At 34.4% G+C, this 120,654-nt stretch overlaps 6 protein-coding genes and 1 long non-coding RNA gene across 11 annotated transcripts in view; 6 read left to right on the forward strand and 1 right to left on the reverse strand.

The window, feature by feature from the left end:
• LOC127849129 (uncharacterized) overlaps positions 1-4,529 on the forward strand; it is a 75,976-nt gene extending 71,447 nt beyond the window's left edge. Inside the window, exons 26-27 of the mRNA XM_052381850.1 lie at positions 1-41; positions 778-4,529. The exon at positions 1-41 is cut by the window's left edge and continues 61 nt beyond it. Coding sequence (XP_052237810.1) covers positions 1-41; positions 778-942 — 206 coding nt within the window. The 3' untranslated portion in view covers positions 943-4,529. The remainder of the gene's footprint in view (positions 42-777) is intronic.
• A 33,548-nt stretch (positions 4,530-38,077) lies between these two features.
• LOC127848571 (nesprin-2-like) lies at positions 38,078-48,520 on the forward strand. Of its 4 annotated transcripts, none has more exons than XM_052381104.1 (8): positions 38,078-38,493; positions 38,750-39,108; positions 39,551-39,695; positions 39,837-39,911; positions 40,289-40,438; positions 41,051-41,155; positions 41,712-41,899; positions 47,962-48,520. In XM_052381104.1, the coding sequence occupies exons 1-8, from the start codon at positions 38,245-38,247 to the stop codon at positions 48,191-48,193; spliced, it is 1,503 nt and encodes a 500-aa protein (XP_052237064.1). In that variant the 5' UTR covers positions 38,078-38,244; the 3' UTR covers positions 48,194-48,520. The 4 variants fall into 4 exon arrangements, with proteins under 4 accessions (XP_052237064.1, XP_052237065.1, XP_052237066.1 ...); XM_052381105.1 differs by having other exon boundaries at positions 38,078-38,445; XM_052381106.1 differs by lacking the exon at positions 47,962-48,520 and adding an exon at positions 43,539-47,908.
• Positions 48,521-54,963: 6,443 nt separating this feature from the next.
• LOC127848241 (adhesion G protein-coupled receptor B1-like) lies at positions 54,964-86,550 on the forward strand. The gene is made up of 7 exons (XM_052380583.1): positions 54,964-54,991; positions 58,094-58,144; positions 83,117-83,287; positions 83,722-83,883; positions 84,293-84,448; positions 85,268-85,575; positions 85,833-86,550. Exons 3-7 carry the CDS (start codon positions 83,269-83,271, stop codon positions 85,875-85,877), a joined length of 690 nt encoding a protein of 229 aa, XP_052236543.1. The 5' UTR covers positions 54,964-54,991; positions 58,094-58,144; positions 83,117-83,268; the 3' UTR covers positions 85,878-86,550.
• Positions 61,138-62,678, forward strand: LOC127848242 (uncharacterized). Its single transcript, XM_052380584.1, has 2 exons — positions 61,138-61,729; positions 61,847-62,678. Exons 1-2 carry the CDS (start codon positions 61,540-61,542, stop codon positions 62,092-62,094), a joined length of 438 nt encoding a protein of 145 aa, XP_052236544.1. The 5' UTR covers positions 61,138-61,539; the 3' UTR covers positions 62,095-62,678.
• LOC127848243 (uncharacterized) lies at positions 65,053-69,354 on the reverse strand. The gene is made up of 3 exons (XR_008034428.1): positions 69,274-69,354; positions 67,162-67,314; positions 65,053-65,925 (listed from the first exon to the last, which is right to left on the reverse strand). It is a non-coding gene; the product is annotated as an uncharacterized LOC127848243 (long non-coding RNA).
• Positions 86,551-89,075: 2,525 nt separating the features above from the next.
• On the forward strand, positions 89,076-101,779 carry LOC127848240 (coadhesin-like). 2 transcript variants are annotated; one of them, XM_052380581.1, is made up of 12 exons: positions 89,076-89,247; positions 90,222-90,310; positions 91,080-91,151; positions 91,316-91,577; positions 92,765-93,031; positions 93,448-93,570; positions 95,389-95,559; positions 97,113-97,283; positions 99,536-99,703; positions 100,042-100,197; positions 101,026-101,334; positions 101,563-101,779. In XM_052380581.1, the coding sequence occupies exons 1-12, from the start codon at positions 89,190-89,192 to the stop codon at positions 101,649-101,651; spliced, it is 1,935 nt and encodes a 644-aa protein (XP_052236541.1). In that variant the 5' UTR covers positions 89,076-89,189; the 3' UTR covers positions 101,652-101,779. The 2 variants fall into 2 exon arrangements, with proteins under 2 accessions (XP_052236541.1, XP_052236542.1); XM_052380582.1 differs by having other exon boundaries at positions 92,897-93,031.
• An 11,492-nt stretch (positions 101,780-113,271) lies between these two features.
• Positions 113,272-117,365, forward strand: LOC127849130 (thrombospondin-2-like). Its single transcript, XM_052381851.1, has 4 exons — positions 113,272-113,458; positions 115,040-115,117; positions 116,760-116,921; positions 117,172-117,365. Exons 1-4 carry the CDS (start codon positions 113,272-113,274, stop codon positions 117,363-117,365), a joined length of 621 nt encoding a protein of 206 aa, XP_052237811.1.
• The last annotated feature ends 3,289 nt before the right edge of the window (positions 117,366-120,654 follow it).

Here is a 120,654-nt window from a genome sequence, read left to right on the forward strand (position 1 = left end):
AAATCAACAGCACTGAAGACTTCAAGCACCTTGCAAGGAAGGTAAGTCTTTAGGGAATATGCTCTCTATGCTTATTTGATTGCTGTGCACCCTCAACCATTTTGCCAATGCAGTTGACCAACCACAAGCTGGTACTATTAAAAATTTCTTAATAAATTGCTCTGCTTTCTCAACCTTTGTGCCGTTACACTCATGATGTGCCTTGACATTTCAAAGTCCTTAATTTATTTTATATGAAGGAAATACAGTTGAAATTCATATTATAAATAAAGCCATGTTAACAAACAAACATCAATTACTCCATAAACTCACCAATTTTCCTGTTGCAGTTAACGGAAGTATCTTCCTAGCAAAAAACCAGTTTAAGCCGATAGAAAGGTCCCTAATTAGCACAGGCTAACATGAGAAGACACTTTTCACACACAAATAGTCCCATTGCAGTTGACCCAACATGTGAGATTACTACTGTCATCAAACAACAGGGCTTTTTTTCCTGTTTTTGTGAAGCGGCCTTGACCCCCCCCCCCCTTTCGTGAAAAAATGAGTCGCAAACTGTTCAAAATTGTGAAAAAATGAGTCGTGAGCTTTCTAAAATTGTGAAAAAAAGAATTGCAAACTTCTTGAAATTGTAAAAATTTGTGTCGTGAACTTCTAGAAATTGTGAAAATTTGAGACGCAAATTTCCAAAATTCTGAAAAACAGCCATTCTCACATAAGGAAAACAAGCCCTGAACAAACATCATTAACTCTATACACTCCCCTATTGTCCCGTTCCAGTTGACCCACCATGTGATGGCCAAGGAGTTGAAGCACTGTCGTCACGTGGAGGACCTCGAAGTGAACGAGAATGTCAAGTCCAAGGCCAAGGACTTCGTTAGGAAGTACATGGCCAAGTTCGGCACTACCTACAAGCGTTCTGGAAACTCACCAACTTATGACTGAGAATGTCCAATCAATATATTTAACTCGTCAAAGTAGCACTGATAATTTTCAATCAGTATCCGCAATGTTCTTGTCTTATAGGGAAGTGGTGGTCAAGATTATTTTGTTCAACAGGATATTGTGACGGGACAGCAATTTGTGAGTTGCAGTTGGCACCAACTTACGATGGAGATTGTTCAATCAATCACCGCAACGTTCTTGTGTTGTGGCAAACCCCTATACAAGTTACTTTCTTCGAAAACGCTTTTGTGGTCCAAAAGCATTTTGTGAGTATATTCAATTCCTGTTGGCAGTATTTTGTGAATAATGGTCTAGACAATATTATAGTGAACATCAGATTGCGCAATACTTTATGAATAACCTGACACTGCCTTGAATCTGTTGCTCTGCATGTGTTATAAGCTGAATTCCAGATTGAAGGGGTTATGTGCTTCTCTAACCCTTTCATACTCAGAAGCAAAGTGAAAATGGCTTTTGCAATCAGCACAAAACCAGAACAGACTGCGAGTAACTCACAGTCTGTTTTGCTTTTATGCTGTTTGCTGCTCATCAGTGTCGTAAGGTGTGAAATGAAGCCTTTAAAACTTGAATGTAAAGAAGATTTTATATTTAATTCTAATTAAAAACGAACTACAAACGCATGAAAGTGCCTTCGTAAGGGGCTAAGGGGTAAAAAAAAAAGAATAAGATGTACATTTTATTGTATGATATCATGTTGTCAACATTCTCGATCAAGCAAGATTGCATAGCAATTAAGTTTATAATTAGCTGCAGTTATTGAAATTGATTGAAATGGTTTGTTTTATATATGGTAGACATTTTGTCGAATACATTTATTCTTGAATGTGTCTTGTTTATAATATATTATAATACTGTTGAAAAGGTTAATGATACCTTTCTTATAAATAAAATAATGATAAAAGCTTATGGAATTGTCATCAATTGATTGTCTTTAATCTTGATAATTTTCACTTTTGTGAATATTGAAAAGTCAGTTAAGCATTCTATACAGTCTGGTCATTTTCTAATATGTGAGTTATTTTTATGCCCCCGTAAGTTATTTTTATGCCCCCAGATCGATAGATCGGGGTTATATTGTTTTTGGCCTGTCTATCTGTCATTCTGTCATTCTGTCCCAAAACTTTAACGTTACAGTAAAGTTGTGCAATAACTTTTGAAATATTGAACATAGCAACTTGATATTTGGCATGCATGTGTATCTCATGGAGCTGCACATTTTGAGTGGTGAAAGGTCAAGGTCATCCTTCAAGGTCAAAGGTCAAAAATTTAAAAATTTAATATAGTAAAGTTTTGCAATAACTTTAAAATTATTGAACAAAGCAACTTGATATTTGGCATGCATGTGTATCTAATGGAGCTGCACATTTTGAGTGGTGAAAGGTCAAGGTCATCCTTTAAGGTCAAAAAATTTAATAATTTAATATAGTAAAGTTGTGCAATAACTTTTGAAATATTAAACATAGAAACTTGATATTTGGCATGCATGTGTATCTCATGGAGCTGCACATTTTGAGTGGTGAAATGTCAAGGTCATCCTTCAAGGTCAAAGATCAAATATTTAAAACTTTCATATAGTAAAGTTTTGCAATAACTTTTGAAATATTGAACATAGAAACTTGATATTTTGTATGCAGGTCTATCTCATGGAGCTGCTCATTTTGAGTGGTGAAAGGTCAAGGTCATACGTCAAGGTCAAAGGTCAAATATTGAAAACTTAAATATAGTAAAGTTTTGCAATAACTTGAAATATTGAACATAGCAACTTGATATTTGGCATGCATGTGTATCTCATGGAGCTGCACATTTTGCTTGGTGAAAGGTCAAGGTCATCCTTCAAGGTCAAAGGTAAAATATTTTAAACTTTAATACAGTTAAGTTTTGCAATTACTTTTGAAATATTGAACATAGCAACTTGATATTTGGCGTGCATGTGTATCTCATGGAGCTGCACATTTTGAATGGTGAAAGGTCAAGGTCATCATTCAAGGTCAAAGGTCATCCTTCAAGGTCAAAGGTCAAAAAAATAATAATTTCAAAGTGGCGTTATCATGAAGCTTCACATTTTGAGTGGTGGAAGTTCAAGGTCAAGTTCATCCTTCAAGGTCAAGGTCATCCTTTAAGGTCAAAGGTAAAAAATAAAATAATTTCAAAGCGGCGTTTTATGAAGCTGCACATCTTAGTGGTGGAAGTTCAAGGTCAAGGTCATCCTTCAAGGTCAAAGGTATAATATAAAATTTAAAGCGGCGCAATAGGGGGCATTGTGTTCCTGACGATCACACATCTCTTGTTTTACCTAAACTCACGCATGCAAACATACACATATGGACCAAACACATTTTTTAAATACATATGGTATAAAAGACCTTACTTTAAAAGTTGGTTCTTTTATACAGATAGAGCTGTGTTGTAAAAGAAAGGTTGTAAAAGAACAGAACAGAATAAACAGTTTCTATGTGCTATATCATGATATTGTTTACTGGTGTCTAAAAAGTTCCATTTTGTCCCGTATTTCTTAGACACTTTGAATATATTTGTGTGTGTGTCAGATTATGTTTATATTAAACCTTTCCCACTCAGAAGCAGCATGAAAATGGCTTTGTGCAAACAGCATAAAACCAGAACAGCCTGCGAGTAACTTGCAGTCTGTTCAGGTTTTATGCTGTTTGTTACTCATCAGTATCTTATGGTTGGAAATGAAGCCTTTCAAACTTGAATACCGGTATAATAAGAAAGAACTTAAATTTAATTTGATTTTCTAAAGGACTTCAAAAGTGTCAAAATTGTGTTTATGAGTGGTAAAGGGTGAACAGGCATTAGTTACAATTTCCAATTGTGTCCCTTAGTGGTGGATTTGTTCATTTCTATATATTTAAGCAAATATGCCACTTAATTCACGTTAATAGCTAAACTCATCAGGTGATTAAATTTATACACAAAATAACCCATAAACTTTAAAATACAGAGGATATTTGTTGATTTCAATGTAAGATCTTGTGAAAACACTAATGAAATCTGATATCAGCGTGGTTTTACTCCTGTAAGTGTCGTTTAATGATTAATATATTGTATTGTTAACAATGCAAGATGTATTTTGTTGTGTGCTGTACTTAATTTTATGTTTGAGTCAGCGTAAATGACTTCTATTAATTCTGTAGTGTAAATGTGAATTTCTTAAAATTGATTTATTTGGTGTACAACTGCTTAATAATTAGTTATGTACTTTTCTTAAGAAAGTATAGTATTTTGCAAATATTTTTTAAATAAATACATTGTATGCTTGAATATATTTTGTATAGTGTTTATTTGACTTACGATTGTTGTTTATTTTTAGCTAGAAAAACCCTTTGAATATTGACCATTTAAATTTGTGGCATCACATTACATCACATTTATTTTAAGCTTGAAAAACCCTTTTGAATATTGACCATTTAAATTTGCGGCATCACATTACATTGGCAATTGTCTTGTACATTATTTCATAAGTTCCATGTTTCTTTTGTTTAACGTTGTCTATGTAATCATGTTAATGATTAGCTCTGTTTTTCAATAAAATCGGAGTGTAAAAATGTATTTTATTATTATTCACACAGCTTTCTCCTGTAATGAAGACTAAGGCCAATAAACAATGATTCAGACTTATAAGTATTAATTAATTGCCATAAATCCGAACAGCCGAGTTGTCAATTGTCATATAAACAACGAATCTTAAGATGTTGCGTGAATGGTTTTGCGTCTATTGCAATGCATCACGAAGAATATAAATATATATTCTAACACAACACATGTCAAATTTCATATAAACAAAGAAGAAAATCGTCTGTGTGTTATTCTGCAATAATAATGGGCGGAGCTTATACACTGAAAGCACGCGCTGTAACTAAACAAAACATGCAGATACATTTTCCACCAGCGTAATAATCCGGTAATGCTGTTATTATGCCCCCCTTCGGAGAAGAGGGGGTATATTGCTTTGCACATGTTGGTCTGTCTGTCGGTCCGTCCACCAGGTGGTTTCCGGATGATAACTCAAGAATGCTTAGGCCTAGGATCATGAAACTTCATAGGTACATTGATCATGACTCGCAGATTGATTTTGAGGTCACTAGGTCAAAGGTCACGGTGACCCGAAATAGTAAAATGGTTTCCGGATGATAACTCAAGAACACTTATGCCTAGGATCATGAAACTTGATAGGTAGATTGATCATGACTTGCAGATGACCCCTATTGATTTTCAGGTCACTATATCAAAGGTCAAGGTCATGGTGACCCAAAATAGTAAAATAGTTTCCAGATGATAACTCAAGAATGCTTATGCCTAGGATCATAAAACTTCATAGGTAGATTGATAATGACTGGCAGATGACCCCTATTGATTTTCAGGTCACTAGGTCAAAGGTCAAGGTCACGGTGACCCGAAATAGTAAAATGGTTTCCGGATGATAACTCAAGAACACTTATGCCTAGGATCATGAAACTTGATAGGTAGATTGATCATGACTTGAAGATGACCCCTATTGATTTTCAGGTCACTATATCAAAGGTCCAGGTCACGGTGACCCGAAATAGTAAAATAGTTTCCAGATGATAACTCAAGAACGCTTATGCCTAGGATCATGAAACTTCATAGGTAGATTGATAATGACTGGCAGATGACCCCTATAGATTTTCAGGTCACTAGGTCAAAGGTCAAGGTCACGGTGACCCGAAATAGTAAAATGGTTTCCGGATGAAAACTCAAGAACGCTTATGCCTAGGATCATGAAACCTCATAGGTGCATTGATCATGACTCGCAGATGACCCCTATTGATTTTCAGGTCACTATATCAAAGGTCAAGGTCACGGTGACCGGAAATAGTTAAATGGTTTCCGGATGATAACTCAAGAATGCTTAGGCCTAGGATCATGAAACTTGATAGTTAGATTGATCATGACTCGCAGTTGACCCCTATTGATTTTCAGGTCACTATATCAAAGGTCAAGGTCACGGTGACCCGAAATAGTAAAATGGTTTCCGGATGATAACTCAAGAACGCTTATGGCTACGATCATGAAACTTGATAGGTACATTGATCATGACTCGCAGATGACCCTTATTGATTTTGAGGTCACTAGGTGAAAGGTCAAGGTCATGGTGATCCGAAATAGTAAAATGGTTTCCGGATGATAACTCAAGAACGCTTATGCCTAGGATCATGAAACTTCATAGGTACATTGACCATGACTCGCAGATGACCCCTATTTATTTTCAGGTCACTAGGTCAAAGGTCAAGGTCACGGTGACCCGAAATAGTAAAATGGTTTCCGGATGATAACTAAAAAACGCTTATGCCTAGGATCATGAAACTTGATAGGTAGATTGATCATGACTCGCAGATGACCCCTATTGTTTTTCAGGTCACTAGGTCAAAGGTCTAGGTCACGGTGACCCAAAATAGTAAAATGGTTTCCGGATGATAACTCAAGAACACTTATGGCTAGGATCATGAAACTTCATAGGTACATTGATCATGACTCGCAGATGACCCCTATTGATTTTGAGGTCACTAGGTCAAAGGTCAAGGTCACGGTGATCCGAAATAGTAAAATGGTTTCCGGATGATAACTCAAGAACACTTATGCCTTGGATCATGAAACTTGATAGGTAGATTGATCATGACTTGCAGATGACCCCTATTGATTTTCAGGTCACTATATCAAAGGTCAAGGTCATGGTGACCCGAAATAGTAAAATAGTTTCCAGATGATAACTCAAGAACGCTTATGCCTAGGATCATAAAACTTCATAGGTAGATTGATAATGACTGGCAGATGACCCCTATTGATTTTCAAGTCACTAGGTCAAAGGTCAAGGTCACGGTGACCCGAAATAGTAAAATGGTTTCCGGATGATAACTCAAGAACACTTATGCCTAGGATCATGAAACTTGATAGGTAGATTGATCATGACTTGCAGATGACCCCTATTGATTTTCAGGTCACTATATCAAAGGTCAAGGTCACGGTGACCCCAAATAGTAAAATAGTTTCCAGATGATAACTCAAGAACGCTTATGCCTAGGATCATGAAACTTCATAGATAGATTGATAATGACTGGCAGATGACCCCTACAGATTTTCAGGTCACGTGGTCAAAGGTCAAGGTCACGGTGACCCGAAATAGTAAAATGGTTTCCGGATGAAAACTCAAGAACGCTTATGCCTAGGATCATGAAACCTCATAGGTACATTGATCATGACTCGCAGATGACCCCTATTGATTTTCAGGTCACTAGGTCAAAGTTCAAGGTCACGGTGACCGGAAATAGTAAAATGGTTTCCGGATGATAACTCAAGAACGCTTATTCCTAGGATCATGAAACTTGATAGTTAGATTGATCATGACTCGCAGTTCACCCCTATTGATTTTCAGGTCACTATATCAAAGGTCAAGGTCACGGTGACCCGAAATAGTAAAATGGTTTCCGGATGATAACTCAAGAACGCTTATGGCTACAATCATGAAACTTGATAGGTACATTGATCATGACTCGCAGATGACCCCTATTGATTTTGAGGTCACTAGGTCAAAGGTCAAGGTCACGGTGACCCGAAATAGTAAAATGGTTTCCGGATAACTAAAAAACGCTTATGCCTAGGATCATAAAAATTGATAGGTAGATTGATCATGACTCGCAGATGACCCCTATTGTTTTTCAGGTCACTAGGTCAAAGGTCTAGGTCACGGTGACCCAAAATAGTAAAATGGTTTCCGGATGATAACTCAAGAACACTTATGGCTAGGATCATGAAACTTCATAGGTACATTGATCATGACTCGCAGATGACCCCTATTGATTTTGAGGTCACTAGGTCAAAGGTCAAGGTCACGGTGATCCGAAATAGTAAAATGGTTTCCGGATGATAACTCAAGAACACTTATGCCTTGGATCATGAAACTTGATAGGTAGATTGATCATGACTTGCAGATGACCCCTATTGATTTTCAGGTCACTATATCAAAGGTCAAGGTCATGGTGACCCGAAATAGTAAAATAGTTTCCAGATGATAACTCAAGAACGCTTATGCCTAGGATCATAAAACTTCATAGGTAGATTTATAATGACTGGCAGATGACCCCTATTGATTTTCAAGTCACTAGGTCAAAGGTCAAGGTCACGGTGACCCGAAATAGTAAAATGGTTTCCGGATGATAACTCAAGAACACTTATGCCTAGGATCATGAAACTTGATAGGTAGATTGATCATGACTTGCAGATGACCCCTATTGATTTTCAGGTCACTATATCAAAGGTCAAGGTCACGGTGACCCCAAATAGTAAAATAGTTTCCAGATGATAACTCAAGAACGCTTATGCCTAGGATCATGAAACTTCATAGATAGATAATGACTGGCAGATGACCCCTACAGATTTTCAGGTCACGTGGTCAAAGGTCAAGGTCACGGTGACCCGAAATAGTAAAATGGTTTCCGGATGAAAACTCAAGAACGCTTATGCCTAGGATCATGAAACCTCATAGGTACATTGATCATGACTCGCAGATGACCCCTATTGATTTTCAGGTCACTAGGTCAAAGTTCAAGGTCACGGTGACCGGAAATAGTAAAATGGTTTCCGGATGATAACTCAAGAACGCTTATTCCTAGGATCATGAAACTTGATAGTTAGATTGATCATGACTCGCAGTTGACCCCTATTGATTTTCAGGTCACTATATCAAAGGTCAAGGTCACGGTGACCCGAAATAGTAAAATGGTTTCCGGATGATAACTCAAGAACGCTTATGGCTACAATCATGAAACTTGATAGGTACATTGATCATGACTCGCAGATGACCCCTATTGATTTTGAGGTCACTAGGTGAAAGGTCAAGGTCATGGTGACCCGAAATAGTAAAATGGTTTCCGGATGATAACTCAAGAACGCTTATTCCTAGGATCATGAAACTTGATAGTTAGATTGATCATGACTCGCAGTTGACCCCTATTGATTTTCAGGTCACTATATCAAAGGTCAAGGTCACGGTGACCCGAAATAGTAAAATGGTTTCCGGATGATAACTCAAGAACGCTTATGGCTACGATCATAAAACTTGATAGGTACATTGATCATGACTCGCAGATGACCCCTATTGATTTTGAGGTCACTAGGTGAAAGGTCAAGGTCATGGTGATCCGAAATAGTAAAATGGTTTCCGGATGATAACTCAAGAACGCTTATGCCTAGGATCATGAAACTTCATAGGTACATTGACCATGACTCGCAGATGACCCCTATTGATTTTCAGGTCACTAGGTCAAAGGTCAAGGTGACGGTGACCCGAAATAGTAAAATGGTTTCCGGATGATAACTGAAAAACGCTTATGCCTAGGATCATGAAACTTGATAGGTAGATTGATCATGACTCGCAGATGACCCCTATTGATTTTCAGGTCACTAGGTCAAAGGTCAAGGTGACGGTGACCCGAAATAGTAAAATGGTGCGGATGATAACTGAAAAACGCTTATGCCTAGGATCATGAAACTTGATAGGTAGATTGATCATGACTCGCAGATGACCCCTATTGATTTTCAGGTCACTATGTTACCCCAGTTCAAACAAATCTTAAGTTTGCTGATGACATAACCAAGCCATATCAATACATCCCAAGAGTGCAGTATAGACATAGAAACCTATCAAGTCAAAGAATGGAAGGTGATAGATAAATGAAGCCAACACAGAATCCAGACAAACAAATTGTAATTAATCCAAAGAATAAAATTAGCAAAATGATCTAAGAATTAACCCAAAGGATAAGAAATGAAGCTAAAGACTATTAAGCTTACAGATTTAAGAAAACAAATGAGGAATCCGGCTATGTACATTAATAAAGTATATAGCATAAACAAGAAATTCAGTAAGACAGTAAAAAAACATATAATAATACATAATCCAGTCAAATAATATGGGAATTCAGACAAAAAGGACGGATTTTAGATTCCATTAAAAGAATAGGGAATCCAATCCATGAATCCACTTAATAAGAAATCAAGTCAAAGATTAATAAAACCAGCTAGGAGTCACAGAATATGAAATACAGAATACAGTCAAAATTGCTAAATTGTATGAGAAATCAAGTCAAAGAATAAAGAATCCAGTCACAGAATAAGAAATACAATCTTGCCAAATAATGAGAAATCAAGTAAAAGAATACTGCAGTACACACAATTAAGTGTCATTCAATAAGAATCCAACCAAAGAAAACAGAAAACAAACTGGCAAAGGATTAATGTAAACTACAACATTTACACTACTGGCATACCATACAAATTAACACAAACATCAATACCTATACTACCATAACCCAACCATTATACAAAGTAATGATAGAGTCAATAATGCAATACTTCAATGGAAATTGTGACAGGGTCATTGTATTATTGTCATAAACCTGCATAGCTGGGTTATACAAACCTCTGCTGGGTCATGATACACCTTTGAAAAAGTGGTTGATGGTTTGTTTGACTATTTCAGTGCTGGAACCAAATTTTGAAGGCCTTTGCAAACAGTTTGGATCCAGATGAGACGCCACAGAACGTGGCGTCTCACCAGGATCCAAACTGTTTGCTATTTTGATAGTATTTTTTGAAAAAAAATCGAAGAAAATGCTAATTTAAGAAATTAAGCAGACAACATTTTAGCAGACGACAAATTTCCCAGCATGCAAAGTGTTGATCTTAAGTGTGTCATTTGCTTGATGGGACACCTTGCTAATACAAGACCTTTCATACATAAATTAATTACGGTTGGAAATAGATTAATTATCTAATTAGCGCTGACATATGATGCTCTCACATGCTAATCCCCAATTAGACAGGGTAGCGCATCAGTTTGGTTAGCTGATGAAGGCTATTTGTTGATGTAATGTTCTCAATCAAATAGTCATTAACCCATTTATGCCAAGTGGACTCTCCCATCCTTCTAGATTGGATCAATTTATTTCCAAAATTAGGGATGTCTAGTATATTTATTTCTATATTTAGAATATTTCTTACAGAAATTCCTTAAAGCAAACAGCGCAGACCCAGATGAGATGCCGCATCATGTGGCGTCTCATCTGGGTCTACGCTGTTTGCAGTCCTTTTTTTCAGGACGCTAGGCAGGTAGAAATGCGTTTTAAATTTGATATATTTTGTATCATGTTTTGATGTATGATATATATTTGACGGTCGGCTACAAATGAATGGATAATAAGATATGATATGTTAAGAATTTCATTTATTTGAGAACGTTGAATAAATTAAAAGTTGCATAAATTTCATATATATAACGGATGGTTGCAACTGAATGTCTGATGATGGAGTTGTATGGATTGGTGAATTTTAGCTTATGCAATTTTATACCACTATGACATTCTTTACGGCCAATATGAATGCTGATTTTGAGGGGAATAATGAAAAGTGAGATGTTTGAGACTGCTGAGATAACTGATCACTATATCAGGGTTACAAATTGAAATGAAGTTCACACTGTATGGTTTCTATGTAGTAAGAGAAGCATTAAAATTTGAGTCGCGTTTTGGGAAAACTGGGCTTTGAGCATGTGCATATAGTCTTGTCCCAGAGCATGTGCGTATAGTCTTGTCCCAGATTATGGTTTGAGGGTCGGGTTGGAGCGTCCTCATGTGAGTATAGTCTTGTCCCAGATTATGGTTTGAGGGTTGGGTTGGAGCGTCCTCATGTGCGTCTAGTCTTGTCCCAGATTATGGTTTGAGGGTTGGGTTGGAGCGTCCTCATGTGCGTATAGTCTTGTCCCAGATTATGGTTTGAGGGTTGGGTTGGAGCGTCCTCATGTGCTTCTAGTCTCAAGTGAGCTAAAAATATATCATGCAACGTTTTATCAGGCAGATATCAATGTGGTGGTATGATAAATTCTAATACACTGTGCTTTATGACTAAAATATCAGTAAATTACACATAGTTTGCATAGCATCTTGTTGAGATTTTTTCAAATCATATTATAAGTTAACAAATTGAATCTCAGCTCAGATATCCTTAGTTTGACCTATTAACAATTTTTCGACTCTTCGATGCCATCTGATCACAAGAAAAATCTGATTATTGAAAATAAAACATGTCCATTTTAGTGAAATAAGGGCTACACAGACCAAAAAATTGTCCTAAATTAAAAAAAAAACATTCTCTTTTTCAACACAGGTTTCAAGGTTATATGAAAACATACTTTTATTCATATTTCCTGGTTTAGCATTTGCAATAAGTACACTGAATACAAACAAAAAAGAAAATTAAGAGTATTATATCAAGATTTCTTTGTCCATTATAGAAAGGCATTACAGAAATAATACCGGTACATGTTTGTTTCTGTCTTTTCTCATCAAGATCGTTTTTTGTATACAGAGGGTAAACAGAATAGAGCTATCACTACAGGTGATACAAATAACATACCCTGCAATACCAAATACACAAATATAGACAAACATGTTTCATTGTGACTATAAACTATGTGAAAAGTGATATTTCATTTGAATGTGATTTTTTAAGATGCTATCCCGCTTTTAATGATATACAAGGCGCCTACCAGGCTACTGAACACCTGAATATATGCTATCCAACTGAACTAAATCCGCCTATCCTAAACGAATTAACATAATTGATGTGGTATGTGATATCAAAATTATTTGACAGAGTTGTTAATGGTATCATATTAACACCAAAAAAATGTTATTTTTTAATTCACCACATGACATGGCAGTAAAGTTTTATTCCACTGAAAAGAGATTATAGCTGATATGGTTACGAAATGTTAAATTTTTATATCATTATAAATGTAAATTTAGTTACCACGGGAATATCATGTTTCTTTGTATGATAAATACCCTGCTTTGGAATTTGTTAATTCCATCTTTCAATTGAATCACATAAAATGAAAATGAAATACATAACAAAATATTAAGAAAAAAGCAAGTGTTATACAGAGGATAAAACCCCTTTCCATAAACCCCTTTAAAAAGCTATGTGCACTAATAAGGTAAAGTAATTATTACTTGGCATACAGGATGCAAACACTGAAAAGGGGTGTAAACAAACCAGAGCTGTCCCAAGCCATCTGTGTGACCTTGACTGTCCCATCAAGCTTTTTATTACTGCCAATTTATTACAATACACTAAATGATCGCTTCATGTAGGCTGTACTCTCTAAAAAAAATATCATAGTTGACAGGAAGGCATGTTTTACACTTTTTACCATTATTCGGGTGTTATCTTGCGGAGATAATGGTAGGGCATGAATAGGTGTTCACTACTGAATCCCTGAAATATGATACACGTGAAGACTATAGTAAACCATTGCACTAGAAAAGGTTACATTCCACTAAGAAACGGTCGAAAAAAAAAGTTGCAAAAACAGTCGATTTTGATTTGTGTCAAGTTCTTTCTTGCTTTGTACATGACATATCTTTTTTATTGCATAAATCGATTTCGCTTAGAATGGCCTTTAAGAAAAGGTATGGTTATGGGGGTCTCTATGTGCAAAATGTTGCATTTATTTTCGCTCAAAGTTGTCGCTTTTACATTGAATTATATAGGGAAACTATTTAGTGTATTATGACCTGCACGCATATATAGGTCCATGTTTATTTCTTCAGTACCGTTTTGGAGGCGCGTGAGAGTATTCAGGGGCGGGTATTCCGGGAGGTATTGATTTCTGGGATTGTCTATTGGTCAAGTCAGCATTCAAGTCACATGGTAGCTGGCCAATCAACATTGAGTTTGCGCACACATAATTATTCATGCGCAAACACTGTATACTTGGAAATACACAGTTGATATTGTCGTCTGCCAACACTACATAGCGGCCGATGGTAAACGTCGTATTTAAAGATAAACAAATAAAAAGGAGGCTTACAATAAAAAAAATATTTCTAAGTTGATCAAATTACATTTCTACCGACTATCGATCTGAATTAACAAAAGGATGATTATTAAATAATTAGATCTATGTCGATGATGTTACACCTTTTTGCCGATTATCGTTTGAAATTAAAAGGTGATAATTAAGTTTTTTTAACCACAAACTATGCTATTGTAAAGTAATATGTCAAGTAAATTGTATTTTAATTACGTATTTGCTAGGTTTCCGGTTTTCATTATTTTCCTGTCAAACGATATGCTCAATTTGTTTCATGTGCGTAACGCGTACAATTTTTCGGACTGTAGTTTTCGGATACATTATTTTTCGTCGATTATAATTTAATTTCGAAGTTCTTTAAAGAAAAAATAGAATGAAGAATACAGATGGGGTGATGCAGACGGTGTGGTTTATCATATTTCGAATTGTATTAAGATAAAATTGCGATTGGAAAGACTATTAAAAAAACAAATAATTATTAAGAAAGCATATGCTAAATGTCATTTTTCAAACATAAATATTTATCTGGTCTGACAGTTTTGTTAAGCTTATGTTATCTACTGCTTCATAAACATATTATCTTTGAAATACTTTAGTCTGTATAATATGATATTTACATCAAAATGGATTGAATATAGAGCTAGTAAAATTTAAGCTATTTATCTGTGGTGTTTATTATTACTTGGTTAATAAGAACAGCTGGAAAAATTAAGATACACAAAAGAAATATAATTATGTGTACTACAGTGGTATACTTCAATAATGTGATACACATATATGTGTGTTGTAACGCCCTACATGCAAACCCTTGTGTCTGAGTCATAAGATTTGGTATGTGGCATCCATCAACAATGTTTATTTATTATAAATGACACTGAACTGCGAAGTATCCGTCTACGGTATGCGACAGGCTCAACAGTGCTTGACAAGCTCCGTGAATGGGCCTTAGCACCCATAGCTGCTGCAATGAAACACTGCTAACATGGGCATTGGTGCAACCAACCAAAACATTTTTAAAAAGTTGTCTGTCTTATCATCGTAATGTATACCAGTTTCACCTATTTATATCACCTGCTGGTACTCAAAAGGTTGTATAACATTAAATGATCAAAAGAAATAATATAAAAAAGTTACGTGGGGACTGTTTTTAGCAAAAAGTTTTTAGTGGTTCGAAAAAGTTTTTTCGAAGGATTCGAGAATTTATTGAAATTTAAATTTTTTTCTGCAGGGTGGGGAGTTTATGTCTGGATTAAAATGGGATTGTAAATAGATACCTTGGATGTTATGTTTGGGCGTGAAGACCATCTAATATTTCTATTGAAGATGTTAAATAAGACTAGATAGTGAATTGTTGAAGAATGTCTTCTTCTTTTTTGCGCCTCAATTTCTTCAAGGTGTGACATTTATCATTGCTTAGTCTCATGTTCATGTGAAATTGGGTAATAAATAAAATATTTTCGTGTCTCAGTACAATTAAAGTGGAAACTATTTGACAAAAAATGTATTTTTCTAATATTTATTTGATTGACGTGCTGTAGTAATTTCCCCAAGTTATGCTTGCTATTTGGTTTGTTGTGTTTATGAAATTTACATGTTTATTTTTTTGCATTTATCCAAGAAACCTTTGATGAGATTATTGAAAATTTGATGATAAAAAATATAGGTCAATATATTTAAAATGCCATAGCAACCATAAACATAATATATGGCTGTATATTTTGCAAATATGTTATGTTTAAATTATTCAGAACTTGATTTAAGATTTGTGGAATGTTTATTAGATATTTTTATATAAGGTATTACTTGGTATTTTTATCACTGTTAGACTCGAGCATGACTATTCATAGACATGATACTAAGCTATTAAATTCGTTTTAATGCCCATTACACATAGTTAACATGTGGAAACACTATGCAATTAAATTGACAGTGTTTTTTTTTTTCATTTTTACTAATGATCCAAACATTGATAATGTTCACTAAAACAAAAAAATCATATTATTTTTACCTTAATTGATGACCCCTTTAAAAGTAGTGGGTAAACTATAAACCAATTTTAGGAAACCTTACAAAATGGTGTTGAGATGTTTTTAATTGGAAAGTATTATGTTATTGTTTGTGACGGCAGTCTGGCGTATTAATCAATAAAACATGCTTGAAATTAAAGTATTGAATTTTAAAGCATTGTTAAACAACACTTAAAATGGTACTTAAATATACAGAGTTAAAAGTTTATCATTGTAGAGTTAGACATTATGATCCATTAATTATAAACTTCACTGAAGAATATATGAGTTGTTTTAGCTGTGAAACTCGGTTAATTATAATAAATGAACAGGTATCATGCACTCAGGTATATAACATACACAGTAGATTTGCTTGTAAACAGGCCAATATTGTATTAAGTTCAGTATTTAAGAACAAATACTTGATTATCACATTGTATTCAAAGTAAGGTTGTCTGATAATAAATGTTAAATGAAATAATGCATTTTTAAATTGATTGAGGTACATTACCCTAGTTGCTCTCTGGGATGGCATGCTCAATGATGCTGAATCTTTAATAAAGTGTTTGCTTGAGTTACAATTTAGTATTGGATTGTAGGTTACAATCTAGTATTGGATTGTAGGCTTATTAGAGCATTGCTCTGGGAAAACAGGGTTAAATGCATATGCTTAAGGTGTCGTCCCAGATCACCTTGTGCACTCCACACAGGCTAATCAGGGACAACACTTTCTGCTTTTATGGTATTTTTCATTTAAAGGAAGTCCCTTCTAAGCAAAAATCCAGATTTGGCAGAAAGTGTCGTCCCTGATTAGCCTATGCAGACTGCACAGGCTAATCTGGGACTGCATTTAACGTACATGCATTTTATTATTAAGCCCTGTTTTCCCAGAGCATGGTTAATTTATTTGTTGAATTTGATTTGTCTCCCTTTAAACCTAACATTGAACATAATAAAGAGTTGAAGTAAGAACACGACTTTTTATGCCCCCAACGGGCAGCATATAGTTTTCGCATTGTCTGTCTGTCTGTTTGTCTGTCTGTCTGCCTGTATGTCTGTCCGGCACACTTTTCTTGTCCGCTCTCTGTTTCAAGTAGTTCTCATCCAATCTTCACTAAACTTGGTCAGAAGTTGTACTAGATAATGTCTAGGCCAAGTTCAAAGCTGGGTCATGGCGGGCCAAAAACTAGGACATGGGGTCACTTAGTGCGTTTCAAACATTCATTATGGTATCCGCTCTCTTATTTAATTAGTTTTCATCCAATCTTCCCCAAACTTGGTCAGAAGTTGTATCTAGGTAATGTCTATGCCAGTTCGAATATGGGCCATGCTGGGCCAAAAACTACGTCACAGGGTCACTTAGTGTGTTTTAAACATTCAGCATGGTGTCTGCTCTCTAATTCAAGTAGTTTTCATTCGATCTTCACCAAACTTGGTCATAAGTTTTATCTAGATGATCTCTAGGCAAAGTTCGACATGGGCCATGCCAGGCCAAAAACTAGTAAATATAAGAAAAAAAAAATTATACAGTTGACAAGAAGATATGGGCATTCCTGTTATTTGCATGCAAAGAATTGGGAGAAAAAAACATCTACAAACTGCAGCAGATAACATATGTAACATTCAACAAAATTTAATTATTGAACATCTGTTATGCAGCAATTAATAGTTTAATAAAATAAAGGCGATGTATATCTCAAAAACATATACACAGTTATGCTTTTATGTAGTGACAAATTTACAGTTGGGGCATCCGTGTCGTGGGGACACATTTCTTGTTGTTTTAATATTTTGTTAAATGGTTTTTGGTTGTATAAAATAAAGATTGTCTCTGATGATGCATTACTTGTTTGATTCATCAATATAAATCATATTATGTTAACAGCTTGGCTTTGTTAATGATTGCGTAGTAAGTAGTTAGGCCATAAAAGCTTTCTTTTAATCATCAATCTCAATAAGTGATCATTTCTTCAAAACATCATGATTGGTGTTGTCTATTGTACAAATTAGTTATTAATCACTCACATTTATACACATGTATGTGGACATTTTATTCATATATAGATACTACTTTCCTGCATCACTTTCATTCAGCTATTAATTATAATTTATTCGAGTGGAATTCATTTTATAAGGGTAACTGTAGAAGGTGCGGAATATTCATGTATTCATGGATAATAAAATTGCATATACCAATAATGAAAATTGAGAATTATGTTTTTCAGTAAATAATTACAACGGTGAGGGGGGAGGGGGGTTGAAGGAGGATGACAACTTTTTTTTGTCATTGATAAATAGAACAATAAATGATAGTTACCATAATTGTGTGATTTTGTAACTTCCAAGAATACTTAAATACAAATTAAATGACCAAGAAGCAATATGATGACATCCTGATCATCAACAACAATGACAATTATAATAATAATAATTGCAAAATCTCATGGTAATAGCTTGCATGTAGAAAACTAAAGAAAAAATGTTTTGTAAGTGATATGTATGTGAGGTCTAACTCTTTCAGTGCTGGAACCGAATTTTGAAGACGCCTTTGCAAACAGTTTTGATCCAGATAAAACGCCACAGAACATGGTGTCTCATCAGGATCCAAACTGTTTGCTATTCTGATAGTATTCTTTGAAAAAAACTAAGAAAATGCTAGTTTTAGAAATTCAGCAGACGGCATTTTAGCAGACGACAAGTTTCCCAGCATGCAAAGGGCTAAAGTAATAGAGGACAGAAACAATTTCATGTTGAATTGCAGCTTTGCAAAAATTGGTCCCTGCAAATGTCACAGATTACTACATGTATTATCTGGGGACTTGCATTTCAATCTGCCCATGAACAATCCTGTGTATGAAGTTTCCCCCAATGGCCCACGGCTTGAATATTAATTATTTGTAAACTGTTGCAACAAGGGTCAATATTTTGAGAAAAATAAACTTACTGGAAATCGTTCAATGTAATCCTGATCCGGCGACATATGTTTCAATTATTGTTGTTAATGCTTTTGACACCAAATGGACTTGATATTGGAAAGGGTTTTACATGAAATAAGTATCATACCTTGCTTGCTAAACAGTTGGTTATGATAATTTTCAAGTGTAAGATTTCTTAATCAATTAGAGAACTCTAAAAAATTTGCGTTGATATTTGGGACAATTAAGTGTCATAAATCTCAGTAAAAAATTTGTCATTAATGATGAAAGTAACACAATGGATGTACATGTATGATGATCCAGTTAATTAAACTCAAATGTCAATACTATAGATCTCAGCAAAAACTGCTTGAAACAAGGGCTGTTTGTAAAACATGCATGCCCCCCATATGGGCTGTCCGTTGTAGTGGCAGCCATTGTGTGAATACGATTTTTGTCACTGTGACCTTGACCTTTGACCTAGTGACCTGAAAATCAATAGGGGTCATCTGCGAGTCACGATCAATGTACCTATGAAGTGTCATGATCCTAGGCAAAGCATTCTTGATTTATCATCTGAAAATCGTTTAACTATTTCGGGTCACCGTGACCTTAACCTTTGACCTTGTGACCTCAAAATCAATAGGGGTCATCTGCGAGTCATGATCAATCTACCTATGAAGTTTCATGATCCTAGGCGTATGCGTTCTTGAGTTATCATCCGAAAACCATTTTACTATTTTGGGTCACCGTGACCTTGACCTTTGACCTAGTGACCTCAAAATCAATAGGGGACATCTGCGAGTCATGATCAATCTACCCATGAAGTTTTATGATCCTAGGCGTATGCTTTCTTGAGTTATCATCCGGAAACCATTTTACTATTTCGGGTCACCGTGACCTTGACCTTTGACCTAGTGACCTCAAAATCGATAGGGGTCATCTGCGAGTCATGATCAATCTACCCATGAAGTTTATGATCCTAGGCGTATGCGTTCTTGAGTTATCATCCGGAAACCATTTTATTATTTCGGGTCACCGTGACCTTGACCTTTGACCTAGTGACCTCAAAATCTATAGGGGTCATCTGCAAGTCATGATCAATCTACCCATGAAGTTTCATGATCCTAGGCGTATGCGTTCTTGAGTTACCATCTGAAAACCATTTTACTATTTCGGGTCACCGTTACCTTGACCTTTGACCTAGTGACCTCAAAATCAATAGGGGTCATCTGCAAGTCATGATCAATGTACTTATGAAGTTTCATGATCCTAGCCCCAAGCGTTCTTGAGTTATCATCCGGAAACCACCTGGTGGACGGACCGACCAACTGACAGACCGACATGTGCAAAGCAATATACCCCCTCTTCTTCGAAGGGGGGCATAAAATGTATGATGGTTTTAATATTCCCCTGTCTTACTTATATAAGTATCACACAAATATACATTAATTCCACAATTCAGGGCATTGTACATGGAAGATTGATGTTAAAAACAAGGGCTGTTTGTAAAACATGCATGCCCCCCATATGGGCTCTCAGTTGTAGTGACAGCCATTTTGTAAATATGTTTTTTGTCACTGTGACCTTGACCTTTGACCTAGTGACCTGAAAATCAATAGGGGTCATCTGCGAAGCATGATCAATGCACCTATGAAGTTTTATTATCCTAGCCATAAGCTTTCTTGAGTTATCATCGGGAAACTATTTTACTATTTTGGGTTACTGTGACCTTGACCTTTGACCTAGTGACCTGAAAATCAATAGGGGTCATCTGCCAGTCATGATCAATGTACCTATCAAGTTTCATGATCCTAGGCATAAGCGTTCTAGAGTTATCATCCGGAAACCATTTTACTATTTCGGGTCACCGTGACCTTGACCTTTGACCTAGTGACCTGAAAATCAATAGTGGTCATCTGCTAGTCATGAACAATCTACCCATCAAATTTCATGATCCTAAGCATAAGCGTTCTTGAGTTATCACCCGGAAACCATTTTACTATTTCGGATCACCGTGACCTTGACCTTTGACCTAGTGACCTGAAAATCAATAGGGGTCATCTGCTAGTCATGATCAATCTACCTATCAAGTTTCATGATCCTAGGCATAAGCGTTCTTGAATTATCATCCGGAAACCATTTTACTATTTCAGGTCACAGTGACCTTGACCTTCGACCTAGTGACCTCAAAATCAATAGGGGTCATCTGCGAGTCATGATCAATGTACCTATGAAGTTTCATGAGCGTTCTTGAGTTATCATCCGGAAACCACCTGGTGGACCGACCGACAGACCGACCGACATGTGCAAAGCAATATACCCCCTCTTCTTCTAAGGGGGGGCATAATAAGCCTAAAGTATTTGGCTACTGTAACGTATTTGACTACAATATATTCACTTTTACAATGAAAAGAGTTTAACTTGATCAACATTTAATGAACAATACTGAAATCTTACGCTGGCGGATGTAACAATATACGCTTAGGTCTATTAAACATTTCCCATCATTTGAATAGGAGAAATTCATTACCCCTAGGGCATTTTGAGTTACGTGCTTTCTTCTAAAATAATGGTAATGAATAATGGAATGTATAACACAAGTTGGCTGTTTTTTTACGCCCATGGTGATGTCAAAATGGTGTGGTTTATCATATTTCGAATTGTATTCACATGAAATTGCAATTGGAAAGACTATAATAACAAATAATGATTAAGAAAGCATATGCTAAATGTCATATTTCAAACATAAATATTTATCTGATCTGACAGTTTTATTAAGCTTATGTTACCTACTGCTTCATAAACAAATTATCTAGAAATACTTTAGTCTGTTTAATATGATATTTACATCAAAATGGATTGAATATAGAACTAGTAAAATTTTAGTTATTTATCTGTGGTGTATATTATTACTTGGTTAATTAGAACTGCTGGAAAAATTAAGATACCAGGGTTTTTTTACTAAGAAAGTGACGCCGATATTCGGCGTCTTCCCCTATCAGAATTTTTCCTCTAAAACTACCATTTCCCCTCCAAAAATATAATTTTTCACCAAAATATAATATTTTACCCACAAAGAAATGTTTTTTTTTCATTTGGAAAGTCGACACTTATCCAATTTGTACCATGTACAACGATCTCGCTCTCTCTCTCTCTCTCCCGACGAACACTCAAATCTGGGAATCCCAGTGATTCTATATATAGCTCTTAAATTACATCATGGAAACTGGGCAACTAATCGTATTAATCATGTGACTATTTTACTGGATTCCGGTCTTGGGCGAGAAGGGTGTTTCATCAATTAATTACCGGAAACCAGTCGAATTTTCATCCGGGTTATATGAAAGCCAAGATATAAACCTTTAAACAGAAAAAAGTCTCACAATTGGCGTTCATACACGAACAAAATAAAACGTTCGGACTCAGAAAATATTAATTGCGTTGACGCATTTTTTAAGAATGAATTATCTAAAAACGTTGAAACCCAGCAGGATTCGGAGGTACATGTAATCAACATCGATTAATACTGTCAGATTATTGTGAAAGTGAAAGTAGACAATCGGCAGCTGCCACACCTTTCCCTTCCAATACTGTAGCAGATCTAGATCGTCAACCCATTCATCATATTGAAATCACAATATTGACATCGTTCCCCGGCCCCAGTTGAAAACATTTCCCATTATTTGATCTACCCCTGCAACTTTATTTAGGACTTTGACTTTAATATCATACTTGTTCATGTGTTTAAGAACAAAAAGGTCAGAGACATGCCTCTTTTACTAAAAAAACCCCTGAAGTCTGTAGGCGAGTTATAGACATTGAAATGAACAGTTTTTATTTTTTCCCCAAATATGTCTCTTTCGCGCTCGATTTTCCCCTTTTACCCAGCGTCCAGCGTCTTCCCCTTTTTCTAAAAAAAAACCCTGGATACACAAAAGAAATTAATTATGTGTACTACAGTGGTATACTTCAATAATGTGATACACATATATGTGTGTTGTAATGCCCTACATGCAAACCCGTGTGTCAGAGTTTCTCCACTTCTCCCTAGAGTCTCCTCACTTCTCCCTAAATCAGTGTCCAGTGAGAAGTCACTTCTCCTAAAAATTTGAGCCCAGCGTGAGCCCTGGACATGCCTTATGCGTGACCATTTTTAAGTTTCGCCAAGCTGTATAATGCTCAAATATGACAACTGACATCTAAGTGTTACCTTAACCTTTAAGGGAACATGAAAGAGGTTTCTACATGTAACTGTTAAACACATTTGGCAAGTTATTTTAGAAGTGCATAATTACTATTGAAGTATCAGTTTGGATTGACCATTGACCTTTTAGTCTGACATTGAGCCGGGAACATGGGTCTTAACACAAACTGGTGAACATTTGTTGTCAGTTATTGCTCCATTAATGACAAAGTAACAGTTTGGACAAATTTTACCTTCGACCTGTAAGTGTGCCCTATGACCTTTAAGTAAGGTAGACAGGTGTTACATGTTAAACACCGCCTCCTAATGATGGTCTTTTGTAATTATTAATTTTAAAATTGCATGCTGAATGATGTGCTGAATGATGTAGTTACTGTCTGTACAAACCCGAACACACACATACATACAGTAACAGACACACAAATGTGCACTCATACACTCAACCATTTTTACAAATAATTATCGTTGTTTCTGAAGATGTCTCAAATAAAAAAGAAAAGAAAGATATGTCAAAGACATTACCCACGTAAACCATCTATTGCTTTGTCAGAGGCTTTGCAAATCTTCCATGGTTTAGTGCATGTGCAAATAATTCAGGAACATTTACATAACTTCGATTGAAAATTGTGTCATTTTACATCTACATTTAGTGGTAATTACATATTTTAAATCAAGCACTTAACAAATTTAGAAATAGTTCACTTCACAGACAATTTGATGAACAGTAAAACTGCCATATTCCACCCTACTGGGGGCATACAAACAAAAATTGCACTGGGGGTTCAAAACCCAGGACAAAAAGAAGCAAATACTAAAACATAACCACTAGACTTGCCTGCCCTGAGGGTTCAATACCCAGGACAACAAGGAGCAAATACTAAAACATACGGAATCCTGATAGTGCCATATGATAATTATAATCTTGCACTTCTTTCATCAAGGGAGAAACTAGAAACACGAAGCGATACTTTGTATTTTTCTTGACAGTCGCGGCGACCCACGATATTTTTCTTAAAAGTCGCGGTGACACACAATATTTTTCTTGACAGTCGCGGCGACGCATGATATATTTAATTCGATATATCGACCTTGTGTAGGTGATGATGATGTGGTCGATCTGGTTCTGGGTCCTGCTGTCTGGTGATGTCCATGTAAGTTTGTGGATTTCCTTGTGCGCGAACAGGGTCCCTCCTATGACCAAGTCGTTCTGTTGGCAGAATTGACTAGTCTCTCCCCGTTGTTGGTGATCACTTCCACTCCATGTCTTCCCATGGTCCTCTTTTTGTCTTTGTTGTCGCAGCAAACCTTAGCATTGAAGTCGCCGAGCAACATCAGCATGTCGTGTTGGGGGATGTCCTTCTTGACAGTCGCGGCGACCCACAATATTTTTCTTAAAAGTCGCGGCGACGCACAATATTTTTCTTGACAGTCGCGGCGACGCATGATATATTTAATTCGATATATCGACCTTGTGTAGGTGATGATGATGTGGTCGATCTGGTTCTGGGTCCTGCTGTCTGGTGATGTCCATGTAAGTTTGTGGATCTCCTTGTGCGCGAACAGGGTCCCTCCTATGACCAAGTCGTTCTGTTGGCAGAATTGACTAATCTCTCCCCGTTGTTGGTGATCACATCCACTCCATGTCTTCCCATGGTCCTCTTTTTGTCTTTGTTGTCGCAGCAAACCTTAGCATTGAAGTCGCCGAGCAACATCAGCATGTCGTGTTGGGGGATGTCCTTTGAAACACTTTGAAGGCGTCGTAGAATGCATCCTTGTCCTCTTCTTCTGGGTCGTCTTCTTCATATATAGAAACTTAATAGCATTGATTTTAAAGGTTTTGTAAGTATGATTTAAATTACAGTAATTAAACAATTGCAATATCAAAGCTACTAATTCACAAAAATCTGACATGCAAATTGCACATAAAGTTATACAAATAAAATGTTGATAAGTTTCCAATTCTTATTGGAATGGGTTAAATAAACCATTGGCTAATTTGCTTAAATATCATATTGAACATTATTCAGCTTAAAGAAAACATAATAAAACAAGAAACCGTCGGAGACCGGTGATCAATGCTCCCCAAAGGTTTTTTTTGTCACAATATTGCACTATATATTCAGATAAAAGGAAACGTCTTGAGGGCACAGTAGTTGGGGGGACAATAATTGCTTTATAGAAAATTTCAAAGGGCGATAACTCTGTGAATATACATCCGACCAGACCCCGCTAATAATACGCACATCTCTTCTTGGTAGTGAAGCTTCCCATAAAGTTTCATTGAATTACGGTCATTAGTTGCTGAGAAATAGCCCGGACAAGAATTGCACTATATGTACAGTTAATGGAAAATTTCAAAGGGCCATAACTCTGTGAAAAATCATCCGACCAGAACCCGCTGATAATATGCACATCTCCTGTTGGTAGTGAAACTTCCCATAAAGTTTCATTGAATTCCGGTCATGAGTTGCTGAGAAATAGCCAGGACAAAAATTGTGCACAGACGGACACACAGACGAACAGAAGAAGCGGCGACAATATGCTCCCCCCAAAATAAATTTTGGGGGAGCATAAAAAATGTTTGTGGATATTTGAGCATGTCTATTTCACACAAAGGAATCTTTTTTAGGTGTAAAATATCTCATTTGTTGAGCTATTCAAAATCCTGTGGGGAATATTGAATAGTTTTAAAACATTATACAAACTGGTTGGACCATAGAACATTATTTTGTTCCCCATAAAGCTGTTTGAAATGTTTCTGAACTAAAGGATTACAGTAGCTTAAAGGGGTATACATGTAATAACGCTGTTTTTAATTTACTATAAACCTTATTTAAGCAATACATATTCTCTCTTTTCAAGCAGAAATTTATAATGAAACATTGTTATATTTATGATTTTTTTTAGACAAGATTGAAAAAATGCCCTTTATCACTCACCTGGGTAATGGAGCATGGCCAAAATTTACCCCGGGGGCATGTTTTCAACAGTTTTTTTTTCTCAAAAAGCCAAAATCTGAGGCCTACACCATTCATCAGAAGTGTAAAGAGTACAATGCATTATGGGACACAACTTTCATTGGACGAGCAAATTTTATTTAGATTAAATGCAATACGATCATGTACAAATAATGTTTTATTGTGTCATACAAATTATGAAAAAAAAGTGCTTCCTGGGGACTTTCTGATAACCGTAACGGGTAAAAATGAAAATGAATATCTGTTAACAGTTACACTGCGTTAGCATGTATATAAATCATCTTCATAATTTCATTTATTTTTCTTACACATACAGCTCTGATAGGGAATACATGTAATAAACACTGACTCTTTAGTTTTTCACAACTTTATTGGCATTACACAACAGATAAACACCAATTAGCTGTCGAAAGTGGTTTAACCTCTACACAGTTAAAAATCTAAAATTGGTGAAACGGACAAATAAAGCAATGAAGCTGTGATCGTCGCTATCTTTGTACCGGATTGCTGAATTTTAAATTTCAGATTGTCAGTTTGCGAAGTCATTTTTTGCCATTTCCCCATCGGTCGAATATTTATTATTTCGGTTATTTACAATGTATCCTAGTTTGCGGAATGCATATTTCCAATTCCCATGTTGCCGACTCCTTTTCATCGTGAAACAAGGTGAATGACGGCCAAACAACGCGGTAAGTAGCGTGTCCATCCCCCGGGAAGTGTCACCCATCGAGAAAAAAGAACACTGCTGAAGGGCTTTTTGTTTAAGTACACTGTGTCTGTACTGTAGTCAGGTAAATATAAAATATGGGCTCTCAGTTGTAGTGACAGCCATTTTGTAAAAATGTTTTTTGTCACTTTGACCTTGACCTTTGACCTAGTGACCTGAAAATCAATAGGGGTCATCTGCGAGTCATGATCAATGTACCTATGAAGTTTCATGATCCTAGCCATAAGCTTTCTTGAGTGATCACTGGGAAACCACTTTACTATTTCGAGTCACTGTGACCTTGACCTTTGACCTAGTGACCTCAAAATCAATAGGGGTCATCTGCCAGTCATGATCAATGTACCTATCAAGTTTCATGATCCTAGGCATAAGCCTTCTTGAGTTATCATCCGGAAACCATTTTACTATTTCGGGTCACCGTGACCTTGACCTTTGACCGAGTGACCTCAAAATCAATAGGGGTCATCTGCGAGTCATGATCAATCTACCTATGAAGTTTCATGATCCTAGGCCTAAGCATTCTTGAGTTATCATCCGGAAACCACCTGGTGGACGGACCGACAGACCGACAGACAGACCGACATGTGCAAAGCAATATACCTCCTCTTCTTCGAAGGGGGGCATAAATATGAAATGACATTGAAATCCTTCTAAGATGCACAAATTACAGAGATGATATTAATTTCATACATAATACTCACACACATACACACACAAGAACTCAGAATTAGAGGTAAGGTGTGACTAAAATATGCCCTCCTCAATAATGGCCAAATGTTCGAACAAGTTCGTTAAATTGCTGATCACCAGTGGATTTTAAATTGAAAGTTTCAGCTATGGTTCTCATATTGCAGCCATAACTAGTCAAAGGCTTCGAGTGATTTGGAAGGTATGATATGAAAGAAATTCAATTTATTGTAGATCTTTTTCAAATTGCCTGACACTACACTCACACAAAGAAATTTGCGGAGCGATTATATCTTATAAATATATTACAATGTTCAGGAATTCAATGGGTAGGGTAATCTGATAATACGAGCTATTGAAGCTTGGGTACTGAATAATTTTTAAATGTCATAATTGGACCAAAGAACATTTTTAAGGCATAGCATGTCCATTATAATTATTTAAGAGTGTTATCAATTCAAGTCATCAAATAAGCAATGTCAAGTTTGTGCCATTAGTATTGTCAGAGAGAAATATGTTAATAGATCTGTTATTCAGCTTTTAAAAATGTATTTCACATTCCAATAAATCTAAGTTAAATTTTATACTCCATGTACATTTCTGTTTTGCAAAATTATTGTAAAGCTATTGGTTGGTCACAAGTGATACATTATCTTGTGCTTCTAAATTTCATAATTTTATAATCATACATGTACTTCACATATTTATACATAAACCATAAACTGCAATAATGGGGTTAGACTTTACCATGGTTTTAGATAGAGTTTACCTGTCCGAATATTGCTGATCTAACAGTAAGTGGTTATTTGTTGGAAGAAAGTGTCAAGACAAGGAAAATAAATGAATGCCAGAATTTGTGTATGGATATCAGTATGTAATATCTGAATACTATAATGATAACTATATAAATCAGTTTTGATAGCCGAGATATTAAGTCTTGTTTGTATATTCTTTTAGCAAAGATCTTTAATAAGTAATAAGTCATATATAATAACTGTATATTCAAAACAAGAGGGCCATGATAGCCCTGTATCGCTCCACTGTTTTTTCTTTGCGAAAAAAAACGTGCAATGCGCATGGGTTGAAATGTACTCAAGCATGTGACTTTCTCTTTCTATCCCTCGTCCCACTGGGGGTTTAAAGTTGGAAGGGTGAGCATTTTTATAAATGGAAAAAGTTACTAGCATGTTAACTAAACAGACTTAAAAGCCCGGGAATTGTTGCACAGGTCCTTTGCTTATAACGTAGGTACATTTATCTCTCCAAAAGATATTGTCGTTCTTTCTATTTCACATATTATTAGACGCCGACGATCAAATCTACGCATTTGATTTGAAACAGATTCTCAAGACCCATAGGAATGAAAATGCCTTAAACCTTTACCAAACGACACATTTTGGACTTTCCCAATTTGAAAGAGGTTGCAGATGTCAATTAAATTAAAATGGAATATGAAGGTAATGATCAGGTAGGGTAGAAATAATTGTGATAAAAGGAGAAATTGCTCATCAACCCACACATCCCTTAGACCAACAGGCCTGAGAATATTATGATACTCTAAAGATTATTTCTTTATATTTATAAATGTTTTTAATTAAGTAATACATTTGATTTCTAAGATCAATTCATAACTTATATTAAGAAAATTATAAAATGGTCAGAAATATATATGGATTGTTGAGCAATTGACAATCATATCCACAATTCATGAGTCACGATTCACAAATGGAACAATGAATCATTAGTTATTAAAAAGCAGCATATACGATAGTTAAGAACATTGCACTTCATTAATTTCAACACCTTCTCTTGGATACAAAGTTTGAGTTTACCTTGCAGTATCATATATTGACTTTTCTTGAAATAATTATGTTCATGGAAGTTGTGTTTTTAAAATCAATAATATATGATTAAACTGGTTTTAACACTACAAAAAAAGACATGAAATTAACATGTCATCCAAAATATTTTCATCCAGATATATGGTCACTTTCAACATATTTAAATAAAACCCGACTTTTTTCAGTTTGTAAGAAAAACATTCATAACACATATGTTCTTACTTCAATGCCTTTGTAAGCAGTCACCATCTGACCTAAAATGGCACTAAATTACAGGGTTTTATCTCATGTTTGTAGGGTTTTGCCTTTTCTTACTTTTTTGTAGTTACATCATACAAAAAAACAAAGGGCAATATCTCTTATTTAAAAAAGTGTAGGGGTATGGTTCTTGTGCATGGAGCTTCTCCTTATTAATATCTATACGCCCATGAAGTTTCATGTTGAAAACTTGTATCATATCTGAGATATAGCCCTGAAAAGTTACATCATACAAAAACAACAAATGGCAATAACTCTCATTTAAGAAAGTAAAGGGTTATGGTTCTTGTGCATGGAGCTTCTCCTTATTAATATCTATACGCCCATGAAGTTTCATGTTGAAATCTTGTATCGTGTCTGAGATATAGCCCTGAAAAGTTACATCATACAAAAACAACAAAGAGCAATAACCCTTATTTAAGAAAGTGTAGGGTTATGGTTCTTCTACATGGCACTTCTCCTCATTGATATCTATAAATTCATTAAGTTTCATGATGCAAATTCTTATAATTATAGTTTCTGAGATATAGACCTGAAAAGTTTGTGATGGACGGACTAACAGATGACAGACTGACAGACTGACGGACAACACCAAAACTATATCCCTCCGCCTTTGGCAGGGGATAAAAATGTGTCAAGTCCTTGTTTACTTGACTTTGTGTTATTCTGTGATACATATATAAATTGCATTAAACGTAACAAGAAAACATTGCTTCTAAACAAACATTAATTTAACTAAACAATTAATACTGTGTGTCAGAACTGTGTTATCTAAAGATAATTGTTATTATTGCTGTTAATTGAGTACTTTATGAAAATAAACACTAAAATAATCAACACTTTGTGAGTTGCTTTTGCGCGTCTTCCGAACTACGAACTGCGTCTCAAACACCAATCATCCACTGTGGCATAATGTATGTTCTATTATTTGTGTGACACACATATTGACATTTTCTAAACTGTATTATATAAAATTTCATTAAATATAAATTATGGTTTTGCTATACATGTATTGCAAAATGTCAAATGTTTGTTGTAGACTTAATTAGACTAATACCAATTGAAGTCTGTGTTGTTTTCACACATTTAAAATTTATCAATTTTACAGATTTTTGAAATAAAGTAGCTATTTAACATAACAAGCGGGCCATGATGGCTCTTAAGAGCTCATATGAGTTCACGGACACAAATTTACCTGATACAAGGCATGAACTTAGTAAAAGAAAAATATGATAGACCTAAAAAAAAAAGACGTGTTCATAAGGCACAGTTGCCTCCACAAAACTACGCTTATGTCAAACACAGCCTGTTAACCCTTAAAGCGCTGGAGCTGAATTTTAAAGGCCTTTGCAAACAGTTTGGATCCAGATGAGACGCCACAGAACGTGGCGTCTCATCTGGATCCAAACTGTTTGCTATTCTGATAGTATTCTTTGAAAAAAAATGAAGAAAATGCTTATTTTAGAAATTCAGCAGACGACATTTTAGCAGAAGACAAATTACCCAGCATGCAAAGGGTTAATAGCCATATTTGACTATTGACCTGTAAGTGCGACTTTGACCTTGGAGTTCAGCCTTCTCATGTTAGCCATTTGTAAGCATTAAATTTTGGAAGTCCCAGGCATAAAATTGCACTTCAATGCTAAGAGTATAATTAAACCATTACAATGTATCACATTATAATAAATATTAATTTTTAATTTAATGTGTTTTGAACAAATGTACGTGGGTCATTCAAAAGTTGTTGTCTGGTAACCTTTTGTTGATTTAGTTATTCCAGGGTATAATCTACATGTGCGTCTCGCGTCTATGACGCACAAATTAATATCGAAATAGACGCATCGTTTTGAAATATGTGCGTCCACTCGGACGCATTGCTGAACTGTTTCCATTACCGCATACGCGAATCACGATAAGCACAAACCATCTTGTGTATGAGTCAAAAGTGTAGCAATGAACGCTGAGTTAAATTAACCGAATGAGGCTTGAAGACTCCAGCAAGTCTTTTGATTGGCTCTAGTCGAGCCGCTGATGTATAATACAAACTAATTAGAATCTACCTTTTAAATAGAATGTGTTATGATATTTTCTCGAATCCCCGGATGAAAACCTGCTTTAACTTTGTGTAACTTAGTCATATATAATACAGAAAAAATGCCTCCGAAACAAGGTGTTGAAGCTTAATCCAAAACAAACAAATCTGGCAATACCTTATATTTCTGAAAGTTTTATTGAAGTATAAAATTGAAAATTGCCTTTTACAAAAAATGTCACGCAAAACCAGTACACTTGGGGCAATTTTAAGGATATTGTTCAATATATTTTGTTAATGAAGCAAGTTATTGAGAAGAATTTTCACATTTAAGTTAATCACATGGAAACACTTCTGTAAGATAGAAAAAGAACTCAAACATGCTTAATGGTATGAAAATAAATGCATGTTTTATTTAGGCTTCATTATTTTTTAAATCACCCATAGGATATGATGCGGCATTTGTCTTTACGGAATATAAAAAATATCAATCATTTGTACCCGGAACTTGGCGCTGTAATAAATTTGCTATTCTGTGTGTTCTTTTACCAAGCTTGATTAGGAATTTTTGAAAACGCGCAATGGAGATTTTCTTTCACCATTAAAAATAATAGTTCACGGATTCAAACCATAATACCTGATTAATATGTTGCTACAGTGGATTCCTGTTTTTAGCATACCATGTCAAAAATTATGCTAATAACAGGAATATGCTATTAACAGGAACACACATTTTAGCATAAATATAGCAACTGGGGGCATACAATAAGTCAAATCTGTTAATAATTGATCGTCAAAGTGAAATGTAAATGCAACATTGTATATGATTGATGTTTAAGATAACTATTTATCAAATGGAATTGTATTCTAAGGTATTTGCATTTGCATTTGAGCATTTTTTAGCAGATTTAAAGCATATTTTCTTGGCATTCTGAGAATGTTCTATATGCTATAAAGACTTTAAGTGAATTCTGAATATTGGGGTTAAAAATTATGCTATTAATAGAAGAAAAATACATTAAAATATAAGAATTAATCTGTGCTTTGACATTCTATATGCTAATAACATAAATATGCTATTATCAGGTATGCTAATAAGTAGAATCCAAAAATTATCCTTCAGTCTGACAGAATTTCCTAGCCTGTCAGACCAAACATCTGACAGATTTTTTTACATTTAGCGGTGTCTGACTTGGCTTCTCACTTTTGAGTTCATGATGCTTAATGTTTTAAATTCAACACTAGTTTCTTCAACCTCACGACACCAGAGCTCCTTTGATGCAAATATACTTAAGTGGTATTAAGGGATATATTTTTTTCCCTGCAAATTGCGTTTAGTTCCTCACATCTGGTTAAAAATAAACCTGTTACCCTCCGATTGACTGTCAATTTATACAGCAAACTCCAATACATATTCCTGTTTGTATTCTTGTATGAAAATGTCCACAACATATGGGCGTAGTTATATGGGGACTGAATATTCAAATACATGTAGGTTAAGAAGTACAGTAAATGACATGACAAAATGCTGTTAGGACATATCATCATCCTTAATTCTAAACCAGCTATACATGACATTATTCTTAAGAGGGGCATTTCAGAATAAAGATAAAAAGATACAAACGATTCGCAATGGAAAAATTATTTCCTGCAAATATTTTTTATCGAAATTATTTCCGTCAAGACATGTTGTACAATAGCATGCCATGGTTAAAATGAGTGTGTAAAACAATGCCTAAACTCTTTCTGCAAAGTTTGGGAAGTCTGCTTTAGGGACATTTAAATGGAAGGACAGATGAAAGGTAACTCATTATAGTGCCACCAATGTTATTATTATGCAATTTTTTCGCAGTTCAGAGCTGAAATAACATCCCAGAACTTAATTATCCACTGCCAAGTTATTCAATAAATAGTAAATTGTAAACATTTCAATTATGAAAAATTAAACAACTTGTAATTCAGACACAACTCACATTTTACCTGTTGTTAGCTTTGAACAAGCTAATTGGCCTCGGTGAAAAATAATTTACATTGAAATTGAGAAAAGTCCTCGAGAACTCAGTGCCCCAGATAATTATTTGGGAAATAGGGTTTTCAACCATTGATTTTGAAAAATAGGGTGATTTCATTCTTCATATAGAGTGAAATGAGTAATAAAAATGCATACCTTAAAATAATTGCTGATTTACTTCCGTTGACGCTGCACACTTGTATTGATTCAATAGAACTGTAAACTATCATCATACATTTTAATAAACTGATGTTTCCTAATATCTTTAATCCTTTAAACTGTCCATGATATAAACTTTAAAAAATGTCGACAATTTCTTACCAATGACATGCCTTTTAATACTTTTGACAGGTTTGTTAAGTCACAGACTTTCCATCATGTTTTTTGGATGTCAACTCAACTGCTGTATACACAGTTTCTAACAAAATCGATAACACGAATGATTCGGCACTTATTGGCTCTTGCTTCCTTGATTCAAAAAAGTTTACGATCTGCTGATATTTTGGCGCAACATTCTCGGACGTCTTTCGACCTCTCTAAGCTATTTTTATTTCGCATTGTAATAGAAACTGAAAGTACAGACGCTTTACAAATACATGCACAATGGGCGACGAATTAGGTCAGATTGAAAACGCATAGCGTTTGAATAACTATGACCGTTTGCTGAGCTTGCTGAATGTAAGCGTCACCGCGTTACGATAATAATTCCAAAGAGAAAATACCTAAAATGAGCAAATCATTTTTAATCGAAGTTTTGTATCGTTAATTTGACGAATTTGCGTATAAGTCAAATTGGTTGCGTTTTCAATACTCATGATATTGTATTTCTTTGCATTTTTAAACATTTTACTAGGGTGAAAGACGCAGATACGCAGCTTATCTGGGGCACTGGGAACTGGTTAACAGACATGATATTTTGGATAATTGTAAAAGTTAGGACATGTATGGGGAGAACGAGAAACGTAAACAATGTTAACCAGAAAGGCACAATCACAGGCAATCGGCATCTGTGACGGAAGCAATTATTAAGAATCATTAAGAAAATAAATCGATAGAAACAGAGAACCTACACTTGCGCACCCATTGAGCAATTCTTATCAGTCATCGTCGTGATTTTCGCAAAAGTTTTAACAGCCGTTAGACATTTATGATCGATTTTCTTATTAAGCGAATGACAACAATTTTTTGATCGACTAGTTTGCAGCCAAAATATAAAGCACTTACCGCGTGTCAATGTTAAACTTTAAACAGGTCGTCACATAAACTTGCAGAAGATGTGAAAAAGGCACCATCATGGCAGCAGCCATTTTTTCCAAACAAACCAGTTTCGCACCAAAAGGCAAATATAACAAGAGTTCTGATTGGCTAATGCCATAATCTAAAAATAAATGCTGGTCGAGCAATTTTTCTGCACGAGCAGAAAAATGCTGGTCGAGCAGTAAATTTGCTGCTCAAGCAGCATTTTGCTGGTCGAGCAGCATTTAAATGCTGCTCGAGCAGCATTTTTTCTGCTCGAGCAGAAGTTAAAGTTTCGACCCCTTTGGTATCCCATAGAGCTTTTACGGCGCTTTTAGTACGATCATGCAGATTTTTCAACAATGCTTCCGCGCTGCCTGTATGATTTGTATTCGGGTTTTATTTTTGTCAGAGGGCAAATGTCACTTCACTAAAAGGCATTATATTTATTTATCTTTTTTTTTCAATTCGGGATGCAGCAGGTTAACCGGTAAACCTGCAGTTTGGTTAACTGGTTACATATTTTAAAAAAATTGTTAACCTTAACCTTTGTTTAAAAAAATTAAATGCACTTTTCATGGAATAAATCACACAACGCAATGAGTTTGTTTTCTGCCATAAGTAATGAATACATAAAATTATACGCAGTATAAAGTGCTGTCTCAGCCCATAGTAATGGAAAAGAGGCGGAGTTATATCCTCCTGAACCTCTTTAGGAGGAGCTTGTTCAGTGAGCAAGGCTTGTAAAGACCACATTAACAATATCTGGGCGGACCCGTTTTGAAGAAAGATTTCAATTGACAGAAGGCTTGCTTGTTACGTTGTTGGCTAAATTTTATGAAGTCCCAGGGACAAATGGAAAAAATGCTGACAAGTTGCTTTTTTAAGGTCGCTGATCAGTGAATAAATATCGCACATCGTGTTTGACATAGGCATACTTCGAACAGAAGTGGTAGCTTGCGAATCATTGAAGGTAAGAAAATTTATTTTCGATTTTATACGTTATGACTTAAAAATTCAATTTCATTTTGGTATTATTACTAGTATTACTTGACCAATACAGATATCGTTTGATACCATACTATGGTGTATAGGATTAAGTTTATCTTAACTGATGTAAAAGGTTTCATAAAGGTTTCTGGTTGAATCATTACCAATAATTGTATTAGAATAGTATGTTCACGGTATACACGAATATTCTCATAACATCAAACTTATTACAGAAAGATAAAAAATTCACATTCTAAAATTAGCGTTGAGATTCTGAGCGCTTTTCTAATGGTAATAAGTCTACTCTTTTGTGTTATGTAAGTACCATGGGCTATAATTTATTATATAATTAATGTTTTTATAGTATATTACGTTAATTTGTGTACTCAGAACAAAGTGGGTAAACATGATTTTAAACAATTATTTTGATGTGTCGTTGTTGGAGCCGTCATTTCTAATGTCGATTACCATTTGTGTGATTTTTAAATCTATATATGAACGCTGCTGCCCGTGTCCATAAGGCACGCATTTATTATACATTAATTAAAAACTGCGTCGAATTGTTGATTTTTGGGCGTTAAAATAACGCTCGAATTATATTTAAAACGAACGGGTTATTGGTGAAGTTTATCTCAAAGCCTTTTTATTATTACGTATTACAGATAAAATTAACGATGTACATCTTCCTAATATATATATATATATATATATATATATATATATATATATATATATATATATATATATATATATATATATATATATATATATATATATGTGTGTAATGATTTATTTATTTGCATACGTTTTAACCAATCAATATCTTGTTCTTTTCCGAAGCAATTTGCGTTATGATTAAATGTGAATGAAACGCAAAAATAAAATTCTTTCTTTTTTTAGTTCTTTTTAGGCTTTTTCTTAAATTTTAAGCGTATTCAAAAACTTAATGTGTAATCAGTTGAACATTTTTGCTGAAATTTGTTAATTAAGACGAAAACAAAATCAAACTTCGATCATTGAGGAATGAGATCCAATCTCCTTTGTTAAAAAGAGTCATCGAATGTTAGCTTTATTTGTTTGCATCTAACTTAACACATATATGCCTAGTTGACTCTCCCATCCTTCTAAATTGGATCAATTTATTTCCAAAATTAGGGATGTCTGGTATATTAATTCTATATTTAGAATATTTCTTACAGAAATTCCTTTAAGCAAACAGCACAGCATCATGCGGCGTCTCATCTGGGTCTACGCTGTTTGCCAAGGCCTTTTTTGTAGACGCTAGGCATAAATGGGTTAATAAACATTGACTGATTCTCAATGACTGGGTTTTGCCGCTTTTATTGTTTATTTAAATTGTAAAATTGATTGCAACGTAATTAAAATAGTCGGTTAAGAACAATCAATACCTTAGATTGTTACAATAGGGACATCATTTTTAACTAAAAATGTAAAGTACATTATAAAATACAGACAAACTTGTGAACGTTTAAAAACCCGAAATACGAAGTAAAATCCGTTTTAAATTGACCGCTTTGATTAAGCAGCTTTCCTTACAACTGTTTAAACTTTTCACATTAAAACATTTAAATGGAACCCATTGTGTACACTTCATTTCATTATTTTCCGATAAAAGTTGTTAGGACTGTCTTTACAAGTTAACCGTTAATGTTTTCAGAATCTTTATATGATAGCGAAGTTCTCTTTCCACAAGGAAAATATATCTTTATTTAAAAGTCATTTATAGCATTTACTTTTGCGAAGCTTACATTTTGAGCTGATGGACGCATCCAACAAAATTCTTTGTGTATTAGATTTTGTTTTCACTTTTTGCGAAATTGGCGAGGGCCTGCTGAATATGGTCGGAATTTTTCTGAAACTTCGATCATTTAGTTAAGCGGTTCTCGTTTTCTTGCTAAATGTGATATATAATTTTAGCTTTCAATTGGAAAATATCAATAGCTTTCTAATAATAAAGATTATATTATACAATTAGATTGTAAAGTTATCAAACATATTCGGCTTTAAAACGATATACGAGAAGTACTATCTCGTTAATTCTTATAAAACTACACACATAAATATAGACGTATATCTCACCTCCTACAAAAATGACCTTATCCGATTGGCTTAGAGCGATCACGTGCCCATGGTGTATTTTCCATACACCCCAAGTAATTTCCATACTTCTATCAACGTAAAAAATGGCGTCTGTTCGATAAACTGCTAGATAAGTATTGTTATAATTCATGCACATGGTTCGTATCTATAGGGACAGAATTTTTAGGTAGCCTTTATTTTTAGATAGTCTTAAATTATGTAAGACATTCGATAGGATTTATACTAAAGTCCGAAGACGTCTCATTTTGCTTACGAATGTGTTTTACAATCTGCCGAAAGCATCCGGATTTTTTAAGGCACTTCAAATGCAGCAGATGTGAAATGATTACCAATCATTCTTAGATTATGTATAGATTTTCATTATGTCTGTACAGGTCAAAATGTCCGTAGACGATATCACGGAACGACCCACAGATTATTTAAAAAATGAGGAACCCGTACTTTCTGCAACGGGAGAAACGGTTGAAAATAGTACCGCAGGGGAACAACTAGGTTTTCCGAATCCGAAGGAAATACTAGATCTTCCGAATCCGAAGGGAATGCTAGGTCTTCCGAATCCGAACGTTAGTGATTTAACATTCAAAATGGATGACAAAGAACGTCGTCAAACGGTAACTTACGTAAGCCCTGCATATGTCGCCCAGCATTATCAGTAGATGCTAAAAAGCTCATGTAACGTTTTGTAAAAATGACAATGCTACAAATGATGACTTTATTCGCAATAATATATTAGCACAATTTCAAGTCGGTACACAATCGTTTATTCTAAGTATTTTATTTTGATTAAAAAAACTTATACTTAATTATAAGCATTACATTGATAAAAAATGCAAAATGAAGAAATGAAATGATTCTTTTCTTGTCTAGTACTCACCAAACAAAATATACATTGAACACTTGGAACACAAAATCGGTGGTAAAAGCGGTGGATCAAATCCTTTTCACTCAGTACAACAGCTTCTGGGTGATTGCAAGAACGCTATACAAGATCTCTTGGGACAACATAATCTTGAAAATGAGCTGATGTCAAAGATATCGCGAGAACTTGTGAACTTCACTGGAAAGGCCATTATCACCATCATCGAACAAAGGATTGACTGGGCAAGTACGAAAGTCGATATTGTGAAAATCGAACAAAGCATCGACGAAAGATACAAGGACAGATTCGAGTTAACACGCATTCAAGTGGACAAACTGATTCGGAATATCGAGGAAAAAAGAAATACGTAAGAAAAAGTTGTCGTTTTTTACAAATGTACTGTCTTTTAGCTTTTCAGAAAAAGCACTGCTTGGTCTATGAAATCCATTAATAGGCGTGTGTCATTTGGTATTATTTTACATCCATATGCGCTTTCATGGTATTTTAATTTTCAAGGGAGTCCCTCCTTACCGAAAATCAAGTATGGGCGGAAAGTGTTGTCCCTGATTAGCCTGTGCGGACTGCACAGGTTAATCTGTGACAACACTTTACGCACATGCATTATGCCCAGTTTTCTCAGAACGCGACTCGTATGCTTTCAATTAGTCTCTACAGCACAAAAAGTCGTAAAACATGACCAATTGCGTCTAAAATGAGCATTATTTGTACGTGAGTTATTCAAGTATTTTCTTATTCTGCTATATACGATACTAGCAAATAACTTTTGTCTTTATGTGCTATACATTTAGAATAAGGGATCTACAAATTATGAACGGGCAACTAAATGACACAATACAAATGAAAATAACAGAATTGCTTCAAAGGAACAGCGAAGTCGATTCTCTGAAAAAGACAATCAATGAATTGCGGCAAATGAATTCCCAGCTTAAAATTGTAAGTGGAAAATATAATTTATATGTTTTCATTTAATTTTAATATTTTCTTATCATATAAAACAGTGTCGTGCATGTTTACATTATGCATGTATAGCCATTTATTGATTCATCATTTAGTCTGAAAGTTTATATTTCAAAGGACCTGCTAAGAAGCATTGATGAACGGGAAAAGGTCATATTTGATGCGGATTCCATAAATTTTGAGTGCAGAAAGGTAATCCTGTCCACAGATGCTTTCTCTTTCGTATTAACGGGAATAAACAAGTAACTGTTTTTTTCGGCCCTTGAATACCTTTAAATATACGTTTACTTAAGATTTTGCGAGTTGCGTATCATTTCTCGCCGCCCTGCATTCCATACATGATAAGGCATGCAATTTGGATTGTTTTATTATTTATAACTATCATACAAGAATAATGGTCTCATTCTTGTATTAATATTTATGCAAATGTACGATCAAATCATGTTCTAAGTTTGTGTGTCGATCAGAATGCCTTAATTTTAAGTTTTAATATGAATCAACATATTTTTATGTTATGGTTTTACACAGACTCCTAACACAAGCAAACCTATAAATATATTACACTTCAGGAAATGCTGGGAAGTTTGTTGATTGAATGCGAGGCGACAGAACATGTGAGGAAACAGCTTCACATCGACGTCGTTCAAAATATCAGACGCGAGTACCTGAATATTAACAAAATTGAACTGGCAGCTGTCAGACGACAGTGTGAGACACGGGTAAAAGTAGCATATGCAATTAAAGTATGTATCCTTATATAAAGTTCAATTGTAGCTCCGCTGCTTATTTAGTTTATATATAGAGACAATGCGGTAAGTAAGGTTATTCATTTGCAAGCAAACAAATTGTACTGCTGAGTAGGTTAGTGTTAAAGGAGTATTTTTCAATTAGTGCAGGTCCCCCGAAAACAAAACGAATGGTTGTTTTCGTTGCTGAATAGAAAAATTCAAAGTCATAAGACGTGGTTAGATGTTACAGATTAAACTATGATCCTTTAAAATTGCATGTAATCTCTGGCTAACATAATAGAACGGGTGATGAACGGCAGTAATCTTGCGTTTGTTGCGCAGTGACATATATTCTAATAAATATATCATTTGATCGACATAATTCAAAATCATGACACAATATATCGAATGTGGTGCACTAATCAACTTCAGTGTTAGGCCTGGTTTCATCTGAAGATAATTAACATTTTGTACCTACGGTTATTGTAAAGATGACGTTTGTGATGTTAAAATATAATAAAATAGACTACCTACATGTATATAACTACATGTATATATTACATATTCATTCATATACGATAAATAATAATATTATTATCGCAGATCGAAGAAGTTCGCATGGAGTACAAGCAGGCATCGCAGGAATTATCAGATGTTAAAATACAACTTTCAGCGACAACACAACGTTTGAGTGAAATGGAGCAAAAGGTATTGAAAAATGTGTGTGTTTCACTAGAAATAATCGACATGTGTTGGTTTCAATTCATGCTCCGTATCATATACATACTCATCTCATGTTGTCAAAGCCATTATCAAATTGATTTTTTTTTAAATAATACCTATACAAGTCTTTCCGAAGTATTTAGTTCATATACCATACACGTATACAAAGCAATGAATTCGGCAAAGTTTGCAATTTCATTCATTTGTTGGCGTTGTTGATTGGTTGCTGTGGTGATCTGGATAATAGCTTGCATCGGCTATGCGAAAGGGAGGCCCCTGATTCCATCCACAATTTGGAAGCGTTCTTAAGACCAAATTTGAAGCACTTGTCCTTTCCAAGAAATGGGTTTGATAGTGGCTAAATAAGCATATGCGTTTTGATGCAAATTAGCTTACATAAACAGATATCAACTTAGTGATTTGATAAGAAAATAGTTATTATGTTATTAAGAACGAGTCCGTTATTCTCATCATCATATACTATTTAATACACGTATTAGTAGTTTGTTTTTGATGCGGTTTATGGTTGTTTTATTATCAGTATTTGTACGCCAAACAACAACTGAAAGAGTCCGAACATCGAGAAAAAATCACAAAATATGAGCAGCGGCAGTTGATGAACTCTGCGATGGACGTTCAACTCCATCTTAAAACGGTAACCAAACACAACAGAAGACTTTTTGACAGCATCCGTTCGGTGGACGGATTGATTGATACTCCGAGATCAGAGTGAGTAACGTTTCTTTCTTATTGTGTTAATTTTCCGAGGATCTGCGGAATAACGCGCAAACATTGACACATGGGTAATTTCTGTGAGTCGAACATACTCGTAACAAAACTTGTGGTGAGACTGTATGACTTCTTTCGCTGCGTATTTCATAAACGGCCCGAAAATCCGATCATGAAAGCCCTATGAATAATAAACTTGAATCAGTATCCGCATATTACACTTATAGCATTGCCTTATCGACCCATGTTATTGGGTTGTCTTTTCCCAATCTACCAATCAAAATCTGTCTTAGAAAACGTGTTTGTTATTTCCTTGCAGATCCGTTTGCAAATGGTGTCAATTTGAACACAGTCATCATTAAGAAAAATACTCTATAACACTATAAAAATATCGAAAAATTACTGTGAAAATTCCTGCACAACACCATGGTCTAAACTATAGCGAAAAATAGCTTCCAAAAGCAATTATTGTACGAAGTTCTCATGAATTCGTCGTTCTTCCGACGCTGCCCGAAGCCAGTCTCGCGCGCTCGTAAATGTTCTGATATCGCGATGGGCCATTAACATGACATATACTGTCGCACAGAAAATAAAAAAAACGAGCATTTTTTTTCTCGTTCAATGGTGTTACCATACCACATCCAGCGTTGAAATGTTGGCTATTGCTAATAGGAACACTGATTTTTGATGGGTTAACTTTATTTTACGAAATATTTTGCGAAAATTTCGTTGATTTTGAGTATTTATGTTACTTTAATAACAAAGAAATACGAAAATTACTTATAGAATTGTCAGTTTTTAAAATTACACACATGTATCCATGTAAGGGTGTCTGAGAATGTTGAACTAACTTTCTCTTTATTCAATGAAAAGCTCGTACTTTATTGCAATGTGTATGATTTTCTGATTTATTTACCAAATTGTTACCAAACGCTTTTTACCAAATGTAAATCGGAGCTACTAGAACCGTGTTTGTAAATGAGAATGCAGTACTGGTTTCCGAATGGTAAATGTAACTGTCCTGGTAAGCCGAAGTCAGAGGTGGCCATTATCCATGTGAACCAAACATGAACTACGGATCTCGTGGGAATTATAATTAGTGGAAAACTGTAACTGACCATATCGTGAAATTAATAGTTTGCCAGCGTAGTTTACAGGGGCGAAAGCAAAATGGCGCAATTACCGAATTCACTTCAATGAAAACTGTTAAATGTGAATACGTAGTATGTAAATATGAGGTAAATTTATCTTGTTGTAAACTACACTTTAGTTATATGTCTTTTATACGAGGTTATTTCCGCCGTTCGAAAGATTTGTCCTCTTCTTGGTCGTTACCTAAATCACACCCCTGGCATAATTTGTGTCAATCGGCTGGAAATATTGTCGTTCATATGCATTTTATTTTAACATTCTGTTTAACTACGAACCTAAATGCAAATCGTTCTTAATTTCCCGATAAACATTGTTAAAACGAGATCGAGCACTCAGTCGATGAACCACCATACTCATATGCATTTGCTCATAATGTGAAACGCTGTAATAGTTGTCAACGGCAATTGAAAAACGCTACAAAAAAACAAAACGCATTTTGATTTTTATATTACTCCTAATATGATATCCTTTGAACATTGTCTTTCAGATGGACATTCAAGTATGAAAACGTGAAGATGCAGTTCACAAGTACAGAAAGAGCGTACAAGACACATGAAACTCATATAAATTAGGGAGAAGAACTCTATAAGACCGTGTCTTTCGTTCCTATCCCATTCGAACATGCACGTATTATAAACACTGTTGTAATTCTTTGTAAACAAATGTGCATTGTTTTAAATAAATATGTTTAAACTAGAAAGAGCGTAACTTACGCCAGAAGAAGGGTTAATTGATGTAACCAAACGCACGAACGAATGAACAAACTGTGTGGGCCTAATTTTCGTATGCAACCTTTTAAAAGCTTGACACGCAAACATAATCCGAGTAATTGTTACAAAAACAGTGGTATCGGTCTTTGGATATTTAGAAAAAAATTTGTTGGATGGCAAAAACAAATCCTTTTTTTAGAATGAACATGTCAGAAATGCAATGTTCTTGTGGACAATATGATTTTTTAATGATCATAATTTATAATTTAATATTAAAATTGCATACCATGCCACATTTTTTGAACGTTTTCCCTATGTTAAAATCCTTAAAAAAATTACATAAAAATAAATACTAAATATTATTTCAATAAAAAAACAACAACAATTAAACACATTTATAGAAGTATTATGCTTTTCATGTAATTCAATTACTATACTTGTACTTATATATGTATATATTTGTATGACTAACTTTACATCTATACTTAATGTACTTTAAGCTCTTTATAGTTCTTTGTATTTTGTTGTTATCTTATTTGGTATTGTGTATATTTACGTTTTGTACGTTCAAAATATACCTTTTGTAATGATGTTGCATTTGCAATAATGTTTCATTCCCCTATTATATAGTACACAAATTAAATTTAAAACATACATAACATGCAACAACTAGATGAATAGTGCATTATCAATATTTCGATTTTTTATCTCAAAAAGGTTGATGTGTTTTAAAAATAGAATACTTATTTATTTTTTTGGAATAAAATACTTTAAGTGATATAACAATCGATTAAATAAAACAGTCTTATCGTTAACGATTTTTCCTAGAAGCAGTTCTTTTTCGGAGCTCATGTAAACATTAGGTACAAACTGCGTAATGTTGCTTGCACCTGTTGCACATGAATATTCACAAATTGACAAAATATTGGAGGTCAGTTTAGTTTGAATGACAATACATAACTCCGTGGATTTATGTCCTTTTTATTTGTGCGATATTATAAGACTTTTGTTTACAAAATACAATTAATATTATTCGTCGTTTTTTTTCCCTAAATTATTATCAACTGTACTGATGTGCGAGCAGAATGCGCAGGAACAAAACACAACTAACAAAATAAAACAGACAACAAAGTATAACAAAGTATAACTTATCTTCATATGCAGGAGCAGCATTAAGTGTAATTTAAATATGTTATCATAAATAAACAAAGATATACATAATTGAGCGATTTTATCATTTATTCTTTGGAACATCACAAAAATGACTAATTTGTTTAGTTGACGTTATTTTTAGTTCATGTGTGCTATGTAATCATGATTTCATTCTGTTGTATGATGTATGTATTGATATGCAGTTGTACTGGTTTCCCGCACTGTTGTATGATGTATGTATTGATATGCAGTTGTACTGGTTTCCCGCACGTTTTTAGACATGGACATGAGCGTGTTAGGTTTTAAAACTATTCTAGATTGTGTTTTGAAATATTGCTTTTATGCCCATTTTAGCGAATTTTTGACATGTTAAATTGTGAAAATGTTTAATTTATACGAATTTTGTAGAGAGCAATACATGACATTAATGAGTTTAAATTAAAGGATGTGTAATTAGCAAATATTGGAATTCTACTATGTTTTGTAAACAACAATTCGTCGAGTGATTACTTTTAAAAGCGCGTTTATGACAGCAGAACGAACAATAGTTGCCTACAAAATCAAACAGTTAAAAGAAGTACTAGTATCTGCTGATTGATAAGAATTATTTGATACTCAATGGTTGATAATAACATCAATAAACACGTAAATTAATACTGCTAGTCTTTTGATCAAATATTATGACGAAATTATACGTTAATGTCAAATAATTACCATATTCGGTACCACCATTGTTTTAAATTTAAAGATGTTATCATTTTAAGCAGTTAAAATACATAAGTGAGAGTTTTTATTATACATAATAAGCCAACATCTACATAACAATGTAACAAAAGTGTTACATTGTCTTGATTAATTTTCGTGTGTGCATATTGTTTTGTGATGGTGATTGGTGTTTTTTGATATTTTAAAATTTACTATTATTATGTATGGATTTATGTGTAGTATGTTCTTAAGTGTGGCAAACTGTTGAAGTTTATGTGTCAAATTGAAAAAAATCCTCAAACTTTGCAACTTTTTTCTAAAGATAGTAGCATTGTGTGACGTTGTAAAACTATTTTATCTTATGATACATAAAACTATAATTGTTTAATTGTGAATTATCACTATTTAATATAAACGTTTAAAATAGAGACGTAGCTATTCAGAAAATGCATGATTACAACCCACATATTGTATGTCAATTGAGGCTAAGAGTCAACGAACGAACATAGCTGATTATTAATGACGCAAATTATTTTGTTATCACAAACTACATTTGGTCTCTTGTAAATTAAATTTATTGAAATGTACGTCATGTTTATTATGATTACTTCATATGTTAGATGATATATGAACTAACACAACCTTCTGCGAATGGTGTCTTTATTATACAAGCAAGTAACAATATAAACACTTATTATGTAGCAATTGTAATATTTTTTTTGTTTTTGCTTATTTAATGTCAGTATGTATCAGTGACATTTTCTTGCGTTTTCTGTTGTTGGTTGCATTCTTCAATATATCTTTAAAAAATTAGAATGAATCTTTAAGTTAAAATCATCCTTAGTGCCTGCCTGGCGCCGTTAGCCTATTCTACGAAAACGTTATAAATGGTCAATTATGTGTAAAGGATGAAGCAAGGAATTTGTATCATTTTATATTAAATAATATTTTCCAACTGTTGTCTTATAAAATATTAGTTTTTAAATTTCAATAGATCTATATCTGTTTACGGTAGAGATTTTACAATTTAGGAAGTTTTTAATTGCAAAGCACCACACTGTATGTTAAGTTAGAACATAATTTCAATCACAGAGCTGCTAATATATATTTATTTTGGGTTAACTGTGAGGCTAAATGCTTACTATTAAGATCAACATTATTGTTAAAACCACATGTTAATGAATATGTGTGAATAAAGATTTCTATTCTAAAAAAAACAGTATTGTTTTAAAATCAAATATGTACTTTGTTTTGACTTACGTCAAATATTGTCTTCAGCACGTCCATTACACTGGATATCACTTCTTACATGACATTTCTATCCAAAACAAAATGCTAGTTACCTTTGAAATGTCCATTGAAAGTTCATAGCGACTAAAGTGAGAACGAAAACGTTATGTTGTGCGTTTAAGTTTAGCCATATATTTCATAATAGTGGATATTGTTATGACTATTATCATAACGACACATTCATCACAACCGCATCAACACGTCTAATTGAACCGCAATCTGGCAAAACGGGACTTAATGCATGTGCGTAAAATGTCGCACCGAATTAGCCTGTGCAGTCTTCACAGGCTTATCAAGAACGATACTTTCCGATATGATGTGTTTTTCGTTGAACGCTCTTCTTTGCGAAAACCCAATCAGACGGAAATCATCGTCGTTTAAAAGCATGTGCGGACTGCACTGGCTAATCTGAGATGTCACTTGTTGTTTTTCCGTTTTACCATAGCGTTCTCAATGGTATTTTCATAAGAACGAAAAAATTGTTAACGTGTGATATGAACACAATTGCTCAGAACTGCAGCACAATTCCCGATTGTGCATGCTTCATGTACATGAAGGGGTTTCCGAAAGGAATACGTGATTTTTTTTATTTATAACATTTAAATTAAAATCTCAAGGACTTTATTGCATCATTCATCAAGAAATGTATTATAGTAAAGCGTCAACAAATTATATGTTGTTGCAGAATGAGATCGAACATAGCCGTTACAAGTTCACCGTGAAAAGTATCAATAATTTGCAGTTGTGTCCGATAGTTTTTTGTTGATCTATTTTGTCTTACATTAAAATGCTTTGAAATTGATTGGAACGATATGAAAAAAATATGTCCATATTCGCCCCATTGATGCAAAAAAGTACCATGTGCCTTCTTATTTTAATGTCACATGGTACCTTTTTGCTCCAAGGGGGAGCGGTACCTTTTTGCACCAAGGGGGCGAGTAATATACCTATCGGTTACACGAAACACAGTTGACGCTGAGCTGAGGCACACATTTTCATTAATACATTAAACGAATGCTCAATATAATTGCCATGTTTTAATATTTTTTTAAGGTTCACAAGACATCATGGTCCAAATAAAGAAAGAAAAGCTGGTTGCTGCCACCGTTTATTCCTGCGAGTTTTACGATGCGCCTTTCCTCTGCAGTTACTTTTGTTACTGTTATTAGCAACAGCGTGTCTAGTGTCAATCAGAAAAGAGGACTATAGTTGTACGCTGGAGAATACCTTCCGGCGATCTCTTCACCAGATGTTACACTATACTGATGGGCCTCCTCCATTATGAATAATTTTGAAACAAGTCTCCTTTCACAAATTTCAAAAATGAATGTTCTTCAAAGCATAGATACTATAAATGTTATATGTGTGTTATGACTATATTCAATGTGTAATGATTGAATACTCATATCGATGGACACATTTTAAGAGGTGGCGTTAATAAACGGAAGTCGATCAAATCATTACTTATAGCGTCTTAAAAGAAGGGATCTTGACAGTCTATGACACATATGAAATTTACCATAGCATACTAATACATTAACATTATAAGGCACGGATTATTTTATAAGAATGTTGTGAAAAGAAAGATGGAAGATTAGAGCCATCTTTCTAAAAACCTATGTGTACACTGTAAATAATGTGTATGATTTTACAGTATAGATAAGTTTTTGTTTAATAAACATTGTATACTATGATGTATTCTATTATAACTATACACAATAGACTTTAAAGTCATGTACTTGTATACACTGTAATTCGGAATACCTTAACCGCAATATTAAATGTAAACGACATTATTTATTTCTTACCAATAATGAACACATGCGTAACTTTTTAACATTCATATGGAATGCCGCCATCACAACTGGTATATTTATAGTAAACGATTTACATTGAGAGACTACTGGTTATTTTATTCAAATAATATTTAATTAACGTAAATGTGATCGTGGATGACGTTGCTTACATAATGTTCACCATGGTTAATAATAAGTTTTCTTCATTTATTTATATTTTTCCACTAAATGTTGCCATTTCAATGTGGTCGAGACAGACAGACATTTGGAAAAACTATTTGTGGAAGCAAAACTAAATCTAGCATATGCGCGGTTAGCAAGATATCTTTTCTTTATTTGACATCTAAAAATGGTTCATAGGTATGGGAGAGTGTGTCTTTTTTAAAAACTATCCCCGCCTTAAAACCGGGTTGTTGTTTTCTCAACCCAAATGGTCATCCTGAAATCAAAATTTGTTTTGTGGTTCGGTAGGTTACTACTGTATTTGTTTTGAGGTACAGAGCTTGTTTAACAGTTAAGGAAAGAACATATTAACCCACAAACTGCCAGGAAAAATGAATTGTGATAGACAAGACAAAGACAAAACGTTTATTTCGTAAATAAAGGCCACCGGCCCAAAATACAGCATATATTTGTAACAACATATTATTATTTTTGAGTTGTGATTACATCAAGTTTGAACATCAATTTTGTTTAACAACTTTCTTTTTCATTATTTCAGTTATAAAAAAGGCTATGCTCTTTAATTTACTTTCATCAGAAATTTGCATAAGATTGCAAAAAATTAGGAAATTTTGTTCACCATTGTACCATGAAAAGATAAACATTTGCCTTTCTTGGTTGAATCTGGGACATTTAAAAAATACACGAAACTCATCTTCAATACATACATTAATAAAATAGACGGAACAATATGTACATATTCGGTGTTCTCTTAAAATTCCTAAATGCCTACCAGTTTCAATTGCTAATTTATGGCTTGAACAACGGAATCTAGCAACTGACTTTCGAACATAAAATGGTATGTCGATAAACAAATATTTTTCTGGGTTTAGCATAGATTTGAATTGTTTGTAAGTATCACATCTTGATGAATTTCCTATAGTTTCAATCCAGTTATGTGAATTAAAATCAATCAATTTTTGTTTAAATGACATTAAGAATAATTCCACGTTTCCTATCTCTTGACTAATCCAAAAATAACCAAATCCATATCGGTACAAAATATTTTTTACAGATGTCACCCAATTAGTTCTTCCGATTTCGTCATGTCGCTTTAACATAATATAACAATTTCTATGATATCGATCATCTGTCATACTTATCAATTTATACCAATATTTAACGCATTTTACATGATGTTCTATACACAGGGGTAATCTACCACATTCTCCTAGTACAATGCTATCATTTACAGATTTATTTACACCAAGAAAATATTTACAATACTCGATATGTACTTTTTCGAGAATGTCTGAGAATTCTATCCCATAAATCTCAGAGCCATATGTAAGTATAGGTTTTACCATTGAATCAAACAATTTAAAATATTCAGTGTATGAAAAAAGTTTCTTTGGTATGATTTAATAGCAAAAATAGATTTTCGGGCTTGGGCTGCAAGTTTTTCTTTCGCTTTTCTCCATGATAATTTAGGTGTAAAAAGAAGACCCATGTAATTATATACAGATGTGACATTTGCGGGATTATTTTTGAACCAATGTTCGTATGATCTTAGCGGACCTCCGTTTCTAAAAACAATGATTTCCGTCTTTTGTTGGCTAATTGTCATACCAGTATTTTCACAAAGTTCCGATATAGAGTTTAATTGTGATTGTAGCTCGATCGCAGTATCAGCGCAGCTCGCAACGTCATCGGCAAAAAGAATGCAAATTATATCGAAAATGTCTTCGGTGATAAAAGTACCCCTATGACCTTTAGATTTTAGAAAGGTAGACAACTCGTTCATGTATAAAATAAAAATTATTGTACTGGCTACGTCCCCTTGCCTAGTACCGATGTTGCAATTGAAGTTTTGAGTGACATTTTTATCATTTATCCGTACACATCCGCGTAGATTTGAATACATGGATTTTAATACTTGAAAAAGCTTCCCTCTAACACCATTTTTACACATTGTTGTAAATAGTTTATGAATAATCAAACTATCAAATGCTTTTTGAAAATCGACGTAAAGCACATAAAACCTACCACCAGGTTTGCACGTATATTTTTGAACCATGCTTTAAAGAGTAAATAAATTATCAAAGGTTGAATATCCCTTGCGAAAACCGGCTTGTGATTCCGCTATTTTATTGTTTAAATCTGCCCATTTGCATAGTCTGTTGTATACGATACTGGAGAATATTTTATACATGACATTAATTACAGATATACCTTTATAATTAGAGGGGTCATCTGTAGCGCCTGACTTATATACCGGCACAATTATACTATCCCGCCAAGTATTTGGAAAAAATCCTGAATAAAGAATCTTATTAAATAAATCGCGAAATAAAGGTGTTATCAGATGCATCGTACTTTTATAAAATTCCTCCCCAAGGCCATCGGTTTTACATCTTTGAGTTTTGAATACTTTTTACGTCTTTGAGTTTTGAAATACTTTTTATTATTTCTTCGTTAGTGATTTCTGTGTTTAAAATTTGATCTTGATCCTCTTCAGCCTAGGTTTATATCATTTAGACTTGGTTGATTGTCTTTACAAAGAAGGCTTTTAAAATAATCGTACCATGCTAATGGTGCTATATTACAAGAAACTTTGTTGTTCGTCTTATTACTACCTTTTATTATTTTCCAGAACAACTCTGGTTTAGTACGCAATAAAACCAATTCGTTCCGTTTCGTCGTTTGATACGCTTGTTTTTTTTTGGCGGAGTACATATTTTTAAACCCTCTACGGAGTGATATAAAGTATTGAAAGTCCGATATATCATTACTTAACCGGAATCTTCTTAATGCTGCGTACTTCGTTTGTTTAGCCGCGTTACATTCTCTATCCCACCACGGTTGATTTACTGAAGTGGCCTTTTCATTAAGTTTGTTTTATAATTAACCTTCATATCGGATGCAGCGTATTTGAATAAATTTAATATTTTATCGATCGCTTCGTCAATATCCGTGCACGCGATTGATTCCAATATTTGTTAAGTTAGCACGAATACTTTTCTTTTTGCCTAAAACTATTTTAGAGCTTATAGGCATATGATCAGACTCGTCCCTCATTTCCACGCTAAAATGAGTAATATGAGAAAATAGCTCAGTGGATATAATATGGTAATCAACAACACTAGCGCCATTATATGTAAGACATGTAAAGTTTCCTAAACAATCATCGTTGCTACGCCCATTTAAAATATGCATACCTTGCATACAACAAAGTTCAACGAGTGTTTTCCCAAAATTGTTATATCGTTCAGAGTCTTTATTATTACGTGTGCGATCAAAAAGATCCGTGTTATAATCAACCTCTATGTTAAAAATGTTATCCACATTATCATCAGGTATATAATCTAATACATTTTTGTGCGTGCGTTTAAATCTCCTGCTAGGTATATACATGCATCAGCATATAGTACTCTTAAAGAAGAAATATTGGAGTCAATAATAGTGATACCATTAATCTCATTCAATTTTTCATAAATTTGTGAACCTTCTGGTGATACATAGGCTATATATAATATGATATCTTTTAATGAGCTATAAATAGAATTTTTGATATACAGAACAATACAATCCTGATAGTTATGACATATTTGTGAAATAAAGCCATCTTTTAACAGCTCGTTTTTTACATACACGGCTACTCCACCATTATTACGATATGCATTAGTTGAGTTTTCTTTCTCGAAAAGAGATAAATGCTGGAAGAAAACGATTTCCGACGAGGTCTACTTTGTTTATGTTAAACTTATTTTGTCAAGCCCGAAATATGTATATTTATATGATGGGATTGCGCATTTCAGTGTTTCGAAAGAACTTGAAACAATAAAAAACAATGACCTACAAACGAATAGAACGCTTGTATAAATAAGTTGATGTGTGTATACGGTAGGTTTGCTTGGACTGTGCAGAACATATAAAACGAAATTTTTATTTTATTTTTCATCTTATCAGAACTTACAACTAACACAAACTTTGAAGTACTTAACTCCTTTTTTTCACTCATTTTCAGGGCTTCACAAAATGCAAACTCGGATGTGTCCCGCTGGATTCGATAGGTATGATGGAGTGTGCGTCATTCGTAACAATATTCAGTTAGATAGAGTCAACTTAGTTTTGGTTTTGAAACTTCAAGCAGTTTACGTGGATGAACATTTTATTAAACATATCGTTAAACAAACACAATTAAATATGAAATTCCCAAGCTTTCCAAACCACAGTTTGATTGACATTTGGTTTTCATTTCCAGCATTTCTTACAACGAGAGATAATACTAGCAATAATGGAAGAAATGTCTCTTTGCATTATTTCGTCTCATTCAATACCATATTTAATAACCTTAGCTATTCGGATCTCATATTTAACATAACACAGCTTCTGACGAAACCGTTGGTGATGTCTGATGCATTTGGCAAAGCTCAAGTGTTCAATTGCTCATTGTATCTGTTTGAAATTTGGCAATTAAAAAGTAACAGTAACAATCTATACATTCCCGCATGGGACATAGCAAAGGTGCATAATACCTCTTCGTTTAGTAATCCTAATCAAAACATAACTTACTCGGATATGTATGGAAACGGTGGACTCGCAAAACTCCCTAGTCGGTTCCGATTGTTTTTTTTCCGAATCTGGCGCTTTGTGAGCAAATTGACCTAGACGAGTCTGATATCAGCATACTTGCTCCAAACGTTATTTTGGCCGGCGACTTAGTGCTTTCCATGCACGAATTCCTGAAATACTGATTTCTACCCACAAAGTTGTTTTCAATACAGTGGTTTGGGTTTTCGGTAGAAATGAATCATACTAGTTTCATAAATAAACACTTTTCACGCTCTTTTCACAGTTTAAAAAGAATAATCGCGATGTGTGGCCCACATCTTTATATGTACGGTATTATTAACCCTTTTTCAAAAAAACGACTGCAAATTTAGTGGTCATGGCGTTTATTTACATTTGAGCTTACGATATAGAAGTCCTGCAAATATGAAAACATAAAATCTGTTAATGTGTGGATAAAGCAATGTTGCATTTTTTAGGCTACAAGTAAAGTTCATTGTATGTTTGGTACATTAGAATGCCACACACATTTGATATGGAACAAGTTTCTGTCAGATACAACTGTCAACAATTTGAGCAAGACAAGAGAAAGGACAGCATATTTTATTTTAGCAATAGATGTTTTAACACAAATTCATACGCTTTTGTGCACCATTTTAAATAAAGAAAGGTCTGTTCATTTCTGTTTTGGCAAAGTTCACTAGCTCTTGAGAATGTTTAGTTGCAAACAAATTTAAAGTTAAATATGTCCAATCAACGGTCATTACAGTGTTGATCGGGTTACATCTTTAGCAGGGCACTATATTATAACTAAGAAATTGTGTGCAACTTGGCAAATAAAATAAAACAGACTGACAAGGGGGTTACACGGTTTACATGCCGGATCTTGCTGGATATGATCCTTGTAGATCCTGCATCTATATGGTACTAGTGATTCAGTAGGCAAATAGTAAGTAAGTTCATGAGTTGTTTACTTAGTTAGCAAGTTAGAAGGTAACTTAGTTATTTACGTGTTCAACGAGTTCATATTCAAAAGAAAGAGATCAAGCGTAGCCTTTTTACTCTAGTCAAATGTACCCAAATTAAGAATAATAAGGTAATTCGTTCCTCAGATAGGTAGTTGGTGTTCACATGTCATTTTTATGAAAGATATTCTGAGTCTTAATTAATTTGTGTTCTGTTCCACGAAAAATGGCCGACAATGTAAAATAACAAATTGAATGTTATTGATCCCTGAATATAAAATTAAAAGAAAAGTGGATTGGAATGATACTTTTTCACAATACCAACTCTATGTAGAACAAAAACGCTCGTAAGCTTAACCGCTGACAAATATATATTTGCATTTGCTATTAAAATATGTTTGCCAAGTTTGTTTGTACTGTCTATAACTGGAAAATGATGACGTTACCTCGTGCTAATTTCCGTTTTCTCGTGACAAACTCACACACGCAATATAATCAGGCTGGTTAGATAAGAGGTAACATACATGAACATTTCTCTCTTACACATGACAATCACAATGGAGTCGACTATCAGTAAGGACTTGAGCGGTATGTCCTTTTTGATTTTCACTTTCTTACTTTACGCTCTCTGTTTAATTAACTGTATCTATGGGTCAAATATTATATGGTTGGTAACTGAAATAGTTAAAATTTAATCAAATTCAATAATTTGAGCAAATACTGGTGCTCTAGATAAGCGCCGTGTTCTAGTCAAAACTAAATGTCCGAAAAACGAGTGTTTTTCATGACATATTTTTAAATACTAAATACCATTTCGAATTGTTATCGCGTTGTAATTCATATATCATAAAGGGAGTAATTTTCCGGGGATTCAAATTGCCCGTTACAAACTGTTTGCTATAAAATAAAAACAAATCGAACTGAATGTCTTAAAAAAACGTTTAAACATTTTTATAACATTGTCGTCCATTTTGAAAGAATTATATAGATATCAACAAACAAATTAAATATGAAAGATCATTGTCAAATGATTTGATGTGGTGAATCTTAATATAATTGACGTATTATATTTTAGCGTACTGTTATATCCTTAGTAATGGTATGGTAATATAGGAAAACTAATCGAATGTTAAATTCTGGACGTGAAAAATAATGTTCAAAAGATTAACAGGTAAAACTAATTCTAATTCGGGATTCATTCTGGATTGCAGACACGGATCAGTTTTGACTTTGCTTATGCACAAATAATGCTGAGCTTATTTTGATTGCCGAACATATGCGATTCGTTGTGGTGCTAATCTAAATCGCTTTTATTAAGAAATAACAAATCATGATCACATGATAACATATCACACTTGATTCCGAAGATCAGCATTAAGTGTTCGCATTGAGCTAATGTGTTGCGCTGATTAACGACTGCTGATCTTACATGAACCGCCGGATTGATCAGCTAGATCAGCATTAACTTTGCGCATATGGAATGGGTGAGTGAGATTACCTCAATGCTAAGTAAGCAAAATGAGCTCAGTGATCATTATGCATGAGTAAAGTGACAAACGAATGCTGTTTTGGGGCAGCACTCTATGGTTACATAAGCTTTTGTTATTTATGAATAACAGTACATGCTGATCTATCACAGCTGGATATCACAATGCTTTAGCTTGTTAATCATGTGATATGAGTAAACTAAATGCTCATCTAGCGTACCACTCCAGCAGAACATCCAGGAACAGAATATTGATTGACTTTACGTGTTTTCTAAATGAAACCGAAAGTTGATCTATCTCAGAACCACCACGCAACAAATCAGCTCAGCATGTATGCTATATGAGTAATTAGATGCTGATCTGTCAGAGAAATCCGTCGGAACCTAACGAAGATGTGATGTCGCGCTGGATTGTAGAGTTTACTAAAGATATCAGCCCATACAGAATGAAAGTGTTTGTTTGCTAAGCATTGATACAACTTCACAAATCATTTCACATTGTGGACATACACATGCTCCCGTTCATACTTCTTCTAAGTAGACGTATAGATAAGCAAAGACATTCATTTAAACCAAAAGCCTCTATAGGTAACAACAAAACTGAAGTTAGCTTTCGGCAAGATACTTGAATGGTCTGCATAACTTATCTTCGTCATCTTATTTAATGCATTATGATTGATGAAGTTTTTTATGTGATGTATAGGAATTTACTTTCAACTGACATACCTTTTTGTGTACTTATTTATATAATATGTCCATATATTTTTTTTAAATAGCATTAGTTCAAATTGAAGTATATTATAATCTATGCACGTCTATTTCAGAAATGAACCTTGTACTTATCGTTTGGTGGTTGTTTCTTTGCTTAGAATCAGATAATTTACTAGCTACAAACGTTACGTGCGTTCCGCTTAAGTGTCCAACTATTTAACTTAGATTAACAAAAGTGAGACAATGTCACTTTACAATTTTGTATACACCGACAAGTTTGCCACCTACTTCTTGATGAACGAGTCGCAAACGGGTGACGTGTATCGTTATCTTTTGTTTCTGCGATGATTAAAATTAAAGTCTATTTACAGTGTGAATTTTTGATGCTTTGCTTGTTAGATGTGAGGCTTCACTTAGGTCTTCAGCAGATATAAATCCACCATTTTTGCATTTCCCGTTTAACCAAGTGACCGCATCTTCAATACGCGTTTATGTTTGCTGTCTTTCGTATTATTGTTTATTGATTATGTTAAAGACAAGCGAACACAAATGTATCTTCTGAGTGTTTCTGGAGTTTTATTTTCCCTATACATTAAAGTATACAGAAGACGTTAAACTTTATATTATCTTCATTTTGTTTAAAATGGCCAAAAGCATATTATTTCTAAACTGTCTGGTGACGATAAGGTTACTCCCCTGCAATATGGATATGTGCATGCATTCAGTGATTTATTGAATTGTATGTTCTAAAAACAAATTGACTTTCTTTTATCGTAAATATTTAAGATAATCTTTGAGGTTATTAAAAGTCATGTTATGCTGGTTTGTTGCATTCGAAAATTAATCAAGCACAACCAAGATATAAATTCAAGTGTATCATTTTGCATATATCCTTTTAGTAATACAAAAAAAAAAACGATTTAACGAAGAAACATTACTTATGAACATGTCTTTATAGTAGTATAAAGTATACAGCGCCTCATTACAATATATACCATACACAAGCGGTTCTTTCGAAGAATACACGCAATACAAGAAAGCGTATTGTAATAATTAAAAAAGATGTTTCATTTAGTTGTGTAAAAGTGAATTGTTAAACAAACTCAAGACGTTGAGAATCTGCCTTTATAGTAAGAAAATATCTAGTTGTAAAGGTTTTCATTTGTAAGTATATACTAAAATTGACGTCATAAGTAAACAGAGCTATAAAGGCCTATTTGTTCTGTATATCAAATGTAAACAAAAGCCAAAAGAAGACTATGCGTGCAAGCTAAGTATTCTAACACACTGCAGGAAAACTGACACTGAACACAATTATAAAGTCTTAATTTGAATGATGAATACCAAGAGGCATGTTGTAGGAAATAGACATTGTTTATGCCCTGGAAAACGGAACAGGTTACTTCATTTTCCGATTGCAGCTTCCTTCTTATATTGCATATGTATGCAGAAAGATGTACTGTTGCGTTTTAGCATTATGCTTAATGTTTCAGTTTTCAAAACCTCTTCGTCCACAACATCTCAAACAAAACGAACGACCACAGGTGAGCCTGTTTTGACTGTATATTCGACCATTCTTAATGCAATTCTTTAAAACGATCTGGAGATACAATTCCGTTGTAAGGAACTACGCCATTTACAGAAATCGGTAAGGAAATGAATATGTGCACGAAAATGTGTAAGAGTCTATATTATTTCGAAGGCAAACATATTGTATTAGTATTTTATGCTTTTGGTTTTCGTTTGATATCGGTAGCATTTAAAACTTGAAGTGTGACGCCGGTTAAAGTTTTATGTTTGATTCATTGTACTGACCATTCCACCCCATGTTAGATTTTAATGAATATTTTGTTTGGATTAAAACGTCTCTTACTGTGTCTACTGTCGAACACATATGGTGGAAGAATGGTCTAAACAGATAATGCATATGCATGTATTATTGTCCTCTCTTTGAATTTCGAAAAAAATCATAGCTATTCATTTGAAAGGTGGCTTATGACACACAATGACAGACAACTCGGTGTTGTGCGAAGAATCGGATTTCACATTGTACACATTATAACTATGTTTAACAGAAATTAATTATTAGTATTTAAAAAAAGAGCCTAACATTTATTTTCTTTATTTACTGTGTGATTATAGAAAATAGGCGGTGAAAACAAAAACATATTCCCATTGCTTCATTTTATCCCTTCCTTTAATCCACTTAGTAATTTCAGCAATTATATATTTTTGCGGTCAATTTGTTGAAACATGCCGCTTTAATAATACATACGCCAGGTAAAAAACGACCGATTTCCATGTTACTGTTCCGCGCGGTTAAAATATAACACAAGTTAAAAATCGAAACCGTACTTTAACAAAATGGTTATCGTGGCTTGTTGTTAACCTGGGTATATATTACATATGGTTTATACAATGGGTTATCGAACACTTGATTTTGGTATCGGGTCCGTTCGCCCTAGTTACACGTTCGCCCTGGGTCCGTTCGCCCTGGGTTCGTTCGCCCTATATTATCATGTGCATATCGGGGTATGAACAGTTGATTGTTCACACATATAAGCAAGTTTGAACCTTAAGTTTTCATTAATTAATATAGTAAGCAATTAGTGAAAATAACTGGCCTTTGTTACAAACACGCTTACGAGTTAAAGAGCGCCGTTTTGATTTTTCACACATGTAAGCAAGTTTGTACCTTAGATTTCATCATTAATTAATATAATAAGCAATTAGGGAATATTACTGGCCTTTGTTACAAATACGCTTACAAGTTAAAGAGCGCCGTCTTTTATATTTCGGTAACACTTTTTTGTTTGATATGTTCGGAATAACCTAACTGTGAATTATCACAGTATATAAAATGGAGTTCAAATGTTTGGTTCTATTATTTCAAAAATGGATAATGTGTTGTGCATTTCGTGCAATTTGGAGGTACGACCAAGACAACATGCGATTACATGCGACATTTGTGAACGGTGGCAGCATCGACTATGTGGAACTGGTAAGTTTAATTTAATTTGTCAATTGCATATAATAAAACATATCGTACGTACTTTTTCTATATATTTTAATGTTCCTTGAGGATTCCATTATTTCCATCTAATGTAACTGGTAACGGGATCTTCATTTACGTACGATAAATTATTTAGTTCTTAATAATTGATCATTCTGTCCATAACGGTCTTAGTGAATGGTGTCTCTATCGTATTTCATTTTCAATTAGCATTAAATGCTACCATTCTTCGACTTATGCGAATTAGCGTTAAGCGCTAATATCCTTTGATCCATAATAGATGTAATTAATTAAAGAAGCTTACGTTTGCGTTCTTGATTTGGTAAACAATTTAGATTGGAATTTGCTACTCGCTCTCTTAGCTTACCATACTGTTTTATTATAGTACATCAATGTATTTTTTCATATGTTAGAGTTTGTAGCTCACCTAGCACAAAAAGTATACCGATGTGGTTTTGTGAAAACTGGTCTTAAAGCGTGATACGGACTGCGCAATTCCTTAAGTATTTCTAACAATATACAATAGTTATTCTAAACAATATGCACTAGTCATTTTAACAATATGCAATAGTTAGTTTAAAATATATGCAATAGTAATTATAAAATTTTGTTAATTGAAATTAAGTAAAACTTTATTAATTATGATTAATTAAAAGTATTAAATAAGTTAAAATGGAAATTTAAATATTACAAATATGTACACAATATAAAGTGCATCATTTATTATTCTATATATACGCTGTATATATTAAATTTATAAATTAATTATATAGTAATTAAGAATATGAGATTTTGAGTGTAACTTATTGCGTTGTTTGTCGGATTATCTAAATTTTTGTATTCTTTTCGATCCCTGCATAGGCAAATAAATTTAAAATTCATATAAACATCATTAAATCTCAATAAAAACATCATCAATATTCAATTTACTAAACTGATCAAATTCCAATAATTCTCGCGTGTATTGCGCGGTGTGAAGTAGCAACCGGCCTTTATTGATCGGTGTCGATTAATTAAGAGATTATAGAGATAACGATCTGTGTTAATTGATTGAGTGTTGAGTGTCGTATTAACCTAATATAGTTAACATTGAGAACAATTACTAAATCATATAGAAATTAGTTATGTATAATATGATTATTAAGTTGAAACTATTATCCTAAAGAGTATACTTAATATCGATGCATGCATAAATCATGTTTATAAAACAGAACTGTAATTATAATTTTTTTTAGAAATTATCTTTAATATGATTATTAGCGTATGATTACGAAGATAAACATAAATTATGTAAATGAAACAGAGAGGTATATTTTAAATTGTGTAGAAATTGGTCTCAAAAGAAAATGTTCAATTATAATAAATACATTAAGGAAATAGGCCATCTGAACCGACAGACTTGAATTTTGATGTAAGTAAACAAAGTCGAAACTTAAGCTGCCCAAACAGCACAGTAAGCATAAATGTAACCATGTTCAAACGCAACCTTGTATGTATTATTTCAAACTTTTTAGACAATGGTCTAGGTTTACATGTCTTTGTTTCAGGTCGATATGGACTACCTGAAGTGTCACGACTTCTTGATTGCTGATCTTCGTGTTGACGAGCAACGACATCTCGTGTTCGCTACGCAATTCCAATTGAATCTGCTACAGAACGCGACACGATGGTTCATGGACGGAACGTTCAAGGTACGAAGCAAAGGAACATAATTATATTAACTTCTTAATAAATGTTCTTTTAAGTATTACAATCGGTTAATGCATTAAAAAACATAAGCAGAAAATCCGCGAAGTGTTTCCTTTAGTAAGCATAAAAGGTTGTGTCTTTCACTGGGTGCAATCTGTGTGGCGGAAAGTACAAGAGTTAGGCCTAGCCACCGCCTACCGAACCAACCAGGCCATCCACCAGTATATTCGGCAGTTGATGGCGTTGCCGTTCCTGCCTGCCGGACACATAACCGAGACGTTCCATCAGCTTCAGGCCCGTGCAAACTCCGTCCAACTGACACAGCTAGTGGACTACGTAAATCGTCAATGGATAAACAACGCCATCTTTCGGGTTGAAGATTGGAGCGTCTTCAGGCGTTCGATTAGAACAAATAATGATGTAGAAGGTAATTGCAAAATACAATTGATTTTATTTTTATTTTATTATACAATTATTTTCAATTTGCTATTGAATTCGTTAAATAACACACGCAAATCTTAAATCATATTTGCATTGATTTCAGGCTGGCATCATCGACTCAACAGCCAGGCACATCATGGTGCAGTGCCCTTCTACGTGCTGGTACCAGCCCTGCGCAAGGAAGCCGAGATGGTGGACATCAGCGTGCAGTCTTCCGACCTGGAGCGTGAGCAGCGTTCGTCAACCGTCAATGCACGCCTGGAAGAATACTGGACAAAGTATTCAAATGGCGAAGTGTCCACATCCACCTTTTTGAAGGCTGTTTCGCACTTGTATGGACCCTCTGAGTGAAGTGAATGAAAAGATAATACGGGTGTTAAGTGTTGTGTTCATTGTACACTGTATTTGTTTCATGTACATATTTGTAAGATTAATGTAAATGTGTTGCATAATGTGTTCATTGTATTATACTATATTCTGTATTGTTGTTCTGTTCACTGAATTTGTTTCATGTACATATGTATTGATTAATGTAAAGTTGTAACATAAGTTTTCATTAATTAATATAATGTAAATGTGTTGCATAATATGTTCTTGTATTATACTATATTCTGTATTGTTGTTCTGTTCACTGTAGTTGTTTCATGTACATATGTATTGATTAATGTAAAGGTGTAACATAAAGTTTTCATTAATATTTATAATAAACAATAAGAGAAAATTACTGGCATTCGACGGCTTTGTTACATACACGCTTACACGTTAAAGACGCAATTTTGTAGCTTAAATTGTCATTTATATATTAAAATGTTAAAAAGCTATCAATTTTCGTTATATTTATTGCTTCCCTGCTTTGATAATAAAATTTAGGGCGAACGGACCCAGGGCGAACAGGTTTTAGGGCGAACAAGATTTAGGGCGAACAGAAATTAGGGCGAACGGACCCGGATTCCTTGATTTTCACCACGGACGCATTTTGTGCGGAATGACTGTCCACAATTGTTGCTTATCAACTAACATATGTTAACTAATGCTGTGCAAAGGTGATCAGTAAAGATGTAAACGTTCAAGGGCTCATTGTTTTGTAAGACAAATTGGCAATAAATACATAAAAATAAGTTTCCGATTAGCATACGCTTAAGCTTGAAGAACGGAATATTTGGAAGTTTTTTATGTCCCCCAGTCGATATTGTTTTTGCCCTGTCTGTTTGTTGGTTTGTTTGCGTCAAACTTTAACATTTGCCATAACTTTTGCAATACTGAAGATAGCAATGTTATATTTGGCATGCATGTGTATCTCATGGAGCTGCACATTGTCAAGGTTAATGTCATCCTTCAAGGTTCAAGGTCAAATATAGGGGGTGACATAGTGTTTCACAAACACATATTGTTCCTCTTGCAACTTATATATATATATATATATATATATATATATATATATATACGAAAGTTAGTGTGTTGCCAGGTATTGGCATACATGTCATACAAAAGCAGTGACGTCACACCCCATCAAATAAAATGTCTGATGAGAAAACGTTTACTGGCATTTATAGTTACTTGAACTCATGCGGGTAAAATGCGTTCGTGCTTCCTTACAGTCCTCATTGTTAAGCCGCGATATCAGCGTTTACATATAATTTATGTGGAACAGCCTTTTGCTAATGTCAAACACGAAATGATGTATTACATTTTAAGCAAATAGTTTGTGTGCTGAGTTGTTCATGTTTGTAATTTCATTGTACAGGTTGTGTCATGTTCGTTGTGGTAGGTAGTGGAGTTCGATGTTCATTATTTTTAATTTATACAGATAACATGGACCATTATGGAAACAAAAACAGTGTGTTAACCTGCTTTCAACGTAACACATCTACTTACATAATCCTCCGATACAGTTGTTAATTATAAGTATATATTAGATAGACAATTAAGTCATTATTTTAGGACAAATGTCTCATGTTTAAAATAAATAATTATGTAGGCACAATACAGGTTCGGTAAGCTATCGAATAAATTTTAATCACATGTGTTTTCTTTTTTCTCATGCATTTTTTAGGGGGATATGTATTTATATACGTGCTCTTATTGCTAGTTAAATGTTTTATTTATCAATTCCAAGCCGAGCCTTTTAACGTTGTATTTCTGATTGCTAGAACAGAGAACTTAGTTAACTATAATTCTTAAATGATTTCTATAATATTCGATTCACGCGAAAGGTTTTAGCATTCATCTTGTCATATCTGTCTTTACCTATAACGTTTGCGGTTTGTTTAAGTTCCGTTTTAGTTTTTCATATAAACTAAATGATTGCATTATTTATAAGTGGGGGTATCTGTCTTGCCTGTACCGATTCACCACTGACACGAGAATGCCTCTACACTATGACATGTGAAACACACGAGGTACACATTCCCATTAACCGGTAATTCTATATTGACCCGACTGAAATCTGCATTATGCGTAGTATTTATCACCAATCATCATGTAATCTTTGACAGCTTTATATAAATAATCGACTGCATTCGTGCGTCATGCATTTATACAAATGGACGTTGCTTTTCTGACTCGTGTGTATCAGTGGTGTATATGATTTAACATACCAAGCAACTGTTTATTTAATATAGTCACTGATCAGCATTATCATGGTCATAAAAAGCATGTTGTTCGTAAGTGAAAAGTAACTCTAGCCAGAAAAAAATGTTGCTTTTTTAATTGAAGACTGATATAAATGATCTACCTAATCAAACAAATAAAAAGCTGCATATTGCATGTATGTGTTTTCAAATCAAAGAGTTGCTATGCCGACGCATTCGAGAATCCAAATGGTAACACCATTTTCAATTGGGGCTGTAATGATAGAAAAGTAAGTAAGGCTAATATTTCTGTGAAAGTGCTTTCCTAAACCTCTAAATATATATTGAATTTGTGTTTCATTGGAGAATATTGTTTAAGGATAATGTTTTTATGAAAAAATTGCGAGTACATACTAGCGGGTTGTATTTAGAATATCTATTCTGGAACTGCTTCTAGAGGTTAAATAGTCCGTTTTATCCCATCATCAGACGTGCATTGTCGAAATAAACCACTGTGGGATAAATTTTCCTCTATTTCGGCAGTGCTGAAGTAGAGCTGTCCGGCGCGGCGGACTGTTATGTGAGGAGGATGGTCATATTACTCGGAATCAACTATTAAGTAATCAGATTTAGTAAAATCGAATCAGATTAAACAAAACAAACAATTTGATACCAAGATGTAATATATTTGAAACACAAAATGCAACACAAACATCAAAATAACAACATTGTTTACAAATATTAAGTGCGCGTCCTCATGACGTCATTATTAAGAGGGACTACTTTTTGTATCACGGTTCAGTAGTAAGCAATTGTTTACCTTGTGTATGACTTTTCTTGTCAATGAATGGCTAAAAATCAACACAATGCAATAATAAAATATATTATTTTCATTTAATTGTAAATAAATTGTTTAGAAATAAATATTTAAAATATATAAAATGTTTCTTTTTTATTTCATGTATTTTATTAAATAAGTCAGCAGCAAATCAAGTCGTCTGCTTAAGTCTTAAATGTCAATTGTGGTTGAAATAATGAAAAAATAAATAATACACAATCAAGAATTAAAATAAAACTGCAGCAAAACATATTTCATCAAATGAAATAAATTTTGACAACAATGTTCAACCAAGAAACAGGTGATTTTGATGTAGTATGGGATGGTTTGTTTTCAAATGCTGTGGAATTAAGTTTGGAAGAATTTGAGCAAAAATATGGACTAAATGCACTTCAATTTGATGAGGATTTAACTGAGAATAATGCCCCTGAGTCAAATTGTGATGATCAAAATAACACAAATGTTACAATTCAAAATGAAGCTAAACATCTCAACCAGTCAATTCAAAATGAATTTAAAAACATAGAGCTTTCTGAAGTCCGACAGTACATCACAAAAGAAGAAAACAAAAACACAGCAAAAAAAACATTAAATGACACAAAAAAGTTCCAGAGGTTTCTACTGACAAAGGGTGAGACCAGGGAAATGCATCAGTTGGATGTCGATTTCCTTGACGAGCATATTGCAACGTTCATTCTATCCCTGCAACGCGAAGATGGCACAGAGTTTGAGCCGACAAGTATCCGGGCCATCATCAGTAGCCTGGACCGGAAGCTGAAAAGACACAAATACCCTTTTAGCATTATGAATGAGAAAGGGCCACAATTTTCTCTGACAAGAGAAACCTACAATGCTAAAAAGAAAAGCCTGAAAAAGCAGGTAAAAATAACTTTCTTTTTAAAGATGGAAATGCATAATTTTGTTAAATATTTATTAATTTGTATTAAATGTGTAAAAAACATATTATACATATATTTAAAATTAATATAAATTAAAATAAAATATAAGAAGAACATGTCGAAAAATGCGAAACAAGCCAGATATTTAATTCTGAAGTCGAAAATGTCTGTACAGTCGAATTCGCCAGTACGTATGTCATGCATGTACGCTGTGAATCTACATTTAGTTTTACAAATCATTTTAATTTCCTGCAATGATATTTGTTCAAACCACACAAGAACACTAACTGCAATCATATTTAAAAGACAAATGCTTTGGTTTATTGTAGGAAATTATGTACAAAAAATCTTCCGTTTCAATCGGCTCAGGAGGGGGTGGGGGCTTATTTGGCTTTGCTGCATTTTATGAAATTTGTCTTCAATGCATAATTGTTCTTGCCTATTTTGTGTTATTGTAACATATTTTTAGCAATATATTACAATTTAACACACATCAAAATCGTGCATAGCCACTTTAAATGAAAGCAAATACCGGTATAAATTCATTACTCAACACTGTACTGAATTATTTAACCCTTTGAATGCTTGGAAATTTGTTGTCTGCTAAAATGTTGTCTGCTGAATTTCTAAAATTAGCATTTTCTTCGATTTTTTTCAAAGAATATTATCAGAATAGCAAACAGTTTGGATCCTGATGAGACGCCTTGTTCTGTGGCGTCTCATCTGGATCCAAACTGTTTGCAAAGGCCTTCAAAATTCGGTTCCCGCACTGAAAGGGTTAATGAAAACTATGACAGTTTGTGATATATTGACAAAACGATAATATTTGTGTATACTGACCGCAGTATTTCTTTAAGCCAACACTGATATTCACAGTTTACAGCAAGTTTGTTGCCTTTTTGAAAAGTACCTGGGACCAAACAAATCTGGAATTTGTGTGCGTAAATTCAGTTGATTGGGATTTTTCGCGTGAATCTAGAAATAAGGACGAATAAAGAAATAATTTTTACAATTCTAACGCTATAAATAATAATGGGTTTTTCTTTTTCTAAACCTCCTTTGCTTTTATTTAGGGAAAGGGCAACCGGCCATGTGAGGCAGACGTACTTACCGACCATGAAATAGATATAATGTGGCAGAAGGGTGTCCTAGGTCCCAACAGTCCAAAAGCTCTTGTCCACACCATGTGGCTAAACAACTGCTTGCATTTTGGTTTGCGTGGCACGAAGGAACAATACAGCCTTAGGTATAATCAATTTGATACCTGAAATAACAGAATTTAAATTAAAAAAAAAAATATTACAGTTCACGTCAGACAGGGTGACAGTAAATTTGTCAACTTGAGGAAATTTCAACCTCCGCTTCACCTCGATTGACAGTATTTTACCAAAAGTTGACAAATTTACTGTCACCCTGTCAAACATGTAATATTTATTTTTTTATTATACTGAAACAGCTATTCAAACATAAACAATTTATATGAAGTAGAACTATGAACTATTTTAACATAAAAATTCATTAATTTGGTCGTCTGTTAATAACTGAAATTTTAGCAAAACTGCATATTGCGCGAATTGGACAGTATTATTTTGTACCATTCCGCACGTGATTGTTAAGGTAGTGGGCGACAGTTTTTTGGGAAATAATATTTTCAGGAGTGCCGCACAAGTGGCCACAATAAAGTGAAAATATATATTTTCTATGATCACGATTGATTTAAAACACATTTTCTTTTTATTTTATGCTTTTTTCACACTAAATATTCATTGTTAACGAACCAGCTTAACTTAAGAATTTTGCTGGGATAATGACATCATTTCGTCAAAGAAATGACATCATTTCACAGTAAACAGTGAAAATTATCAATAAATTTTACTATAAATTTTTATTGTTTGAAACAGTGAAATTATTAGTTTTAATTCACTGATATTTCTCTATAAACCACCGGAAAGCATAAAATAATAAGTAATAAATTACTGTAATATTTACAAATTTTTTTTTTTCCAAACAGATGGGGGGATATTAAACTGAAAATATCTTCTGATGGGACCGAGTACTTGGAGCTCAATGAACGTCAAACCAAGACTAGAACTGGAGAAAACTTGAGCGATGTTAGAAGAGTCACCCCGAAAATGTTTGCCACCAATGAAAATGACCCCAGAAATCCAGTCGCTTTGTACAAAATTTATGCACAGAAACGCCCAGCCAATTTTTGCGATGTGAACGACCCATTCTATCTCGCTCCAAATACAATAATGAAGCAGGAGTCCGAGTCTGATCACAAAGAAAGCGTGCAATGGTTCATTCGTCAAAAACTTGGAATGAATAAATTGAGCAAAATGCTCAGGATGATGGCAACTGAAGCCGGGCTACCAGTTGAAAAACGCCTGACCAATCATTCAACTCGCAAGCACCTGGTCCAAAAGCTTAGAGAACACAACATTCCAGCCACTGAAATTATGTCTGTCACTGGACACAAGAATACAGTCAATTTTAAATTACTCAAATGTAAGTCATGAGCTAGTCAATATAAATTGCCGCCTTAAGAGTCTTTTGATGATTTTTTCTTTGGCAGACTCTTGGCGTCAATAGTCCACTCTATCTTTTTAATAGCGAGAGTTTTCCTTCTTTGTCTATATTGATGCGCAAGGAATTTGGTGCGCAACATTCAAGCCCCGATATCAGACAGTTAATATCAACGGATTGCAATAATATTTACATACCTGTGTAGATAATTCATTTCTCAATAATGTTCCGTAAGAATTATGTAATGACTCTTTCAATTTTGCACGCCTGACCAATTTAAATCAACACACTACTCACATTTTCAATTCCAATCGCTGTGCCCGCTGTATACGGCAGGTAGATTTTAATCGATAACGCAGAATATTACACCGTATGCCTTCTTCTGATTGGTTGATATTTAAATATTTCATAACATGGCGAGAGGTCAGTGATTGTATTGCGATTTAAGCAGAAATTTAACTGAAACAAATTATGCCTTTTAACTTCAATTCGACGCTATTTGAGGTAAAAATGGACTAATTAACTAAAACTTTATGAGTTGGTTATGTTCTTTTGCAATTCTAAGCATATTGATATAATAGTATTGTATTTAATGTTCGTTATGGTTTTTGCAGACCGGAGTTTCAGCGTTCAGATTTATTCTGAACGCGAATTATTTCAGCTAGTCATGAGCAACAGAAAAAATGTTCCAACATACTTGCCTCCCATGGTCAAAATGCAGATCCAATTCAAGGAAGGAAACACTCTGTCACCAGCACGGCCACATTTTCGTCAACGCAGCCTCCTAGCCAGCCGGAACAGCATCAGACCGAAGCGGAAATTCTACCCGAAACACAAGTGCAAGTTCCCCACCCACAGCCACAATACAGCTTTCAGCAGTCACTGTCCAGCTAATTTAAATCCCAGTTCTTCGGGGCAACGTTCAACATCCAGAATTTTCATGTACACAATAACTAATCCAGTATTGCAATAACACCTTTGACACACCGTAAATCCGACAAAAAGCATCGATTTGCTCTACAGACTACACGCCAAGTCGACTCACGTGCTCGGCCTACTGTGTAGAAAAACAAATTCTAAATGAAACTGACTCTTAACATCGCTATAAATATAATTTGGTTAATGTTATTGTTTTGGTTGAATTTTGGTAACATTTGTAAGTGGCTGTTGTCTTGTAAATAAATGAATTGTTATTGTTTTGCTTGAAATATTCTGGTACTATTTTCTTACGCGGACCTCTTTACAGCTAAGGTCGAAAAACACGGGCAGGTATAAAACCCGGAAATATCCGGAAAACCCGGAAATCTTTTAGGTAAAACCCGGAACCGATATAAATGGTTATAACTGCAATAATATTCGTCCGATATTAATTATAATGGTACCGTTGTAAAGCAGATCCTCTACAAATTCTAACCATATCAAAATATTTTATGGCAGGGTCGTAGTCGGCCTGTAAATCGCGGACAAAGTCGGCCTGTTTTAACGTTTTTTTTACACACGCAAATGCCGTAAAGAAAACCCGGAACCGATATAAATGGTTATAACTTCATTATTATTCGCCCGATATTAATTATAATGGTACCGTTGTAAAGAAGATCCTCTACAGATTCTAACCAAATCAAAATATTTTATGGCAGGGTCGTAGTCGGTCTGTAAATCGCGGACAAAGTCGGCCTGTTTTAACGTTTTTTTTACACACGCAAATGCCGTAAAGAAAACCCGGAACCGATATAAATGGTTATAACTTCATTGTTATTCGTCCGATATTAATTATAATGGTACCGTTGTAAAGAAGATCCTCTACAGATTCTAACCATATCAAAATATTTTATGGCAGAGTCGTAGTCGGCCTGTAAATCGCGGACAAAGTCGGCCTGTTTTAACGTTTTTTTTACACACGCAAATGCCGTAAAGAAAACCCGGAACCGATATAAATGGTTTTAACTTCATTATTATTCGTCCGATATTAATTATAATGGTACCGTTGTAAAGAAGATCCTCTACAGATTCTAACCATATCAAAATATTTTATGACAGGGTCATAGTCGGCCTGTAAATCGCGGACAAAGTCGGCCTGTTTTAACGTTTTTTTTTTACACACGCAAATGCCGTAAAGAAAACCCGGAACCGATATAAATGGTTATAACTTCATTATTATTCGTCCGATATTAATTATAATGGTACCGTTGTAAAGAAGATCCTCTACAGATTCTAACCATATCAAAATATTTCGCACAAAAGCTGCTGTTTGTAAAATAGATAAAATCACCTTATGTCGGCACACATCTGAAGTATATATGGTTCGAATACCAACTGCGGATAAGAGCAACTAAACCGTCCGGGGCAATTGCACTTTACCGGTACGCACTATAACCCAAGCCCTTATAATTAGTGTTAAGTTGCGCAAATTTCGGAATCCATGATGGCAGCGTTACGGTAAAGTGCAATATAGCCAACATAAATAAGGAGTTAAAGCGGGACTGCACGATTTGTGTCAAATATGTTAATCAGCAATTAAACAACAAACAGGCCATATTAAACGGTTTCATGTGACCGGACGAACTGATGAACTGAACGTTTAGCCCAAAACCCCGCCGAAAACAAATTGTCACACTATCAGTTTCCAGCCTTGCAACCACAAGTTTACCTACGAAGTTCAGATCGGGATTCGAACCCGAACCCACTCATGAGCCATCTAATGATACCGGCCTGGGTTGCTCTACCAATTAAGCTATCTGACTTTTTGAAAAATATGTAGGTAAACTGCAATTCTGTATAATAGCATGAATGACTTGCTCAGCAAAAGTTTACCGTTATTCGCACATCCCCGCTCATAGCAAAACACAATTGACTAACATAAAATCTTTTTCTGTAGATTTATAAATCTTTAATCGAAACATCTTCATTCCTTTTCATAAGATGTTTTATTAATTTTGCATTGCCTTGTGGCTTTAAATTTAAATTAGGAGATTTGAGACGTATATCGTGTGTGGTCATTTCAGTGACGAAAAAAACTAGTTTAACCTCAAAATATTTAACATACAGTCCACACATGCTAAACAGGGTCGACACTCTTCGCTGTTATGACATTTTTCGTTTAAATGAAGTCTCTTCTTAGCAAAAATACAATAAAGGCGGAAAGTGTCGTCCCTCTTAAGCCTGTGCGAACTGCACAGGCTAATCTGGGGCGACACTGTACGCACATGCATTATGTCCAGTTTTCTCAGAATACGACACATAGTTTAAACGCATTTTCGATAGAATTAGCGACGACATATGAACGTGGTTTGTTTTTAACAGTAAATTATTTATTCAAAGCATCATCAAATGCAAAACGTATTTAGGATTGTTTGTTTGTCATGCATTATTGTAAACTTCGATAAAGTTAAAACTAAAATTAAGATAAATTGAAAGAGAGCATAATGTGGATGTGCATTTCGTTTGACTCTCTGGATTTTAATGACAAGTCGGGCGTGGAATTTTAGTTAACAGTAAAATATTTGTTAAAACATCGAACGAGCCCAAAACGCATTTTGGATCTTGTGTTTGTCATGCATACTAGAAAACTTCCATAGGCATAAAATAACTCGCTTCTACGTGATCGCGGTTTTGTTAAAAAATTGGTCAGAATGGTTAGCGTTCGAAACAAACGTTTTCAATAATGGTGTGGTTTAAATTAAATTTCGAAAAAGTGACGGAAGCACAAAAATGGTTGTGCATATCATTGTAAATATACCTTTAGACTTTTTTTCGTTGTATATTCGGAGTCCAATGCAATCAATGACGATTTGACCATTATACTTATTGAATTATCTGTCTATTTGTAAATCACGAATGAAATTTATCAAACCCATTTTGATACTTAAAATACTTTCAAATATATATGCATTTCAATACAAGCAAAGTTCGGATTTCAATGCACATATCTATACTTAGATTCTCCAAACCATACCCATATCAGTAATTTAAGTCGAAAAACTCACCCTGTATTTTCGGCACATCCCTATATACCCGTATATAGGAAGTAATCCCCCCCCCCTTTTTCCGGGGCTGGATGTCGAAGGCATAAATTGCATTTTATTGTACGAGATAGATTAATTTGTTATAATGGAAATGACACTTCAAAAGTAATTGTACTGGAGGATATCATTACATTATATCTAAATAGATATCATACATCTAAACATTAAGATATAATTGTTGTACCATAATCACATACCTTTATCTCAGTGCTTGTTCATCTCAAATTACCATGTGCAGTATGGACACAACCATTTTTCATCTTGGTTTGTCATTGTGTACACATCTTTTGTGAAACCATCTATTTAATTTGCATCTTTTATTGTCACATTCCACCATATCGCCAACTATATCAGGCAACTTACAAGCGCAAAAAATTTTAATAGAACAACTTTTTGCTACTTTACACGGCATTTTTGGCATTTTTTCTTTTTTTGGAAATGTTGTAAAATGTTGTTTAGTAATACATTCTAATAAATGTGCTCTCATTCTTGGTATATCATATCTGATAATTGAAAAATCTACATCATAATTGTTGTGTAACACCTCAGTAAGATTTGCAATAGCAAAAACACCACAATCTGTGTAATTAGGTTGACGTTGTACGTCGGGTATTTGTACTTGTACACTGCGCTCTCCATTTTAATAGATTTGAGCGATTTGAATTGAAATACTACTGTTAAGAGTTCTTGGAGATTTTAAACTGTCCACCACAATAACATGTCCATCTTTTGTGATTGGTAGGATAATACCCAGTGATTACTGGCGTTGTAATGTATTTGGGCAGACGGGGGATTTTGTTTCGTTAAACGTTTATTTATATCCCAGGTACCTAAATCATGATTAAAGTACGGAACAAGAAGTGTGTTCTGCATCCCACTGTCAAGCGCGAATTGTTCTTTTAGCATTTGCTGAGATTTGTTAATTATTGGGTCGTTCAGCCACCCAGATGGATTTTTAACTAGCTCTAAATCTATTGTAGATATATTTGCAATTTCTACATTATCGTCTTCCGCGTCATCAATGGTCATTTGATTAAAACACGTCTGTTCACTGGTAAATGAATCATCGCTACTTATGTTTTATACATTGCACACACAATGCGCCCATATCCGATTTTTCATCATTTAAAGTCAAAAGTTTCATTTGGTTGCATCAAATTTCACTCACTACAAGTTGGTTTTTAACTACTTCAAAATATGAAAAAGTCCCTTTAATTGACTATGGGCGATTTGACACCATTGAGTTAATGTTAGTACAGATGACATAATAGTTTCAGATTTTAATTCGCACCTTTCGCTTAACTCAACGTTCAATAGCACGCGCACTTATTATTGTAACTAATGCAAGCTAAAATTAATATGTGAATACTTTCTAAAAAACCACTATCCCGCGAAAATGGATCTTATTTAATTGTGGTTCCCTCTTATGTTGTCCGTCGACTTTAAGAATAATGTGTCAGTAATACAAGTATTGTACAGATTCACATGCTTTGTAATAAATGAAAGATGCAAATCTGTCCAATTCATCTTTTTCAGTGCGCTTAATGTAGCTTCTTTACCTGTGACTACGTGCTTATTTTTTCGAAGAAATGAAAGATTCAAATGTGTCTTATTGATATAATACTACATGCTATACTGCCAGGGTCATGCGAAAATGGATCTTATTTCTTAATATCCGACTTCACACTTAATTAGCGCCGTCTTTATTAAGGCTATGTTTATTTAAAGAACAGATTACGGGGCGCCCAGATTACAGTGAAGTTTATACTAATGTGCAATAATGATGTGGGTTCACTTTCGTTGTTTATTTTAAATGTACATAACAATTTGGCAATACATGACATCAGTTATTTTCAGTAAATCCAATTTGTTCATAACAGTAGCCAGGTGCCTGAGATAGAGCTGATAAAAGGGATAACCACAGCGGGTGGCTAATACACAGTGTAGACTTCCCCTGTTTTATTATTTGAATTGTTTTTTATCTGATTGGCATTTATGAAGTGTATTAATTCGGGTCTGTTGGCGATCATTTTATGTGCAAAACTGTGTTTCTTACATAATTTCAATCGTTATGCTTTTAAACACAATTTCATGAAACCATTTAATTAAATACATTGGCGCGTTGGAACATGAATTATAAATCAAGCTGAGTGGTATCAGTTTTTAAATCGGATAACTCGCTTAAATCAACGTTCAATGTAACGCACGCTTAACAAAATTATAAAAACATCACGTGATTCATTATATTTGTTAAAAAAATTATGTACACATATTATATGTATTGGTATATTTTGTTTTTGTTTTTAATCAACAAGAAAAAAATAAAACATTGTCATATATAATGCGCTTTACCTTTGCAAAATTCTACATTACATAAAGAAGTATCGTATTTGTTAAAGTGAACATGCTTGACATAAGTATTATATTGCAAACGGACTTTGACCTTTAACTTTATGCAATCCGACTCTGACCCTGCCATAAACTATATTATATATTATTAGAAACTGTAGAGGATCTTCTTTACAACGGTACCATTACAATTAATATCGGACGAATAATAATGCATTTATAACCATTTATATCGATTACGGGTTTTCTTTACGGCATTTGCGTGTGTAAAAAAACCCGTTAAATTAGGCCGGCTTTGTCCGCGATTTACAGGCCGACTACGACCCTGCCATAAAATATTTTGATATGGTTAGAGTCTGTAGAGAATCTTCTTTACGACGGTACCATTATAATTAATATCGGACGAATAATAATGAAGTTATAACCATTTATATCGGTTCCGGGTTTTCTTTACGGCATTGCGTGTGTAAAAAAAACGTTAAAACAGGCCGACTTTGTCCGCGATTTACAGGCCGACTACGACCCTGCCATAAAATATTTTGATATGGTTAGAAACTGTAGAGGATCTTCTTTACAACGGTACCATTATAATTAATATCGGACGAATAATAATGAAGTTAAAACCATTTATATCGGTTCCGGGTTTTCTTTACGGCATTTGCGTGTGTAAAAAAACGTTAAAACAGGCCGACTTTGTCCGCGATTTACAGGCCGACTACGACCCTGCCATAAAATATTTTGATATGGTTAGAATTTGTAGAGGATCTTCTTTACAACGGTACCATTATAATTAATATCGGACGAATAAAAATGAAGTTATAACCATTTATATCGGTTCCGGGTTTTCTTTACGGCATTTGCGTGTGTAAAAAAAAACGTTAAAACAGGCCGACTTTGTCCGCGATTTACAGGCCGACTACGACCCTGCCATAAAATATTTTGATATGGTTAGAAACTGTAGAGGATCTTCTTTACAACGGTACCATTATAATTAATATCGGACGAATAATAATGAAGTTATAACCATTTATATCGGTTCCGGGTTTTCTTTACGGCATTTGCGTGTGTAAAAATAACGTTAAAACAGGCCGACTTTGTCCGCGATTTACAGGCCGACTACGACCCTGCCATAAAATATTTTGATATGGTTAGAAACTGTAGAGGATCTTCTTTACAACGGTACCATTATAATTAATATCGGACGAATAATAATGCAGTAATAACCATTTATATCGGTTCCGGGTTTTCTTTACGGCATTTGCGTGTGTAAAAAAACCGTTAAAACAGGCCGACTTTGTCCGCGATTTACAGGCCGACTACGACCCTGCCATAAAATATTTTGATATGGTTAGAATCTGTAGAGGATCTTCTTTACAACGGTACCATTATAATTAATATCGGACGAATATTAATGCAGTTATAACCATTTATATCGGTTCCGGGTTTTACCTAAAAGATTTCCGGGTTTTCCGGATATTTCCGGGTTTTATACCTCGCCGAAAAACACTGTTTGCTTAAAATAACTTCGGGATTTTCCGTGTAGTTTTATTTTCTTATTCTATTTAAAAGGAATAATTAACGAATTTGAAAGATGATGGGATAAATCGAATACTAGGTCGGTGCCGAATAAAGCGAAGTTTATTTTGCTCGGCCCGAAAATCTGAACCACTCGCCAAGGCTCGTGGTTCAGATTTTCTAAGCCTCGCAAAATAAACTTCGCTTTATTCGGCACCGACCTAGTATTCTATATATATTTGATAAATATATAATAATTTAACGTTATATTTAGGATATCTGGATTCAGATTTCTTGTTCATGCAAATATTGTCAGCTTATATATATATATATATATATATATATATATATATATATATATATTTTTTTTTTTTTCTTAAACTCTGCGGCTCTTTCGGAAACCTTTGTAACGCTGTCCTCTGTGGACACACTGGTATTCCATTAACCTCAATTTTCTGTGTCTGTGTCATTCCTTAATAGCGGCGTAATAATGTAATTTATTCGATTTATTTAATTACTTGTTTGTTACTACCTGTCTATGGCATGACTAAACAAAAATGCTTTGCACTGTTTTGAAATTATTTGATTTGTGACTTTTGAATTGCAACCAGATATGTGTAAATATTTATCAGAGGCTGAAACTTATCAATACTTTATCTTGCTGATATGGAATTTTTCGAAAACGTTCCTTTGAATTAATTACCACTGCAATGTCAGCATAGCGACTTTGAAAATATATTGCTAAAATTTATATATAATAAGATTTAAATATCGCAAGAAATGCGAGTTTAGTAATACTTCTCGTGCTGACTTCAAACCGCCTATTGCTCCCTTCCCCACAGGATTTCCTACTGTTGGACCCGTGTGTTTTAAGTGTGATCAGGCAAGCACGCCGAGCTCGTGCAACAAGATAACGCTTTGCGGACGGGATGACGTATGTCTCAGTTAATATGACTACGTTCATTAGTTTAAGTTACAAACTAGGTTGTTTCAAAATATATTATTTCATCATTTTTTGCAAATGTATAGACAATAAAACTAATTTGTGGTTATAATTGAGCTTCATTGCGCATTTAAAACTAACTTAATGATAGAATGTTTTCACGTAGAATTAAGCATTTAGGCATTGGCAAACACTTTGAAAACTGGTCCTTATTTTTTGCATTAATCAATAAAATACAGTTTTGATAGTATCTCACATCAAAGTACTAACAATCTATTGTTGTTGTATTGTAAGTTTGAAACGCGTAACCTTTGAGCCGAGTGATCTTGCATCCCTTGTTTTAAATTTTAAAAGGATATATTAAAATATTATCACATAAACATAAATATAACAAAGCTTTGTCTATTATAAAATTCAGCCTCAATTGTGCATAAATTATGTGTACTATATACAAATATGCCATGTTGAGAAAATCATTCGTACGCTAACAAACGCTACGCTATACACGTCAGGATGTTTACACAAAACCGTAAGTGCAACGATTAACTGTACCTTTGGAAGATATCTACGGTAGCATATATGGTATTTATGTTCGATAGATTACATATGAATCAGTATGATGCTTTATTTTAGTTGATTTTTATTTAATTAGACCATCATGATATATCATCAAAGTACATGAAACCTTTCATGAAATGTTAAACGAAGAAACTGTGCAAAGTATCACAAATATGTTATGATGCCATAATTAAGAATATGCCAATGAGATTCATACATTAAATTGCAAAAACAACAACAACGATTTGTTATCAAAACTAAATTTTGAATATGAATGGTACATGTGCAAATATAGCGATGCATTCAAACAACTGTTTTTAAATAATAAAAACTTGACGAATGTAAGTTATTTGTTTCGTGTGTGTTTACACTACAGTATTTGTAATTTACATTACAAAGTCAACGTGTTATTGTTTCAATTACTCAAGCAATGTGATAGACGCGCACAAAGCCTTGGTTTGATTGGAAAAAAGAGATATGACAACACAATTATGTCAGGTACGATTTGATTACCAACCTTACAAAAAACAACACCTGTACATTATTAAAGCACAATTTGTGGCTGAGCGGCGGGATAAAAACATATATTTCAACGTTCAAAATTGAGATATTTGACATTTAATAAACATCATAAATCTACTAAAAAACATATACATTTTAATTAAGAACGAGTACGTTCTGATTCTTTTTTAACTGATTCAGGTCGGGGAAAAAAGGAAGCAAACTACAATCCTTAAATAGTGAAGTTTAAAAAAGTTTACTTAAAGGGATCTTTTCACGCTTTGGTAAATTGACAAAATTGAAAAAAGTTGTTTCAGATTTGCAAATTTTCGTTTTAGTTATGATATTTGTGAGGAAACAGTAATACTGAACATTTACCATGGTCTAATATAGCCATTATATGCATCTTTTGACGAATTTAAAACCTAAAAATTATAAAGCGTTGCAACGCGAAACGATTGAATAATTTGGAGAGTTCTGTTTTTGTCGTTAAATTTTGTGAAACTACGAAGATTGCTTATATAAGGTATAAAATACTTCACGTATATGTACTCGGCGGAATAGCTCAGTAGGCTAAAGCGTTTTTACTTCAGGACTCTGGCAGGACTCCAGGGGTCACTGGTTCGAAACCTGGTCCGGGCAATGTTCTTTTCCTTTTTTTAATTTTATTCTTCATTTTTTACTGGAGCTTATACGATCCAATGTTTACATTTATCGATATAAAGCATTTAATGAATAAGTTAAAAAATGCCAGAATCTGTGAAAAGGCCCCTTTAAGGTCATACTCAGTAATTGTTTAAAGAAAGCAGGCATTCGTTTGGTTATAGCCCATTCAAGTGAATAGTACTGGATTCATAGTACAACATGCACGTAATTTACTTTGTCAGAAATGGGTAAGTTGCTTTTGAAAATATAATAGTTAAAAAAAAGTAGCAAAAAAGTTTAAAAAAAAAACGATAAAGACTTAAGCGCTCAATGTGTATGCCTCATATATTTCGATAGGAAATAACTTGGGAATATAGTGCTGTGATTCTAATCTGTGTAACCACGGAAATACAAGTAGTGCTTCGGGTAGCGCTTTGATGACTGGATTAGTGGCACCAACACAAAGCGCACCCTCAACGCGTAAGAATAAATGAAAACCTACTATTTAATAATATTTACTATTAAATGCATACTTCACTCCATGTCAGGTTACAACGCATACATATCCACTACAATACAAACATGTCGGTTCAACAGGGTTAAACATTTCCGTTCCTTATGTTAAATTGCATGGTTATGTTAGGATAAAACGACGTTTCAAGCTCATTCAAAATAAATGATGGTATTTTGTTTTGAAAGCATATGCTATCAACATATGTTTCATAAAACTATCCTCATTGTAAAAGCTGTGGCGAACTCCGATCAAAAAATATAATGTGTATTGCACAATCATGGGTTAGATCAATGTATTTTACATATTAAGGTAATATGATTTGAACTAAAAACACAAAACAATATTCAACATTATCCGGTCTTAAAGTGATATTATAGGTGTATATGGCAACCATTGTTTATTTTTGGTGTTTTCACTTCATATACAATTATATTTGTTAATGCAGCATCAACATACTAAAACACTATCCCGGAAAGAGAACAATATTGCACTTGAATATCAACCGTTCTTTCGTTTTGACAACTGACGACAGAAATGATTCGATGTGAATCTAAATTTAGTTTTAGTGCAGATTCGTTCATACGACACACGCACACTAACTCCGATCCTTATAAAAAGACAGTTCCGCTCGGCTTAGATGACTGGGACAGTCATGTAAAATATCGAAGATAATTTATATTTTTTATCAATAACTGGTAGCAAGATTAGTTGCAGATAATTGGGAAGTTATCACATGTTAACGTACCCTTTTAACCTGTTAATTCTTTTCAGCTCAATTTAACAGTGAACAATGCGCATACTATCACTTTAAGCATTTAACAACCACAAATCAGGCCACGCATCCGTTTTCTACGTATATATCTGCATCTTTTGTGAGGTGGCGAATTTGGTTACTTTTACGGCGTGTTTTGGTATTGATAAAGTTCTTGACCCGGTAGACATGTATATAAATAATCACTTAGTGGGTTCGAAATTGATTTATGTCCGATCGAATATATATAACTGTATATATACGTTTCTGATACAGTTAAAATATGCATATTGCAACTTAAACAAAACTGAAATAATATTTGACGTGCAATATAAAACATTGTTTACAGAAATCAGCTTGTGCACGAGAACTCCTTGTATCCATGGTACATGTGTGGATGTTGCGTCCAGCTATGTGTGTCAATGCTCTGTTGGTTGGCAGAGAACAAACTGTGATCACACACACACACACACAATATCTTTATTTCTGTCACGTTACATGATAATAACAGACATGGCATAAGCATAAACATCGCTATTGGTCGTGAGACTGTGTTCTATCACATGATATTCGATAAACATAATTGAAAGCATGTTTTCAATAACAGAGACATAATTGGCATTGTATACTATAACCAAACTTTTACTTTGTAAAAATGTCGTACCGGGGACAGTTGTGCGTAACATTTTTGATCTTTTTATTTTATGTATGAATTGAATGGATATTGTTTCAGTGATACTAATTTAAACAGATTGTTTTTTGCATTTATAGAGGTTTTCCGCGGTAATTTTATTAGAATATTTAACCTTTATGACATTAGTAAAGTCAAATAAAGAAAAATATATAAGTTCGAAAATAGTAATGGAAGATATTAGTATTAAAATGAGTGTAGTAGAAAGATCTAATGAATTGTAAGAAGCGTCCCAACGCCAATGATGGTAAATAGGCAAAAGTATCAACTTTTTAAAGCATTTAGTAAAACGCACAAAGACATAACTTTGATGCAATATTCGAAGGTAGCTGGTTATAAGAAATAAAACATATACATATAAATACAACACATAGTACACATATTGGTTACATCTGTTAGAAGTTAGAAGTAGACTATACAATTGTTCAAAGTAAGTAATAGGTTGTATGACCTTAACGAATACAGTAAACTTATTTACAAAGGAATTATATTTTATTTTGCACATTATATGAATTCATAATATTTTTTTATATAATCCCTTATTGCGGACATTTTAATATCGATGTAATCTGATTTGAAAGTTTTATTTTTGACGTGCTAGATGTTTTCATTTATATTAATTAATTAAGCTACTATTGTATTGTCCTGCTAAAGCGTAATTTTTAGTTTTTAATTAAAATGTAGACATGAAAACGTAATTCCGAGCAGATGAAAGGCAGTCCTGTACGCTGTGTTCATTAATCGCGTGGCTGTTAGTTCATCTGTAAGCTCACTGCATTATTTGTGATGACATTTATAGATAGTTCTACATTTTTGCGCCAATTTAAACTTTGAATTGATTATCAATGTTAAATTTAAGTTAGAGGCTTAACTTTAACAGTCAATGATAACATGAATAAACAAGGACTTCATTCGAAATCATATATTTATCGGGGGTTTTCTAATTTAAAATTAGTTCCACTACACTTACCAGTTATTTGTTTGAAAAACACATGTATTTCAATGTTATAAACTTCCCTTCGTATTTTGAATATGTGTATAATTTGACATATATGTATTGTATATAATAAAAGATGTGTTGATAATTCTTCTTAGTTTGCCAGCAGAAGGTTACCTTTTTTATTTAAAAGAAAAGTATTGAATCCCTGAATTATATTTATAATTAATACTGCATATTATTATGTATTCTTTATTCAATGTTGTTTGATATGTTCATCATAATTCAGCTTGTTTCCCACGTTCCTTTCCATTTTCAAATAACATCTTCTAAAGCTTTCAGGTAATATTTCACGTATTTGCATTTTGTTTGTCCTAGTTGCGTGTTTCGTCGTCAATAAAGAGAGATTCTTCCTCTTTCATTAACAATTTAAAACTTTTTGACCCGAATAGATTGTTATGTTTACTTTGTTGCGACATTCCTGCGGCGAAACTAGTTCCAAGTGGACGTAATTTACCAATTAATTAACAGAGAAGCAGGATAATCTCATGATTATCGGTCACGGACATGATATTCTTTGTAAAAGAGTACAGGTAATAGGTGTTACCAGTATGAAGTAGTATAACACTTTAAAAAATGTGGTCATTGTCTTCATTGTTATTATGCACAAGAGGCATTAAATAAATGTTAATAAAACGCCATTAATCACTGTATAATGGTATTTATAAGATATATATTGACCTGAAACGAACAAACATATATATTTTTATAAATGCAACCTCTTTGAGTGACAGTGGCATATCGGGTCAGATTGTATTAATATGTACATATCAGTTTCTGCTTATGTTAATGCATGCAATATGCAATTGCAGACAATATAATATTATTATGTGACATGCAATGAATAACTATGTTCGCGTAAAGTACTTATGTGATTGTGCTCTGCTAATATAAGGAGTTTATCAATAATTTTTATCAATCTGAAAGCGATTGAAAGGACATACTGGGTATGTTAAATGGATGCATGTTTGTGTAGTAGTGAAATATAAAATCAAATTCATTTATAGCAGTTTTAGATAGTTTTAGCTATTTTCGAAGCTTAATCACTTTTCAGCGGACGGAAACTGGGGTCTTTGGAATGGCTCGTCTGAGTGCAGCAGGACCTGCGAAGTGGGACTGAGATTCAAGGACCGCACGTGCTCTAACCCCGCCCCCGACCAGGATGGTCGGTTCTGCCAGGGCGAACCACGTGACAATGAGGTCTGCATGAATGACACATGTGAAGGTAAAACGACATGCTTCCCGCATAAATCAAATACCTTGCTACAAACCTTGCTAGCGCAGTCGTTGGTACACGCCCTTCTCAAACTGTCGGTCCGGATGTATTTACCGCTCACGGCGCACGGAAGGCTCGTTCGTAAACATATTTATTTTTAGTTCGAGATTTTATCGAACGGATTATAGAGACACACACGCGAACTAATTTAATGGGACAACTAGCACTTGTTTTCTTTAGAAAGATTCGGAACACGCTCTCGGGATCTCTTTGTCGAAAAGCCTTGATATACACGTAATATATCCTCCATTTGCATAGCAAACACAAAATCCCCTTGTCGTTTCATACAAAACGTGCTCTTCAAATAGAATCAATGTATTGTTTTTAAAGATTTCGAGTATTGTGGTATCATAATTTTATACTATGTCTTACCCTGTAAGCAGCCGGTCACTGGAATCTGTGGTCAGACTGGTCTGAATGCAGCACCACGTGCGGCCTGCGTCAGAGGTCGCGACACAGGAACTGCTCCGTGCCAGAAGTGTTTGGTCCCGTCTGCTTCGGGGACGCGATCGAGAAGGACTTGTGCAACTTAACGGATTGTAAAGGTAACTTATCAATTTGTAATAAATTATTATTTGTTTTCAACGCATTTATGTTGCACAGTTTACAGTTACATAATTTGAAAACTGGAATCTAAAATTATTTATCACGATAAATTGAATTAGAAAATTATTTGCACATTAAAAAAAGACCGTAAACATGTTTTGTGTTGAACTGTTTTTAGATATACCATGTACTTGTAATTTCTTTTAGATATACCATTAATAACATACAACGAAATGAAAACTATGCCAATGGTCGTGAAATACACAAAATAAAGTACGCACTGCGTTGAACAAATCAAGATGACTTCGTTTGATTGCGCATTACTTTTATAAAGTGTATATTAATTAATTGTTAAATGTAGGCATGAATTGTTTAATATCTCAAAATGTTTGCATTAATTTTACAAAGATGACCAGTGGATGAAGTGGTCCGTCTGGTCAGTATGCAGCATCACGTGCGGGGTGGGTCTGAAGACCCGGTCACGAGACTGTGGTGGTCAGCTGGGACACTCTTGCATGGGTAATACCACCGATTCCGGTCTGTGTCACACCAGCCAATGTGACGGTGAGTATAGACGTTTGTGGTTTATGACACATCTCTGAAGGATGCTGGTCATTGTTGATGATCAGTAATGGCATATCACTGGTAGACCCAGTCTACCGTGCAATTAGAAACATTCATATCAAAAGTAAGTGTCTATATACATCTTCATAAATAAGACATCAATAACTCTATAAATATGTTAAATAATTATTTAAAAAGTTACAATACGATATCGAAAGTACCCAATTACTTAAAATTGCCAATTAACATTGCATATCAGAACTTGGGAAACATTTAAAACGTTAATATGATATGACACATATATTGCTGTATTTCATATTTATACTATCAGCTTACTGATTATGAACATGTTGTCCAATCAAAATAAACGCCTCTCCCATCCAACCACGTTTACAAATATTTAGAGGAATTCCCTGTAGAGGACATAGTATGGTATGCACATTCAGATTTGGTTAAAAGAAGGATTCCATGAATGTGTGTAGAAAGTTTGCAAAACCAAAATGCTTAAATACGTTCTGATAAAAGAAACGTATAGCGCATTAACTTCGTAAAGACGACACCATCATTTTATCAGTGTACATATAGTTTCCATATGCCTGTATAGGTGATATTTGATGACGCCTTTGAAAAGTTATAAAAATGAATTGGGACGTTTGAGTACATACTGTTTAGGGATTTCGCAATCATGGCTTAAATTTAAAAATAACTAATGTCAAATTAAATGCTGTGAATGTTAAGAACGATAACAATTCATCTTAAACAGTATATTACAATATATTCCTCAATATTCGGCATTCTTAAACCATGACCGTGTTTCAGATGCAATGCTCGCGTTCGCCACTACCGGGGTCCCGACGCCTGGAGAGCGAAACGGTACCATAAAATTCACCCTCGTAGACACTAACGTAGGTAACGATTACAACAACGAGACCGGTGTGTTTGTGTGCCGCATTCCGGGCCTCTACCAGTTCTTTGTAAGCATCGAGAAGCAAATCAATGTATCGCAGGCCAACTGTCGCCTTATGTTGAACAATGCTTCGACGATTCTGATCGCCGCCCGGTCTGCGTTTATCCACTCGGATGGCTTCCAGCAGGCGGGCAATTCCATTGTGCTGGATTTGAAAAAGGTAAAATATAATAAATTTATATATTAAATGTAAATTAGTATTAATAGGCTGTTGAACATGCATCATCTCTGATCCATCTTTGTTTTGTGTACTAGTATGTGTTATACCTTGTATACATTTATTGCCAAACGACGTTACGTTTTAATATAACGTTGATGTCACATCTTTTGTGATAAAGACATAAAAATGTTGAATATGTAAGAACTTAAAAAAACAAAGGTAAAGTGTTTGTACGGTATATTTTATTTTCAAAAAAGGTGATGAGGTGTACCTTGGCTACTGCTCCGATCCATCTACCATGACGATGGGCGGCGTGTTCAGTGGATCGCTACTATCCATGCATTAGGCGGACCTTACCCGTACTACGTTATGGTTATTTGTTTTTGTATTCTAAACAATTTACGTCGACGTTGTGCTCCATTTTGTACATCATTTTGTGTCACACGCTGTTGGCATGTTATGCGAAATATTTCTGTTTCTTTTGCAATTTGAACGCCGGTCCGCTAAAGAACATCCCGTTAACACCATAAACGATCATCGACCACTTTTAGTTCGTTCACGCGTTCCTGTGACTGTTTTGTTTCATCTAGGTACAAAGTCCAGCTTTTTGTTATAATAGTCCACGAACAGTCAACTACCAGACGTGTACACATATAAAAACAGTTATTTAGAGATGATAAATCAAATCTGTTTTTTACGTAATATCAGTTTTTGTAAAACGGATAATGATGACATATTCGTAAACATATTTAAAAATATATAACGAATATAGTTTATGCGAACAATATTAGTATTACTGTAAATGGTATATTTTTCCAACAGTATTTTTTTTAATTGCTCACGTCGCAAATGTTCGATCCAACTGTGTTTTGGTTGAAAATAAAAACGAGACCAGAAAAACGTTTACAAAAACAGACGTATGTTTATTTTACTTAGATTGATTGGGTTACGATTCAATAAAACGGATTTCACTAAGTTATAGTACTAGTGCTTTATATTGCTGTTGAAAATTCCTTACATGTATGAACAATCATAAAGTTTTCTTTCCTTTCATTTAAAGTTTTACCGTATGTTTTGACAGAACAGTTTTTTGTGTATAGTTTGTATATGTTTTGTATATGAAATGATTAAGTACAGTAAACGTCATAACGGAAAAATGGATTATATTTTAAATTCTTTGGTAAGAGAAAAAAAGTCCCGTAACATCTGGTGAAAATTCGGGTAAATTTTAAAAGTAATCGGACCTCATGTCCTGAAATATTTGTTTGTCTTTGATGGGTTGGTTTCTAGTTTACCAGATGACGGTGACATTCAAGCTGTACATTAAACGAGCATTCGGAAATTAATAAAATTAAGTAAATATTTTATGTTTGGTCTGTTAAATGTCGATTTAGTTCGTTTAGAATGGTGCGGCCTAATAAGCGATGACATCTAGTAAAATTCACTGATTCAAATAACACTTGTTCCTAAGGCAAAATTTAATCGAGGCACTAACGCTTATTAAGAAGATGATGATTTTTAGCCTGGGGCGCAGCCCCAAGGCCAAAGTAATGCTACACATTTCTGAGCTTATCCGAATTGGCTGGCTGCCAAAATCCAAATACCCAAAAGTCCGATTTACCACTTAATTCATGCGCAATTAAATTAGTTCTTCGCAGATCTCAATAACCCGCCTTGTAAATACAGAACGTCACTATATAACATAACAGTGTTGCTAAGCATTGGCTACGACATAGTTTTTATTGCTTGCATATTCATGCGAGAATAAGTTCCTCACTTGACGGTCTAGGCCAAAAAGATAGGAGTGTTTACGGAGACAGTAAGAATTTTTTTTCTGATACATTTTTGAAGACATTATATTTGGTATTTATAAACATATTTTAAAAAATTGTGATTTTATTTTGCGTTAACAAGACATTCCAGAAAAAAGAAAATGAAAAAACCAACAACAATAAATATTCCCGATCATTCTCGGAAACAGACGAAGTAACCGGATATGGTATTTCACTGCGCAGATCGCGCAAATCGAGCACGAAAAGTTCTACGTGAGACAAATTACACAATCTGTACACCGTTCTTTATCATAGTAAGTGGATTTTCTTTTGTATACACATTACAAAGGAAGTATGACTGGTTTCCTGATCTGTTAATTATGTAATAAAAAGCTATTTTAGGCTATTGAAAAGTGATTAATTTGACGCCAACAATAACAGTTTTTTGCGGCCATGTTGTTGTTGTTGTTTTTGTATATCTTCAACGCCTATGTTGACGAACCTCTACTTGATCTTTAGAGATGAACAAAAGGTTATCGTTCCCACCACCATTATCGTGTAGTCCCCAACCGTCTTTGTACACTGTAGTATATACACAAACATTGTGTTTTTTACAGTCTTTGAGCTTCTGCACTCAGCCGCTAGGGTCAATCCGTATAAATTCGGACAAAGGGAGAAATTCGGACAATACTTCTTCCCGAGCACACTAAATCTAGCCCTAGGCCTTCAGTGCCTACAGCGCTTTGATTTGATATCGCATTTTAACGAATTGCCCATTATATACTACGTACTAGATGGAACCGGAAAAGATATGCGAGTTACTTATTTGCGATGAATAACTCAACGTTTATGTCAAGACGGAGCACTAGAAATTTTATGAGGCTCGATGAAATAAAACCAATTATAATATCATTTTCATCTCGTCCTAAATGAAAAGTTTCGACGTACAATTCAGAAAAAACGAAATAAGGTTGTAAAAAGGAAAACAACAAAGATTGGCTGTGTACGTCTATCTTTAACCACACGAACTATACATTTAAATATGTTCAAATAAGTGATATTGTTTCAAATAGATAAAACTATTAAAACCTGATTAAATAAGAATATACTGATTAAAAAAGACAGAAATAAATTATTATAATTTAAACCAGATATATACGCTTCAGATTACCTACATGAGTAAGAGTTAAATTTATTCCAGTCCCGCGCTCGGTTTGAAATTCGATGGTCATGGTGCACAAGTAATATCTATATTTTTTTTTATAAAAGTGAACTTCTCTATGAATGTGCGACTATTATTCAGACGTAGGCAGACAATTATCTTAAGCTATTCTTTGATAGTCTTCAAAAAGAAATTGTGATTGTAATCAAAATATGTTTTTGCAATAAATGTTTTAGTTAGATTTATCTTCATGTAATATTCGAATTGTAATGTCTTACATTATGTCTGACAGTGCCCTCATGTTGTCAGACATCATTAATTTATAAAACGATAGAGAAATTGAAATGTTGCATACAACATGTTGTTTTTTCCCAATTAACAAATTATCCTTTTTCTTTATCTATTAACCATCTTTGTTTTGAAGGATCGATATTACCGTTTACCTTGTTTTGAATTGTTTTATATCTTAATTCAGAAGGCCTTCGCAATCCAATTTTACTTCATTCTGTACAATAGTTGTGTAACTTTAATCTGTTGGGAACTTGAGGATATCTCTCAAAATGTGTCTTATCAGTTGTTCATTCCACTTTACTCGTGATTGTGAACACAAGCTAACATAGCAACACTTTTATTTCTAAAGTTTGCTAAATACTTATGTTTAATGCTGAATTTTGTTTTCGATGGAGCGATTAACGGTTTCTCTTTTTGTGATACTTTCTTTCTACACTGGAGCTTATTGTGAGTTAATTTCATTATAAAGTGTATACAAAAATCAACCTTAGTCATATTGGATACCAGGAAATGATAAGTTTTCAAGAGTGGAAACGACCATATCATAATTCTTTTTTAAATATTTTAACATGTAATATTAAAGCAAACGATTTTTTACAATAATATAATTTCCTATGTTCATAAACGCTGATATTTTTCCTTGTAAAACCTAAAGATTTTACCTTTGAAACCCACGTTCACTCAAATACGCTATGATTCTCGATTGACCTTTGGAGATAACATAGATACGAATAGACAAATTTCGTATTAATTAAGGTTTTTGTTTCAATTTAACAAAAAATCAACCAATTAAACAACGCGTTAATTAAACATTTACACGCTGGCGTATTTCGCCTTGTTGTATTTGCCATCATCTGTTCGCTTTTGTCAATATTTTCGTTATACGATTTAATGACCGTTTCTTCTCAGACCTTATTCGATGATTTTTTTAAAAGAGAAGTGTAATTTCATAGGCTTATAATTGGCTCTCAAATATGTATGAAAACGAAGTTTTGCAAGCAAGTACTCTCACGGTATTCTATGTAGATAGAAGAATGTGCACCGTTGATTTCGACCATGCTTAAGATATTTACACACCTAATTTACATACACATATCAATAACCTGATATTGTATTATATACAAGTTAAGACAAGGCAACACTTAAGAAGCACCAGCCGAAGGCACGCACGCTTTCACTTGTGCTGTTATAAGCAATTAAAGCGGCAGACTCATAACATTTTGATCATGCTTATTTTAAATGCTCAACATAGAATACGTCGTTTTCATTTCAAAGACTTAGATATATATTTTTTTTTAAATAAATATTTGTTAAATGATATAGCGATTAAGGTCGGAATATAAAAGCAGCATGATGTCAGGAGGAGATTTGTCTAGACATCCCCTATCACATGTTATTTATGTGTGTATTGCATATTTCAGATTGTTTTGCATTTCATTGTGCGAATTGTACGAATGCTACAAACTATACGTTGTGTTTTGAGGAGCTGGTGCGGTGTCGTCCAGGAACGGTAAATACATTACTATAGTCAAAGATTAAAATATGTTGAAAGTGGTTGTATTTAATTTGTTTCATTTTGTCTGAAGTCAACTTAAACATAAAGTTTGTTTCTTAATTTGCAATATTATTTGTAAGTATAAGCAATTGTATTTGTAATGTATTAAATAGTATGGATAGTGCATATTTATGTTATTTTGTTTTCATACATACACTTACTCTTATGCAATGGCCGTAACAATTACAAACAAGTTTTGCATCAATTTCATTTTCTGAAATTGCTTCCATGATTGACACATTTATAAGTTATACTAAATTAAGATATTATTTCAAATTGGTCAAATGTGTGATGTTTAAATGGGTTGAACAGACTTTTTTAAACATTCAATTTCAAAATACCAGTTTTCTCGTTTGTTACTATTCTAAATTTGACATTGATATTGAAAATTTAAAATAAAAATACTAAGAATGTCGGCACTGTGATTGATAAAACATATTTGAATTCAGAGAAGTATGTTTTATAATCAATGTAGAAAGATATTGAAAAGTGGTACCAATAATGCCCATGAACAATAATTGTGTCATTAGACGTCCCTTAACGTTTGAAATAGTCTATACGATTGCTTTGTGTGCCTTCTTTTAATACTTTTAAACCAATGGCTTATTCAAACAACATACATACTATCATAAAGGGAAATTGTGTATACATGTGCCACAATGCAAGATGGTTACTTGTTTCTTGAAACATCTGGCTAATGTTTATAAACGTTTTCGTGTTTCAGCAATATTGTAAATTCGAGTGGAAAATTGTTGACAACCAAACTCTATACACACTTGGATGCGCCGATCATCAGGTGAGTACACTTTATACCCGTTTGTTACTGACTCTGTCGAGTGTTTGTTTATGTAGTAAATTGTTGGAGATTTGTATTGATATCAAAATCGTACTGCAGATATGATGCAAAACAATACAAAAGATTTTGTTACATGTATCGCAAACTATTACTATATGTTTCAGGAATGTCAAGTCACTACTAAGTTACCAGCCGAGACGACTTTGTCCGCTGTAACAACAACCACAATGACAACTACTACAACAAACGAAACCCGCACGACATTAAACACTACAGACGCTTTAACTACCCAGGATCCTGCAAACACAACAATTGCGCCTGACACCACAAAATCCCAGCTTTCAACAACTAGTACGAATGACGTCACAACAACCCAGAGTTTGACAAAGAGTACGGCTTACACCACAAGAGAATCGTCGAACGCGGGTAAATATTATTATACGGATAATTTCACAAAACTAAAGAATGAATTCGAATGATGAGCAATATTATTTAAAGCCTCAAAGATATACTTGAAGGCAAGATACAGGAGTCGTATTCGCCGAGGACCATTTGAAAAAAAGTCCAAAATAAAGAATATTCTTAAAATGTTTAGTACAACAACTACTTGAAAGTTAAGTCCTTCATAGCTGTTAACACATTAAATATATAAGTATTCATTAGATTTATATACGAATGATATAAGAACCTATTAATAATTATAATAAAATGTTTTTATTTAGTCTAAGACTATTTATTTACTCAAAAGCCGTATTATGGGTTGGTGAATACGAGTCTATTACCAGAGGCCTGACAATTTAAGTGTTCAAAAGTAGAACAATTATATTTGAACTGTATATAACGATGAAAGATAGCCTGAGCTGGATAAACCTCAGACAATTAGAAAGGCGATTCAGACGTTTAATTGTTCAACTGGTAATTTGGGATAGTAAACTAAAAGCAACTTCAACTTGTCTGACAATTGCCAAATTAACAAAAGCCCATGAATAGTTTGCTTTAAATAAACAACGGTACATTTGCTTTATCTGCAAGAGCTAGCGCTGGATTAAAAATCGAGTAAGCATATTGCGTTCGTTCCCAATGTACATTAAAGGAACTGGTCATTTAAAAGGACCCAAAAGAGAATACTTTTATTAAAAAATATTAAATAGACAAAATTATAATTTTTAATAAAAACTGTCATAACTTTTTCTGTTTATTGAACATAATAGTTTATGCATTCTGAGATTCAAAAAAATATTTAGTGCATGATTGTTAAGCCTTTGTATGTTTACATTTCGACGTCATAATTAATTGTATGCATCATAGGCCAGATTTTATTTACTGACTAAGAGAGCGCAGTTTGTTTAAGCCATTTAATAATTTCGTATAGCTTCTTAGTCATGAGTTCGCATACCTACTTGGATAAGATTTTTTTTCTATTTTAGGTCAATTTTCACATTTTATGTTATAGTATATTATTCCGACCATTTACACATAATATAAGGTGCTTGTTTTTATAAGACGTACTTAAATATTCTGTTCATTCACTTAAAATTTGCGTCACTAAACAAGACACACATTCATAATAATACTTGTCTAAACTGTCACACTGTGATATAAACGCCTTGTAGGCCCCACGGCGGTCACTGCCTCGACACACATACACACTCCAGATCCATCTAAGACAATCTCAACAATCGTTCCCACACACAGACCAAATTTTCTTCGGACCCCTCTGCAATTTTCGACAATCGCATCTGCAGGTATCATTGGCAAACGTTATTCACCGCACATAATGTCAGACGATCTTGAAGACCTCATCCTTGATGCAGCTGATCATTGCTTGGAATGCTGCCAGGGATCCATGTGCAACCTTGAAACGCTGGCTTGCGTGCCTGGTAAGTGTACAGCATCATAACCATCGCCACCAACTTCATTGTCAGCATTATTAGCATTGGCGCCAACACCATGAACCACCATCGTCATCATCAACAAAACTGCCATTTCCGCCGTCGTCTGTATAATGATAGCGTCATCTCATTATTGCCATCATTAGTTTGCAAACATTACATTGACATGTTCATGATAATTCATAACATAACAATCATAACTATAATATCATTGTCCACAATTTTATGATCATCTACATTCTTATGACATTCTTTATACGTGTACATATACTCTTTTTCACGTACTTAGTTCCGTTAAAAAAAGGCATTTAAAAAATTAGAATATTCAAAAACGTCATAAAATGTATTACTTATTTTGAAGTGTCAAAAATGAATATACCAGCTCACGAATTTCGACCATTCAGGTCTTTGTTACGATAAACTCGGAAAGAAAGCATGTGCGACAGCAAAGGAGTCATTCAACGTCTGCAGCAACATCACATTCGCGAAGGACACGTGTAAGGAAACTTGCGAGCTTTGCGACCTAGGTAAGCGTCCACTGTAACTTTGGTAAATGCCCTCTTCGATTTGGGTAATGTTCCCTGAATCTTTTGTAAGGGGTCTTTGAAACTTATGTAAATGTACTCTATTACTTATGCAAGTGAACTCTTTGATTGGAAGTAGTGGCCTCTTTGACTTAGCTAAGTGATCTGTTTTACTTAGGTAAATTACCTCGAAGACTTTTAAAAACCCATCGTTAAGTTAGGTGAATGACCAAAGTTGCCTTTTTGATGTTGGTAATGTACCTCTTTGACATGGTTAGGGCCGTCTGAGACTTTGGTTTATGGACTCTGTGATTTAGGTTTGTGACGGCTGTGATGATTCAGACACGAGGCCTTTAGGCGTTTGTTACATAGTGCCTCAGATATATTACTGCGGTATATTACTTAGGATATGAGTGCTTAAGATATATTACGAATGCTATTAGAGCCTCAGTTATACTACTAAGGATAGTATGAATTTATGTTTGTTTTGCATCAAGTTCAATACAGTCTCTACCTAAATAAATATAAAAACATACACCATATGTTAACGTCAAACAAGACGAGAAAAACGCACAAAGTAATGACCCATTGCTCGTTTCGCTGATTATTCATGTCTTTGGTAAGCATGCGGCCAATTGATTGTTTTATAATTTCTTGTAAATGACGGGCTGACGTCCATATACGTCCGTTGTATACCTCATATTACGTCGTTAACTTTTGACACGTGATTTTTCACAAGTCCCGTCAGAATTTGCACGCGTTACAGTGGACTTATAATTGTGTAGATAGTTATTTCACTTGAGTAATTTGACAGTGCCACGCACACAGCCGGACATTGCGGTCACATAATTGGTTGCTGTCATTGGGCCGACAGGCCGCCGCATATAGTTTAGAATAGTGTACGGACACTGGACAACTCTGGGTTAGAATTAAATCAATCGAAAGAAATCGCTATGAACACTGAAATTGATGTTATGTACGTTTTTTGAGTTCCTCAGATAATGTTACCCTTTGTTTAGTTGTCTCTGTGTCTATGTCCCTAAGACTTTATAGTTACTGAATTTTATTGGTGTAATTATTGTACCTGATATCCGTGATTTTGTTAGTAGCCACTGTGACTGACGATAGTTGCTCAAGTGACAATGTAATTTGCCTCTGTGACTTTGGTAACTTGCTATTATGACCCTTGGTAAGTGGCCATTGTGACTTTGGAAACTGGCCTCTCTGGCTTAATTAATTAGCATCAGTGTCTGAGGCAAGTGACATTTGTGACTTATGTAACACACAACTTAAAGTCAATAAATAACGTAAGTGATTTAGGGAAAATATTAATGACTTAAATAAGTGGCCACTATGACATAAAAGAAGCCTTCGGGCCTTAGTATTGTTGTTGCATATATGGGTAAGTGGAATCTGAACTAAGGTTTTATCTACTCTTTGATTTAGGTAAGAGGCTTTTGTGAGTTAATTAAGCTATCTATATGGGTTTTGACGGTGTCCTCAAAGTAAGTCAAGGTAAGTCAAAGGAAATTCGTATGTATGACTTAGGGAGTGCTTCGTTTCTTTGACGAAAGTGAGTTACCTTTGTTACTTCGGTAAACGGAATGATAAAGGTAAATGACCGAGATGGCTAAACACGTTATCTCTATGACACAAGTAAGCGGCATATGTGACTTATGTAGGTGAATTTGGTGGCTAGGTAAACTGTGTTATTGGTATTGTATTAGGAACGTACATAACGTAAGAATATTATATAATTATTTAAGTGTATTATGCTCGATTTTGTTTAAGACACTAAATTTTTGATACTGTATGATACAGTGGATGGCATCTGGGCACCTTGGAGTGAATGGACAGATTGCAGTGTATCCTGCGGAAACGGCACACACTCGCGCACGCGCAACTGTACTGATCCCGCCCCAGCAAATAAAGGCGAAAACTGCACTGGTGATCCGACGGAGGAAATGGCTTGTGAACGACAGGCGTGTCCGAGTGAGTATACTGGATGAGCTCGGTGCGGCATTTTTTTAACAAACCATTATTATCTTGGTTGTCAAGTTTGACGTGAGAAGAACGCGAGTGACCACGTGTGAAGCAAAGAAAAAATATTATTCCATTTTTCACTCCTGTGTACAATCATAGTAGTTGTATGGATTAGACACATTTTTATTTTTAAAGAGAATGGTTATTCAGAGCCCAAAGAATCGTCTGTGACAACAATATATTCAGTACAAAAATAAACATATTTAACACATGTTCAGTAAAGGCATGCGTAAATGAGGAAGGTTAGAGGATATTTCATTTAGTCTGGCAAAATTGTAATATAGGATTTAATGTTCATAGCAGTTTTATCTTTTGTTGGACGTAAAATATATTTATCAACTTTTTTGTATTATTATTATTCAAGCGGCCTAAACGTACTTTTTATTGTGTTTTGTTGAAATATGAGGGTCATGAAATTGTTCCAGGTTTGATTACTTATGTATCGTCTGAAGAGGACAAATAAGTATTTTTTCTGGCGCGTTGACACAACTTAGTGAACTGTTACCGAAAAAATAAGTTGTTTTTTTAATTCCACTACTTAACACAAATGCATTTATTTAGCATACTTGTCATGTCCTTTCTGCGTGCGCACATTTTCATTGCACGGTTATTTTTAAATTGATTAGTAGTCTCAATATTTTACCTTACTGAATGCCATAGATAGCAGATTGTTTTTCAAGCCTTTTCCAACACTTGACAATTTTTCAACGGACTGAAACTGGGTTCCTTGGAATTTGTCATACCGGAATTAATCTAGATTTTCACACGTGTGAATAAACAAGATATTTAATGGGATTTTGTTGATCTTTTTAAAAATGTTGTTCTTCTGAGTTTAAAGAAATGTCTGAGGGAATAATACAAGGACGGTGTTTTGTTAATTACAAAAGTTCGTATGTTAAACCGATGTTTCGTAAGGATATGCGGAGTTGTAAATGTAACTAGTGTTCAGATGTTATACCCTGTTTTCTCTCCCATTTGGACTTCGTTTCACATTAAAAAATGTAATTGGCCATTTATTATTAATAACGTGTGTTCTACTTGTTGACGTTTTAGATATTTTAAAATCATTTGAAGCACGTCCATCGGTTTAGTTTTTGGGTATAAATTCATGTTGTGACAAAAATTTTATTTACGTAAAAACATAGCAAATTTGATTATATAAGCGGCGTACAAGTGTTTCGCTGATATAAGGAGGTAATGCATGTGTTCCTCATTATATTATTGCTTGAAAACGATATCATTAATATTTTTAGAGGCGCTAACGGATAACTAAATGTTATGTTACAGAAGGAAAACTTAACAACTAATTTGATTTTATAGTTCATTCCTTCACAAAAAATGCATTATGTTAACATACAAAGCGGGCAATTTAAACCGCGTTTCAGCATGCACACTCTTTCATTTTCCGGAACTTAAAACTTGATAAGTGGTTTCTGTTTTTTTGAGTGTCATAAAGAGAAAATTGTTTTTCAAGCCATTTCCAACACTGAATTTCTTTACAGTGGACGGAAACTGGGGTACCTGGAACGGCTGGTCTGAGTGCAGCAAGACCTGCGGGGTGGGACTGAGATTCAAGGACCGCACGTGCTCCCATCCGGCCCCCGACCAGGATGGTCTGTTCTGCCAGGGCGAGCCACGTGACTATGAGGTCTGCAAGAATGACACGTGTGAAGGTAAGAATAGAACGTGTGAAGGTATTAATGACATTTGTAAAGGTAAGAATGCACCGCTTGGATGTGAAATGCCCCGTTCGAAGATAAAATGACTTATGTGAAGGAAATGTGACACGCGTGAAATGACATTAATTGTACAAAAAATTACCACATCCTCAAGATTGGCCATGTTCTCAGTGTATTGCATTAATCACATTTATGGGATCTTTCATATGAGTAAGAGGAGCTTTTTATCGTTACTGACAAGTTTGTTTAAACTAATGCATGATGAAATGTTGTTAAAATGACGGTGTCAGCACGATATGAAATAATCTTTATCATTTGTATCCACGAACAATGACAATCGTTAGATTGTTCCAGTCGAATGATTTTTGGGGAACTGTTTTGCCGTCGGTATACGATATTTTTTATGAATTTTCCGTTTCCGCAAGATATCTCTAGAAGAGATGTAGAATAAATTATTAAACTATACGAAGTATCTAAATAGGGCAAGAATTTGCAAATCGCAAGGTGATCCCGATCAGATGATTTTTCCTTAAGTTATTTCATTAATTTATGTTCATATTAAAGATTGTTCTGGTTGATATATCGTAGAGTTATTGCCTTGGTTTCGTCTTCCCATCTTTTCAAATAACCCATACATTACCAATAGTTCTGAACAATGCACATTATCAGGGGGCATATATCAGTTTCCTTGATATTTGTCCATAAAATACAAATATATGTATGCCCGTGTTCATATCCTATTACTTTTAATTAACTCGTCATATTTTCCACGAATATCCATTTTTTATTACATCAATCTTATGGTTACGACTGAGTGATAAATGACATGAAAAAGTTATTTTCAGGATCTGTTTTTTTTTATCATACCACAGCATTGATAACTGCCTGATATAACGTTACCTGATATATTTTTATATCATGGTTAACAGGAAGTTCTTATATCAGTCAATGTTTGGAGTTACGTGGGATTTGCAATAAAGTCAACTATTTCCATCAACATGAATCAGGTTCAACAAAACAAACAATTTGATACAAAGAATGTGCATATTGCATTCAAGTTTAAAGTCATAAATCACAAAAACGTTTATGTTTTAAAAATCACCACAGTCCGCACTACAGAAGTTAAATGACGTCATCAATGGGGAATAAATCGTAAATGTCGATATAGTCATTGCACTCGCAAGTGTTGCACAGAATGTCAAGACAAATGATAACTGTATGCTAATCCTCAACTATTTGAACAAACGATTTAACACACATATGTCAATATTGACACCATCATCAAAATGTCAATTTCAATACACATCTCCAAAATGGCGTCTCCAAACTATTCGGTGAAGTATGTTCTTCGATTAAACTTATCGCTTCAGTCCATTCCTGATCTCCAATTCAAGACGTTTATAATTAAAGCGGGTGTACTTTTCACATTCGTAGTGCAAACGACTTTTTTTGTCTATACGATGTTTAAAATAAGCGATTATTCGTGTCGTCTTTTTGAACGCCGTTGCTACATGTATGTCAACGTGTAAAAGCCGGATCACCAACATCAGCGTACATTTTATAAACAATGGATTGTTTTGCAGATTTTTAGGAAAGTGTGGTATGATAAACAGAAAAACAGGTTACTGCCCCATCGTTTTGTAATATGTCAGGCTCGGCACGAATAAAATAACGGCTCGACAAGCCTCGCCGTTATATTATTCTAAGCCTCGCCTGATATATTACAAAACGATGGGACAATAACCTGTTATTCTCTATATCTTATTCGAATAATATTCGCCATTTCTGGTCGTGTGAACCAGTTCATTCAATATTCTATCTGTATAATGATTTGCACCATTATCATAATGGCTATAAACTGCGTCAATTTGTTTTCTCTTTTTCGCGCTCTATTCCAATTAGGGTCATGGCTGATCTAGGAGGATGATATGTCACACGAATCCGCTCCTCATTATGAATTGTCATAACAATGACCAATGTCATTTTTTCTTGTCATTAGTATCACCAAGAACCACATAATGTCATACGAGCGCATTTGTTTTCTAATTCATTCAATGTCATATCATGCTGTGAGAATCGCTCATTATCCAAATCACGCCTTAAATATCATGTAAGAACCTCACAATACATTCACTTTTTGTCATGCGATACATAATTCTCAGGGTCCTGCCATTTTTAACAATCCATTTGTCATGTCCCCTGATGTAAAGCTGTTTATTCACTACGTCTGACCATTTTTTTTCCAGACGGTCACTGGGATCTGTGGTCTGATTGGTCTGAATGCAGCACTACGTGCGGCCTGGGTCAGAGGTCGCGCCACCGGAACTGCTCCGGAACTGAACCGGAAGTGTTTAAAACCATCTGCTTCGGAGACGCGCGCGAGAAGGACCTGTGCAACTTAACAGACTGTGAAGGTTACTAATAGATTTTTTTGGAAAATGTTATCTCTTCTAATTTGTTCGAACTCATTTCAGTTGCATATTTTACAGTATAATGAAACTTGAACGGTTATTTTTTATCTATATATATTCTATTAGAAAAAAATGTGCACGTGAGAAAGAAAACCATATTACATGAATTTTTATGAGACTTACTTTTTTTTAATAAAATGTAATAAATAACATACAACCATATAAAATCAATTTTAAATAAAATCAATGTAAAATGATCGAGAATGGCACAACATGAAAAACAACTGCGTTAAACAAGTTACGATTTACTTAAAAAAGTTTGCGTATTAATTTTTATAAAGATGGTCTATGGAGGGAGTGGTCCGACTGGTCATCATGCAGCAGCACGTGCGGGATGGGGCTGAAGACCCGGTCACGTGACTGTGGCGGTCAGCTGGGGCACTCGTGCCCAGGACCCAACACCGAGTCTAATCTGTGTCGCACCAGCCAATGTGAAGGTGTGTATAGGTTGATGTTACATGTCTGACATATTTTAGCGTTTTGTGGTTTTAAAATAGTGTTATGTATCCGATAGGCCGAGTGTCCGTGCAAGTGCCATCGTGGATACAAATAAAATTTTGTTTTAATACACACCATTAAAATATGCCGCATCAACTCTATAACTATGTTGATAAATTACTTTTTAAAAATGCAATACGTTGTATACTGATCGGCAGTACTTAAAATTCTTAATTTAGAATTTACTTGAGGCCATAAAACGTTGAAAACTTTAATAAGGTATCACACATAAACTGCTGTATTCCACATTTATAACATAAGCCTAACCTATATGCACATGCTGTCAAATCAAAATAAACGCTTCTCACATACAGTCATGTTTATAAATATTTAGACGTATTCGATGTTACGTACATGTACCACGGTATGTTTTGCAATTGAAATTGACACAGAACAAGTTTCACTCTGTTCTGATACATTTCGCCTATATAGGCTTTTTCAAAGTTTGTGTTTACACAACATTGAAATTGTTACTTATGTGGTTTAGAGCAGCATTTCATGAATGTATCTATGTCGCCGTATCTTTTCGTACTGTTCTTATACACCTATATGCGATAAGTTGTGAGACCAAAAAAATGGTCATAATTAGGCAATTGAGCGTTTGAATAAACGATTTTAATGGATTTTGTAATGCAAGCTAAACATTTAGAAATAACTATAATGTCACAATAAATGTAGTGAATGTTTAGAATTATTAAATGCCATTACAAAATGCATAGCATTACGAACCTTGATATGCTTCATTTAAATACATGACCGTGTTTCAGATGACATGTCCGCGTTCGCCACTACTGGGGTCCCTGTGTCCGGGGATCGAAACGGTACCTTAAAGTTCACCCTCGTACTTACGAACGTGGGTCACGATTACGACAACGAGACCGGCGTGTTCACGTGCCGCATAACGGGCCTCTACCAGTTTTTTGTCAGCATCGAGAAGCAAATCAATGTCTCGCAGGCATACTGTCGCCTTATGGTGAACAACTCTGCGACGATTCTGATCGCCGCCAGGTCTGCGTTTATCCACTCGGATGGCTACCAGCAGGCTAGCAATTCCATGGTGCTCGATTTGAAAAAAGGTCACGATTATATATATTTATATATTATGTTATTACTAATAGGCTGTCGTATCAACTATCTTAGTATTTTGTAAAAGTCTCTGTTATATATATTTTCCACCAAACGATGTTACGTTTTACAATAACTTTGATGTCACATCGTGTGTGATGAAGGCTATGACCAAAGCATCTTAAGTATGGAAGAAATTGAAATAAACAAATGTAAAGTGTTTTTTTTTTCATAAAAAGGTGATGAGGTGTACCTTGGCTACTGCTCCGATCCATCTTCCATGACGAAAGAAGGCGTGTTCAGCGGATCGCTGCTCTCCATGCATTAGGCGGTCCTTACCCGTACTACGCTATGGTCATTCGTTTTTGTATTTCCAAGACGACGTCAATTTCGTTCCACCAATTGTACATCATCACATTTATGTTTTGTAACACTGCGAATAAATTGTAATGGATATTTGTGTTTCTTTTGTTATTTGATCGACGGTCCGCGAAAGCATATCCCGTTAACACCTTAAAGATCACCGACCACTTTTAGTTTGTTAACGCGTTCATGTAAATATCTGGTTTTATGTAGTTAAAACATTCGGTTGTAACAAACTTGCCGTAAGAGCTTTAATCATACAGGGTCCCAGATTTTTTTACAAGACCAGCTTTCATAATAATATTCCACGAACAGTTCACTACCAGACCTGTAAAAGCAGTTTAACCTAAAATCAGTTTTGAAGAACCGAGCATGATTGCAGTTCCATAAACATATTTGAAATAACAAAAACGAATCACGTTTATACCAAGAAAATAGTATTACCGTAAACATTTTAAATTATTGTTTCCAACAATAGCTATTTACAATTGATCACGTTGAAAATGTTCGATCCTTGTGTAAAATGGGCAGGGTGTAAGAAGATTGTATTATTGACCTCCAGTAGAATGCTGTACACGGCAATAATCATTTACAATACGGACATACTGAGAGAACAGAGTTATCCCGAAATAGAAAACCCTACCTGTTAGTATTAGGGTATACCTATAGCTTGTCCCAGGAAAAGTAAAACGCAAGAAAAATACATGTTTCAATAAGTCTGACTTAAAGTTCTTTTAATTCTGCTTGTCAAAAGTAATCATGATAACATCCAGTATCAAATACTTTAATCGTACAATAGACAATAGATAAGGATATGAACAACGAATAGTTTTTTCAAATGTCTGTCTGTCTCGACCTCATTGAAATGGCAACATTTAATTGAAAAATATGAATAAAAGAAGAAAACATTTTATCAATCATGGTGAACATTCTGGAAGCAACACCATCCACGATCAAATTCGCATTAATTAAATATTAATTTGATAAAACCCCAGTGGTCTCTGAAAATATATCGTATACTATTAATATACCAGTCGTAATGGCGGTATTCCATATACATGTAAAAACTGTATCGCATTTGTTCATTATTGATATTAAATAAATAATGTCGTTTACATTTAATATGGCGGTTAAGGTATTCAGAATTACAGTGTATACAAGTACATGACTTAAAAGTCTATTTTGTATAGTTATAATAAAATATATCATATTATACAATATTTAATATAAAAAAAGTTATCTATGCTGTATAATCATACACATTATTTACAATGTACACATAAGATTTTAGAAAGATGGCCATCTTTCTATCGGACGCAACTGCAAATTAAACTTTTCACGGTGAACGTGTAACGGCTATGTTCGATATCATTTTTCAACAACAGATAATGTGTTGACGATTTAACAAAATGCATTTCATGCATGAATGATACAATGAAGTCCGTAATATTTTAGGATTAAGGTTATAAATATAACAATTCGCGTATTCCTTTCGGAAACCCCTTCATGTACATGAAGCACGCAAAATACAATAATACATTTCTGGATGAAAGATACAATGAAGTCTTTAAAATTTTAGTTGTAATGTGATAACAATTTTGTTCACGTATTCCTTTCAGAAACCCCTTCTTGTACATGAAGCATGCACACTTTGGAAATGCGCTGAAGTTCTGCGCAAGTGTGTTGATATGACACATTGACAAGTTTTTCGTTTTCATGCAAATACCTTGAGTACGCTATGGTAAAACGGGGCAATCTGTGCGTAAAGTGACATCTCAGATTAGCCTGTGCAGTCATGCTTATAAGGGACGACAATTTCCGTCTAATTTTAGATTTTCGGAAAGAAGAGCGTTGAACGAAAAAACACATTAAAATCGGAAAGTATCGCCCTTGATAAGCCTGTGAAGACTGCACAGTCTCATCCGGTGCGACATTTTGCGCACATGCATTAAGTCCCGTTTTGTCAGAGTGCTGTTCAATTAGACTTGTTGATGCGGTTGTGATAAATGTGTCGTATGATAATAGTCAAAACAACATTTACTATTATGCAATATATGGCTACACTTATACGCACACTATAAGTTTTCGTTCTCACTTTAGTCGCTATGAACTGTCAATGGCAATGTCAAAGGCGACTAGCATTTTGTTTTGGATAAATGTGTGAAGTAAGAAGTGTTATTCAGTTTAATGGACGTTTAAACAACAATATCTTACGTAAGTCAAAACTGAGTACATATTTGATTTCAAAACAACACAACTGTTGTTGTTTTTTCAAAATAGAAACCTTTATTCACACGTATTCTTTAACATATAATATTAAAAATAATGTTGATGTTAAAAGTTATTCGTTAGCCTATTGGTTAACCCCTTAAATAATCTGGAATAAGAACTGCAAACGCTAAGCTAACCTGTAGTATAAAAGCTATATCCGGATACGGCTATTTAGGACTGTAAACCATCAAACGTATAAAAACAATATTTGTAGTGAACATGACGGATGACGGAAGAACAATTGTACGGAAATCCAGATCATTTGACATAAAACATAAAAAAAAGCAAATCTGTGATTGCCATTATGTTCTCATTATCATACAGTGTGGTGCTTTGCAATTACAAACTTCATACATTTTAAAATATCTACCGTAAACAGATTTATTTGAAATATACAAACTAGTCTTTTATAAGAACAGTTGGACAATATAATCAAATATAAAATTATATAAATTGCGTGATTTATCCTTTATACATAATTCACCATTTATAAAGTTTTCATAGAAAAGGCTAACGGCGCCAGGCAGACAATAAGGATGATTTCGACTTTCAATTGTTAAAAAATATATCAAAGAATACAACGAACACCAGAAAACGCAAGAAAATGTCACTGATACATGCTGACATGAAATAAGCAAAAACACAAACATGTTACAATTGCTACATAATGAGTGTTTATATTGTTTCTTGCTTGTATAATAGAGACACCATTTGCAGACGAATGTGTTAGTTCGTATATCATCTAACGTATGCAGTAATCATAATAAACATGAGTTACATTTCATTAAATGTAATTTACAAGAGACCGAACGTGTTTTGTGATAATGTAATAATTTGTGTAATTAATTATCAGCTATGTTCGTTGACTCTTAGACTTAATTGACAAACAATATTGAAGTTGTTATCATGCATTTTCTGAAAAGTTACATCTCTATTATAAACGTGTATGTCAAAATAGTGATTTTTCACAATTAAACAATTTTTATTTATTTATTAAAAAATAAAATAGTTTAACAACGTAACACAACTCTGCTATCTTAAGAAAGAATTTGCAAGGTTTGATTGTTTTCAATTGACATATAAACTACAACACTTTGCCACACGTAAGAACTTATAACACATAAATCCATACATAATAATAGTATTTTTTTAAATATAAAAAAACTCCAACCACCATCACACAACAATATGGAAACAAGATAACATTGCACACACAAAACATAATCAAGAAAATATAACACTTTCGTTACGTTTTTGTAAATGTTGGCTTATTATGAATAATAAAAGCGCTCACATATGTTTTTACCTGCTTAACATGATCTTTAAATTTAAAACAAGTTTGGTACTGAATATGGTAATAATATTTGACATACAGGTATACTTTCGTCATAATAATTAATCAAAAGACAATCAGTATTAATTTACGTTTGTATTAAATGCTATTATCAACCAGTGAGTATCAATTTATTCTTATCAATGAGCAGATATAAGAACTGTTTAAAACTGTTTGATTTTTCACGCAGCTAGTGATTTTACTTCGGTCATAAACGCGATTTTTAAAAGAAATCCCTGGACCAAATTCTGTAAAATAAAATTTACAAGATAGCAATTATAGCTGATTACATATCCCATTATCCAATAATTTTTAGTCAATAATTTAACGTAATGTTTTCTACAAAATTCGTAGAAATTAAACACTTTCACAATTAAAAATGTAAAAATCCTAAAAAAAAATAAAAAAGCGATATTTCATAAAAAAATAGAATAGTTTGTGAACGTCACACGCTCATAATATTCCTCGACAGATGTTATCATTTTTCCATGTTTTTTAATACACCCCTCAACTACAACCGTTTGTTCCACAGCAAACTTACACATTATTATGAGTCCATGTCTTAAAAACATGCGGGAAAACAGTACAACTGCATATTAATACATACATCATACAACAAAATGAAATCATGATAACATGGCACTCATGAACTAAATGTACGAAAACATAACACATTAGGCATATTTCTTTGATGATAGCTAAGAATAAATGATAAAATTGCTCAATAATGTATATCTGTGTATATTATGATTTATGGTAATATCCTTTAATTACATATAACGTTGTTACTACATATGAAGAGAAGTTATACTTTGTCGTCAGTTTTATTTCAGTAGCTTTGGTTTTTCCTGCGCATTCTGCTCGCACGTCAGTAAAGTTGAATATAATTTTAACGAGTAATATTAATTTTATTTTGTGAACAAAAGTATTTTTATGACGTCGGATAAATAAAAAGGACATAAATCCATGGAGTTATGTATTGTCATTCAAAATAAATTGACCTCCAAAATTTGTCAATTTGTGAATATTTATTTACAACAGGTGCATGCAACGGGAAGCAGTTTGTACTAAGTGATTATATGAGTTCCGAGTAGAACTACTGCTAGGATAAAACGTTATTGATAAGACTGTATTAAGTCGATTGTTATATCACATAAAATATGCTATAAATTCTTAAAAAATAAGAATTCAATTTCTAATATACATCAATCATTTTGAGAAACAAAACAATCGAATTTAAGATAATGCACTATGTATCTATTTTAGTATGTTATGTACATTTAACATTTAATTTGTGAATAAGAAGCGGGGAAGGTGTACGCGCAAAACCTCTCTGCGTTCTGCCGTGTTAGCCTATACCCGCGGCGTGTATAACTCTAGCCTAGTCAGTAAATGCAGACAATTTCCGTTCTTATCAGAACAACGCCGCGCATCACCGCGGTATCAGTATGCTACTGTGCATGCCAAACAAATAATATTGTAATTAAAAATTGTTTAAATACTGTGGCTAATAAAAATAAGAAAATTGCATAGAAAATTAATATTATTTTATTCATAGCTACGTCTTCAATATGAATGAAAACGCTGGATACATACATGTTCCGACACTATCTATTACCCTATAATCAAGTATAATTGCGATTTCAATGTTCAAAACCAAACTATGACCAGTATTGACGCTAATGTGTTTTATAGTTTTATAAACACACAAAGTCCGCCATTTTACGCAAGCGCATATATGCAAAGTGATTTTGGATGGAATAATTTCCATGTAACATGCGTTAATCAGGTGACAAGATGTGCAAGCATCGAGCACTGTTCATATTTGTTTATAACGGTCAATCAATGAGTAACTTCAATTTAATTTATTATTTGTAAATTTACGTATTTTTTCTATAGTTTCAATGGGCAATACTTTTTCATCGTGTGCATTGATTCCGATATAATATTTTTTCAGTCTAAAATACTACAAGTATTGAATTCCACGTCTGTATTTAGTTACGACACATGGCCTGATTTAACACGCATGCTTTCCATGCGTGGATCTTCTCTGTCAGCAACAATTTCGCCCTCTATTTAAAATATGGATTCTACATGGCATAGTGATTGGTGCATATGCATATGCATACAAAGGGACTTAATAATATAATCATGTTGCTGTACACAAATTTTGTAATTCAGTTCTATAAATGGACATGATGAAATAAACTTTAACTGAAATTAAATTGTTACCGCATAAAATGTGTAACAGGTAATGTTGTCACAATTTACTCGCCATAAGTAATTAATTGCTCCCCATTTGCATTTAACTTGAATTTCTTCTCACAAGGAACACGTATTGGTAAAGTGATTGTTTATGATAAAAAGGTGTGATGAGGATGCCCGATACCGTTTTTCATGTACTGTTTTATAGGACGATACCCGCTTTACATAATACGCAAATTACAAATATTCCGCTATTGGTTAAAAATACTTAAATCAAGTGATAACAGTATCACAAAAACAATATATTCTGTGATATTTAACGATGCACAACAAAATATCACATACAACCATCGAAATTGGGCGTCACACATAAAAAACACTCTTGACGAGCTTGGGTTAAGCAATATATGGGCGGATCAAACAACTATCATAAATCAAACCGATCAAACATTCATCTACAATACAATTAAACAACGTTTATTAGATAATTACAAACAAAGTTTGTATAGTGAAATAAATAATTCCCCTAGACTCATGAGCTATTGTAGATTTAAAAACACTTTTGAGTTAGAACCATATCTTGATTTTATAACAAATAAGAAATACAAAACATCACTGACACGATTTCGATTATCGTCACATAGATTAGAAATCGAAAGAGGTCGTTATAATAACATACTACGCGAAAATATAAAATGTAAGTTTTGCAACGGACACGCTATAGACAACGAGTATCACTTTCTACTTGTTTGTCCTTTATATAGAGAAATTAGGAAGAAACATTTAAAATCATATTTTCAAAGGTGGCCAACGTTCAATAAATTTGACTTTCTAATGCAGTCGGCAAATAAAAGAGACATAATAAGCCTTGCTAAATATATTTTCAATGCTAATGAAATGCGTAATAATATAGACAATCAGTTATAATTGTTAACTTCTACAAGACATAGCCATGTTATTTTTATTTTTATTTTTTTTCATTGAATATGTTTGTATAATTAAAATAATTCTACATTTTCCTCGTATTACAGTTGATGATATAATTATATCGATTACTGCTGTACGTACTACTGTTTTTTGTAAACTTCTCTTATTGAATATTGAATCATTGTATGTTTAACACACACACTGCGTAACTTTCTGTTTTGTGGCAAAAAAGCATTGTATTATGCTTATATGCTAATAAAAGCTGCTGTTGTTGTTGTTGTTGTTGTTGTTATTACCGATGGATATTACGTATTTTTTTCTTTTAAAGTAATCTGCGATAAACACTGACTTCAAGACTAACGTCAATTTAAAAATAATGATCGCCAGTTAACCTCGCCCTGATACGCTTTTTCGTTACCGATTGGACGCTGAACAATACACATGTTTTGCACGTCTTAAAATTGTGTATATATATATAAATACACCAAGCGATTTAAAACTTATATGAGATGCTTGTTTTTTATAAGACGTAGTTGAATCTACTTTTCATTCACTTAAAATGTGCATCGCTAATCATGACGAATTTATATTAATACGTTTCCAAACTGACACATTGTCACATAAACGCCTTGTAGGGTCCAAGACGGTCACTGCCTCGACACACATGCTTACTCCAGATCTTTCTCAGAAATCTCACCCAACGTCCCAAACGTTTAAATTCACTTGGGACCCTGCTGCGTTTATCGACAATCGCATCTGCAGGTGTCGTCGGCAAACGTGATTTACCGCTCATGATGTCTGACTATCTTAAAGACATCATCCTTGATGCAGTTGATCATTGCTTGGAATGCTGCCAGGGATCCATGTGCAACCTTGAAACGCTGGCTTGCGTGCCTGGTAAGTGTACGTAGTCATAGCCATCGCCACCATCTTCATGGTCAGCATCATAAGCATTTGCACAAACACCATGTACCATCATCGTCATCATCAACAAAATAACGATTATCGCCGTCATCTGTATCATGATAGCCGTCATCTCATTATCGCCATCACAAGTGTGTAAACATTACAATCATAACTATCATATCATTGTCCATCCTTTAATGGTCTTCTTTATTCGTATGACATACGTTATACATGTACATATGTTCTTTTTCACGTGCTTAGGTCCGTCCGTGAAAAAATGCATTTTTAAACATTTGACTATTCAAAAACTTCATTGAATGTATTATTTAAACAATGATCAAAAATCATTACAGTATCTCACGAGTTTCGACCATTCAGGATTTTGTTACGATAAACTTGGAAAGAAATCGTGTGACACAGCAAAGGGGTAATTCAACGTGCAGCAACATCACGTTCGCGAAGGACACGTGTACGGCTACTTTCAAACTCTGTGACTTAGGTAAGCGGCATCTCTAACTTAAGTAAATGTTCTCTTGCATTTGGGTAAATGTCCTCTGTTATGTTGCGTTTACATTATGTTCCCGGCAGCCACGGCAGTCCCGTTTGTCTGAAACGTATCGCGCCTTGTGACTGCTGCAAGTTTTGACCTAAAATCCAAGGTTTGCTAGGTTGTGCTAAGTTTCCTCACGGTTTATCAAGGTATCCGTGACGTGCCGTCGAAGCGAAAACGCGGTCCTTCGACGGTGCGCTACGTTTTCATCCACGGTCTGCCACGTATATATAAATTATGCTTCAAGGTACGACGCGTTCTGTTAAGTTCCCGCACGTTGTTTGCGTTTGTCATGCAGGTCTGATAAGTTGTACACGTTTGTCATTCATTTGCCTCGTTCTGTCAAGTTACCGTGCGGATCAAACGTGGACATCCGAGAGGTTTCGGGCACGACTGTGCTCCCGGTACAGAAGAAAACTCTCAAGCAACAGTATTTATTATAACAAAATAAGGCCAGTGACATGGCTTAGAACGAGAAGGATGCATTTGTGTTTGCCTGCTTATTTGCAGCATTAATACAATCTTTGCGTTGTAAAGAGCTGAAAGAAGCACAAAAGTCCGGGAAAAGACGAAGAAGTAGATCAAGGTCACTGTGAGTTCGTCCATGGCTATCGGAAGCTAGAAGGAAGCAGCAAGAGCACTTTGATGCATTTCTTACCAGGGAACTCCGCAACGAAGATATCAACACATTTCAGAACTATCTGAGGATGCCCCCATAACTATTGGACGAGATCCTTGAAAGGATATCTCAATTCATCTCAAGAGAAGGTACGAAGTTTCGCTCTGCCCTTACACCAGGATTGATACTGGCACTGACTCTAAGGCATTTGGTTGCAGGGGACACTTACTCGTCACTCTCCTATGCGTTTCGGTGCAGTAAGGCAGCAATTTGTCATATGGTTCCTGTAGTATGCAGCGCTATTGTCCAGGCATACAAAGACGAAGTGTTCACCGTTCCCGTGACACCCGGCGAGAGGAGATCTATCTCCCCCAGGAATTTGAAGACAAGTGGAATTTGCCACATGCAGTTGGGACTCTAGACGGGATGCATGTTGCTATCAGCAAGCCACCAAACACAGTTTCCCTGTACCACATCTATAAGGGATTTTACAGTATCCATCTACTTACATAAGTGGATGCCCAGTATCGTTTCATATGGATTGAAGTCGATGGAGTTTGAAATATGTCTGATGCCCAAATCTATAATGCCTCCGAACTTTGTGAACTTCTTGAACAGAATAGGGTTCCCGCCACCATGCCCTCTTCCGAACGATGACCAGAATCAGGACATTCCATATTTCATTCTAGGAGACGATTCTTTTGCCCTTAGAACCTATCTGATTAAGCCGTATGGAAGAAGATTGATGCAAAAAGAAGAACTCATCTTCAATTATCGTATATCCCGTGGAAGACGAGTTGTAGAAATTGCGAATCGTGTCAGACCGTACAAAAACTCATCTAGCTGTAACGCATATGCCTGCAAAACGCAACACACCGTAACGGGTCGGTTTGAACACGTAGCAAAACGGCTGTCAATTATCCTAGCTTGCCGTGGTAATCTTGATAAAACGTAACTATGTGTAGTCACAACAGTTCAAATAAGGTTAAAACCTAAAAGAAGTGTCCGTAAGAGTGACAGGCGACCGGTAGCTGTGGGATCCGACAGCCAGTGAGTGTAGAAATATCCTTTCACGTATCCTTTTAGTTAATGATAAACAGTGTATGTATGTTGCCAAAACTTTGCTCATAATATCATTATAATTATCGTCTTAACCCTAGTTATATCAATTTATTACATGATATGTTTTTTTCCTGTGTTTTAATAATATAGCCTGTATTGTTTTATTGTTTACAGCATTTTTATCTATATCACACATTTTTAGATTATTAATCCTTTAATTAATGCTGCATAATAGTATCAATCACTCTTTTTTATCAATTGTACGTATATTTATATGTTTTGTACAACGTCATTGGATATAATTATATAAATAGGCGTTTCATCAAATTAGCAAGTTTCAAGTTTGAAGTTTCAAGTAACAAAACGTAACCAAAACTTGATCGAAACTTAACATGTCGAAGACTCAATAGGATTCCCGTCAGAGTACGGACCCTCGTCGGGTTCTGTTACGGCCTGCTACGTACTGTCAAGTTTTGTTGCGTTTAAAAATTTCTATCACGTTTCTCATTTCCGCCGTGGCTAATTGTTTGACAGTTTAAAAATTTGGCACGGCAACCACGGCAATTCCGTTGTGTCACGTTTGGCTATCACGTTCCCCTACGTTGCCTCACGTTCATCCCGTTTCCTCCAAGGTGGCCCGAAACGTGATTGCCGTGGTCGCCGGGAGCATAGTGTAAACGAAGCATAACTTTGGTAAGGCGTCTTTCTAACCTCTGACCTTGTGCAAGAGAACTGTTTGTTTGGATATAAGGATCTCTGTGTCTTAACTAAGTTTCCTGTTTTACTTTTGTGAATTACCTCGGCTCCTTAGTTAAAACCATCGTTAAATGAGGTAAATGACCAACATTGCCTCTGTGAGTTTGGTAATTTACGTCTTTGACATGGTAAAAACCATCTGATACTTTGGCGAATGGCCTCTGTGATTTAGGTTAATGACGTCTTTGATTCAGACAAATTGCCACTTATACTTTTTAAGTCGCTGTGACAAAAACTACATGGCCCCTGTGACTTACATTTATCTGAAGTGTAACTGTAAATGGCATCTGATTATTATAATTCACCACTGTGACTGCTGAAAGTGACGCAAGCGATTAAGGTAAATTGCCTCTGTGACTTCGAAGGGTGGCCTCTGACTTAATTAATTGGCATCAGTGACGGAGGCAGATGGCCTGTTTGACTTTTGTAAGTGAGCTCTGCATCTTAGGTTAGTTTCCAAAGTAAATAAAGTAAGTTTCCCCAGTTGCTTAGGTAAGTGACCTTTATGTATGACTTATGTAAAATACAATTGGAGTCAGTTAATTAAGTTACTTGGGAAACAGAGTTATATGGCGTTAATAAATGTCCACTAAGACTTGAAAAAGAAGCCTCTGTGGTTTTGTTTGTTGCTTGTACATACGTAAGTGGAATCTGAAACTAAGGTTAGACGTCTCTTTGGTTTAGGTAAGAGGCTTTTGTGAGTTTATTAAGTTATCTATATGGTTTTTGACGGTGTCCTCTAGGTAAGTCAAAGGGGAGTCGTATTTATGACTTAGGATGTGCTTGGTTTCTTTGACGAAGTGAGTTAGCTTTGTTACTTTGGTAAACGGTTTATGATGATGGACAATGACCCATGTGGCCAAGATAAGTTACTTCTATGACTAAAGTAAGCGGCATATGTGACTCATGTAGGTTTTAAGAAAACATTCTCAATTTGATACTGTATGATACAATGGATGGCAACTGGGCATCTTGGAGCGCATGGACAGATTGTAGTGTATCATGCGGAAACGGGCACACACTCGCGCACGCGCAACTGTACTGATCCCGCCCCAGCAAATAAAGGCGAAAACTGCACTGGTGATCCGACGGAGGAGCTTGTGAACAGCAGGCGTGTCCAAGTGAGTAAACTGGATGAGCTTGGTGCGACATTTCATTTTAAGAAAACAACATCTTATTATCTTTGTTGTCACGTTTGACGTGAGAAGAATGAGAGTGACGACGTGTGAAGCAAAAAAATCATACATTCACATCTTTCACCCCTGTGGTCTCTGATATCTTATTTGTATTGATTGAACATTTTTTTATTTTCGAAGAATATGGTCTTTCAGACCTCAAAGATTAGTCTTAAATTCATCATACAAATTAACATATTAATCATATGTTCAGTAAAAAAAAATGCTTAAATGAGGAAGGTAACAACACATTTCAATTTAGCATAGCAAGATTGTAATATAGGCATTTAATGTTAGTAGCAGCTGTATCTAATGTTTGACGCTAAAGATATTTACCAACCATTTTTATTCCAGCTGCCTAAACGTTTTTTTTATTGTGTTGATATACGGAGGTTACGAATTTGTTCTCGGTGTGATTTTTCATATATCGCGTGAAAAGGACAAATTAATATTTTTGTAGAGCTTACTTAACTAAGTGAATTGTTACCGAGAAAAGTAACGAAAGTAATTTTTTATTTCACTACTTTACAAAGATGCATTTTAAAGCATACATAGCATGTCCTTTTGGCATGTGCACTTTTTCAGCGCAAGGTTACTTTTTATTTGATAAGTAGTTTTTTACTTACTGCATTTCATAGATAGCAGATTGTTTGTCAATCCGTTTCCACCCGCTCGATTTCAGCGGATTGAATGAAACTTGGTACATTGTAATTGAGCAGTGCAAAAACTCTCATATGTCTTATGCAGAAACTAATCCCAATTTTCAAACGTGTGAAAAACAAGAGATTTCATTTATCGCGGATGAAATTGTGTGTTTATCTCTTTAAAAATGTGGTTCTTCAGAGTTTAAAGAATTGTCAGTAAGAATAATACAAGGACAGGTTTTTGTTCATCACACAAATCAACATGTTGAACACATGTTTTGATAGGATATGCTTAGTTGTAAAGGAAACTAGTGTTAAGATGTTATACCATGTTTTCTCTCCCATTTGGACTTAATTTCACATTAAAACTTCAACACATTTATAAGCCATTTATTGTTAATAACGTGTGTTTCTACGTGTTGACTCTATTGATATTTTATAATCATTGAAGCACTTCCATAGTATTATTTTTGGGTATATATTTATGTTGTGTCTTAATTTTAATTTACGTTAAAAAAGAGGAAATTTGATTATTTAAGCGGCTTAAAAGTGTTTCGCTGATATATGGAGGTTATGAATATTTCCACGTGCCATTAATTATCATAGTACTGCTTGAAAGAGATATCATTTCTGTTTTGACTGATTTGAGAAGCGCGTTCTGATAACTAAGTGTTATGTTATAGAATGAAAACGTAAAAACTAATTGTATTTTATAGTTCACTTCTTCACAAAAAATGACTTTAATTTATTTACATACAAAGTGTGCAATTTAAACTTAAACTGCGTTTCAGCATGCACAGTCTTTAATTTAACGGAAACTTTAAACTTGATAAGTGGTTTCTGTTGTTTTTTTACTGAGTGTCATAACGAGCAAATTGTTTTTTCAAGCCTGAATCCCTTTACAGCGGACGGAAACTGGGGCTCCTGGAATAGCTGGTCTGAGTGCAGCAGGACCTGCGGGGTGGAACTGAGATTCAAGGACCGTACGTGCTACCACCCCGCACCCGATTAGGATGGTCTATTCTGCCAGAGCGAGCCACGTGACTATGAGGTCTGCATGAATGACATGTGCGAAGGTAAAAATGACACATGTGAAGTTAAGAATGCAACGTATGAAGGTGGAATGCAACTTTTGGATTTTAAATGACGCATGTTAAGGTAAGATCACACGCGTAAAACGACAACTGCACAAACAATTATCTTATTCTCAAGTTTAACCATTCTAACTGTGTATTGCATTCAGTACACATATGGCCATCGTATGTATGATTATTATTTTTTAATTGTTTAAGGCCATATTTTACATACATGTATGAAACGTTGTATGTAGCATGCATATAAGGGGAAATGCAAATATTACCATGTTACCATGTGCTTATGTTAGTTAGCGCCCTTTGATTTATAACATGACACATTTACGTTTTCTTGCAAGCTCTCTGGAGCTTATGGTCAAACTGAAACTAAGCATGTTTGCAGTCTCCTGTAAAAGTGGATATGCGTTTATGCAAGATACTCTCGCTAAGATGATTTTCCAGGAAGTTATGACCCTTTTTTGTTAAATTTAGATAAACACATAATACAAATATAACCGTTAATGGGCATGTACATATTTTCAACTCGTTATTGTTTTACATTCCAAATTACATTATTAACGCATTGTCCCTGTTGAAAAATGCATTTGCAAAATAATTACAATTCATCAATTGACTTATTTTCGTGGTACCATGCTTTAATATAACCAATTAGATCGCCATAAGAGTGGATATGTTGTCGGCCTAGCGACCGGTAGGTCATTTATTCGCTCCCCATAGTGGAAGTGTTCTTTAGAACTCTCTCATAGTACTTGTTCTACCTAGAAATCGGACTCGAGAACCTTAGGCTTTCGATGCAATCGAGCTTATAATAAATAGGTTAAACATAATTAAAAAAACACAATACAAATTGCATTATCAGGTTAGGGGGTCTCTGTCATTTCCTTCTTTACACTAAAATTGTTTGTCAGTCCTTTCATCTCCTACAAATGTTTATTTTTTCGTCTGATATACCACGTATGTCCTTTGTTTAGTCAAATCAACATTGTATTTACATATGAGTTCCTATTACACGAACAAGTCATTTTGAATATCTTATTACTGTTCGTCATACACGCATAATGCAATCCATGTCTTGCCAAATGAACAATTTATTTCAATATTCTCTATTTATAAAGATATGAATAATTATTGTATTATTCATTTCTGTTCGACGCGTAACAGCGTCAATTTGTTTTTTCATATCGGTAGTCTGTCTCTATTACGGTCATTAATCTTTTGTAACTGCCAGAGAGTCCATTCCTTATTATAATGTGTCATACAATTATTTCTTGTCATAAGGATCATTTAAAACCACATACTGTTATATAAAGCTCACTTTTTTCTAATTATTTTATATATGTGTGTGTGCATCACTTACTCTCCAAATCATGCGATAGTAATTATCTATTCCGAATTGCATGTAAGAACTCAGCATGTCGTTTTTAAGTCATGCAATACATATTACTCTGTGTCCTGCCATTTTGAACAATCCAGTTAACATGTCTGCTCGTGCTAAGCTGCACATGTACTACGTACAACCATTTTTTTCCAGACGGTCGCTGGGATCTGTGGTCAGACTGGTCTGAATGCAGCACCACGTGCGGCCTGGGTCAGAGGTCGCGACACAGGAACTGCTTCGTACCAGAAGTGTTTGGTCCCGTCTGCTTCGGGGACGCGCGCGAGAAGGACGTGTGCAACTTTACGGATTGTAAAGGTAACTGTTAAACAGTTAAACGATTTGAAACACAAACTATGTTGAATCACGATGTATTATATTATAACAAAAATAAATGGTCAAGTGAGAAAGAAAATCATAACACATATCTAGTATGTTTTTTCACTAAATAATAAGATATAACGATATACAGCCATTTGAATTGTCGGGCATGGCGGAAAATGATGTACACACTTAGTTGAATAAATTATTATTAACCTCGTTAACTTTGTGCATTTCGTTTACTAAGATGGTCAGTGGATGTGGTGGACCGTCTGGTCAGCATGCAGCAGCACATGCGGGACGGGGCTGAAGACCCGGTCACGTGACTGTGGGGGTCAGCTGGGACACTCGTGCCCGGGGCCAAACACCGAGCCCAGTCTGTGTCCCACCAGCAAATGTGACGGTGTGTGTAGGAGGTGTAGGTTTATAAAACATCTCTGAAAGACATTTGTCTTTTTTGGTGTTCAGTAATGTTATTATAACGTTAAACCTAGTCTACCTTGCAAAAAATAAAACATAGTTTCTTAACTACTAGAAACGTTTCATTTGTGCAGTGTGGATGCAGAATAACGTATCCTCGTACAAACCTTCAATAATGTTTTTTTTTCTGTGTGGTTAATGTTGATGTAATTGTTAGGTTTGGTTAATACTCAAATCAGTTAAAACCCACAACACTTTGCAGTTGCCGTTCTAATGCGTTGATCCCAATATTAATAATTATTATGTTTACAGTTGGAGTACTGTTATACAAGTAGTATATAATAATACGGTAATTAATTCTCTCCTGATATAGTTGTTGGAATTTAATTGTTTGCTCCATTGAATACTACAACGGTTTGTTTTGTGCGAGCAGGATGCGGTAGAACGTATCCCAGTACATATCTTCAATCTTGTCATGTTTCAATCTTCAGAGGACGTAAGCAGTAGAGCTTTTTTTTGCGATATAAACATGCATCACATCATATTCCTCGATACTTGGTATTTTTAATGTATGGCCGTATTTTAGATGCTATGTCCGCGTTTGCAACCACTGGCGTTCCAACGCCTGGAGACCGAAACGGTACTGTAAAGTTAACCCTCGTACACACTAACGTCGGTCACGATTATGACAACGGGACTGGCGTTTTCACATGCCTAATTACGGGCATCTACCAGTTCTTTATCAGCATCGAGAAACAAATCAATGTGTCACAGGCCTAATGTCGCCTTATGGTGAACAACTCCTCGACGATTCTCATCGCCGGCCGGTCGGCGTTCATAAACTCGGAAGCCTTCCAGCAGGCAAGCAATTCGATTGTGCTCGATTTGAAAAAAGGTAATGCAGTATTTTTTTATCAAACTATACTATTACTTATAGGCTGTTATGTCAACTCTGATCCATCTTTGTGTTGTGTATTAGTATGTGTTATATTTATTTCCCATCAAAATATGATTTTAATGTGACGTTTACCCCTCTTAGTTATATTGATACTTCTGATAAAGGCTACGGCCCACACATCTTAAGTATAAATGAATAACAAACACAAATAATGTTGTATATTTTGTTTTTAAAAAGATGACATGGTGTACCTCGGCTACTGCTCCGATCCATCTACCATGACGACAGAGGGCGTGTTCAGTGGATTGCTCCTTTCCTAGCATGAGGTGGCCCTAACCCTTACCACGTTATGGTCATTCGTTTTTGTATTTACAAAATGACGTCATTTTTGTTCCACCAATTATTTATCATTACCTGTATGATTTGTCAAACAATGCGAATATACTGTAACGGATATTTGTGTTTCTTTTGTTATTTGAACGCCGGTCCGCCAAAGCATATCCTTTTAACACCTTAACGATCACCGACCACTATTGGTTTATTAACGCGTTCCTGTGATTGTTTTGTTTAATGAAGCTACAAAATTCGGTTGTATCGTAAATATTGCCTACGAGCTCTAAAACGACATGGACCCAATTTTTTTAGAAGTCCATTTTGCATAAAACTTTTTTACGAACAGTCCACTACCAGAAGTGTACACCTTTAAGAAAAGTATTTTAGCGATGATAAAGTAAAGCTGCTTTTAAACCTAATATCAGTTTTTGTAGAACGCAGAATGATGGAAGCTGCGAAAATATTTTGAAACAAATATCAGGAACACGTTTATACTTATGACAATAGAATTACCGTTTACAGTATATTTTTCCAATATTTCCAATTGATCACTTTGACTAATTTCGATCCGTAATTAATAAGGGTTGGGTGTTAGCAGGTTGTATTATTGACCTCCATATAGGAGAATGCTGTCAAATGCAAGGCGCAATGACAATACGGTCATACTAAGAGAACAGAGTTAACCCGAAATAGCTTACCCTACCTGCTGGTATTTAGGGTATACCGAAAGCTTGTCCCAGGAAAAGTGTAACACAAGTAATGTATAAAAAGTTACTTTTCAATACGTCCGACTTTTACGTTCTGCTAACTCTACATGTCAAAAGTAATCAAGACAGCATCCAGCATCAAATCATTTTGTCGCACAATATACAATAGATAAGACTATGAACAAAAATAGTTCTTCGAAATGTATGTCTGTCTCGAACACAATGAAATGGCAACCTTTCATTGAAACAAATATAAATAAAAGAACCAACGTCATTATCAACCGCGGTAAACATTCTGTAAGCAACATCATCCATGACATTAATTATATGTCATTGTGATAAAACCACAGTAGTCTCTGGGTGTATATCGTATACTATAAATATACCAGTTGCAATGGCGGCATTCCATACACATTTAAAAGCAGCCATACATTTGTTATATTATTGATTTGAAATAAATAAATTCGTTTACATTTAATATGGCGGTATACAAAATAACAGTGTATAAAAGTACATGAGTTTAAAGTGTATTGTGTATAGTTATAATAGAATGCATCATATTATATTTTGATAAATCCACAGTAGTCTCTGGAAGTATATCGTATACTATAAATATACCAGTTGAAATGGCGAAATTCTATATACATTTAAAAAGCAGTCATACATTTGTTAATAATTGGTATGAAATAAATAATGCCGTTTACATTTAATATGGAGGCATACAAAATAACAGTGTATACAAGTACATGAGTTTAAAGTGTATTGTGTATAGTTATATTAGAATGCATCATATTATATTTTGATAAATCCACAGTAGTCTCTGGAAGTATATCGTATACTATAAATATACCAGTTGAAATGGCAAAATTCCATATACATTTGAAAAAACAGTCATACATTAATTCATTACCGGGATGAAATAATAATGTCGTTTACATTTAATATGGCGGTTTACAAATTAACAGTGTATACAAGTACATGAGTTTAAAGTGTATCGTGTATAGTCATAATAGAATGCATCCTATTATACAATGTGTATTAAACAAAAACTAATCTATACTGTATAATCATAAACATTATTTACAGTGTACACATATTTAGTCAGAAAGATGGCTCTTACTTTCCATATTTCTTGTAACAACATTTTTATTAAATAATTCATGCCTTATATGTATTCTTTCGCTATGTTTAATTTCATATTTGTCATAAACTGTCTAAATCCTTTCTTGTAGGACGCTAGAAGTAATGATTTGATAGAATTTCGTTTATTCACACCAACTCTTAAAAATATGCCCATCGATATCAGTATTCAATCAATACACAATTGATATTGACATAAAACACACATATAACATTTATAGTATATTTGCTT

The sequence above is a fragment of the Dreissena polymorpha genome, chromosome 10 (assembly GCF_020536995.1).
Source record: "Dreissena polymorpha isolate Duluth1 chromosome 10, UMN_Dpol_1.0, whole genome shotgun sequence".
In the NCBI taxonomy this organism is placed as follows: Eukaryota; Metazoa; Mollusca; class Bivalvia; order Myida; family Dreissenidae; genus Dreissena; species Dreissena polymorpha.

Coding starts and splice junctions, on each gene's coding strand:
- LOC127848571 (XM_052381104.1), top strand. CDS start 38,245: ATGTCTGTACAGGTCAAAATGTCCGTAGACGATATCACGGAACGACCC. Junction 38,494..38,749: donor ACAAAGAACGTCGTCAAACG/GTAACTTACGTA, acceptor TTTCTTGTCTAG/TACTCACCAAACAAAATATA. Junction 40,439..41,050: donor GACGACAGTGTGAGACACGG/GTAAAAGTAGCA, acceptor TTATTATCGCAG/ATCGAAGAAGTTCGCATGGA.
- LOC127848242 (XM_052380584.1), top strand. CDS start 61,540: ATGGCGTTGCCGTTCCTGCCTGCCGGACACATAACCGAGACGTTCCAT. Junction 61,730..61,846: donor AACAAATAATGATGTAGAAG/GTAATTGCAAAA, acceptor CATTGATTTCAG/GCTGGCATCATCGACTCAAC.
- LOC127848241 (XM_052380583.1), top strand. Junction 83,884..84,292: donor CAACTTAACGGATTGTAAAG/GTAACTTATCAA, acceptor AATTTTACAAAG/ATGACCAGTGGATGAAGTGG. Junction 84,449..85,267: donor TCACACCAGCCAATGTGACG/GTGAGTATAGAC, acceptor ACCGTGTTTCAG/ATGCAATGCTCGCGTTCGCC.
- LOC127848240 (XM_052380581.1), top strand. CDS start 89,190: ATGGAGCGATTAACGGTTTCTCTTTTTGTGATACTTTCTTTCTACACT. Junction 93,032..93,447: donor AACGCTGGCTTGCGTGCCTG/GTAAGTGTACAG, acceptor TCGACCATTCAG/GTCTTTGTTACGATAAACTC. Junction 97,284..99,535: donor CAAGAATGACACGTGTGAAG/GTAAGAATAGAA, acceptor TTTTTTTTCCAG/ACGGTCACTGGGATCTGTGG.
- LOC127849130 (XM_052381851.1), top strand. CDS start 113,272: ATGGCAACTGGGCATCTTGGAGCGCATGGACAGATTGTAGTGTATCAT. Junction 113,459..115,039: donor GAGTAAACTGGATGAGCTTG/GTGCGACATTTC, acceptor ATCCCTTTACAG/CGGACGGAAACTGGGGCTCC. Junction 116,922..117,171: donor CAACTTTACGGATTGTAAAG/GTAACTGTTAAA, acceptor TCGTTTACTAAG/ATGGTCAGTGGATGTGGTGG.